A 144,179-nucleotide genomic window follows, 5' to 3' on the forward strand; every position below is an offset into this window, starting at 1 on the left:
TGTGGGATCTTCCCGGACCAGGGTTGAACCCATGTCCCCTGCATTGGCAGGTGGATTCTTAACCACTGCACCACCAGGGAAGCCCTCAGTAATTTTAAATTTTCACCTGTATCTTCTTACTTTGAAAGTGTGGTTACTAGGAAATTAGAAATCACATATATCGTTTGCATTATGTTTCTAATGGATGGCATCCATTTAATGCCCCCTCCTCCAGGAAGCCTTCCTGAACCACCCTACCCAGAGTAAGCCCTCTCCCTTTAGCTGGGTTCTAACCACAGGTATTTATTTCTCTGTCACCTAAAAGTCTGAAAGTGGGCAATACTGGGTAGGGATGGGGCTTCATGGTGTCTGGAACCCAGGCTCCTTCTACCTTGTTGCTGTGCAGTGCATGACTTTCATTATATGGTTAAGACAGGTACTCCAGTATTTTCCCATCCACCCCCTCTTTTGGGACACTTCCTGTAAGGTGCACACATCGCTTCAGCTTCCATCCCATTGGCCAGGACTCAGTCACATTGCCAAGCCTGCTGCAAGGGAGCCTGGGAAGTGCTGCATGGCCATGTGCCCAGCTACAAACTGGGGGATCTATGACTTTAAAAGAAAGAAGAGATATGGGAGGACAACCGGTCACCTCTGTTCCATCTCCAATAAGCAGCCTCCTCTTTATTTCCCAGAACCACTGGTCATAATCTGTTATTATTTTAGTTGCTTATCTGTTTCCTTTGGGACACACTCCCTTCTTTGAATATAAACTCTGAGAGGACAGACTTGTAAGTCTTTTTTTTTTTTTTTTAAGATGGGCCTTGGTATCTTCTTCTTTTTTTTAACAGTTATTTATTTATTCGGCTGCACTGGTCTTAGTTGCTGAATGCAGGATCTTTGTTGTGGCATGCGGGATCTAGTTCCCTGACCAGGGATCGAACCTGGGCCCCCTGCCTTGGGAACGTGGTCTTAACCACTGGACCACCAGGGAAGTCCCTGTAAATCTTTTCAGTTCTGCGTCCCGCTATCTGATGGACTACCTGGCACAAACAAGGCACGTAATAAATGTTTGTTTAATAGATCAATGTTTGTTAGACCCAGATCATTTTGAACAAAGCCATCCTGCAGGTAATGAGTGGGGTTTGTAGCATTTTTCCCACCACAAAGTCAAGGTATTAAAAGAGATAGTTTTCTAGCAGATCATCACTGGGCGGGTGGTTGGGCTGGCAGTGCCTCTAACTTCCTTTTAATACTAAACCAGTGTATGACCCAGGTGGACTGTTTCCAGAGAGAATGAATCCTTTGGGTGGCTAGGGTCCTTAACCGTATCAGACACCTCTTCAAATGTTCCCTGGAATTAATATGACAACCCACCTAGACCTCAAGCACTGCTGCCAAATCCAGCTCCCTAAATGCCATTAGCTCCTTTCTAAAAGCCTCCCAGTGTTGTTAGCTGTTCGATCCAATCCAAATTCCAATGACTGTCATTGGAGGATTTCTCTCTTTTCTGATTAGTACACAGAGGATATGGCTGTGGCATCCCACAGACCTGGACTCAAATCCTGCCTCCCGTCTAACCAGCTGTGTGATCCTAGGCAAATGACTTAACTGCTCTGGCCTCCATTTCCTCGTCTGTAGAATGGGGATAATAATACCCACCTGATAGTGATGTTGGGTGGATCACAATGATTGTCATCAGGACAAAGCAGGGTGTGTAAACTCACCACTCAGCACTCACCGCTGTTGGTCCATAGTATTACTTTGGCCGTATTTACCCTTCCACCTGGCTAAACTGGTCTGATGACCATGCCCATTCTTGCCAATAATAGCAACGATCATGAGGATGATAAAAACACCTCACATTTATTGAGGCTTACTCTGTGCCAGGCATGGTCAGGGTCACATTATAACTTTTGTGGGACTTTCCTCTGTTAAAAAAGACTACAGTGGCGCAGTGGTTGCGAGTCTGCCTGCCGATGCAGGGGACACGGGTTCGTGCCCCGGTCTGGGAAGATCCCACATGCCGCAGAGCGGCTAGGCCCGCGAGCCGTGGTCGCTGAGCCTGCGCGTCCGGAGCCTGAGCTCCGCAATGGGAGAGGCCACAACAGTGAGGGGCCCGCGTACCGCAAAAAAAAAAAGAAACTGACTCCGGAGCCCCAGACCCTTTGCACTTCCCAGTGCCACCTGTCCTCAAGGCTCCTTAGATTTTACTAAGAGGCCTGGGTTGGTCCCTGTTGCTGCTGTGGCCGCCATTGGAGGCCGCCATGTTGGTTGAAGCAAACTCATGGTTACGCTCCTGCCCTTTTCCTCCTCTTTCTCTCAAGTATCATCGGAGAAGCAGTATTACTTACAGTAAATGAAAACCAAGACTTGTACAGGAAGCGCAGCCTGATCCATTACAGGGTTATTCTAGCCTGTAATGTACCTGTGTGCGCTCAGACACGGCCAGACTGGAGAGGGTCTGAGAGGGTTTCAAGCTGCCCTGTGGCTGCTTCGTGGGGTCAAGTCTCAGGAATGCAGAACTGAGGGAGGGAGAGCAAAGACCCCTGAGGATGCTCCTCTGGGTCTCCAGGCACTACCACCCCAGACTGCCATCAGCATGGCTGGATCGGACCCCAACAGAACCTCTGACGCTGACGGCGGGGTAGGGGGGGAGGTTACCTGCAGCCCTAGGGCTTTGGAGAGCCTGCAGTTCGTGCCCGTTGGGGGCAGGGAGGGCCTCCAGTGCTGAATCACTAGACACAGCCCTGACCCCAGCTGCCTGAATTGTGCCAAGGTTCAGCAGCTGCTCGGGGTTCTTGCCCCCTCTAGTGGCCACGGCGAGAAAACAGCTGCTTAGCAGCTCAGCAGAGATTTGGGAGCTGGATCCCAGCTGGTGCCGAAAACACACACTCTCCTGTCCTTGCACTACCAGGTAAATAACAGAGACAACTCAGAAGAACGGATCCCAGTCAGACATCTCTTTTAAAATAATGATGGTGGGGGGAGGGATAAATTGGGAGATTGGGATTGATATATACACACTATTATATATAAAATAGATAACTAGTAAGGACCTACTGTATAGCACAGGGAACTCTACTCAATACTCTGTAATGACCTATATGGGAAAAGAATCTAAAAAAGAGTGGGTATATGTATATGTATAACGGATTCACCTTGCTGTACAGCAGAAACTAACAGAACATTGTAAATCAACTCTACTCCAATAAAAATTAATTTAAAAAATAAAAGAATGAGGGCTTCCCTGGTGGTGCAGTGGTTGAGAATCTGCCTGCCAGTGCAGGGGACACAGGTTCGAGCCCTGGTCTGGGAAGATCCCACATGCCGCGGAGCAACTGGGCCCGTGAGCCACAACTACTGAGCCTACGCATCTGGAGCCTGTGCTCCGCAACGGGAGAGGTCCGTGCACCGCGATGAAGAGTGGCCCCCACTTGCCGCAACTAGAGAAAGCCCTCGCACAGAAACGAAGACCCAACACAGCCAAAAATAAATAAATAAATTTATTAAAAAAAAAAAATAAAAGAATGATAGTGCTAAATAAACATAGATGTCCATGGCCTTATCAAATAAATGCGCCCCAGCCATGTTGGTTATAAAAGGAATCTTGTTTTCTCATTAAAAATAAAAGACTTTATTGTGTCTTAGAGCCATTTAAAGTTCATAGGAAAAAAAAAAAAGGTTCACAGCAAAATTGAGGGGAAGGTATGTAGATTTCTCATATACGCCCTGTTCATATGCATGGCCTGCTGGATATGTGGAGTCCTGTTGCATATGCACGGCCTCTCCCACTATCAAGACCCCCCCACCCCCTGCCAGTGGTAGATTTGAACTGACATGAACACATTATCATCACCCAAAGTCCATCCTTTACATTATAGTTCACTCTTTTTTAAAAAAATTATTGTTTATTTAGGCTGTGCCAGGTCCCAGTTGCAGCACGAGGGATCTTTGCTGTGGCATGTTTAGTTGTGGCATGTGGACTCTTAGTCGTGGCATGCGGACTCTTAGTCGTGGCATGCATGTAGGATCTAGTTCTCCAACCAGGGATTGAGCCCAGGCCCCAGCATTGGGAACTTGGAGTCCTACCCACTGGACCACTAGGGAAGTCCCCATTATGGTTCACTGTTGTCCTTTCTATGGGTCTGGACAAATGTTTCACGACATGCATCCATAATTATACTATCACACAAAGTATTTTCACTGTCTTAAACATCCTCTATGCTCCGCCTTCTCATGCCTCTCCAGTCCCTGGCAACCACGCATCTTCTTGGTCCTCATAGTTTTGCCTTTTCCAGAATGTCATATAGTTGGAACTATACAGTATGTAGCCTTTTCACAGGCTTCTTTCACTTAATAATAGGCATTTAAGGGCTTCCCTGGTGGCGCAGTGGTTGAGAATCCGCCTGCCGATGCAGGGGACACGGGTTCGTGCCCCGGTCCGGGAGGATCCCACATACCGCGGGGCGGCTGGGCCTGTGAGCCATGGCCGCTGAGCCTGCGCGTCCGGAGCCTGTGCTCCGCAACGGGAGAGGCCACAGCAATGAGAGGCCCACGTACCGCAAAAAAATAAATAAATAAAAATTTTAAAAATATGTATTTAAGTTTCCTCCATGTCTTTAAAATTTTTTTCTTTTTATTATTTTTTATTGAAGTATAGTTGATTTACAATATTATATGTTTCAGGGGTACAACATAGTGATTCAATAATTGTATAGATTTTTAAAATTTTTATTTATTTTTGGCTGCATTGGGTCTTCGTTGCTGTGCACAGGTTTTCTCTAGTTGCGGTGAGCGGTGGCTAGTCTTCGCTGCGGTGTGAGGGCTTCTCATTGCGGTGGCTTCTCTTGTTGCACGGGCTCTAGGGCGCACAGGCTTCAGTAGTTGTGGCTCGCGGGCTCTAGAGTGCAGACTCAGTAGTTGTGACGCTCGGGCTTAATTGTTCCGTGGCATGTGGGATCTTCCTGGACCAGGGATCAAACCCATGTCCCCTGCATTGGTAGGCGGATTCTTAACCACTGCACCACCAGGGAAGTCCAATTGTATAGATTATACTCCACTTAAATTTATTATAGGTACTTCCCTGGTGGGGCAGTGGATAAGCCTCCGCACTCCCAGCACAGTGGACCCGGGTTCGATCCCTGGTCAGGGAACTAGATCTCACATGCATGCTGCAACTAAGAGTTCGCATGCCACAACTAAGGAGCCCACGTCCTGCAACTAAGGAGCCTGAGAGCCACAACTAACACCCAGGGCAAACAAATAAATAAATAAATATTTTAAAAATAAACTTTTTTTTTTTTAGATTCCATATATATGTGTTAGCATACAGTACTTGTTTTTCTCTTTCGGACTTACTTCACTCTGTATGACAGACTCTAGGTCCATCCACCTCACTACAAATAACTCAATTTTGTTTCTTTTAATGGCTGAGTAATATTCCATTGTATATATGTGCCACAGCTTCTTTATCCATTCATTTGTCGATGGACACTTAGGTTGCTTCCATGTCCTGGCTATTGTAGAGCTGCAATGAACACTGTGGTACATGACTCTTTCTGAATTATGGCTTTCTCAGGGTATATGCCCAGTAGTGGGATTGCTGGGTCATACGGTAGTTCTATTTGTAGTGTTTTAAGGAACCTCCAAACTGTTCTCCATAGTGGCTGTATCAATTTACATTCCCATCAACAGTGCAAGAGGGTTCCCTTTTCTCCACATCTTCTTCCCCATAGCACAGGGAGATCAGCTCAGTGCTTTTTTTTTTTTTTTTTCAAGACCAGCCCCACCCCAGCTCAGTGCTTTGTGACCACCTAGAGGGGTGGGATAGGGAGGGTGGGAGGGAGATGCAAGAGGGAGGAGATATGGGGATATATGTATATGTATAGCTGATTCACCTTGTTATAAAGCAGAAACTAACACACCACTGTTAAGCAATTATACTCCAATAAAGATGTTAAAAAAATTAAAAAATGAAGCTTATCATACTAGTAAGAAAGAAAGAAAGAAAGAAAGAAAGAAAGAAAGAAAGAAAGAAAGAAAGGAAGGAAGGAACATAAATTATTGGATCTATTCCCTGTGTTGAACAATATATGCTTGCAGCTTATTTATTTTCCTCCATGGTTTTTCATGGCTTGATAGCTCATTTCTTTTTAGTGCTGAATAATATTTCATTGTCTGGAATATTATTGATCCAGTCACCTATTGAAGGACAGACGTCTTGGTTGCTTCCAAGTGTTGGCACTCCTGAATAAAGCTGCTATAAAAATCTTTGTGCAAGTGGTTAAGAATCCGCCTGCCAATGCAGGGGACACGGGTTAGTGTCCTGGCCCAGGAAGATCCCACATGCCGCGGAGCAACTAAGCCCGTGTGCCACAACCGCTGAGCCTGCACTCTAGAGCCCGTGAGCCACAACTACTGAGCCCACGTGCCACAACTACTGAAGCCCATGTGCCTAGAGCCCATGCTCTGTAAGAAGAGAAGCCACCGCAATGAGAGGCCCGCACACTGCAACAAAGAGTAGTCCCCGCTCGCTGCAACTAGAGAAAGCCTGTGTGCAGCAATGAAGACTCAACACAGCCAAAAAAACATTTTTTTTAATAAAAATAAAAATCTGTGTGCAGGTGTTTGTGTAGACTTAAGTTTTCAGGTTTTTTGGGTAAGTACCACGGAGTGAGATTGTTGGATCATATGGTAAGAATATGTTCAGTTTTGTAAGAAACCACCAAACTGTCTTCCAAAGTGGCTGTAGCATTTTGCATTCCCACCAGCACTGAATGAGAGTTCCTGTTGCTCCACATCCTTGCCAGCATTTGGTGTTGTCAGTGTTCTAGATTTTGGCCATTCTAATAGGTGGGTAGTGGTATCTCATTGTTGTTGTATTGTTGTTTTTCACACAGAATTGAAGATGGACTCTCATGAGTAAGAAATAAAACTCTTAGTTGACTACCAGAAATACTTTTCTTTTTTTTTTTTGGCCACACCGTCATGGCTTGTGGGCTTTTATTTCCCTGACCAGGGATTGAACTGGGGCCTTCGGCAGTGAGAGTGCGGGGTCCTAACCACTGGACTGCCAGGGAATTCCCAATGACTTTCTTTTTTTAAAGTGGTTCCCCATCATCTGAAGGTTTTCTTAACCTGGAATCCACGGACCACTTGAGTCTCCACATACAGGCCTCAGAAATATAATCTCTTCAATTGTTTGTGTGTATTTGGGAAGAAAGAGGGTCTATAACTTTCATCGGCTACTAAGGGTGTCTCTGACTCCAAACCCTCCAAAAACTTATGAATCACTGAAAATTCTTGTTCCTTAGCATGGCCTCAGCCACCCTCATGATCCTACATCTGTTCACCTTCCAAAAATAAAACAAAAATGAACAAAAGCTCACCCTCCCTTTTGTCTGCTGTCTTAACGGGGATAGTCCAACTGCTGTAAATCACCCCCACACCTCAGGGGCTTAACACAATAGAACTTTATTTGTGGGAGCTCCTGGCTAGTGAGCCAGCCCATCAGTCAGGGACTCAGGCTCGGTCTGTCCCACGGCTCTGGTTTCTTCAATGTCCTCTCCGTTTGGTTGGCGAACACGGAAAGAGCAAGGGGATCAGACATTGGAGGTTTCTGTAGGCCAGTCTTGCAAATGGTGCCAAAGGCATCTCTTCAAGTTCCAGCAGCCAGAAGCCGGTCACGTGGCCGCCAGGAGCTGGAATGCGGTCCAGCCCGAAAGGAAGAAGCGAATTTGGAGAACAGCCAGCCAATCTCTGCCACACCTGGCTGACTTGTACTCAGTGGTCCAGCTCCTGTGTCGTCTCCTCCAGGCAGCCTTCTCTGACCCCCACCTACACCTCAGCCTGCCTCCCCACTGATTCGGTTAGATGAATACTCCCCAAACTTTAATGCGCGTTCAAATCGCTGTGGGCCTTTCTTAAAATGCAGATTCTGATTCCGTAGGTCTGGGGTGGGACTTGGGATTCTACATTTCTATCACCTGCCAAGGTGATGCCGATGTTGCTGGTCCATGGAGCACACTTGGAGCAGCAAAGAGTTAGATGCCCCTCATCTCACTTTCACAGCGCTCTGTGCTTTCCTCCATCAAATCGCTGTGCAGCTGAGATGGCTCATTTCTGGGGCTTTCTCCTTGGCTCCGTGAGACCAGGGGACTGCATTTGTTCACCATCGGCCCCCTCCAGTGCCCGGGAGTGGGAAGCCTGGCGAATGTCAGTGAATGATTGAATGGGTCTCTCTTCCTTTGTAATTGGGATGCCCCCTCCCTGCCCCATGGCTGAGCCACACTGAGTATGGGGGGCAACTTGAAACTGACAAATTGATCAGGGTCAGAGCTGGCCCCTTAGGCAAGAATATGGCATCAGACGGACTAGGCAAAGCCCCTCCTCTCAGGATCCGTGGTAGCTTTGCAGCACTCCCCCTCCTGCCTCACCCCAGGATTCCACATCTTGGGGCATCCTCTGGCCCCCAATGCAGTTTCTAGCTTCTGTTGATACAGCAGTGACTCTGACCCCTAAAGTGATACCCCCTCCTCTTGATGGTTAGAATATTTATGCTCAGGAGAAAGCCGTTTAGCCTCATGCTGTCTTAGGTTCCATTCTCCAGAAGTAGAAGCCGTGACAAAGTTTCGTGGACAAGTATTTTATTCAAGAAGGGCTCCTAGGAGAAATTGGTAAGGGTGTCCCGTGGGGAGCACCTGCCTTCGGCATGTAATTCTGGCCTCAGATTCCCTGGGTTCAAATCCCAACTCTACTCATTGTCTGTCCTTGGGCAAATCCAAACTCTCTAAGGCTCAGGATTAAATTAATGTGTGAGAAGTATTTAGCTCATGGTGAGCTATAATGAAGATTAGCTGTAATATGTATGGCAGGGACACTGTTTGGGGATGAGAGTAGAAAGAGAATGAACTTGGAAGCCAGACAGACCTATTATCAGCTGCGTGGGCGTAGGCAGTCCCTTCAGTTTCCTGGGCCTCAGTCTTTCTATCTGTAAAGTGGAGCTGCGGTAGGAGGTAATCAAGATAGCCTGTATAAAGCAATGAGAACAGTGCTTCATGAGCATTGAAAAAGTGGTAGTTGTCTCACTATAGCTTTTTTGAAGGCTAATTGACATATAATAAATGCAACGTATTTTAAGTGTCCATTTTGATGAGTTTGATGTACATATACACCTGTAACACCATCACGGCCGTCAAGACAGTGAACCTCTCCATCACCCCCAAATGTTTCCTGGTGGCTTTTGTAACCCTCCCTCCCTCCTTTTCTCTTCTTCTGCTTTGCCCCCCCATCTCCGGGTGACCACTGATCTGCTATCTGTCGCTGTAGATTCATCTGCATTTTTTAAAAAGTTTTCTGTAAGAGGAATCATGTGCTCGATCTTTGGGTGGTCTGGCTGCTTTCATTCAGCATAATAATTTTGAGATTCAGCCAAGCTGTCGCATGTCTCAGTAGCTCATTCATTTTTATTACTGAGTAGTATTCCTTTGTATGGGTGTGCCACGATTTATTTATCCATTCTCCTGATGATGAACATTTGGGTTGTTTCCAGTTTGAGATTATTAAAAAATCATTTTCTTATTGTGGTAATAACACACAATATTAAATTTACCATTTTAACTTTTTTTGTGTGTGTGTGTGTGTGTTACGCAGGCCTCTCACTGTTGTGGCCTCTCCCGTTGTGGAGCACAGGCTCTGGATGCGCAGGCTCAACGGCCATGGCTCACGGGCCCAGCCACTCCGTGGCATGTAGGATCTTCCCGGACCGGGGCACGAACCCGCGTCCCCTGCATCAGCAGGCGGACTCTCAACCACTGCACCACCAGGGCAGTCCCATCTTAACTATTTTTAAATATACACTTGAATGGTGTATTCACATTGTTGGACAATAGGTCTCTACAACTTTTTCACCTGGGAACACTGAAACTCTGTACCCATTAAACGCTAATCCCCCTCCCTCAAGCTCTTGGTAACCACCTTTCTGTTTCCTGTTTCTAGGATTTTGACTACTTTAGATACTTCATATGACTGAATACAGTACTTGTCCTTTGTGACTCCTTATTTAACTTAATATAATGTCTTCAAGGTTCATCCATATTGTAACATGTGACAGTATCTCCTTCTTTAAGGCTGCATGATATTGCATTGTGTGCACGTACCACATTTTCCTTATCCACTCATTTGTCAGTGGACATGTGTGTTGCTTCCATTTCTTGGTTACTGTGAATAATATTGCAATGAACATAAGTGTGCAAATATCCCTTCGAGATCCTGCTTTGAATTCTTTTGGATATATGCCCAGAAGTGAGATTGCTGGATCTCACGGTAATTCTATTTTTAATTTTTTGAGGAACCTCCATACTATTTTCCATGGTGGCTGCACTATTTTCCATTCCCATCAGCAGTGCACAAGGGTTCCAACTTCCCCACATCCCCGCCAGCAGTTATTTTCTGTTCTTTTGATGGCAGCCATCCTGATGGGTGTGACAAAATCATTTCACAATACTTTAAAAATGATACACAATCTTTGAAACAGTGCAGAATGTTATAAACTTTTTGAAGGACGATTGACATACAATAAATGGCACATATTTTAAGTGTACATTTTGATTTTGAGTTTTGAGTTCACCACAATCAAGGTAGTGAACATACCCATCACCCCCAAAAGTTTCCTGGGATCCCTCTGTGTTCCTCCTACTCTTTCCTCCCTCCCCGTTACTTCCAACTTCCAAGCAACCACTGATAACTACATGCTGTAAGGAAGAAAGTAAAACACACCTGCATTGGCTGCTATAGGTAGCTGTGGGTCTATATCATCACATGACCTCCCAGGGGTTGCTGGGGTTTGGGGACCATTTATTTTTTCTTTTTTAAATTAATTTATTTTTATTTTTGGCTGCATTGGGTCTTCATTGCTGTGCGCGAGCTTTCTCTGGTTGCGGCGAGCGGGGGCTACTCTTTGTTGCGGTGCGCGGGCTTCTCATTGGAGTGGCTTCTCTTGTTTCGGAGCACGAGCTCTAGGAGCGCCGGCTTCAGTAGTTGTGGCACGTGGGCTCAGTAGTTGTGGCACGTGGGCTTAGTAGTTGTGGCACGCGGGCTTAGTTGCTCCACGGCATGTGGGATCTTCCTGGGCCAGGGCTCGAACCCGTGTCCCCTGCATTGGCAGGCGGACACTTAACCACTGTGCCACCAGGGAAGCCCCTTTGGGACCATTTGTAACCTAATGACACTCCTGACCATCTGTGTCCCGAATCTGGGTGCATTGTTCCTTCTGTGGCTTTTCCAGGGTCCCATAAATACTAGATTGTAGGATATGAAGTTGTTGATACTCAGCTATTTTTGAGCCACAAAACGTGAATTTCATATGATTCAGCTTAAAATCCAACAATTCATGTATTTACTTATTCATTTCCCCAATGGGATCTACAGAGATTCCTTCCTGAAATATTATGACCCAGAGCAAGTAAAAATGTTAAAATAAAGAAGAAAGACTCACCTCTAACCACTTAAAAGGAAGACAGGCTAATTGCATCAGGAACCAGGGAGGAAGCAGTCAATGAACTTGATAGTCATTGTACTGTACTTAAGTTTAGCTGTTTCCAGGAATCTGGGGTGAAAAGGGAAACACAGAGTGTAAGCTTTTTGCTGTCAGATAAAAGGAACTAAGTTCAGAAGGGAAGCCAGATGTCATTCTCAGCCCAGATCTGGGAAGAAAAAGGTCAAGTCTGGGTGAGTCGTCATCTCCTAAACCTCATTTCTGAGAAAATCACATTTTTCTTTAAGTTGGAGGAGTTAACAGTGGCTTTTGGTTCCAGCTGGGAGGCATCACCATAGCAAAAGGCAATTATTAGATCAAAGCGACAATTTAATGCATCTTTGAAGGCCACTAATTTGATGCAGAGGTGGCAATCAAACCCTGCGCTCATGACTGGTTTGCTTGACCTTAAAATAAACTTGTCAGTTCTGCTCCATGCTTTACATTTTCAAATAAATATCTCTTTTATTCTCACAGCATTAAAACATAAACAAACAATGACATAGACGCAGAAAGCTTCAGGGACTGATAAGAGGGGATTTCATGCAGGCTCTCCCCAAATCACCTAACGACATGGCAATGGGAATCTTATCTTCAGAAAAAACTAGATTCAGGACACACCGACTCCCTTTCCCCACTGCTCCAGCCTGTAATTATCTCACAGCTACAGGTTTCTTCCTTTAGGCCAGTGGTTCTCAAATGAGTCAGGAGAGGGGTGATACACACATTTTGGCAATGTTTAGATACATTTTGGGTTGTCACAAGTGCTGTGTGTGTGTACGTGTGTGTGTGTGTGTGCTCTTGGTTTCTAGTGGGTAGAGGAGGTGATGGGGGGGAGGGAGGATGGTGAGAGAGATGGAGAGGAGGAGGAAGGTAACTGTAGCTAGAAAAGAGATGAGAAGGAACACAAAATGAGACAGGAGAAGAGGGAAGAGACGGGAGAGGAAAGGCACCAAGCCTCACATGGGTGCTGGATCCAGCCGACCTGACATCTCCGCCTGGACTTTCCAATGATGTGAATCAATCGCTTCCCTATTAGCTTAAGCCCGTTTCAGACGGGTTTCACTCATTTGTATCCAAAAGGCTCCTAGGGACTTCCCTGGTGGTCCAGTCGGTGAGACTCCGAGCTCCCAATGCAGGGGACTGAAACGCACAAAAAGATTTGTGCAGTGTATGGAGAAGGTGCCGTGACTGATCTAACATGTCAAAAGTGGTTTGTGGGGCTTCCCTGGTGACACAGTGGTTGAGAGTCCGCCTGCCGATGCAGGGGACACGGGTTCGTGCCCCGGTCCGGGAAGATCCCACATGCCGCGGAGCGGCTGGGCCCGTGAGCCATGGCCGCTGAGCCTGCGCGTCCGGAGCCTGTGCTCCGCAACAGGAGAGGCCACAGCAGTGAGAGGCCCGCGTACCGCCAAAAAAAAAACAAAAACAAAAAACCAAAGGCACTTTTTGGCCCACCCAATACTTTATCCCCTGCTACGTCTCTCCCCTGAGGCAATGAGTACTAGGCTGACTTCAGTGTGAATTCGGGGAAAAGGAATGGAAAGACGTGGGGAGAAAACTCAGAGTATGTAAAAACTCATGGCACGTTAGGTGATCAGATAAATGATTAACCTCATCCTTCTTATTCGTTCTTTCCTCATATCTTTAAAAATATACCTTTCAATCCAATAATTCTTAGGAGTATTAACACAACAACTTCTTATTGGTGAGGGGGAAATGCACTGAATCAAATCTGCAGTTAGATTTTAATGCACATTGCTGAGAAATTCCTTCTCTAGTCTCATACAATTCAGTGCATGCCAAGAATGCTGGCTGTTTGGGGATTTGAAGAAAACAGCAGTTTGTCCATCTCCTGTTTTTCAGAGCCTCCCAGAGCTCTCTTTCATTCCCTAACATTTACCATTATAGCAATGATGCAATCTGAGTCCTAGAATCTCCTGTGTTCTCCACCCCCCGCCCACCACACCCTACCCCCTCCCTCCTCGGCTTGTCAGTTTCTGACAAGTGCTAGCAAGAATCTAAAGTTCAAAAGGGTAAGTTCATGCAACTAAATGCCAGGGAGAGTTGAGTAATCTTTCTTTGCATGATACAGTACTTAGGTTTATTTTTTCAAATGCCAAAAAGTCTTCTCTCTAACTTTCCCATTTTTGATAGAGAAGTGGGTACTGAGAAATATGGCTCTGCTGGAAGAAAAACAGTAACTCAAATGGTCAAATGATAAGTGTGTTTGGATTTCATCCTCAGCACTGGAGGGCAATAGGGAGGAGTAGAGACTGTGGCAAACTGGAATCCCAACCCTTCCCTTTTTAAAGGGGCAGCTACTGCTGAATTCCAGTTGCTTGTTGCCAGGGTAAGTGTAGGCACAGTGTTGCCATAGCTTAGGAATTTTCAAGAGAAACTGGAAGTGTGGAATTTGATGTTAAAACAATTTTTTGAGTTTTATATAGTAACTTGATTTTTTTTTATAGAGCATTTTTTTCCAGCCCACTTTCCTGGGCTAAATCCTGATTTCAGGCCACCGCTTTGCAATCCTCTTTCCTTAAGTTTCCTGAGCAATCTCTCTAGACGTTGAGCAATAGCCACTGTACTTTTCTCTCCTCAAGACATTCTGATGACCCCTATTCCTCTGCTGCTGTCCCAGGGATCTCTATCAGTCTCTAATCTCTGTGCATGTGTGTGTATCATTTTTTTTACACACATTAACAAGCACTTATATAAGGTACTATATAAGCCCTTACATACATTATTAAATTTAATCTTTACAAAACTGTGAGGTAGACACATATATTAGTTGTTTATGGCTACATAACAAATAACCCTATTGCCCTATGATTATAAGGGTGTATATAGGAACTCTCTGGGCTATTTTTACAACTTTTCTATAAATCTAAAATAATCTCAAAATTAAAAGTTTTAAAAAAATTACTGATGCCTGTACCCTATCCTAATAGATTCTGATTTGATTTGTCTAAATTAGAGCCTGGATGTAGGGATTTTTTATTTTTTTATATATTTTTTGGCCACACCCCACGGCTTGTGGAAATTAGCTTCCCGACCAGGAACTGAACACAGGCCCTCGGTGGTGAAAGCGCAGAGTCCTAACCACCGGACCACCAGGGAATTCCCCTCGTCTTTTTTTTTTTTTTGCGGTACGCGGGCCTCTCACTGTCGTGGCCTCTCCTGTTGCGGAGCACAGGCTCCGGATGTGCAGGCTCAGCGGCCATGGCTCACGGGCCCAGCCGCTCCGCGACATGTGGGATCTTCCCGGACCGGGGCACGAACCCGTGTTCCCTGCATCGGCAGGCGGACTCTCAACCACTGCGCCACCAGGGAAGCCACCTCGTCTTGTTTTTTTTTTAATTACTTTTTAAATTGAAGTATAGTTGATTTACAATGTTGTGTTAATTACTGCTATACAGCAAATTTTTAAAATATAATTTATTTATTTATATTTGGCTGCGTTGGGTCTTGGTTGCTGAGCACGGGCTTTCTCTAGTTGCGGCGACCAGGAGCTACTCTTTGTTGCGGTGCGCGGGCTTCTCATTGCGGTGGCTTTTCTCGTTGTGGAGCATGGGCTCTAGGCGCGTGGGTTTCAGTAGTTGTGGCACACAGGCTCAGTAGTTGTGGCTCACGGGCTCTAGAGCACAAGCTCAGTAGTTGTGGCACACGGGCTTAGTTGCCCCGCGGCACGTGGGATCTTCCCGGACCAGGGCTCGAACCCGTGTCTCCTGCGTTGGAAGGCAGATTCTTAACCTCTGCGCCACCAGGGAAGTCCCTATACAGCAAATTGATTCATTCAGTTTTATATATATATATATATATATATATATATATATATTCTTTTTTAAAAATATTCTTTCCATTATGGTTTATCATAGGAAGTTGAATATACTTCTCTGCTCTACAGCAGGACCTTGTTGTTTATTCATTCTGTATATAAAAGCTTCCATCTGTTAACCCCAACCTCCCACTCCAACCCTCCCCCAACACCATCCCCCTCGGCAACCACCAGTCTGTTCTCTGTGTCCGTAAGAATATTTTTAGTCTTGTGTTTCTAATTTGCAGTCAAGATTGAGATTCACTGTCTAGATACTGAATCATTATCAAAATTATTTCACAAATTATTCTTAAGATTCCTTTAAAAAAAGATACAGCAAAGAGGATATGTCATGCCATCCCACGTGTTTTGGTTTCTAGTTTGAGGTCCTTTGACAAAGATAAAAAACGTTGATGAAACAACGTTATATGACTGAGCAGTTATGGAACGTTAGCTACTTAGAATGTGGAAACAATACTTCTAACCCTAAAAACTACATTGATCAATTTCATGGTCAAAAGGAAATAAAAAGGGAAGTGTCCTGTCATTTTTTCCCCTTCCTTGTTTGTATAAACTATACAATGATCCACTGTGAATACTTACCAAATAATGCAAAATTACCTTCACATTAGTAAAGTACACAGTTGTTAAACACACACTGTAGTGTTGGGACCATTTTGTATCCTGTTGTGGTGGTGGTTACACGAATCTAGACACATGTAATAAAATTTCATAGTATTACACACTCACACACATTCACACCCAGTGCCTGTAAAAACTGGTGAAAGCGAATGGGGCTTGGAGTTTGGTGAATAGCACTATACCAATGTTAATTTCCTGGTTTTGATAATGGGCTCTATTTGTTTATGTAAAATGTTGTCACTAGGGGAAGCCGGGTGAAAGGTGAAGAGCTCTCTATACCACGTCTGCAAATTCTTGGAACTCTAAAATTATTTCAACATGAAGGCTTTATTAAATATGTGGGAAAAATTGAAGCGCTACTTTGGGCGTGGAAGTTTTGCAATAAAACACAGAACAAATAGCCACCGTTCGCTGGCTTCCTTTGCCTTTAGGATTAAGTTCAAAGCCCTTAGGATGGCAGTTAAGGCCCTTCTTGACCTGGTTCTGGCTACTTTTCCCAGATCCTTTAGGGTTTGGGACACACAATCAAAGTGTGTCATCAGGAGATGCCCTAGAAACACCAGGTGGTGAAAAGACAGTTCAGTCCCTCAAAGCAACATGAGAGCTGGGCTGGGTCAGGGCCTGGGTCCTGCAGACAAACCATTACACCCAAAGCTCCCTTTTAATACAAAAATTTCATGACCTCACTTTACTGAAAGAAAATTCATGGACAATGTAGCCTCTTTCCGCACATAATTTACAAAAATGAATACCATGCCCCAACTGTATTTTATTTTATTCTTCTTCCTGTGTTTTTTTTTTTTTTTTTTTTTTTGACTGCACTGTGTGGCATGCAGGATATTAGTTCCCCAACAAGGGTTTGAACCTGTACCTCTTGCAGTGGAAGCTCGGAGTCTTAACCACTGACCCACCAGGGAAGTTCCCCCCTCTCCAACTGTATTTTAAAAAGGAAAAATATATATATAAAAAAAGGAAAAATATAAAGAAAGTCATTTATAATAAAATAACATCCATTTCTATAAGTAAATGCTTAGGCACAAGTACTCTGGGAGACTTTCACAGGCAGATGCTAAAAATGCAAATTGATAGGGTTGTGCTGTGTAGCCATACAGATATCACATTTGAGGATGTGAATTTCCCAGATGGTACATGACTCTTGGTAAAATTCCGAACCAAGCAAATCATGATCTTCCTAGGATTTACAGGGTAGCTAACTTCTTGGAATATTCAGGGTATAACAAAATAGTACAAAAGGCCCTTTGTGATTATACATAAAACAGAGAGGTAGGTTCAGAGCCTACAAGTTTTTTGTTTGTTTGTTTGTTTTACCACCTTTGTGAATGTTCAGTGGAAGATTCAAAAGTCACAGCGGGGACACGGGACAATTCTTCATTTGACAGCACTGTCCCATGCATTGCAGGAGAGTTAGCATGTCTGGCTGTTGCCCACTCAATTCCAGGAGCTCCCCAATAATTGTGGAAACAAGAAGAGCTCCTTAAATTTCCCAAATGTTTCCCTGGGAGGGGGGTAACTTCCTGTTGAGAACTAATATGGGAGCGGTCAGCCACATGTGGTTAATATAGGGCTTTAAAATGTGTGTGTGGGGGCTTCCCTGGTGGCGCAGTGTTTGAGGGTCCGCCTGCCGATGCAGGGGACACGGTTTTGCTCCCTGGTCCAGGAAGATCCCACGTGCCGCGGAGCAACTAAGCCCGTGTGCCACAGCTACTGAGCCCGCGAGCCACAACTACTGAGCCCATGTGCCACGACTACTGAAGCCCGCGTGCCTAGAGCCCATGCTCTGCAACAAGAGAAGCCACCGCAATGAGAAGCCCATGCACCGCAACAAAGAGTAACCCCCGCTCACCGCAACTAGAGAAAGCCCACGTGCAGCAACAGAGACCCAACGCAGCCAAAAATAAAATAAATAAATTTTAAAAAATCCTTTGAGGGGCTTCCCTGGTGGCGCAGTGGTTGAGAGTCCGCCTGCCGATGCAGGGGACACGGATTCGTGCCCCGGTCTGGGAAGATCCCACAACCGCGGAGTGTCTGGGCCCGTGATTCATGGCCACTGAGCCTGCGCGTCCGGAGCCTGTGCTCCGCAACGGGAGAGGCCACAACAGTGAGAGGCCCGCGTACCGCAAAAAAATAAATAAATAAAATAAAATGTGTGTGTGTGTGACTTCCCTGGTTGGTCCAGTGGTTAAGACTCCACGCTTCCACTGCAGGGAGAGTGGGGCTCAATCCCTGGTTGGGGACCTAAGATCCCATGTGCTGCACAGTCCAGCCAAAAAATCAAAACAAACAAATAAATAAATAATGAAATATGTGGGGTCCCCGACTTGTGATGTGCTGACAGTGTAAAATGCTCATAGGATTTCAAGACTTGATATGAAAAAAAAAGAGCATAAAATATCTCATTAATAACTTTAAAAAAACCAAGTATTTGTTGAAATGATACACACACAAAAAACCTCTGTTCTTCAATTGATTAATTAATTATTTTTTTCTTTTTGGCCATGCCACATGGCTAGTGGGATCTTAGCTCCCCAACCAGGCTTGAACTTGCAACCTTGGCTGTGAAAAACCCCAAGTCCTAACCACTGGACCACCAGGGAATTCCCTAAAATTTTTTTATTATAGCCATCCTAGTGGCTGTGAAGTGGCATCTCACTGTGCTTTGGGGTTGCAGTTCCCTGATGTCTGATGATGTGGAACATCTAACTATAGCTTTTTTTTTTTTCCGGTACGCGGACCTCTCACTGCTGTGACCTCTCCCGTTGCAGAGCACAGGCTCTGGACGCGCAGTCTCAGCGGCCATGGCTCACGGGCCCAGCCGCTCCGCGGCATGTGGGATCTTCCCGGACCGGGGCACGAACCTGTGTCCCCTGCATCGGCAAGCGGACTCCCAACCACCGTGCCACCAGGGAAGCCCTAACTATAGCTTTTTGATGACAAAGTTTAACAAGTCCCTACAGGAAACAGGCTTTTGTCTTCCACAAAGAGACAAGAGATTCTCCAAGGTGCCTGGTAGGGACTGAATGTTTGTGTCCAACCACCCCACCCTCTCAGATTAATATGTTGAAATCCTCCCTCACAATGTGATGGTATTTGGAGATGGGGCATTTGGGAGGTGATTAGGTCATGAGGGTGGAGCCCTCACCGAGTAGGATTAGTGTCCTTATTAAAGAAGCCCGAGGACTTCCCTGCTGGCGCAGTGGTTAAGACTCTGTGCTACCAATGCAGGGGGCCTGGGTTTGATCCCTGGTCAGGGAACTAGATCCCACACGCGTGCCTCAGCGAAGAGTTTGCGTGCCACGACTAAGGAGCCTGCGTGCTGCAACTAAGGAACCAGTGAGCTGCAACTAAGGAGCCCGCCTGCAGCAACTAAGACCCAGCGCAACCAAATAAGTAAATATTAAAAAAAAAAAGAGAGATCCCAGAGTGTTCATTATTCCTGCCCATGTGAGGACACAGTGAGAAGACAGCCATCTGCAAACAAGGAAGCAGGGCCTCACGAGATAGAAGATCTGCTAACATCTTGACCTTGGACTTCCAGCCTCCAGTACTGTGAGAAATAAATGATTGTTGTCTAAGCCCCCCAGTCTATGGTATTTTTGTTACAAGAGCCCGGACAGATTAAGACGGTGCATATAGTTCCAATTGTGTTCTGCTTGTTTTCTTGCTTAGGTAGGGATAGGTCTGCTATTTGCTGTGGTTCTCTCCACCTTGGACTTGGGCTCAGCTCTTCACAGCCATGCTGCAGGCCCTAGACGATAGCCTGAGGTCTCCAAGGATTGACTTTCTCTGTAGAGACAGGCTGGGAGACACTTTTGCAAGGGGGAGGAGAAAGGAAGGATAGGACACTGGAGTCTCCAGAGTCCTGAGGCACTCCCAGTTCCTCCAGGGAACTGATTCAACAAAGTAAGCAAAGCTGTGTTTCAGAGCCTCCTGGGGAGTGATGTGTAGCTCTGGGAAAGCATCTGCAGAGTAATGTCCTAGCACTATTGATGCCGATGGTGAGGATGACGAAAGATCCTCAGTGTGATGAGCAGGAGCCCTGCCAGGAGCTGCAGAGAGCAGCCCTGCTTCCTGTGGAGCATGCCTCCCTCTCAGGAGACAGGCTGACCTGAGGAGGAAGGGGGTGCCTACAGCCGCTTGGCATGGCCACGCTGTAAAGTGCAGGTCATCAGAGTAAAAATGGGAGCTGGGGTGGTCAGCAGGGTCCATGTACAAAGAGGGGACTGGAAGCCAGGTGTGGGGCATCGAGGAGCATTCACCACACCCCAAGAGTGGTGGGCTGCCTCAAAGGGGCATCCAAGGAGGGTCAGATACGCATTTGTTAGAGGATGCTGGCTGTAGTATGGAAAGCAGACAGCAGGGGGCGGGAGGAAGCCAGCCGAAGTCCTGTCTGGGAAGTAAAGCAGCAAGCCCTAGGGGCACCTCTGAACAAGTGCGGGTCCTGCTCTAGACACTTCCACAGACACAAAGGCAATACAAGACGTGGCCGTGGCCCTCTGGAACATTACAACCACAGCTGGCAGGCCAGGAGACACACGTTTGCTGTTCTCGTGTGCAGTAAGTAGGTGAGCGAGATTTAGCAGCACCTCCTTATTGTGACGTAAATAAATAAACAGCCCAACAGCAAGGCACACCCTCTCTTAGCATGTGCTTTACCCCCCAAGGCCAGTTAGCTGAAAGTCATACCCAGCCACAGGCTGTTGCCACCCAAACACCACTTCTAGAGGCTTTCCCTGTGCATTTGTAAGGTCATGACCTTTCACTCCCGTCAGTTCATCTTTCTGAGCGTCAGCATCTTCATCTGTAAAACGGATCATATAATTATCTCCATCATAGTGTGGTGATGAGGATTAACCCAGATAATGCAAGCAAAGTGCTTAGCACAGGGCGCTCAGTGAATTTTTAAAAAATTTTTATTTATTTTGGCTGTTTTGGGTCTTCACTGCTGCGCGCGGGCTTCCTCTAGTTGCGGCGAGCGGGGGCTACTCTTTGTTGCAGTGCGCGGGCTTCTCATTGCGGTGGCTTCTCTTGCTGTGGAGCACGGGCACGCAGGCTTATTAGTTGTGGCTCACGGGCTCTAGAGCTCAGGCTCCGTAGTTGTGGCTCTTGGGCTTAGTTGCTGCGCGGCACGTGGGATCTTCCCGGACCAGGGATCGAACCCGTGCCCCCTGCACTGGCAGGCAGATTCTTAACCACTGCTCCACCAGGGAAGTCCTCAGTGAATGTTAATGATAATTGTTATTTCTGTTTTATCTTGATATGTCAGTATTAAATTATTATTCAACCGCAAAGCTGACTCTCCCATAGGACTGTGAATACCCTGAGGGCAAAGTCATCTTTGCATCTACCATAAACCTAAATGCTTACTGCCGGGGGTGGAGGGGAGAGCTGTGCCCCTGTCCACAGTGCTGAAGCTTCACGGCCTGGGCATTCCTTGTGATTCTTCCTCTCAAACCCATTCACACTGTCCTCTATGAAGATGCCCTCTGGATTTGCACATGATAGTGGTCCTGGCATCAGCTCTCATCTCATCTCCCAGCTATGTTAACTGAATACGGCAGGTAGTAAAAGGGTTCGTACCACATGAACTCACTGTTGGAAAACACACCCTGTCCATGCATTCATTTTTGTAGAGCATATATTGTGTACAAATTATCAAACGTGTATAGAAGAAGAATATATACCAAACAGTTAATGGTCTTATCACATTATGGTGGGATTGGTCACTGCAAGGGGATTGTTTTTTTTGAACTTATTCTCCTCGGTATTTTTGTTTGTTTTAACAATAACCCCTACTTTATCTTTGTCAAATTAATTTGAAAATAATGTTTAACGAGAAAACACAGTTAGGTGCTCGCTTCAGCAGCACATACAGTAAAATTGGAATGACATGGAGAAGATTAACATGGCCCCTGAACAAGGATAACTCGCAAATTCATGAAACGTTCCATATTTTTCAGACTTACAGATGTTGAAAACAAACTTATGGTTACCAAAGGGAAAACATATGGGGGAGGGATAAATCAGGAGCTTGGGATAAACATAAACACACTACTATGTAGAAGATAGATAACCAACAAGGACCTACTGTATAGCACAGGGAACTCTACTCAATATTCTGTAATAACCTATATGAGAAAAGAATCTGAAAAAGAATGGATATAATGTATGTGTATAACTGAGTCAATTTGCTGTACACCAGAAACTAACACAACATTGTAAATCAACTATACTCTAAAACATTTATTTTATTATTTTATTTTATTTTATTATTTATTTATTTATTTTTTGCGGTACGCGGGCCTCTCACTGCTGTGGCCTCTCCCGTTGCAGAGCACAGGCTCCGGACGCGCAGGCTCAGCAGCCATGGCTCACGGGCCCAGCCGCTCCGTGGCATGTGGGATCCTCCCGGACTGGGGCACGAACCCGTGTCCCCTGCATCAGCAGGTGGACTCTCAACCACTGCGCCACAAGGAAAGCCCTAAAAAAATTTTTTTAAAGAAAACACCGTTAGTTGGGAGAAACTGCACAAAGAAGGTTTGGGAAACACCTTCAGGGTCCAAAGGCAAAAAGATCAGTTCCATAATTAAGTATCCTATGTTTATATCAGCATCACAGCCCCAGAACATTCAGAAGACAATGGATTTTGACGTTTTGTTATGTGTATGTATCAAAGCATCACAAGAGAGAAAGGATGTTAGAAACCAGCAAATCCAGCCCCCTCATTTTACAGATGACGAAACAGACTCAGGGAGTGGAAGGGAGGAAGCCAACAACACTTGCTAATCAGAGGCATCTCTGGGATTAGAACTCATGTCCTCCTGGCTTCCTTCCCATGTATCAATTTCCTCGGGCTGCCATAATAAGGTACCATATACTGAGCGGCTTAAAACAATAGAAATTTATTCTCTCGTGGTTCTGGGGACTGAAGTCTGAAATCAAGGCATCCACAGGGCCATGCTGCCTCTGAAGGCTCTTGGGAAGGATCCTTCTTTACTGCTTCCTGGCTTCTGGGGGTGGTCAGCGATCCTTGGAGTCCTTCGGCTTGCAGATACTTCACTCGAATTCCTACCTGTTGTCACATGGCCTTCTCCCTGGGTGTGTCTGTACCTTTTTCGTTTTAGTTAATTAATTAATTAATTTATTTTTGGCTGTGTTGGGTCTTCGTTGCTGCGCGCGGGCTTTCTCTAGTTGCGGCGAGTGGTGGCTACTCTTCGTTGCGGTGCGTGGGCTTCTAATTGTGGTGGCTTCTCTTGTTGTGGAGCACAGGCTCTAGGCACGCAGGCTTCTGTAGTTGCGGGGTGTGGGCTCAGTAGTTGTGGCTCACGGGCTCTAGAGCACAAGCTCAGTAGTTATGGCGCATGGGCTTAGTTGCTCCGTGGCATGTGGGATCTTCCTGGACCAGGGACTGTACCGTGTCCCCTGCATTGGCAGGTGGATTCTTAACCACTACGCTACCAGGGAAGTCCTGCCATTCTTTTTTTTTTAATAAGAATCCCCATGATTGGATTTAGGGCCCACCCTAATCTAGTATGACCTCATCTTAATCTACATCTTAATTACATCTGCAAAAATCTAATTTCCAAATAAAGTCACATTCACAGGTATCACGGGTCAACACTTGAACATATATCTTCTGGAGGGGACACAGTTCAACTCCATAACACCCCATTTCAGACATACCAAGATGCCTTGACGTTCAATCATAACCATTCTTAGCAATACCTTCTAATTCTCACTGACCACTTGCCATGTAGCAGGCACTGTGCTGAGTACTTTATAGACATTATTTCATGTGTTTACACTGTAGACACTATTATTATCTCCATTTTACTGATGAGGAAACTGAAGCCCAGAGAGGTGAAGCAACTTGCCTGGTATCTCATGCAGTTAGTGAGGCTGATTGTAATTGCCAAAAGGGGTCACAGAAATGTTTCCAGTCCCATGTGCCTTTCCAGAATGGTGTTGTTCCCCATCAAGAAGCAGAATCTATTAATCCTCTATCTGAATTTGGGCAGGACCTTGTGACTGCCTCAATGAATAGGATATGGGGGAAGTGACTCTAGGTAACTCCCAAAACTAGGTCATGAATGGTGATACAACTTCCAGCTGCCTCTCTCTTTGAGGATGCTTGATCCTGGAACCCAGCGGCCATGCTGTGAGGAAGCCCAAGCCAAGCACTTGCAGAGGCCCAGCCTACAAGCAGCATGAACCTCCCCATGTGTGAGGGAGGGAGTCTTCAGATGATCCAGCTTCTGACCTTTGGATCTTCCAGCTGAGGCCTCAGATAAGGATGAGCAGAGACAAGCCATCCTGACTGATGTGCTCTGCCTGAGTTCCTGATCCACGGTATCTGTAAGCAAAATAAATGGTTGTTTTATGGCACTAAGTTTGGGGGGTACTTTGTGTTGCAGTCATAGCAACAAGAGCAGCTGGTAAGTGGGAGAGTCAGGGTTTGACATTGGGAGTCCCAACCTCTTTTCACTCACCCTCACCCTTCCCCGCTCTCGCTTTCTGGTGAAACTCCAGCGTTACCAGTGGCTAGCAGCCCCCTCTCTCCCAGTCTGGGGACTTCTGACTAATCTCAAGAGCAGTTATTTTTATTTGGAAAATAAAAATTAGAATTCAAAGGCAATTGTTCACAGAGTGTGTAAAAGCCTCTCTCGGTGACAGCTGTGGTTCTTCCCACAAAGGAGAGCCACCAGCCCTCTTATCACCCTTGCCCGCGCCCCCCCATGCAAGAAAACGTGAGTCAAACAAAAAGTAACGAGACCGTCTGTTCCTTCCTGCCGCCCATGCCGTTTGCTCAGATCACAAAGCTTCCTCCTCCTCCTTCTTCTTTTAAAATAAAGTCTCCGGGCTTCCCTGGTGGCGCAGTAGTTGACAGTCCGCCTGCCGATGCAGGGGACGTGGGTTCGTGCCCCGATCCGGGAAGATCCCACATGCCGCGGAGCGGCTGGGCCCGTGAGCCATGGCCGTTGAGCCTGCGCGTCCGGAGCCTGTGCTCCGCAACGGGAGAGGCCACAGCAGTGAGAGGCCCGCGTACCACAAAAAAGTAAAAAAATAAAAATAAAATAAAATAAAAAGTCTCCGAGGATCGGAGGGCCAGGCATTGTCTTTTCTGTGCCTACCTTGCTTCCTTCCAAAACAGTGGGACACATGCCTTCCGTTTGCTTTAGCATTTTCGTATTTTGAGCTTACATCAAGGCAATTTATTAACAAAAAACAATAATTTGAGGAGTCCTTCTCACAGAGAGCGACCACGGAGACCCCCCCTTCCTGCGGGTGCTGTCGGAGGGGATGGGGGTGACATCCTCAATCCGCCCAATCTTTGTTCCTGAGCGGGCGAGGGCTCTGAGGGCTGACTGGGCCCCCGGTCCAGGAGTCTTGGTCCTATTTCCTCCTGTGGCCCGGAGTTTGATGTGGAGGGCAGTGATGCCCAGCTCCTTGCACCTCTGGGTTACATCCTAGGCAGCCAACATGGCAGCATATGGGGATGACTCATCTCAGTCAGCCTTCACCTTCATCCCGCCAGTTACACGGCAGATAGCTTCCTTGCCAGAAAGGTCGGTGACATGGACAAAAGTGTCATTGAAGGATGCAAAAAGGTGGCACACACCAAATACATTTTCTCGCTCAGCCCCTGAGGGCCGAGGCTGATGATCTGTTCTTCCTTCTTTTCTTTCCCCTTGCGAGGTGCCCTTTCTGCGCATCTTCTCCAGAATCCACCACCAGAAAGAGAGAGAGGGAGAGGGCGGGGCGACGGCTCAAGCTCGTCTGCTTTAGCGTTAAAAAAAAAATCATACTTAACACCTGGGCAGGTCTAGAAGCTCATCTATGGGCCCTCAGGCTTGAGAGCCAAGTTTGGCTGAATATTGTAACCAAAAGTGGGGTCAGGCTACTCGTCGCCCAAAAGCCAATAAAAAGGCAAGGGTGGTGGAAAGGAAACTCTACTTTATTTTGGATGACGGCAACTGGGGGTGGGGGCAGTGGATGCCTGTCCAAAGGCCAGCTCCTTCCCCATTCCTCTCCTGTGAAAATCTGGGGGTAAGAGCTTTTATAGGTGAAGGGAGAGGGCTACATGCAGAAACAGCACAGTCAGCTCTGACAGTCATCTTGAAATTGGTCATCGGTGGTCTGACCAGTGTCATCCTGACTGTTGTAAGTACAGTTAATCTTCAGTTCCAGCGTTGGTTTGTTTCCATTTCTTTTTTTTTTTTTTCTGAATTTTATTTTATTTATTTTTTATACAGCAGTTTCTTATTAGTTATCTATTTTATACATATTAGTGTATATATGTCAATCCCAATCTCCCAATTCATCCCACACACCTCCCCGCCCCTGCCACTTTCCCCCCTTGGTGTCCATACGTTTGTTCTCTACATCTGTGTCTCTATTTGTGCCCTGCAAACTGGTTCATCTGTAGCATTTTTCTAGGTTCCATATATATGCGTTAATACATGATATTTGTTTTTCTTTTTCTGACTTACTTCACTCTGTATGACAGTCTCTAGATCCATCCACGTCTCTACAAATGACCAAAATTCATTCCTTTTTATGGCTGAGTAATATTCCATTGTATATATATACCACATCTTCTTTATCCATTCGTCTGTCGATGGGCATTTAGGTTGCTTCCATGACCTGGCTATTGTAAATAGTCTTGCAGTGAACATTGGGGTGCATGTGTCTTTTTTAATTATGGTTTTCTCTGGGTATATGCCCAGGAGTGGGATTTCTGGGTCATATGGTAGTTCTATTTTTTGTTTTTTAAGGAACCTCATACTGTTCTCCATAGTGGCTGTGTCAATTTACATTCCCACCAACAGTGCAGGAGGGCTCCCTTTTCTCCACACCCTCTCCAGCATTTGTTGTTTGTAGATTTTCTCATGATGCCCATTCTAACTGGTGTGAGGTGATACCTCATTGTAATTTTGATTTGCATTTCTCTAATAATTACTGATGTTGAGCAGCTTTTCATGTGCTTCTTGGCCATCTGTATGTTTTCTTTGGAGAAATGTCTATTTAGGTCTTCTGCCCATTTTTGGACTGGGTTGTTTGTTTTTTTGATATTGAGCTGCATGAGCTGTTTATATATTTTGGAGATTGGTCCTTTGTCCATTGATTCATTTGCAAATATTTTCTCCCATTCTGAGGGTTGTCTTTTCGTTTTGTCTGTAGTTTCCTTTGCTTTGCAAAAGCTTTGAAGTTTCATTAGGTCCCATTTGTTTATTTTTGTTTTTATTTCCATTACTCTAGGAGGTGGATCAAAAAAAATCTTGCTGTGATTTATGTCAAAGAGTGTTTTTCCTATGTTTTCCTCTAAAAGTTTTATAGTGTCCAGTCTTACATTTAGGCCTCTAATCCATTTTGAGTTTATTTTTGTGGATGGTGTTAGGGAGTGTTCTAATTTCATTCTTCTACATGTAGCTGTCCGGTTTTCCCATCACCACTTATAGAAGAGACTGTCTTTTCTCCATTGTATATCCTTGCCTCCCTTGTCATAGATTAGTTGACCATAGGTGCGTGGGTTTATCTCTGGGCTTTCTATCCTGTTCCATTGATCTATGTTTCTGTTTTTGTGCCAGTACCATACTGTCTTGATTACTGTAGCTTTGCAGTATAGGTTGAAGTAAGGGAGTCGATTACTCCATCTCCGTTTTTCTCTCTCAAGACTGCTTTGGCTCTTCAGCGTCTTCTGTGTCTCCATATAAATTTTAAGATCTTTTTGTTCTAGTTCTGTAAAAAATGCCACTGGTAATTTGATAGGGATTGCATTGAACCTGTGGATTGCTTTGGGTAGTATAGTCATTTTCACAATATTGATTCTTCCAATCCAAGAACATGGTATATCTCTCCGTCTGTTTGTGTCATCTTTGATTTCTTTCATCAGTGTCTTATAGTTTTCTGAGTATAGGTCTTTTACCTCCTTAGGTAGGTTTATTCCTAGATATTTTATTCTTTTTGTTGCAATGGTGAATGAGATTGTTTCCTTAATAACTGTTTCTGATCTTTTGTTGTTAGTGTATAGGAATGCAAGAGATATCTGTGCATTAATTTTGTATCCTGCAACTTTACCAAATTCATTGATTAGATCTAGTAGTTTTCTGGTGGCATCTTTAGGACTCTCTATATATAGTATCATGTCATCTGCAAACCGTGACAGTTTTACTTCTTCTTTTCCAATTTGTATTCCTTTTTCTTCTCTGATTGCCGTGGCTAGGACTTCCAAAACTATGCTGAATAATAGTGGTGAGAGCGGACATCCTTGTCTTATTCCTGATCTTAGAGGAAATGCTTTCAGTTTTCACCATTGAGAATGATATTTGCTGTGGGTTTGTCATATATGGCCTTTATTATGTTGAGGTAGGTTCCCTCTATGCCCACTTTCTGGAGAATTTTTATCATAAATGGGTGTTGAATTTTTTCAAAAGCTTTTTCTGCATCTATTGAGATGATCATATGGTTTTTATTCTTCAATTTGTTAATATGGTGTATCACATGGATTGATTTGCATATATTGAAGAATCCTTGCACCCCTGGGATAAATCCCACTTGATTGTGGTGTATGATCCTTTTAATGTGTTGTTGGATTCTGTTTGCTAGTATTTTGTTGAGGATTTTTGCATCTATATTCATCAGTGATATTGATCTGTAATTTTCTTTTTTTTTTTTTTTAGTATATTTGGTTTTGGTATCAGGGTGATGGTGGCCTCATAGAATGAGTTTGGGAGTGTTCCTTCCTCTGCAGTTTTTTGCAAGAGTTTGAGAAGGATGGGTGTTAGCTCTTCTCTAAATGTTTGATAGAATTCACCTGTGAAGCCATGTGGTCCTGGACTTTTGTTTGTTGGAAGATTTTTAATCACAGTTTCAATTTCATTACTTGTGATCAGTCTGTTCATATTTTCTATTTCTTCCTGGTTCAGTCTCAGAGCATTGTGCTTTTCTAAGAATTTGTCCATTTCTTCCGGGTTGTCCACTTTATTGGCATGTAGTTGCTTGTAGTAATCTCTCATGATCGTTTTTATTTCTGCAGTGTCAGTTGTTACTTCTCCTTTCTCATTTCTAATATTGTTGATTTGAGTCTTCTCCCTTTTTTCCTTGATGAGTCTGGCTAATGGTTTATCAATTTTGTTTATCTTCTCAAAGAACAAGATTTTAGTTTTATTGATCTTTGCTACTGTTTCCTTCATTTCTTTTTCATTTATTTCTGATCTGTATGATTTCTTTCCTTCTGCTAACTTTGGGTTTTTTTTGTTCTTCTTTCTCTAATTGCTTTAAGTGTAAGGTTAGATCGTTTATTTGAGATTCTTGTTTTTTGAGGTAGGCTTGTATTGCTGTAAACTTCCATCTTAGAACTACTTTTGCTGCACCCCATAGGTTTTGGATCGTCGTGTTTTCTTTGTAATATGTGTCTAGGTACTTTTTTATTTCCTCTTTGATTTCTTCAGTGATCTCTTGGTTATTTAGTAATGTATTGTGTAGCCTCCATGTGCTTGTGTTTTTTACATTTTTTTCCCTGTAATTGATTTCTTATCTCATAGCGTTGTGGTTGGAAAACACGCTTGATATGATTTCAATTTTCTTAAATTTACCGAGGCTTGATTTGTGACCCAAGATGTGATCTATCCTGGAGAATGTTCCATGTGCACTTGAGAAGGGAGTGTAATCTGCTGTTTTTTGGATGGAATGTCCTATAAATATCAATTAAATCTATCTGTTCTATTGTGTCATTTGAAGCTTGTGTTTCCTTATTAATTTTCTGTCTGGATAATCTGTCCATTGGTGTAAGTGAGGTGTTAAAGTCCCCCACTATTATTGTGTTACTGTCGATTTCCTCTTTTATAGCTGTTAGCAGTTGCCTTATGTATTGATGTGCTCCTGTGTTGGGTGCACATAATTTATAATTGTTATATCTTCTTCTTGGATTGATCCGTTGATCATTATGTAGTTCCTTGTCTCTTGTAACATTCTTTATTTTAAATTCTATTTATCTGATATGAGTATTGCTACTCCAGCTTTCTTTTGCTTTCCATTTGCATGGAATATCTTTTTCCAACCCCTCACATTCAGTCTGTATGTATCCCTAGGTCTGAAGTGGGTCTCTTGTAGACAGCATATATATGGGTCTTGTTTTTGTATCCAATCAGGGAGCTTGTGTCTTTTGGTTGGAGCATTTAATCCATTCACATTTAAGGTAATTATCAATATGCATGTTCCTATTACCATTTTCTTAATTGTTATGGGTTTGTTTTTGTAGGTCCTTTTCTTCTCTTGTGTTTCCCACTTAGAGAAGTTCCTTTAGTATTTCTTGTAGAGCTGGTTTGGTGGTGCTGAATTCTCTTAGCTTTTGCTTGTCTGTAAAGCTTTTGATTTCTCCATCGAATCTGAATGAGATCCTTGCCAGGTAGAGTAATCTTGGTTGTAAGGTCTTCTCTTTCATCACTTTAAATATATCGTGCCACTCCCTTCTGGCTTGTAGAGTTTCTGCTGAGAAATCAGCTGTTAACCTTATGGGAGTTCCCTTGTATGTTACCTGTCATTTTTCCCTTGTTGCTTTCAATAATTTTTCTTTGTCTTTAATTTTTGTCAGTTTGATTACCATGTGTCTCAGCATGTTTTTCCTTGGGTTTATCCTGCCTGGGACTCTCTGCACTTCCTGGACTTGGGTGGCTATTTCCTTTCCCATGTTAGGGAAGTTTTTGACTATAATCTCTTCAAATATTTTCTCAGGTCCTTTCTCTCTCTCTTCTCCTTCTGGGACCCCTATAATGCGAATGTTGTTGCATTTAATGTTGTCCCAGAGGTCTCTTATGTTGTCTTCATTTCTTTTCATTCTTTTTTCTTTATTCTGTTCCATGGCAGTGAATTCCACCATTCTGTCTTCCAGGTCACTTATCCGTTCTTCTGCTTCAGTTATTCTGCTATTGATTCCTTCTAGTGTGTTTTTCATTTCAGTTATTATATTGTTCATCTCTGTTTGTTTATTCTTTAATTCTTCTAGGTCTTTGTTAAACATTTCTTGCGTCTTCTAGATCTTTGTCTCCATTATTTTTCTGAGGTCATGGATCATCTTCACTATTATTATTCTGAATTCTTTTTCTGGAAGGTTGCCTATCTCCACTTCATTTAGTTGTTTTTCTGGGGTTTTATCTTGTTCCTTCATCTGGTACAAAGCCCTCTGACTTTCCATTTTGTCTATCTTTCTGTGAATATGGTTTTTGTTCCACAGGCTGTAGGATTGTAGTTCTTCTTGCTTCTGCTGTCTGCCCTCTGGTGGATGAGGCTATCTCTGTTTCCATTTCTTGAGGCCAGTTCTCAGAATTGTGGCAGCTTATGTCATGGCTGGTCATCATGTAGTTAACTTCTCCACCTGTTGGGGGTTTCAGTATCTGTAAGACAGCTCACAGGATATGGCTCAGAATATTATCTATAGCTCTTGAGAAGGAACTAAAAGTCCTTGACTATGCTTAATGACTCAACTATTATTATATAGTCTTGTTGGACTGTTTTCCTTTGTTTCTGCGTTTTCTCACTTCTCTAATTAAACTTTTTCTTTGGCTAAAGTTTTTCCACAGCCAAAAGGCAGGCTGAGGACTTGGGGCCAGGGGGAAGGGCCATAGGGTCCTGCTCTGTTTCAATACAAATCTGTGTTTTCTTTCTTCTGGACATGGGGATCAGTTAGCACTCACTACAAGGTGAAAATGAAAAAAACCAAAACCAAAAAACCCAACAATCTCAACCTAAGCTGTTTTTAAAAATAATAATAATTAAAACAAAGAAATCCATTCCCTTACATGATGGGGAAGTTCAGGCATGGGTTGACTTTGGATGAAGCTGGATCCAGGGGCTCAGATAATAATACCATCCAGACTCAGAATCTCTGCCTTCCTTCACTTTGCCTTCTCTGTGGTTTCTTCATTTTCCTGCTTCTCTTGGGGTTCCCTGGCAACTTTGGATTCCTCATGTCACTGATCCAAATGCAGAGGAAGACAGAGTTTCTCTGTCCAAGAGATGGAAAAGAAGTCAAGGTTGGAGGCTTGTTTTCTCTGGTTGGCCCTTCTTGGGTCGTGAGCTCTGCCCTGAACCCATCACCATGACCTGGGGATGGACCTGTTGGCTCCCTTTGGGTCAAAGGCTGTGAATGTGACCACACAGGAGATTGGTGAAAAGGGGGACACAGGGACTATCATCACAGGAAAGAGGAGGATTTGGATAGCCATAAATGGTGACTACAGGGTGGAGTTGGGGTACACAGAGAAAGAAACGTTAAATTTCATAAAAAAAAAAAAACGTTAAATTTCCACAGCCCTATTAACTCTGTCAGGGCATTCACAGAAGGTAATACAGAAATGGTCATTATACACATTTGGAAAGATGCTGAAAACAACAAGGTCCTACTGTATAGTGCAGGGAACTATATCCAATCTCCTGGGATAAACCATAATGGAAAAGAATACATACATACATATATATATATATATGTATATATGTGTATAACTGAGTCACTTTACTGCACAGCAGAAATTAACACAACATTGTAAATCAACTATACTTCAATCAAAAAAAAAAAGCAAGAAAAGATGCTGAGCTCACTGTCAATCTGGGAAATGCAAAGGAAAACATCCAGCGAGACATGACTTTCCCATCTCCCCCATCCAGTGAAAATATAAATGAAAGTTATATCCACCCAGTGTTGGCAAGAGTGTGGGGATCAGGGACTTATACACTGATGATGGGGTGTAAACTGGGACTTCCTTTTGGGAAGACAATCTAACAATATTTTCTGAAGATTTAAATCCCTACTTCTAGGAATCTCTAGAAATAGCTATGAGTTTCCAAAGATCCAAAGATACATGTTTAAGTGATGATGGTGAAAGGGTTGTTTGTAAAAATGAGAGAGTGGAAACACCCTAACAGTCCATCAACAAGGAATCAACAAATATATTATAGCATCTTTGTCTGTGGAATACCATGCAGTTCTGTGCCACCATTAAAGTGAGAGGAGCAGTCCTATGTGAACTGACATGGGATGTTCTCTAAAATATATCAAATGTAAAAAACAAGATGCAAAAGATGCACAAGGTATGACCCCGTTTATAGAAAAAAGAAAATATATGAGAGACAACAGAATGCCATGGTTACATGTATAGACTTTGGGGCCAGGCTGCCTGAGTTTGAATCCCAACTCCTCCTCTCCGAAGCTGCGTGACTTTGGGGAAGTTACTTCACTTCTCTGGGTCTGAGTTTCCCCCTCTGTAAAAGAAAGATGATAAAAGAATTTGCCTCATGTGGCTGTTGTGAAGATTCAATATATTAAGCTATGTAGATTGCTTGGGGCAGTGCCTGATATGTGGTAAATGCCCGGTTAGTGTTAGCTATTAGCCCTGTGCACGTTATCTACATAAATGCAAAGAAAAAAGACAGTAAGAGTGTGCTCCAAACTGTTGATAGTGGAAACGGATGAAGAGGGACTTCATAGTTTGCTCTATATAGATCTGGAGTGTTAGAATCTTTCACAACGAAAATACATTCAAGGATTACCAGGGTAATAGTGGGTTTTTTTTTTGTTGTTGTTGTTGTTTTTTTTGCGGTACGCGGGCCTCTCACTGTCGTGGCCTCTCCCGTTGCAGAGCACAGGCTCCGGACGCACAGGCTCAGCGGCCATGGCTCATGGGCCCAGCCGCTCCGCGGCATGTGGGATCTTCCCGGACCGGGGCACGAACCTGTGTCCCCTGCATCGGCAGGCGGACTCCCAACCACTGTGCCACCAGGGAAGCCCGGGTAATAGTTTTAATATCCATCACCCTGAAATCCCCAACCATGAGCTTGATTAACATTCTTCCTTTTGTGGGATGTTCTCATTCTGTGTGAGCTCGTATTCTAATTCTGTGTGGCACAGAGCAGGGCTTAGCGTGATCCATCCCCCACTCTTGTATAGTTGGAGAAGGGGAAGTTGCCAGTATTAAGCCACTTGGCCAGTCTCAACCTTTGACTAACTGGTCATCCTGGGGCCCACACCCAGAACCCTGATCACCTCCAACCCCACTCCACTCCTATCCCTACCGTGGGGTTCAGTCTTCAGCACCTTTTCCTCCTTCTTTGTGCTGTACAAATCACCCCCACTCAAAAAAGTCCTGTTCCATCCTCCTGCCCACACTTGGAAGCAGATACTATTATTACCTCATTTTCCAGATGAGAAAATTGAAGAACAGAGTGGTTAAGTAGTGAGCCCTAGGTCACACAGCTAATAAATGACAGATCTGGGCTTCAAACCCATCTCTTTCTGATGTTAAGGCTTCTTTTCTTGTTTAACAGTTAGATTAAATAAGTATTTTAAATAAGTCAGGTATGGAAGGGGTTACAGCTGGTGCCGTCCATCCAAGAAAAACCTCGTAGCAGGAATGTCTTCAAGTTTCATCACTGCCAGCGTTCAGAGCTTGCCATAGCTGTATAGGGACTGCTGGCCTGGGCCCACATCTGTGGTTTCATCTGGGTCAGACGGTCCCAGCCAAGAGGGCAGAGGCAAGATGAGAATGGAGGACCAGGCTATGTTCAGTCCCTGGTCTCATCCCCACAAGGAGCTCAGGGAGGCCAAGAACTGGAGGTTTGAGCAAGTCAGCGCAAAGGGAAGCGGAAACAGTGACTCAGCTCCGGGTCACCATTCCCTGCTTCTTTGCCTAAGAGATGAGTCATCACCTTGACGCCTTTAATTTTCAGACTTCTAACTCATCCCAGCCACGCATAGGAAGCTGATGAAGGACCGCTCCCTGCCACATGGGCTGTGCCCCCAGGTGGCCTTGAGTTCAAATTCAGTCTCTGTTACTTACTAGTCATGTGATTTTGACAAATCACTGAGCATGCATTTCCCCACCTGTAAACTGGAGATGCTAATGCCTATCTTGCTAGGTTCCTTCACCTGATCAATATTTATTGAGCACCTACTATGTGCCAGGTGAGAGCGATATGGTAATAAACAAGACAGACAAACTTCCGGCACCTGTGAAACTTACAGCCTAGTGGGAGAAAACATGTATATATAATGTAATGTCAGGTGGTATTAAGAAAAATTAAATGGATGAGGCAAGAGAGGCTCAAGAGGGTTGAAGGAGTACTTCCCTGGTGGTCCAGTAGTTAAGAATCCACCTTCCAATGCAGGGGATGCGGATTGGATCCCTGGTCGGGGAACTAGGGTCCCACATGCCACGGGGCAACTAAGCCTGCGTGCTGCAATTACTGAGCCCACACGCCACAACTAGAGAAAAGTCAGTATACCGTAGTGAAGGATCCCGCATGCTGCAACGAAGATCCCTCGTGTCACAACTAGGACCCGATGCAGCCAAATTGAAGAAAAAAAAAAAAGAGCGTTGAAGGAAACAGTTTCCAGTGTCCAGCATGGGGCCTGCACATAGTAGAGCCTCAGTGAAGAAATATGAATTCCCTTTCTTGCAGTTTTAGGAAGGAAGGACCACATGGTTTTCAGCACTGAAGAGGCTTCCCTTCCCTGGAGGAGATGCCAGGTGACAATTCCCACACAGGGTCCCAGGACTGGCTGAGGATTCCCCGCCTCGGAGCAGTGGAGGGGAAAGCTGTTCAGGGTGTGCGTGTGCGTGCGTTTAATATATTTTTTAACTGAGGTGAAGTTCATACAACATAAAGTTAACATTAACCATTTAAAAGTGAACAGTTCAGGGAACTCCCTGGCTGTCCAGTGGTTAGGAATCTGTGCTTCCATTGCAGGGGACATGGAACGTAAGATCCAGCATGCATCTCGGCCAATTAAAAAGAAGAAAAAGTGAAAAATTCAGTGACTTTTTTTTAATAGAAAGTAACTCTTTTTTAAAAAAATATTTATTTATTATTATTTATTTATTTATTTTGGCTTCGCTGGGTCTTAGTTGTGTCAGGCAGGCGGGATCTAGTTGCCCCCTGCATTGGGAGCGCAGAATCTTACCCACTGGAGCACCAGGGAAGTCCCAACAATTCAGTGACTTTTTTTTTCTTAATATTTATTTTATTTATTATTTATTTAATTTATTTATTTGGTTGTGCTGGGTCTTAGTTGCGGCAGGCAGTCACCTTAGTTGCGGCTTACAGGCTCCTTAGTTGTGGCATGTGAACTCTTAGTTTTGGCATGCATGTGGGATCTAGTTCCCCCACCAGGGATCGAAAATGGGCCGCCTGCATCGGGAGCATGGAGTCCCAACCGCTGAACCACCAGAGAAGTCCCAATTCAGTGACATTTAATACATTCACAGTGTTGTACAACCATCACCTCTATCTAGTTTCAAAACATTTTCAGCACCCCAAAGAATCCCTGTACCCACTAAGCACTCACTCCTCATTCCTCCTCCTCCCAAACCCCTGAAAACCACTAGTCTGCCTTCTGTCTATAGATTTACCTCTTCCAGACATTTCATATAAACGGAAGCAAACAATATGTGACCTTTTGTGTCTGGCTTCTTTCACTCATTGTGATGTTTTTGAGGTTCATCCACATTGTGGCATGCATCAGAATTTCATTCCTTTTTATGGCAGAATATTATTCCATCATAGGGATAGACCATATGTGTTTATCCCTTTCATCAGTTGAACTGCATCCTTATGCTTTACCCTCTAGACACATCGCATGCCCCATCCCAGTCCTGGGAGCTGATTCCAGGAAGCACCGAGAGGGAGAGAAGTGAGACAGGGAAGGGAGAAGAACCAATAAAGGGTGCGTTAATGGGCAGGGTACCATGTTGGACAACAAGGTCTGTTTCCCTGGGGGTCCCCTGAGAGCCTGTGTGGGGTGCAGGTCACTGTGACTCCAATGGAGGGCAGAGAGCCTGAGGCATTTATCCACCAACGTCTGTCCTTCCTGGTTGAGAGAAGCCCTCAGGACTTTAACTCCCCCCACGTTTCCAGGGTGAGCCTGTGTTGGGTTGAGTTGGAGAGCGCCCTCAGGTAGAGAAGAGGAGAAGTGCAGGTTAGAGCTCAGGTGAAGCAGAGGATGTAACCAGAGTCAACAGCCTCTGGGACACTTACGCGCGTGATGCTTGATTCAGGCTGGTCAAACATGCACGTGCCTTATAAATATCAATTCATGGATTCCTCATGACAGCCCCATGAAGCAAGTGTTGCTGTCACCCCCATTTTACAGGTGGAGAAACTGAGGCATGGGAGAACGGCAAACAGCTTGCACAAGACGACACAGCAAGTCCTAGCAGTGCAGGATTCAAACCCAGAAAGTCTGTGCTTGTCACCACCACTTACGACTCTTGCCCACTCTGTTTTGCTTCCTTTCGTGCCTTCCATACTTACTGAGCACCAACTCGACCTGGCTGGTCTCAGCTTGGGGATCACCTCCCCTAAGAAACCTTCCATGACCATCCATCAAAAGTAGACCCCTCCAGGGCTTCCCTGGTGGCGCTGTGGTTGAGAGTCCGCCTGCCGATGCAGGGGACACGGGTTTGTGCCCCGGTCCGGGAAGATCCCACATGCCGCGGAGCGGCTAGGCCCGTGAGCCATGGCCACTGAGCCTGCGCGTCTGGAGCCTGTGCTCCGCAACAAGAGAGGCCGCGATAGTGAGAGGCCCGCGCACCGCGATGAAGAGTGGCCCCCGCTCGCCGCAACTAGAGAAAGCCCTCGCACAGAAATGAAAACCCAACGCAGCCAAATAAATAAATAAAATTTATTTAAAAAAAATGTTTCAAAATACAAACTTTTCAATACTAGATGCTTTGACTCACTCACTGTCACATTCTGGAATTGTCCCTCAAATTACTTCCCTCTAATATAGTTTTTGTTTTTTTCTTTTTGTTTTTGGATTAAAAAAAATTTTTTAAATTGAAGTCTGATTTATTTGACATGTTTCAGGTGTACAGCAAAGTGATTCTGTTACACACACACACATATGTGTGTGTGTATATTCTTTTTCAGATTCTTTTCCATTATAAGTTTTTACAAGATATTGAATATAGTTCTCTGTGCAGTTTTGGGTTATTTTTAGAGGTCAATTCTGATCCCCTTACAAACTCTGCTCCTGGCTCATTTATTGATTGAATCAGTATTTACTGCACCCCCTACCAGGAGCAGGGCTCTGTGACCACACCCCCGAAGATGGGGAAGGAAACTGAGTTCCCACCCTGAAAAAAAACACTGAGTATTTCTGGCAGTGTGAAGAGGGTTTGCAGCATTTAACTTACGTCTTTATCTTCCTCTTGACCTCTGTCATAGCCAACATTTCCCGAGGTCTTACTGTCTGTGAAGCATGGCATTGGCATTGCTAATTTCATCCTCAAAACAGACCTCTGAGCAAAATATTATTATTAGTGCTATTTTTATCATCCCCATTTTACAGATGAGGAAACTGAGGCCCAGGGCTTAAGTGATTTGTCCTAAATCACGCTGCTGGTGGATAAATAATGGTAACAGGATCTGAACCCAGGGAGTTGATATCAGAACCTACGCTCTTACCCACTATAGGAGACTCGCTATACTGGAATTTTTGATTGTCCAGAAAAACCCCCAAGTTCTCTGTCATTGCATGTCCTTCTATATATTCACTCAGTAAACATTTGCCAGGGACTCTCTGTCTGTTGGCAAGGCCCCAGTGAGGCCATGAGCAGGGTATGGAGATGAACCAGAGCAAACTCTTGCCATAGAATTTGGGTAGTTTGGGGGAAGGACCAGGATTTTGCAGCCAGATCCTGGCTTGGTCAGTAATTAAGGTTGCCAGATTTAGCAAATAAAAATATAGGTCACCCAGTTAAATTTAAATTTCAGATAAACAGTGAATAATTTTTTAGTATCACTATGTTCCATGCCAGGTTTTGTTGTATTTTATCTGGCAACCTTACAGGTAATTGCTTTGTGACCATGAGTACTCACTCAATCTGTCTGATTTCAGATTTCCTGTGTTCAAAATGAGGATAATGATCCCCATTTCACAAGGTTGCTTGGAGGAGTGAAAGAGCACCTTTATGTAAAGTACTCGGAATGCTTCAGCTTTTCATAACTGGTCCATTTCCACAGACAGCGCACTCCAAACTGCTCCATGCAGTAGCTGGGGTTGAGGGACTTTTAAAATCAGCTCAGGCCACAGCCTACTGAAGACCCTTTGAGGTTCCCACAGCTCCTAGACTAAAGCCCACAGGCGTCTGGATGTTTTCTAAAGTCCCGCAGGCTGTAGATGGTGTCCAGGACAGAGACCCTCCTCAGGAACCCAGCCCAGGGGCTAACCCCATCCATATTGTTTTTCTCGCAACCCATCTTCTTTCCCCAAAGTCAAGTGCCTGGGACAGTAAGTTCTCAACATGAAGGAGGTGGGAAAATTCACAGGGGATTTAGGGTGTGAGATGTTGTAATAATCCATTGTGATCCCACCAGATATATTTTGAATCCAAACGCCTCTCTCCAGCCTCTTTTCTCCTCTCTATCACGGCTGCCCTATCCAGGCACCACCACCTCTTGCCTGCATTATTTATTTATTTGTTTGTTTGTTTATTTATTTTTGGCTGCATTGGGTCTTCATTGCTGTGCACGGGTTTTTCTCTAGTTGCAAGAGAGCGCGGCTTACTCTTCATTGGGGTGCAAGGACCTCTCATTGTGGTGGCTTCTCTTGTTGCAGAGCACAGGCTCTAGGCACATGGGCTTCAGTAGTTGTGGCATGCGGGCTCAGTAGTTGTGGCTCGTGAGCTCTAGAGCGCAGGCTCAGTAGTTGTGGTGCACAGGCTTAGTTGCTCTGAGGCATGTGGGATCTTCCCGGCCCAGGGCTCAAACCCATGTGCCCTGCATTGGCAGGCGGATTCTTAACCACTGAGCCACTAGGGAAGCCCTGCCTGCATAATTTAAATAAACTTCTTCTTTTTTTAAATTTAATTGATTTTAATTAAAAAAAAAATTTTGGCTGCACTGGGCAGCATGTGGGATCTTAATTCTCCAACTTGGATCAAACCCGTGCCCACTGCAGTGGAAGCGCCCAGTCTTAACCACTGGACCACCAGGGAAGTCCCTCTTTTATTTTTTTAAATTACATAATTTATTTATTTTTTGGTTACAATTTTTTTTTATTTTATATTGGAGTATAGTTGATTAACAGTGTTGTGTTAGTTTCAGGTGTATCAATAAACTGCTGGCTGGTCTCCCAGCTTCCACATTAAAACTCACAAGAGCAAACTTTTTATTACGGAAACATTTCAAAAAATAGACAAAAGTAGAGAGAAGAAAATAATGAACATAATTTCAACAACAATCAGCTAATCAGCTTATGGCCAATCCAGTTTTACCCACTGCCGGGACCCCTGGGATTTTTAATTCCTCCAAGGACAGGATAATCTGACTTTTCATCAATTCCCCTGCAAACGTATTGTTTGTTATGGCATAAACTTTATTCCAAAATTTCATCAGGGATTTGCTTTTGAATCCAAAGTTTTGATACTCAAAACGAAAGTTTAGAGACCTTTAAAAAAAAAAAGCCTCTCTTTTACAAATCCTGCAAATCAAAAGCCTTGGCTTTCAAGATTATAGTCTCTGCCATGAATTTCAAAAGCCTGCTTAGGAACTCATAAAAGCCAAGACTTTGGCATTTTCTTTTTTTGAATTGGTTTGGGTCAAGCTTCTCCAAGGGGTGTATCCAGAATGATTCAGGCCTCAGCCTCAATACTTGGTTTTGTGGAGAGAGAGGTCACAGGATTTCTCTTAAAAAGGGAAGAAACAGCATTGCTGCATGTGCAGAAAATGTTACCCAGGACTATTTTTATTGTTGTTCAAATAATAATTTTAATGAATTTAAGTGATTTCTCAGAATGTTCACAGATGTGAAGTCCACAACCCTGTTTTTCCATAGACTTTTAAGCTCTTTGAGTACAATTTCTCCTAATATAAACTTTTACAAGACCCTAACTTCCAAGTTTGAGGGGGTTATTTTCTATTTAATATTTCAATATGCTGGGTGTTTCTGCAAGAGTAGCTTGCTTCTCAGGGCTGTGCAGCAGTGCACCCTTGCAAACCAGTGTCCTGGATGTCACCTAGAGTCTCATGTCATTTGAAAATTCTGCTTAGCTTTGCATCATCTGATTTCCTTGGTCATAAGCATTGGCATTAATGTTGAAGTTAGCCACCTGTTTTAAAAAAAAAAAGTAAGATTTTATTTTTAGGCAAATCCACTGAAATCTCCCAATATTTTTCAAACCAAAAATCACTAGAATCAGGACTTACCCTCAGGCCTGGACATGATACAGACAAACCGAAGGGGAAGGAAGGATGGTTAGTGGTGAGAACCACTTACTGAGAATAGAATCGCTGGTGTTTATCCTTAGCTCAGCCAACAGCTTCCCTGGTGACCTGATGTGCCAACGCTGGGTTCAGTTACCAAATGGGCAGTTTTCCTGATGACAAAATCAGAATATACTGAGTCCTCAAAGCCAGAGGCAAGAACCCTTCTGTTTTTCCTAAAGTGGCCCAAATTATCACCACTGGGTATGACTTGATCGTTGTTTTTTTTTTAATAAACTTTTAAAGTTACAACTCTTTTAGATTTACAGCAAAGTTGCAAAGATAGTAGAGATTTCCCATATAACCCACACCCACTTTCCTCTGTGATTTTCCTGCATTATAAACATCTTACATTATTCCCATATATATGCTACAGTTAATGAACCAATATTGATACATTTTTACTGAAGTCTATACCGTGTTCAGATTTCCTTAGTTTTTACCAAATGCACTTTTTCTGGTCCAGAATCCCATACAGGACACACATAATTACATGGAGGCATCATGGCTCCCTAGATGCCTCTTGGTTGTGACAGTTTCTCAGACTTTCTTCGTTTTTTGTTTTTTCCATTTGAGATGTAATTCATATACTACAATATCCATTCTTTCAAAGTGTACACTTCAGTGGGTTTTAGTATCTTCAAAAATTGTGCAGTCATCACTACTAGTCCCTGAACATTTTCTTCACCTCTGTAAGAAAACACACACCCACGTAGCACTCACTCCGCATGGCCCCAGCCCCCAGCTCCCAGCAACCACTAATCTACTTTCTGTCTCTATGGATTTGCTTATTCTGGAAATTTCATATAAGTGGAATCATACAACAGGTGGCTTTTTGTGTCTGGCTTCTTTCTCTAAGAATGATGTCTTCAAGGTTCATCTGTGTTGTAGCAGGTATCAACCCTTTGTTCCTTTTTCACGACTGAATAATATTCCACTGAAGAGATATAGCACATTTTGGCTATCCAAAATGTGGATGTATCAATGATGGACATACTCACTTTTGGCTGCTATGACTTTCCTTAATAACTTCAAGGAGTACTGCTTAGGTGTTTTGTAGAATGTCCTTCACATGTTTCGCATGATGATGCTACTGTTATGGGTTCTGGGGAGGAAAACCATAGAGGTAAAGTATCTTCTCATTGCCCGCATTGAAGGTGTATGCTACCAGTATGATTTCTCACTCTTGATGTGAACTTTGATCACCTGGCAGAGATGGTGTCTGTCAGATTTCCACACTGTAATGTGCCCTAATTTTAATAGACTGTTGCATCAGTTTCCTCTTTGGCTGTGTGGTTGTAATTCTGACATTAATTTTTGCTGCATAGATCTATTCAAAGGAAGGCTGGTTTTAACTTATTTGATTTGAATTCGTGCTTTAAAGAGAGACCTTTTATTTTTTTCAGATAGAATACATTTAATTACATTAAAATATCACACTGAAGTGATTTGTAGAGATTTTTAAGCAATTATTTAATATGCAGTGTTGGTGGGGATGTAGAGAAACAGACATTTCATAGGCCGTCTGGAGTTAGGGTCAAGATGGGGAGGAAGTTTGACATTTCGCACCCAAAGTCTTAAAATGTGCCACCTGAATCCATCAGTTCTATGTTTAGAAATTTATATGAAGAAAATAAATACATATGCCAAGATTTGACCAAAACAAACAAGTAAACAAAAAACCTCAATCCAACTCAGTACGGTATATTAGTAGGAACCAAAAATCGAAAATAAACTAAGTGCCCCAAATAGAAAATTAGCTTTAAAATCGATGACATAACCCCACAATCCAATGCCAACCAACCATTTAAAAGGATGTAAAGGTGTGAGCAGCTAATCACAATTTATGGCAGGGAAAAGAAGATGGAAAACAGCACTGATAGGAAAATTCTAATTTTGTAAAACAAATGTATATATGTATATGCAGAGAAAAAATAATGGAAGGATATGTATGAAAATATTACATTTGTTTTTTGAGTTGTGGGCCAAGAGTTTGGTTTCTTTCCATTTATTTGTATTTTTACATTTCCTTACAATGACGATGTTTTGATTTTGTGATAAGAAAAAATTAGTTTTAATTTTTTTTTTTTTTTTTTTTTTTTTGCGGCACGCGGGCCTCTCACTGTTGTGGCCTCTCCCTTTGCGAAGCACAGGTTCCAGACGCGCAAGCTCAGCGGCCATGGTTCACGGGCCCAGCCGCTCCGCGGCATGTGGGATCTTCCTGGACCGGGGCACAAACCCACGTCCCCTGTATCAGCAGGCGGATTCTCAACCACTGCACCACCAGGGAAGCCCTAGTTTTAAGTTTTAAAGTTATTTTTGATCTACTACATTGAATAATGTGATTTCTATGTATTTAGCCATCAAAGTGCACTTTAGAAAGGAACCTGACAAATAATTATATCATCACACTAGGCCAATCCCAGCTCTCTTGCTTTTTCCTTTTTTTTTTTTTGCTTTTTCCTTTTTTCCACACCCTGAGGCATGCAGGATCTTAGTTCTTAGCTCCATGACTGGGGACCAGGGATCAAAACCCCACCCCCCGGCCTCCACCCAGTGGAAGCGCGGCGTCTTAACCACTGGACCGACAGGGAAGTCCCTACTGCTTATTTTCTGTATCAGCCAAGGTCCCTGCACCAAAGAGGTGGCCGCTCAAATCGGGTGAGTTGAGGAGAGAGCAGTACAGGGGATCATGTTGTACTTGGAGGCCAATGACAGCTGAGTTACCTCTCCTGTGCTGGAAAGGCAAGGAGAGGGAGTGGTCACCAGTAGTCAGAATGGGTAGTCTGCTGCCACCCCACCGGTAAGGAGCTGGGGGAATAAGTACCCTGACTCATGTCCCTCCCTCTGCTCTCTTTTTGGGCTCCCATCATCTAGACTACTGGAGATGAGAGGGCATATCCCAGTTTGTGGACATGGGCTACACTGGTCAGCCTTCCTGTGCTGGTAGCCGAGAGAAGAATGTGCAGAGTGGACCTGGAAGGGTGGTGGCCAGAGGACAGCCAGCCAAGGGCCATTGGAGCTTGTTTGAGTTGTTTAACCTCTATAGTATAATAAATATATTTGGTCTTCATCCCTGCTTCCTGGCACAGATCTAAAACCCTTGGAATTTCCTGAGTGACAGGGGTGGCTTCTGTTATTCACAAGAAGCTCCTTTCAATCACATCTGAGTTCAGGCTAATGAGGCGGCTTAGGGTGGGGCCCCTAGACAGCCTCAGGATGGGGCTGCTCACCAGAAAGACCAAGTGGCGGGAGGGTTAGAACTCTTAGCACCCAACCGTCGACCTCCAGGAAGGGGTGGAGGGGAGCTGGGGATTTCAGCTCTATCAAAAGTCTTGAACAGCACCCTCTTTCTCTCTCTCCCTCCGTTGAAAGAAACCAGCTGCCAGGTCTCGGGTTGCCCCACGGGGAGTTAGTTAATATAATTATCACCCAAACTGTTTCCTTTCCCAAAGGAGATTACAGTGGGATCCCCGCTGTAAGCCCTCCCGTCATACATACCCCTCCCCTTTCCACGTCCCCAGCAACCTTTGATCTGTTTTCTGTGACTATAGATTAGCTTGCATTTTTTCAAAACTGTATGTAAAGGAAATGAATCATAAAGCACGTACTCTTTTTTGTCTGGCTTCTTCCACTCAACACAACTATCTTGAGATTCATCCGCGTCGTATTAGATACCAGTAGTCCATCCTTCGTATCGCTGTGGATCGCCGGGTCCACTGTAAGGACGTACAATAGCCCCTGTATCTTTCACCTGTTGATGGACATTCAGGTTGCCTTCAATTTGGGGCTGTTACAAATAGAGCTGGTATAAACATTTGTGTATAAATGTGCACGTAGGCTTTCTTTTCTCTCTGATAAATATCTAGGAGTGGTTAGGTCTTATCATAAGTGTATGTTGAATTTTATTTTTTATAAATTTATTTACTTATTTATAATTTTTGGCTGTGTTGGGTCTTCGGTTGCTGTGCGTGAGCTTTCTCCAGTTGCGTAGAGCTGGGGCTACTCTGCTTTGCGGTGCGCGGGCTTCTCATTGCGGTGGATTCTCTTGTTGCGGAGCACGGGCTCTAGGCGTGCGGTCTTCAGTAGTTGCGGCTCGTGGGCTTGTAGCTGTGGCTCTCAGTCTCCAGAGCGCAGGCTCAGTAGTTGTGGAGCACGGGCTTAGTTGCTCCGCGGCATGTGGGATCTTCCCGGACCAGGGCTCGAACCCGTGTCCCCTGCATTGGCAGGAGGACTCTTAACCATTGCTTCACCAGGGAATTCCCCCCATATGTTGAATTTTAAAAGAAACTCTTGAATTATTTTTCAAAGTGATTACACCAGTTTACATTCCCACGAGCACTCTAACAGGATGCTTAACAATCACTGCACTAACTCACTAAATGCCAGAGGTCCCTCTCATTGTGATAACCCAGCCCCCAGCCCCCTTTACAAATGCCCCCTGGGATGGGGCAGTGCTGTCACTATTGAGACCCACTGGACCAGAGGATCTTTGGTTCCAGCACTAGGCAAGGATCTGCCCCCATTTAGGAACCATGGAAGAAAACCTATGAACCCCCATATTTCTGAACTGAATTCAGTAGCCTGAGGTCCAAGATGATCACAAGAGCAAGAGGTAACTGCTAGTAGCACATCTTGGCTTGGCCTTGCATTCTGTGGTTCTTCAGTATCTGAAAAGACCAAAATGGTCTTTATTTAAAGAACTAAGGTTTACATGCAGTGGTGAAACCCAAGTGGTGGTTAGAGCCTAGAGTCAGCTGACCCATTTGCTCTCTCTTCTTAATTTTGTCTTTGGCCCTGGAGCCTCCCTGGGGAAAAAATAAGAGGTGTTTGGTAATCTTGCGCTGAAAGTGGGTACTTAAGTCAAAAGTACACCTGAACTCAGCTAATTTGCACTAATCACCTATGCCAGCCGCGGATCAACCAGAGAGGAGAACGTCCTCAGGATGCAACCACAAACACGCATTGCGGGAGCTTCCCACATCAAACACTATTTTGATTTCTAAAACCTTCATCCCCTGCCCCCTACTAAACTGGAGAGTGCATCAGAATCCCCTAAGGGCTTGTGAAGACCCAGAGTGCCTGGTCCCACCCCTAGCGATGCTGATTTCTTATACCTGATTTCTTCTATCTGGAGAGGTACCTGAGAATTTTCGTTTCTAACAAGTTCCCACGTGGTGCTGGTGATGCTGGGCCAAGGGTCACACTCTGAGACTCACCTCCCGATTGGAACCTTTTCTTTGACAATGGGAAGTTCAACCATGGCAGTGATTTTTCAACTGATGTGATTTTTTCCCCCCAGCGGACAAAATCCGGAGACATTTTTGGTTGTCATAACTGGTCCTGGCCATTAGTGAGTAGAAGTCAGGGATGCTGTTCAATATCCTATGATGCATAGGACAGCTAGGATTATTAGAAATTAATTAGAAATAATTATTTGACCCAAAATGTCAGTAGTGCCAGTGTTGACAAACCCAGCACTATAGGAGAATGCTTAAATAAATTAGAAGATTCCCACAAGGAATAAATATTATGCAGCCATTAAGAAGAATGCTCCTTGTACAACAATAGTCAATATTCTGTAAATGAAAGTAACCTTTTAAAATTGTATAAAATATTAAAAAATTAAAAAAAAGAAGAATGCTCCTTATACTATATATAAAAGAGATAAACAACAAGGACCTACTGTATAGCACAGGGAACTATAATCAATATCTTGTAATAACCTATAATGGAAAAGAATCTGGAAAAGAATATATATATTCTTTTTCAGATATATATATATTTACATATATCTGAAATGTCTGAATCACTTTGCTGTATACCTGAAGGTAAACACAACATTGTAAATCAACTAAATGAGAAAAAAAAAAGAATGGTCCTTAGACCTTTTTATAACTTGGGGAATTGTTCATGATATGATGTGCGGGGAAAAAAAAAGGATAAAAGAAGTATATTCAACATATTAGCTGTTTCATTTAATTTTCTTTGTACTGTACCGCTACCTAGAATTATCTGGTTTGTTTCTATGTATACTTATATATCGTCTGTCTCCATTTACTAGGTTGTTAATTCCTGGTATTCTTTAGAAGAGCATTAAATAGTTGCTGAGCATGTGAATATGTAAATGTAAGTAAAATCAGTGGTGTGCTGGTAAATGTTTAACAATCAACTCTCAGAAAAGAAAATCTCTGATTTGTCACATGCGCCAGTTTCCATGGTGGCTGATTTCAAGCTACCTCCGGCTTAAGAAGAGATGAATTAGAGGGCTAGCTCCTGGGCTAGTTGATGTCCTCCAAGGATGAGTAGAATAATCTGGCTATTAATATGATGCAGCTCCCAATTTCTGGTCTCAAGCCAGCTTCCAGATTCCTGATTGAGAGCATCAGTTGAAGAAATGTTATGCTAATCGTGGCAGGAGTCTGGGGAATGATGCATAGAAACATTCTGGGTATTGGGGACCCATAAAGTGTAGGTGTTCAGGCGGTGAACTGCATGAAGGTGGCACATCTGGGGCATGTGCCATTTACATCACAGACACACGCGAGCTTGTATGAAAGAACGCAGGCAGGCTCAGAGATTCTTGTCTTCTGAGTCCTGAGGCAGGGGGGTATACCTTCCTTCATAAACCCCATGGACTGCTGGCCATGTACACATTCTGGAGAGCACACAGACACACGTGGTCCTGTTATATATACACGTACGTGGCTGGGCATCCCCTAAGCTCCACCTTTCTCAGAGGCCCAATTCCGCTCCCTCAACCCTGACTCTGAGGCTGACATGATTGTTCCACCTGGGGGAGAGGGCAGTGGAGTATCACCATTGCTGGTGATACATATATGTCCTGGGACGCCTTCAAGTGGGTAAAAGTATTTGACCCTCAGCCAGGGCTGCTGTACACCTGGCTACAGGAATGTACTTAAAACTGTTTTAAAAAATCATTTGAGGACTTCCCTGGTGGCACAGTGGTTGAGGGTCTGCCTGCCAATGCAGGGGACACGGTTTCGCTCCCTGGTCTGGGAAGATCCCACATGCCGCGGAGCAACCAAGCCCGTGTGCCACAGCTACTGAGCCCACGAGCCACAACTACTGAGCCCGTGTGCCACGACTACTGAAGCCCGCGTGCCTAGAGCCCATGCTCTGCAACAAGAGAAGCCACCGCAATGAGAAGCCCATGCACCGCAACAAAGAGTAACCCCTGCTCACCGCAACTAGAGAAAGCCCACGTGCAAGAGACCCAATGCAGCCAAAAATAAAATAAATAAATTTTAAAAAATCCTTTGAGGGGCTTCCCTGGTGGCGCAGTGGTTGAGAGTCCACCTGCCGATGCAGGGGACATGGGTTTGTACCCCAGTTTGGGATATCCTCCTTTCTGTTCCACCATCCTTGGCTTATAGCTTCCTTCCTAAAGGTTACCTCATGGTCAAAGATGGCTGCTGCAGCCCTTGCAATCTTGCTTGTGCTCCAGGTAGAAGGAAGAAGGAAGTAGCAAGTGGGCATGTTAAGTCAGTTCCCTCTAAGTAGCTTTCCTGGAAGCCCCACCCAATGACTTCCTCTTATTATTTCATCATCCTCCCTTAATTTCAAGGGATGCTGGGAAATGTAGTTCTTAAGACGGACACATTAAGTTCCTAAAGCTGCCAACCTCCTTCTCTTCAAGGCCCGCTGGGCACGTTTGGTTTCCCACAGGTACGATCATTTGGTTGCCATCTTTGTTCCCTCCATTGGCCTGGAGGACATGATAGCCCTTGCTAAATTCACCCAGAAAAGCTTAAATGATGGCCAACAAAGCCCATTCTTCCTGAACACTGGAATGTCTCGAATAAAAAAAGCTCTCCTCCAAAATAAAATGGCCTTGGACATTATAATGCCTCAAAAGGAGCCATCTGAACGATTATCCCAATAAAATGTTGTGTTTTCATACCTGAAAAAAAGAAAAAGGGCACATTGCCCACTTGAATAAAATGTAGGCTCTGTTAGCAAAGAAAAACTGTGGAATGATAATTGGGAAGGGAGCTAGCAGACTCTGTTATATATATTATCCCATTCCGTGCTCAGTTTTGAGAGATCCTTAGGAAAATCCACCATTTCCCCCATGAGGTCTGAGATTCTGTGACACGTCTGGGTAAAAGATTTTTTGTCTCATAGATAACAGACTAGCAGCACTATTTTCTATTGTTTGTCAAGGCAGGTAGAATTTACTTGCCCTAGGTTAGCTGTATTTCATAACAAGGGGAGGAGAACATATAAGGCTTCCAATTTCTGTTAAAAATTTCTTTCTTTAAAACTTATCTTTGTTTTCAATCTGTGTTACTGTTTAAAACAAGAGTTTACCTTCAGTTTACCAAAAGAGGTAAGTGGGTTGTAACTGGATCCAATCATGAGCATGCCATTTATGCTCTCAGAAAGGCATCAAAAAGGGGAATCAGAACCCACCTCTTCCACCTTCCTTCCCTACTTGCTGGAACACTCACCTCCTGTTCCTGTACAAGATGACTTTGGAAGGTGAGTTGTGGGCCTTCTGGGTCACCTTTGGAGTCTAGGACTTTTTGAACAATCAGAGAATACCACCTTCATTAGAGAGCTGAATGCAGCCTGGGTGAAATCTAGATCTGGTGGTTTTAAAACATGTTCTCCATGGGACTTCCCTGGTGGTCCAGCGGTTAAGACTTCGCCTTCCAACACAGGGGGTGCAGGTTCAATCCCTAGTCGGGGAGCTAAGATCCCACATGCCTTGTGGCCAAAAACCCAAAACATAAAGCAGAAGAATATTGTAACAAATTCAATAAAGACTTTAAAAATGGTCCACATCAAAGAAATCTTAAAAAAAATAAAATAAAACATGTCCTCCAAATCTATGACACTCCTCTCTTCAATAGATGGGGTCTAATTCTCCCCTCTCCTTGAATGTGGCCCAGACTTAGTGTGTTGCGTCTAAGGAATAGAATGTGGCAGAATGATGCTGTGTGACTTTTGAGGCTAGGTCATAAAAAGGGTAACTTCTGCCTGGTATTCTCAGCTCACTCACTTTTGGGGAAGCCATGTCTTGAGGACACTCAAGCAGCCTGTGGAGAGCCTGAGGCTCCTCATCTGTTCATTTCACCATCCTGGTTCATTGAAGATCAGACTGCGGACTGGGAATATGTGTCTTCTCAGTGAGATGTTTGGATTCCTTCTTCTCCAAGAGATCTTCTCACTAAGTCATCCTCCTCCTGCTGTCTTTGCTTCAGCAAAGGATGGTGATTCTGGAGACAGGCTGCCTGAGTTTCAATCCTGGTTCTACTGCCTACAAGCCGAGTGGTTTTTTTTGCTTTTTAAAAATTTATTTATTTTTGGCTGTGTTGGATCTTTGTTGTTGCGCGTGGGCTTTCTCCAGTTGCGGCGAGTCGGGCTACTCTTCGTTGCAGTGGCAGGCTTCTCTTTGTGGTGGCTTCTCTTGTTGCGGAGCACGGGCTCTAGGCACGTGGGCTTCAGTAGTTGTGGCGCACGGGCTTAGTTTCTCTGTGGCATGTGGGATCTTCCCAGACCAGGGATTGAACCCTGTCTCCTGTATTGGCAGGCAGATTCTTAACCACTGCACCACCAGGGATGTCCGAGCTGGGTGGTTTTATATGAGTTATTTAACCTCTGTAAGCCTCAGTCTCCTCATCTGTAAAAGGGGACAATCGATGGATACACATCAGGGTTTCTCAACCTCAGCATTACTGACATTTGGGCCAGATAATTCTTTGTTGTGGGGCTATCCTGTAGGATGTTTAGCAGCATCCCTGGTCTCTACCCACTAGATGCCAGTAACAATGTCTCCCCTATCCCAGTTACAACAACCAAAATGTTTCTAGACATTAGCAAATGTCCCGTGAGGGGGCAATATGACCCCCAGTTGAGAACTGCTGACCTAAGTCATTTATTTCTGTGCATGGTGCTTAGTCAGCACTCGAGAAATGATCATCATGATTATTTTTCTCTCTTCTGATTGCAACAATATTAGATTTCAGCAACGTTTTTGCTAGGTGTTTTTTTTTAAGATGCTGTTTGCATTTTTGTGACAAAATTATTTTTTTAAATGTATGCAAGATGGCTAATTTCATGTGATGTGAATTTTAACTCACTTTATTTTTTATTTATTTACTGTTTAAAATTTTTTATTTATTTATTTTTTTGGCTGTGCCAAGTGGGATCTTAGTTCCCCGACGAGGGATCGAACCCATGCCTCCTGCAGTGGAAGCAAGGAGTCTTAGCCACTGGACCACCAGGGAAGTCCCTGTATGCTGTTAAATGTTAAATAAAAGATGTTTTATTTTATCTTGTTATTAGTATTGCCTTTTGAATATGATTTGACTTTTCTTTTTTTTCTTTGACTTTTCTTTGACTTTTCTTATGTCTTTTGTCTCATGTCCTTGAGTCTAACTTTGACCTTTCTAGCAGTAATTAATCCATGAGACCACTTTTGCTGCCCACTGTGATGAATGCATGCATTATGTATCGTGAGAAGCTATTGGTATCCTTTATTCTCTTGACATTTCTGCTCGGTAGTCAAATAGGTGAGGGAGGGCTTCCCTGGTGGCGCAGTGGTTGAGAGTCCGCCTGCCGATGCAGGGGACACGAGTTCGTGCCCCGGTTTGGGAAGATCCCACATGCCGCGGAGTGGTTGGGCCCGTGAGCTATGGCCGCTGAGCCTGCGCGTCTGGAGCCTGTGCTCCGTAACGGGAGAGGCCACAACAGAGAGAGGCCCGCGTACCACACACAAAAAAAAAAGGTGAGGAAAAAGATGGCCTGCCATTGTGGGTTTTTTTGTTGTTGCCATTGTGGTTTTAATTCAATCACATTAAGAATCTTGGAGTGGGGAAGGCCTTTTTAAGCTTGATGCAAAACTCAGAAGCTTTATTTATTAAAAAAAATTTTTTTTGGCCACACCTTGAGGCTTGCAGGATCTTAGTTACCTGACCAGGGATTGAACCCGGGCCCTCAGCAGTGAAAGCACCGAGTCCTAACCACTGCACCGCCAGGGAATTCCTTCTGGTTACTTTAAATGGATTGAAGTTTCCAGATCTTAGCTGAAAGGTGTTATATTCACTGTGGCTCATACAGCCTCCCAATTCCAAGGCTGGAGGCTAATCCAGAAGCATTTTCCCAGGCCCCTTGAGTGCTAGTCTTTGTTGAATGATTTTGTGTGCTGGGATTGTAGGAGTTTGTTCTCTCCTCACTTATCATTTAATCCTGAGACTTTTAACCCCTTTTTTAACCCTATGACTTTCTAACATCATCTCCATTTATTATGCTCAGAGAGACTTAGTAATTAGCCCAAGGACACTCAGCTAGGAAGTGCCTGTACAATTATTTAGAAAGCCAGATGACATGGCACCATCTCACCATCATCAGAAAGAGAATGTAGTTCAAGTCAAACCAGATCATTCCTGGTTCCTGGAGCCCTTTCTACTTCTGTGCCTTTGAATCTATGGGTCCCTCCACTCTGAGGGGCCTCTCCCTTCAGGGAGCCTTGCCTGTGCTTCATGGCTTAGCTACAACGCTTCCTCCCCCAGGAAGCCCTCCCTGATTCTCATCACTGGGAAATAGCATTTGGCACATGCTCATGCTGCTTTTCACAGTGGCCACTTGTGAGACTCACCCCACAGCTTTTGCAGGTTGGCTATGAGCACCCACCAGGTGTTGATGTGTAATAATGTTGCTTAGGTTTTAAAAAAGGCAGTTTAGAATGAAAAAAAATAAACTCATTTGCCAGTAGCCAGGTCTCCAGTCATTTTGTGTGTATGTGTTTGTGTGGGACAAAGAAAAAGAGAGAGAGAGAGAGATTCATCTAAGACCTTGGTAGCTCCCAGAAGAATCTCACTTATCACAGAAAACGTTACAATGCATTCAGATGATGATGATAACGATAATTATTTGCTGTAAAAATAACTGAAGATTTTTCCTATTGTAAAAAAAAAATTGAAAAACATTTTCATATTATAGAATCAATAAATTGTTTTTGTAGTGCCTGTACAAAACAGACCCTAGGCTGTGTTCCTCTAATACTGAGTGGACAAGTACCCTGCCTGCTGCTCCCTCCCATTCTGGTCGACCTAAAGAACTTGGGATTCCTCTACAAGCCTTACTTTTGCCTGGCATGTCCTTCCTGCCATGGCCTCCATCCCCCTTTCTTTCTAAACCTTATCTTTTTAAGATTCAACCAGGAACAAGACTGCCAAGCTCCCTGCCCTCTAAGAACTTACTTTTTGTTGAAAGGAGACACATAAGTAATCATTTCAGATACTGATACAGGCTATGAAAAAACAAAACCAGGCAATAGGAGAGTGTGGAGGGTGGTGCTTTAACGAGGCTGGTCTGACAAAGGCTCTCTGCTCGCGGGCCATTTGAGAGGAACCTTGAGGAATGACGACGAGAAGGAAAAGATTCCAGAGAGAGAGGGAACTGCGAGGGCAAAGGCAGTTCCCGAGGAAACAGAAAGAAGGCCAGTGTGGCTGGGCAGCCCAAGCCAAGCAGAGACTGGCGTTGAGATGAACACAGAGGAGGCGGGGCCAGGTCCTGCAGGGACTTGTAGCCCACAGAGAGGAGGTCAGATTTTATTCCCAAGGTGATGGCTTTACAGCCAAATTGCTTTGTAGAAGGGTTTTCTTGCAGCTCGTGGGACTTCTCCAAGCCCCAGTGGCTCATGCCTCCGCCGCCAAACTGTGAAGGCCAGTTTTGCCTCTGTGCGGTCATCGCCCCTTTAAGTGGCGGCTTACTCCTCAGACCCTGAGCCCCTGGGGACGCCCCCGGCTGGGTGACCGCAGCGCGCAGCCCCGCGCCTGGCCCACAGCAGTCGCGCAGCCCGGGTCGGCGGAGACTGACCGGGCGATTGCGCACGGAGGCTGAACAAGAAGTCGGCGCAGAACTTTCCCCCTGGAAGCGGGGCCTCCCACTCGGCGCGGCCACGCGGATTCCGGTAGTAGGAGGCGGGGGCGGGGGCTGGCACGTGAGGCAGGCGGCCGCACATGGCCCAGGAGTGTGCTTTTTTCGGGACAGGTGCGGGGGCCGCCAAGTTCGCGAAGGCGCAGACGCAGCCGGGCCTCGGCACCCCGTCTCCCACTCAGGTTTATTTTCAGATTCGTGGCCGCTGCGGTCTGGTCAAGGGAAGGTGTCCTCGGAGAGCGCCAGGGCGTCTTAGTGGGGCGGGCCAGAGGGTCCCCCACGCACAACGCGCAGCGAGCCGCGTGCCTGCTGTCTGCCCAGCAGGCTGGTGGGAGCCCGCGGGCCTCGCATCTCGGAAGTTTTTCTTTGGACTCTGAGGCTCAACTTGCCCATCTAAGAAATGGGTCTGAAGTAAACAGCTGGCGAAGCACTTTGCCAACTTGGATTCAAGTTGGGCGTTTAATTCACTTTCTTCGATTCCCTCCTCCCTTTGGAAGCCCAAGGGGCTGGAGTAGCGGGATGCCACCCACCACACCCTTCCGTCCCCGCAGAGCGGTCACGGGAGTTGATTTTGCGTCCCCTACGGCCTGGAGGCACCGGATCAGCCCTCCTGTGGGGTGCGGTCTCGGAGCCCCGGGTCACGTGACTCCTGCCCGCTGCCTCTGGCCAGCGAGCAAGTGCGCATGCGCAATTCATTCTCTCTCTCTCTCTCTCTCTCTCTCTCTCTCTCTCTCTCTCCCCCCCTCCCCCCTCCCCCTCTCTCTCTCCTCTCTCCCCCTCCCCCTCCCTGTCTTTCCTCTCTCTTTCCCTCCCCTCTCTCTCTCTTCCTCCCCTCCCTTCCTCTCTCGCTCTTTACTTCTCCCTCTCTCTCCCTCCCTCCGTCCCTCTCTCTCCCTCCCTCCGTCCCTCTCTCTCCCTCCCTCCGTCCCACTCTCTCCCTCCCCTCCCTCTCTCCCTCCCTTCCTCTCTCCCTCCCTTCCTCTCTCCCTCCCTCCCCCTCTTTCTCTCCTTCCCTCCCCGTCTTTCTCTCCCTCCCTCCCCCTCTTTCTCTCCCTGCCTTCCTCTCTCTCTCTCTCTCTTTCTCCCCCCCTCCCTCCCTCCCTCTCTCTCTCTCTCTCTCACTCTCTCTCTCCCCCTCCCCCCTCCCCCTTAGGTTGGCTCGGACGCAACCACTGTCAGCTCCTCCCCCTCCTTCTCCGTCTTCACCCTTCCTTTCACTCCCTTCCCCTCGCCCTTTGGTTACGTCAGGCGGACACGCCGATGAGCCAATCACGGCGCTGTGTTTAGAGGCCGGCAAGCGGAACCGGTCGGATTGGACCAATAGAAGCCCTCGGATCCGGCGCGCCCCAACCGGGCAGGGGAGCCGGGGCCGAGTGGGCGGTGCTTCCCCGTCAGCATGTGGGCGGGGACCAGCAACCGCAGAGGCGTCAACGACGGCGGCAGCAACGACGACGTTCCTCAGTCTTCGGGGTAGGCTCGGCGGCGCCGGTAGGGCTACGCGGAGCGGTCGGCGGTGGCCCTAGGGAGGCCGCGGCGCCATGGCGGGGCGGTAGACGTGCTCAGGCCGGCGAGGCGAGAGGCGGCGGTGTTCATCCGGTCCGCAGCGCCCTTCGGCAGGGGCCGGGGGTGGGGAAGACTGGGTCGGGGGTTGTCCCGGGCAGCGCAGGGCCGCGGGGCGGGGCTCGCAGGCCGTCGGGGTGCAGGAGGCCTGGGCCGCCGCGAGGAGCCGCCGCAGGCCGCTGGGCCCCGCCGCCGGGCCGCTCGACGACGACGCTCCCGCGGGGGCCCCGCCTGAGCAGGACGCGGCCGCGGCGGCTGCGAGGCCGCGGGAGGCCGCGGAGGATGGAGGAGCGGAAGGAGGAGGGCGAGGCCGAGATCCAGGAGCACGGGCCCGAGCACTGGTTCTCCAAGTGGGAGCGGCAGTGCCTGGCCGAGGCCGAGCAGGACGAGCAGTTGCCCCCTGAGCTGCAGGAGGAGGCGGCGGCCGCCGCGCAGCCCGAGCACAAGCAGCAGAAGCTGTGGCACCTCTTCCAGAACTCGGCCACCGCCGTGGCCCAGCTCTACAAAGGTGAGGGCCGCCGCCGCCGCCATTTTGCGCCGCCGCCCCCGCCTCGCGCCCGGCCGTCGGCGGAGAGCCCGGGGAGCGGTTGGCTGGGCTCCGGCCGTCGCAACGCGGCCCCACCGCCCCCTCCTCGCAAGATGGCGCCGCGGGAGGCGGGCCCTCGGGAGGCGGCCGGGGGCCGGCGTGGGGGGCGGCCGGGCTTGGGGCCGCCCGTGGGGCCCTCCCGCTCCTGGGGCCGGGCCGCTGGGTGCCCCCGGGCCGGGGAGGGCAGGGGAGGAGCCCCCGGCCACAAAATGGCGAAGGGAGGCGGCGCGGGGCCCCTATTGTGCTGGAGCCGGCCTCGGGGCGGGGACTGCGAAGGGGTGCCTCCCTCTGCCGCGCATCTGTCCCGGCTGCGCCCAGGGGCCCCGCGGCTCCCCCTCCAGCCCCGCCGCGACCCCTTTCTTGCCCGCTCCCCACCTAGCGCGGGATCCCGGAACCCTTGAACAAAATGGCGAAACCTAATATGGCCGTTCCGGAGTGATTGACGCCCAAATAACATTGCTTTTTCTTTTTTTGTCTTTGTGTGTTTTTTTGTTTTTTCTCTTTCGTTTCGTCGTTTTTCAGACCGAGTGTGTCAGCAGCCAGGACTTTCTCTTTGGGTTCCCTTCCAAAATGCAGCCACTGCCGTCACCAACCTTTACAAAGGTAAGGACAACTTTGCTGCATTGCTGGCTAAGGGGAAGGGCGGTCTGCGTCAGGGTTTAAGTCCTGCGTTCCTTAGTGCATTGGCCACCTTGACCTGGAGGTATCTCCCGAGTGTTTTCTGCTTCTGAATCCAGCCACTAACTCAGTATCTTGCAACTTGAGAATTCTGGCGGTGTGATGTTATATCTAGATAACGGGTTCTCAGCCGGGGGCGTTTGGTCCCCTCACCCCATGGCGATATTTGACAATGTCTGGGGCACTCCAGAGTGTCATCACTGAGAGGAGGCCGCTAACTGTCCTCGGTGCACGAGACAGCCTCTCCACCCCCCAAATGGCAGTAGTGCCGAGGTTGAGAGGCCCAGAGCTCCAGACTGAGATGTGCTTCTTAGGCACCCAGGGAAGAGGAGTGTGTCTCGCACAGAGGTGGGAGGGACAACTTGTTTGTGGAAAAGCACCTCTTGGAATAGTTTTTCTTGAGTTAGGCAATTTCGAGCATGATGGTGGCACAGCATAATTTAAGTGCGTCGAAAACTAGCTAATTGGAGTAATCTGTACGCACATTAACATGCAGATATTTGATGGAGTTGCTCTTCCCTAGCAACTCCATCAAATACTTGCCTTCCAAGCTGCTTTCTGCCTGACGGTACATTGTTGGCAGGAAATCTGATCAGTTTGAGTTGATATCAAGATTTGTGTTTCATGGCAGTGCTTTTCTGCAGTTAATCCCCGCCCCCCACGTAAAGATATGTGAGTAAATGTTCTTGCTCATCGTGTTCTCTCAGCAACAGTGGGTTTAGATTTGTTTTGAAGATTTGGAAATTTGGGTTTGATATTTGGCAAGGTTTCTGTGGGAAAAGGATTTGAATTTGAGTGTTAATTTTAGTAAAAATGTAATTTAAATAAATGCTTTTAAACTGCCAGAAGCTGTTGATAATTGCAGTAGAGCTTTGTGTTTTTCAGAATTATCTAAATAAGGTTGAAACAGGCTGTGGAGTGACTTGATTCTCAGATTCTTATCTGCATAAGAATAAGCCAATTAAGATAGCATTCTTTAGGCAAAAAAATCCCTTATTTTGGATTTCCTTTTAAACCTTGCAGTTTTTTGGGATGATAATTTGAGAATGTAAACTGAACCTGGTGAATAGAATGTTAATTTCAGGGAATGAGGAGCTAATAATCTAGGCTTACTGAGAAAAGGAAACCTAATGAAGTGGTGCCCCAGTGGTCAGCTTTGATTTTATATAGCTGAGTTCCTTAAATTTTGACTCTAACATTCATTACTGCTTGAGGGTTTTTAACATTCTCTGGAATGGCTCTTGGTTTCACCCAGACAGGGAATTTTGAAATAATACTTCAGACTCATATTTTTGGAAAATTCTGCTTTCTTGGAGTATAATTTACATATAGTAAAATCACCGTTTTAAGGTGTATGGCATGAATTTGACAAACATACATTGTTAGTAAATGGAATATATCTATTCCCCCCACCCCAGGCAACCGCTGATCTGAATTCTGTATATATGGTTTTTGTGTTTCCATAATGTAATAAATAGAACCTTATAGTAGGTAGCCTTTTCTGTTTGGTATCTTCTATCCACTTTTCATAATGTTTTTGAGATTGATCTATTCAGTTCACATTGCAGGTATTAATAAATTGTTAAGTGCTTTTTGTTTTTCTGACTAGTGTTGTGTGTGGAGGTATCACGGTTTATCCATTTCAGGTTTTGCAATTATTTTTTGCTTTAAGGGGAAAGCAACACATAGTTTTAGTCCATCTGTGTGCCACGCTCTAGGACTAGGCCGTAGAAAAATATGAATGTTCTCTGACTTCTCAGTTTTTGGTGCTGTTGTGTGCTCCTGGAATGCATCTCTTTAGGACTGTAGCTGACGGTTTTCTTTAGTGTTAATTCTTCATGTAAAAAAGTGGGCTCAGAAGCTGAACTCTGAAATAATCCCTAATTTGATTTCTTGATTTGAAAATGCTTCTTATAATGTATTAGTTTCCTTTGTTCAGAAAATGTAATGGAAGACATTAAATTTCTTTTTAAATAAACATGAAGTTCTTGCATTATGGCAAATGCTGGATTGTCAGTCCAACCTTAGCTTTATTTTGTGTCCTATTTCTGTAAAATGAAATATATCCCCTTTTACCTGAGGAATGGTTGGTTAATTGTGGTTTGTGGAATTTGGTAGTATAGCAACATTATTCTGTTCCTAGCTGACTCAAGGAAAGTGTGGATAAGCTCTGCAGATCCTCACATTCTTCCTCCTTTTCAGGGTGTGGTCTTCAGAGAACAAGAATGCAGCTGTAGGAATAATTGGGTACCTTAAATAGAACCAATAAAATTAGCAAGGTAGTGTCACAGTGCATGCAGCTGTAAGTAGTGGTAAATTTAGAGTGTTCACAGTTCTTATTCCATATCTAAATGTGATTTATGGGGGCGGGGATGGGGGAGATTTTGGAGGATCCTTGTAAATGGGCAATGCTCTTGCAGTTTGTATGATTAAGCGCTTATCTGACAAGCTAAAGATGGCTCATTTTGCCTCACCCAGCCTGGGGAGAGGTTGGTACTTCTACCAGCTTCCTGATAGCACCTAAGATGAGCACATAGGAAGGTCAGAATTGAGGTAAAAGTCTAGCAGAGGGCCCCTTTTGATGTGGCGTTTTGAAACATTGAACGATGCAGTTGGTTTGGTTGAATGTGGCTGGAGACTTGGAGGAGAGTGAATTGGGGTGTCCTCAGTGTGCACAGAATTTGGCAAAATGGAGTTCCTTTTGCTCCACATAGTAAGTTGAGTCAGACATTGGCATCCTTTTTTGGAAGGGAAGAAAATTCTGATGTCTGGTTTTTGTTTTTACTTTGCTTTGATAAATCTAAAGGAAGTAATGTTTGTTAAATATTCAGTGGTGTTGTGTCCCCTGGCTTAGTACGTTTTCTGTTGTCTGCAGCAAAGGGAGTGAAGTTACTGAGGTGGTTTTAACTAGCCTGGTTGATGCTTATCTGAAAAATGCTTTGTCAAGCTCATCTCTTTCTGCCTCTTAAATACACCTCCCATTTCCTTGGGTGACTGGTTGCAACCTCTTTACTGACTCCTCATTAGGAAAATAATGAATTCTAAATTCCTTCTACGGTGTGGGGTTACTTGCTCAGTAGAGGCTGGCCGTCCTTTGGAGCCTCATGGTCAGCGGAGGTGGGCGCTGGGGCCCTGCTTGCTCTGCAGCAGCTGCCTGGGAGCCAGTGCTCACCCACATCCCCCAGAGCCACTTCTCGCTGCTTATTGTCATTTCCCTCAACTTTGTAATATTTTTCTTTTTCGATTTTTGTTTTATGTTAAGCTCCATTTTTTTTTTTGTTGTTGTTTAATGCTAAGCTCCCCCGCATTTTAAAACTGTCTGAAACTTTAGTTGTATACCGACTTCTCCCACATATGTTAAGAGCTTTCTCTTGATACTGTTTATGTTAAAGATGTTTTTGGTTTTCTCCTTGAACAGCATTTGCCCCAAGGTGTGACTCTAGCGGTACTTGGAGAAGGCCAGCAGCATCATTATCATGGAGTCTTCTGCTAGATTGTTCTAGTTCAGATTTTAGACTGTTACTTTTACTTAGTCGTATGGTCCTGGAGACAGATAATGGAACAAAAAATATTTCACTATTGTAAGCCTTCATTTTCTCAATTGTGAGTAGGAGTAAGTACGCACAACTTAGAGTGCAGGCTCTTAGTGTGTCATGCAATGAGTCTTCAAGCATGGACTGTGTTGGTGGTCAGGTTCTGTTTTTCAGATGATGTTTTTTGGCTATGGGCAGTGCTTAAGATGAAGGGAAGAAATTCTTATTTATTTATTTATTTTTATTTCTGTCAGAATAACCTTTGTGGTGTGTCTTCATTTTTCCCTGAAAGGGCTGAAAGTAAATAGAATTGACAGGAGAAAAATAGTGTGATGCCCTTTAAAGTCCTTATTTTTGAGACATCTTGATTCCAGATCCTGTTTATAGTGTGTAGTCACTTCATTGTGCCCTTCTTGGGCTTCTCTGTGAACTGAAAGTGAACGGAACGTACTGAAAATTTTTGGATGAGTGATTGGTGTATAAACAACTGGTCAGAGAAAGCATGTTCTACCTGGAGGCAAATAATGAAATTTCAGCTTAGGTTTTGACTTTCTGGAGTTGGTTTGTGACTTTCCTGCTGCAGAAAACTATTGAACTTTGAGAGTGTTCAAAAAACCTTAGTATGGATTGCAGTTGAATACCCCGTTTTATTTTACTAAGCAGCAGCCTCAGTCATTATTAATACCATTTATAGATTTTTTTGTGAATTTTTATAGAAGACTGTCAGTTTCTGATGTGTAACTTCTCTGTAAAAGGATGTTTTAGCTGCAAATAGCAGAAAAGACAAGTCAGGCTGGACATGGATTGGCTGCTCTCTGCCTTGAAGCCTGAAGGTGGGATTGATTGAATCCAGTGGCTCAGGCCTCCCTGCTCTATAGCTCTCTGTAGTCCATGTGTGGGCCTGCGCATACCAGCTTTGTCATTAGGCTAGTTTCAGTGTTGGCAGCTCACACCTCACAGCTTAGGGTCACTCACGGAAGGTTAGAAGAGCCCAGAAGCTTCTTTCCCAGGAGCTACCAGTAAATGACTTATGTCTCTGGGACAGAATTGGGTCACATGGTTATTCAGAACCAGTATCATAGCCACAGTTTTGGGGTTATGCAGATTTGTTTGAGACTATACCACAAGTTTCATCATCAACTGAGCAAATGTGGAAGAAGCCTTTATTCAGAGCTATCCAAACAAAAACTTGTGAGTACCTTTAGGAAAGGGAGGACGAGGACTGGATGGTAGGGAACCGTGGCCACTCTGATCCTTCCCTGGTTCCTGCTGTTTGTATGTGCTAGGTGAAGATTTAAGTCAGTATGTAAGTTACCTAGAAGTTCGTGTTTATCTTTGGATACCACTTTGTTAGGGAACTTAGAAATTGTTTCCTTAAATCAATTGAAAAAAGAGCTTCCCTGGTGGTCCACTGGCTAAGACTCTGCACTCCCAATGCAGGGGATCCCGGTTCAATCCCTGGTCAGGGAATTAGATCCCACCTGCTGCAACTAAAGATCCTGCATGCCACAATGAAAATCCCACGTGCCTCAACTAAGATCTGACACGGCCAAATAAAATATAAATAAATAAGTAAATATTAAAAAAAAAACAATTGAAAAGCAGTTTTCTTTTTCTTTTTTTTTTTTTTGAAAAGCAGTTTTATTTTGGTCATGACTCATATCTTTTCCTTTTTTAAAAATTTATTATTATTTATTTTTGGTTGCGTTGGGTCTTCGTTGCTGTGTGCAGGCTTTCTCTGGTTGCAGCGAGCGGGGGGTACTCTTCGTTGCGGTGCGTGGGCTTCTCGTTGTGGTGGCTTCTCGTTGCGGAGCACAGGCTCTAGGCGCGCGGGCTTCAGTAGTTGTGGCATGTGGGCTCAGTAGTTGTGGCGGACGGGCTTAGTTGTTATGCGACATGTGGGATTTTCCCGGACCAGGGCTCGAACCCGTGTCTCCTGCATTGGCAGTCCTATTCTTAACCACTGTGCCACCAGGAAAGTCCCTAGATATTTGTTTCTAATGAAACAGTTAAAATACATATTTTTTCCTACAGCAGACTAGTTGGTTAGTGCAGATTGAGTTCTAAGTTTAAATGTTTTGTAGTTACTAGTATTCCTTGGAAATGTACCCTGATCTAGCAGTGATTTTTCTGGTTTGTAGATCCTCTAAGGAGAATGGGAGATGACTTCTCTATTGTTGAGGAAAAAATCGATTGTAGAAAGAACTTTTGCTATTTAGTAACTTTTTAGGGCAAGGCCCTTTGAGCCTCAGTTCCAATTCCTTGTTTATGAAATTGAGGTATCTGCTTTGGCTAACTCACATAAGGTTAGTAAGTATCAAAAAACTATAGATAGTGAAATCTGATTGTGTTTATGTTTCATGTAAGAAAGTTCTGCATTTGGTCTTCATTTCAGAAATCAATATGATTCTTTGCCTACTGCCCCTTGCCAGCAGTGGGAAAATGAGACTAATAAAAATCCCTTGAATTCAATTTCAGCTATTTATATAAAAACAGTTTAAAAAAATATGAAACAAAGATGTCTACTGTGAGTTGTATGAATCAGTTTGTTTCTTGAATAAGGAAATGAATGTGTTGTGATTAAAGGTTAGATTGACATTTTGATGCCCTTGGGCTTTGCCTAACCTTCGAGATCATGGCCTTTTTCCACAGTGGCTTTGGCATCAGTAAAAGTGTTGGACACAAGACTGTCCCCACAGTTTTCTTTGCTCTGCATTTCTAGAATTTGGGTGTCTAATTGGAAGGTTCAGGAGTATTCAAAGCAGTCTTTGGCTGAGAGCCTTCTGGAGGCCATCTTTGTGTGTACGTTTATTATTTTACTGGACACTAAATTAACCAGTGATTAAAATCTAGTCTGGTCATTCCTAAGATTCTCCAATGAGCATTTAGATCTCTTCTACTTAGTGCAAGATGTGATAGGCGGGTTTAATTTTCAACCAAGTAACTCTTTAAAGTTCTCAAATATAAGAACTATATTTTAAACTATGTTTTAGTGTCAATATGAGATTCTCTGTTTAAGGAAATAACTGAGATTGGATTAATCTGGGCGGTAAAGTAATTGGATTTGGCTGTCAGGATATGTTAATGGTATAAGACCAAATTATGCCCAGACAGTGCAAAAGCATGTATGTACCTGAAGACCTTAAATGTTAAATCTGCTTTTCTCCTCCTGTACTTCTTAGTCTGTAAAAGTCTGTTTACAAAATACTTGATTTTTAGCGTGTTCTTGGTTGGTTGTGTTGTTGAGACTTGTGCAGAATTTTTGAGGTGAAGTGATTGGTCAGTTGCATACATTTTAAAAGAGGTTCACAACTACTTATATAACTGCCTTCCTTCAAAAGTATGAATATTGAGTTTTCCAACTTTGTTCAACTCTGTGATTAAAGCATCAGCCTGTTGCCGATCTGACTTTTGGGCTTTCCTTGTGTCCTCAATCAAAACGAATCGAAGCTCTTCCTCCCAGGATTGTCAGGGTTTTTTTTTTTTTTTTTTAAACTGCCTCATCTGGTTCCTTCCCTTTGGCTCTTGAGTTTTGTATCAAGTTCAGCTTTTCTTATTTGCTGTCTGGTTTGCTAGGTGTACATTTACATGCCTGCTTCATATTACTTTGCACTATCCATGCTTGCTTCGAACTTGTTTCTTGTACCCCTTTCAACTTTTTGTCCCTCTATACTTCCAATTCTGGACCTGCCTCCATTTGGTTCTCGAAAAATAAAATTTCCTGAGTCATTCTTTTTGGAAACAAACTTCTCTGGTTAAGAGCTTGATTTTAACAGCTCTCTTCGGTAGGGCAGCTTTGTAGAAATCTAGTTGCTTGTTGATCCATAACAGTGGACGGTTATCCTCCTTTCTGTGGTCCCATGGGATGGGCTTAGTTTACTCAATGATTTGATTTCTCTTAAAATGTTTCTAGCTCTTTCAGAATCACTTAAGGTCTACATATAACTTTACAAGGTCATCTTAGAGATTATGCATCCTTTAAGGTTGGCTTCATCTAAGTCTTTAAGACTAAGAGATGGGAAAGCACTGTATTAGCCTCTTAAATGCTATTTACCTTTGAAATGGGGTTCGTGCTTGTTTTGTTTATGATGAAATGAGAAATCAGAACACGTTGATTCACATTGTAACTTGGGCATTCTAGTAGTGAGACACTGGAGAAATTACTTCATTCATGAGTAGCTTTTTCTTTTAGACGCGTTATTTATTTATTTATTTATTTTGGTTGCACTGGGTCTTAGTTGTGGCAGGCGGGCTCCTTAGCTGTGGCATGCGAAACTGTTAGTTGAGGCATGCACGTGGGATCTAGTTCCCTGATCAGGGATCAAACCCGGGCCCCCTGCATTGGAAGGCGGAGTCTTATTAACCACTGTGCCACCAGGGAAGTCCCACGAGTAGCTTTTTTTATATTTGTAAAATTAGAAAGTTGTGATGGAGTTTAATATTTAAAGAGTACTCCTGTGGGTAACTTCTTTCATTTTTCTTTTTAACTTTTTAGCAATAAGAACTGATCATCTAAGGAATAGGCCTTGTTATAAAGTTCTGTTTGTGCTGCCCTCTTGCCATCTTTTTTAATAATGCAAATTCATGCAGCTTGGGAGCCTCTGTGATGTCTGGATTATTGTCTTTCTGGGACACAGGTCTTCATTCACTGGTTTGCTTATCCTTTCAGCATCTACTTTAGATGTCGCAGACAGAATTAAAATCCAGGTCAGGAAAAGTAAGAGGAATGAAGATATATTGGTGATTTTCCTGCTAGCACAGCAAATCAACTAAAAATAAATTGCAGTGACTTAAGTTTGCAAGTATTAATATTGTTTTCAACTGTGTAAAGCCACTAAAGGGGCAGGCATCATTTTATTGAAAATCTGGGTTCGGTATGTACAGGGAGCGGGCAGTATCTACAGGGAGAATAGGAGACCAGTCTGAGAGATTTTAAGACAGGGTCTTTTGGAAGTGGTTATAAGTTACAGAAAACTGTTGGGAGCTGGAAGCAGATTGAAAACGTTCCTGGGAAATGAATGAAGCTTCTTGTTTCCACAGTGCTGTTTGGCTTTGTTGAGCAGTCAATCAGAATTAATTTTCCCTTATTATTTCTAAAATGTTTGCTACTGCTTTTAGTGTGTTTCCAGTTCTTGGTGCTGAACCTGTCAGTAGGAGTACACCTCCGAAATGACATGGTACATGCAAGGTGAGCACCGCCTGAGTGATTTGTTGCGGTGTATAGTCATCTGGTGAATGATGTGAACGCTCCTGTTTAGTTAGAACTCCTGAGAATTCCTTCTTTTCTCAAAGCTTAGTGGTTAAGAACCACAGACTCTGGAACAAAAATTCCAGCTCTTGAATACTGTGGTAGAGTTACTCAGTGTCTGTTTGCTCAGTTGCAATGAGGGGACAGTAGTACTGCTCTCAAGGTATTTGTGTCCCTTTCTTCTCAGGGGAAGCTGGGTATAGTACCAGTAAGCATTTAATAATTCACCTATTTAAAAATTTTTTTTTTTTTTTTTGCGGTACGTGGGCCTCTCACTGTTGTGGCCTCTCCCGTTGCGGAGCACAGGCTCCGGACGCTCAGGCTCAGCGGCCATGGCCCACGGGCCCAGCCGCCCCGTGGCATGTGGGATCCTCCCGGACCAAGGCATGAACCCGCGTACCCTGCATCGGCAGGCGGACTCTTAACCACTGTGCCACCAGGGAAGCCCAATTCACCTATTGTTAGCATTACTAAATAAACTAGCTTGATTAGATTAAGTAAGCTTTTTTAAGGAAATAACATTATTAAAATGGTAATTCGTTTAACAATAAGTAGTCTCTGTTTTTATCTGTTGAGTTTTTTTTTTAAAGAACAAGGCAGAAGCTCTAGGATTATGTGATGTGTTTACTGAATTTAGAACATTATGATTAGGTGTCAGGTATGATATTTTAAACATGAATGAAGTTCAGTTTAATAGATTACTGATAGACTTAAAGAGCCCCATACTTAATGATATTCATTTTGGTGAACTTGTAAAATCGTGGTTTTCTTTAGGAGAGAATGCAGCTTGGCTATACTGATCATCATGTATCTTCTTCTTATTCTTTTTTCCTAACAGAAAGCGTGGATACCCATCAGCGAAGTTTTGATATTGGAATTCAGATTGGCTATCAGCGACGCAATAAGGATGTGTTGGCTTGGGTTAAAAAGCGCAGAAGAACTATTCGTAGAGAAGATTTGATCAGCTTCCTGTGTGGAAAAGTTCCTCCACCGCGAAACTCTAGAGCTCCCCCAAGACTGACTGTAGTGTCCCCTAACCGAGCTACTTCAACGGAAACTAGCTCATCTGTAGAGACTGATTTGCAACCCTTCCGGGAAGCCATAGCTCTGCATGGTAAAGCCGTTTAAACATATTTCTTTGGAAAAATGGTTAAGAGTGTGCCTGTGGACCCAATTTCACATTTAGGTTTAGGTCCAGATATATTGTCTGTTTTTTGTCTATTCTAGTTACTACTTGCTCTAGAAATGTTTAAATAGAATGTAAGCTAAGAACTTACATGGGCAATTTTTGAATGTTAGCCAGCCTATCCTAAAAAAAATGTTTTTAGAAAGTTAGTTTGAGCTGATTGGTGTTACAATAACAGCATTTTTTGCAACATTGATTAGAATTTATTGCTTTACACACTGATATTGTACATGTTTCCTTACTCTTCTGAGTCAAAGAGGAAGTTCTTGTGTCTTAAGAATACTGTTGCATTTATAATTACCTGGAGAGCCTAGTCAGTTACGGGCAAGTAAGGCAGATAACTGTTGGGCTAGTTCTCATGGGAACTCCCTTTGACACCTTAGGTTATTGAGTGTGCCTGTAGAACCTGAGCGTTGATGACCCAAGAGGGAGTGGACAGATGTAAGAATAATTAAATTGACTTTCCTTATGTCTGTTGTCCCTTAGGGCCTTGCTTTGATAGGAGTGTTAGAGAACAGGTCCATCACCATCTCCCCGGGCCAGACCTGCCATAAAAAGACATTCTTGGCTGAGGGGTTTAAGTATTATTGGAGAAGCCTGGGGTATGTAGTCAGTAAGTTTGTTGTTGCTTGTTCTCTAATACAGGCTTCCAGATAGAACTGGGAGAGGTACTTATAGGACATTCAATACTGCTGTAAAAATAAAACAACAAAATAATAAGACTTGGTTGAAGCCAAGATGAAAACATGGATTGTACAAGTGACTAGACAGAAGTAATTAGTGAGTTAGCTCATGAGTCCTGTTAAAAGTTAACATATTTCTGAGCCATAGTGTAGGTCATCTAAAATAAAATAACCTGGTGATAAAAACTGGGATGTATACAAAGGGCTTCTATATCATCGAAGCTTTAATGCTTACAGAGATTCTTGTTCTCTTTGGCAAACATTGATTCTTTATCTAAAACGCCATTCAGAACATGGGAGTTGGAAAAAGTGTTGTTTTTTTCCCCTCCTGATTGTGAATTTGTTTACGATAAGTTAAAAACACAAAAACATTTTATTGCAAGGAAGTCCATGATGTATGGATGCAGTACATAAGACTGCTTGCTGTTTCTAATGTAGTGGAATAGTTGATGCTGTCAGAAAGTTTGAAACTCAGGCAAAATAGAGATTGATCTGTTCCTACTGAATTAGTTTCACATCTTTTACCATTGTTTGAAAAAAATTACTACAAGTGTACATAGTTTGTCAGATTAATTTTAGTGCATGGTAGTATTTGATGTAGTTGTGTTTTCCTTAAGCATTTTGATTTCCTTTGTCATCAAGTGGATTTATGATTCATTCCATATTTCTCTTGTTGAAGTGTCTTTTTTTCTGTATTATACTCTACTGTAGAAGGTAGTTTTAAGAAACATAAATGCCACTCTTGTTATAAAATCTTAATGCAGTTGTACACATTGTAAAAAGGGCAAGCTAGCAGCCCTCCCCCCTGCAACTACTATATTCTCCACATCCCATTACATTTTCTTAAATTGAGTTTATTCAACTTGTGATTTATTATTTTACTGAACTTTGGGAGTTTTAGTGGTGATGTAGATTTTGGAAGGTACTATTTATAATTTTGACTTATGTTTAAATTGTGAGGGTTTAAAAAAGTTTAATTATAAAGCTATAGAAAAATAACCTTTCCCTTCAATAAACTTACGAAGTAGTGCCAATCCAGAGTACATTGGATTCCTAGGGTTCATAAACTGAATTCATGTAGTTAAAACATGAAGTTGCTATGCAGTAATAGGGCCCCTTGAAAAGAGTACACAGAACATTATATACTGAGTTTTGTGTTATATTGGTTTTAGAGGACATAGCTGTGTTGGGAATGCTAGTCTGACTTGAGTATTTTTAGTAATTTGAATGATTTCTAATAGGGCATTGTTAACTAAATTGTAAAGCAGATTAATGACTAACTTTGTAACCAGGTGTCCTCATGATCTGATTTATTGAATAGCTGTAAATTGAAGTCAAAACTGTTTAGATCTTTTAAAATATGTTTGGAAATTCATCTTAATTAGGGTACATACTGGTCAGAATTTGGTTTTGCATAGAATTTGCTTAGCCAGATCTATGAAATGTGAGGTCAAATTGAAGTTCTTGGGGTTCTACGTTGGAGGGAGAGTCTAAATTCATGAAGTTTTGGGGTGCCGGGGGAGACAGGAAAAGAATTGGTATACTGAGGCTGACTTAAACTTATAATCAAAGCAAACATTAGTGTAGGAGTCATATTGATTTATTCTTATCCATAAGCAACCTCATGTCCTTAAAAGAGAGGACAGGGCTTCCCTGGTGGTGCAGTGGTTGAGAGTCCGCCTGCCGATGCAGGGGACACAGGTTCGTGCCCCGGTCTGGGAGGATCCCACATGTCGCGGAGCGGCTGGGCCCGTGAGCCATGGTCGCTGAGCCTGTGTGTCTGGAGCCTGTGCTCCGCAACGGGAGAGGCCACAACAGTGAAAGGCCTGCGTACAGCAAAAAAAAAAAAAAGAGGACAGTTACCCCTGTAATTTTTTCTTTTTTTCTTTATCGGCTCACTTCCAACAAATGCCACCTATATGTGCTATATGTTCTTTATATGAAGACAGATGGCCAAGATATAAGATAATTGTAGAGTTTTTCATGTAGAAATTGTAGAGTTTTTCATGAGGGTGTGATGATAAGATCCTTTGATCAGTACCCTCATGAGCCTTACATTTAAGTATTGCAATTAAAAGTACATCAATTAATGATTATCAGTTTCAATCAAAACTGTCAACTAATGGTTATGGAGGTTTAAGGAATATAATCCAGTGCTTTATTTTGGCACTTGTTTGCAACATATGTTGTTTATTTTCTGTGTAACATGGTATCTCCTTATCTGGATGCTAAACTCACCAGAGAAATCAAGGAAATGTATATGCATGTGCTAAATTGATCTCTGTCCTTTCCTTATTCATCCTTGTCTTAAAATAACATTATCAAAAATTTACTGAGAACTGAATTAATAGCTGGCACCTTGTTTTTATGTAAACAAATTTCAGATAGACCAAAAATCATCTGGACCATTTTGTGGTTCCCTGCCTGCCTTTCTGATTATTCCTCTCTTAGTCATCCTTTCTCTTCTAGAGACTTTTATTGTCTTCTCTTTAGGCTACTTTGACCTCTGACCTTTCAGTGACTTAGGTTACATTCCCCAGGGTTTAGCCTTTAGCCACCTTCTCCTGCAATCCCTTTAAGGGCCATTTCAGTCTTAATTTACAAAATTGGTCCTTATAGTTTAGACCCTCTCTCCTGACTGCTAAAGACGTATGCCCCATTGTCCCCTGGTGGACATCTTCACCAGGGTGTCCTGTAGGTGTTCAGAGCGGACTCATCTAGCCTCAACAACAGCAAAAACAGGTCTTTTCTGTTTTTGTGACCTTGCCACTCAGCAGATGCGTACGTAGCAGATTCTGTGCAGTTTCTAGGGAATATATGATTGAATAGGGTGCTTCCTTTTCTGTTGAGGCCAATGCATACTTGGATGATTTATTTTGATGTTATATGTAAGGTGTTCTGGGGTCAGAAAAGGACATTTCACAGTGCGGCCTGGCCATGGGTTCAGAGAAGGCTATTCTGGAGGAGGTGAGTTCTGGGCGCTTGGAATAATCTCCTTCCTGCTCTTGCTTCCCAGTCCTGAGTTGACCCATTCACCAGTCCCTCTTTCCTGGGACCACTGGAGTGATCTTTTTGATCTTGTTGCTTCACTGAAAAATAACCTTTGTATCCCTGTGTCCTCTAGGGTGAAGTCTGAACTGAGCACAACATTGTAAGACCCTTGTGGTTTGATCTGACCTTGGGTCAGATATCTTAGCTATACCGTGTAATCTTTTGAATACCTTCATGCTCTTTTCTAAGGTTTTCTTCTGCCTGTTCATCTCTTCAGACAGATCGAACATCTGTGACGAAGCTTTCCTTCAGTTCCCCCGATTTTCTCCAACCTTCCCTGAGCTGTGTGTCTGCTCTCCCCTTTTGCTTTGCTTCCATAGCTATCCCTTCCCATAGACTGGGGCTACAGTGGTGCAGGGACCGTGTCTTGGAGCTTCTGGCTTTAACAGAACCTGGCATAGATGTGTTCTGAGCTTAACACAGGGATTCAGAGGTCTGCTAAGTCAACGCAGTGGGGGCAGAGAACCTTTCCAAAGAGTTGAGGCTTATAGGTCCCCAGGTGACTGCAGTATGAGGAGGGTGAGGAGAATGGAGAACAGAGCCGGGTGTATCTTAGTGCTGCAAAGTCAGCTCTTCACACTGAACAACTGAGTCTTGGAGTGGGACCTGAGGGTGATGTACCTTTAGAGCGGTTCTTTCAGTGTTTACTTCACGTCAGCGTCCTGCTGAGGAGGGTCTCATTTAAAACTAACACTTCCCCTGGATTATTGCCGTTGTATTGATGAAGAAGGCTTATTTGGCTAAATAAAATAGACCAGGTCAGTAAATGGTAGAACAGATATTCCAGATCTGTCTGGTTCCCCAATTCAGTACCTCTACATGTGTACATTTGGGGTTTCTTCCCCCCCACCCCCCTTAGTAGGGCTGGTGGATGGCATGGGAAAGGTCTCTAGGCTTGTTTTTCTTCCCTAAAGACATCAGACTATATACATAAGTTTGGTATTTCTTGCTGGGGTTTTTCCCCATAAGTGAATCTGGATAAGTAGGCTTGAAGATGAATGGCTTTAACCTGTATTTCTGGTTCATTTTAGCAGGAAGAGTATTTAGGCTTTGTACATAGGCTGCATTCCCAGCATGACCTTGGGCAAGATGGCTAATGTCTCCAAGGCAGTCTCCTCTGAAAAGGAGATACATAAAGTGAGAAGCAGAGTACCCACCCTTAAACAAAGTGTTCTTTGCCTTGAGAGAAGGAGGACTTCTGCTTAGTTCTAAGTCCTGAGTGCCTTCTTTGCCTCTGGATAGCATTACTGCAAAAACAGACCTGGAGGTCAGGTGGCCTTTGAGGATACTTTTTCTCCCTTTTCAGGAAGGGTGGCTTTTTAAATTGCAGGTAATCATTCCAGAGGAAGGGATAATTTAAAACTTAGTGTTAACTACCTACTTATATTACTTGCTGAGATCTTGAGCTTCTTTTATGTTGGTATAAACTGGTGAAGTTGAATGTTCTCTCTGTCTACTGGATGAAGAGATTGTGAGCTGACTTGCCCAAGCTAGTGCTGTGTCTAGAAAGCCTTAGATTGAAATCTGGTTTCCTCATTTTGGGTTCTGTTTGTCATCATAGGGATTAGGTAAAAAGGGTCCAGAGCTAGAATGGGGCATATATGTGGAAGATAGAGACCTGGATGGGAAAGTAAGCCGGGTGCCAAGTCAGACTTCACTCATTTGCTAACTTTATTAAAAACCTGCTCTCAGTCATTTCATAGGTGGACTTTGTAGGTTTTTGGCCCTGGTTCAGACTGTTCCATAAAAATTGGAGACACTTGGTTTTATTGGTAGTTCTAAAAGTCATTTTGATGGCATTCTCTTGACTGTAGTACAGGGAACTAAAACCCCATTGGGACTGGGTTGACCCTCTGTAAAATTCATCAGTTCACACAGGGTCTGGGTGTTAAAACTAGTCACTGGTGGGAGCCATTGCTGTCATTGGCATTTGGCTTTAAGATATCTCCTTGCTCAAGTTCAAGTTCCTTTTGTGTTTAAACAACAAAAGTTTAAAAAAGACAGTGGGCTGCTACATTTGTAAGTACTGAAAGGGTCTTAGGCAAATGCAGGTAGTCTAGCCTTTAATATGATATTGGAGAATTTCCCCCGAAAAAGGAAAGTAACAAAAGAAAAGGTTTTTGTTTTGTTTGTCTGTTTTTGAGAAAACACTGTGTGTGTTAAAAGATAGCTTTTTTAGCGAGGGTTAAAATCTGAAGCTTTTTAGTCTGGAAACTGTGTGTGTGTGTGTGTGCGTGTGTGTGTGTGTGTGTGTGTGTGTGTGTGTGTGTGGCTGTGGTGTTATGAGTTCTGATTTCTGCAATTAAAATCCTTCTGTGGAAGGTGCGGTCATTTAAAAATGCAAGTGTATCTTGTCATTCTGTAGCCTTTCCTATTGCCCAACATTTACTGGACACAGTAAACAGCCAAGCATTCTATTTATTAGAGGCTAGTGATAGGGTCAGGTAATACAAAGATGAATCACATAATCTCTCAAGGAGTTTCTAGCCTAATAGAATTGTACTATTAGTTTGAAACATAATCCCAGGCAATCAGATTGAGGCACAGTGCCATCACTTTAGGAGTTACTAGGCTCTATATCTGGCCTCTCTTTTGTCTAACAAAGTCTTTTTCTGGCATATGTGGTGATCCTTAGTCTCTTAAATCATTAAATTGCTTGAAAAGATTCTTGGATCTGGAGAGACTGGGTATAGGGCCATATAAGAAAAATGCATTCATTTGATACCATATTCATTTGATACTATTACCCTTACAGGGGTGTAAGGTCAGGTAGGAATTTTTACTTTAGAAAAAAATGTAAGGCAGATTCTGAATTTGTCATAAAATGGATCCCTTCTTCTAGAGTTTTGGAAAGCTGTGAATCTAGGCAGCATGGACCAATAGGATTTTCTTGCTCCTTCGAGCCACAGGTTTTGTAGCTTTTGTTATTTTTTCAGAACATTCTTTGGCCTGTGTGTAGTAGAGAAGTTACCAAATTTCGGTGAGAACAAATCTTCCTGATAAAATTGAGATCTGTACATTTAAGAAGAAATTTGATTATTTATGCTTGGTTCTGTGTCTCTCCCCTTTTCTATCACTCTTCATTCCTTCTGTTGATAAAGCTAAATATATAGAAACAAACATTGACAGCCACACAGATACTTAGGTTAAGTGCTTTTAAACCAATGGTACAGTATGAAAGAAACTTCTTGGCAATTTTCTGTTGTAGAGAATTAATTAGAACTGACCTGTGGGGGATTTATATCCAACCACCTTTCAAAATCCCTTTTCCTCCTCTTGCCCACACTCCTAGCACAATGTGTGGAACACAGTAGATTCTTAATAAATGCTTGTTGAATGTTGCATTCTGCATCTTCTTGAAATAACAGAACTGTCAATAGTCATTTAACAGTAAAATGTTTTAAAAACTTATTTGGAAATTAAGATGTAAGAGATTAATGCACCAAAAGCAAATCTCATCTCTTAATTGCTTAAGATTGATTATTTCAAGTAACCTTCTTTAATGGAAACTCTTGTGAAGGCTGGAATTTTTAAATTATACCCTTTGTTCAGACCAGCCTCTGAGAACAAGAACAATTAAGGCAATTAAGATAGCATTAAATTTTTGATGAAAAGTTGGCATTTTCTGTATATTAAGATTAGATATTAGCTACTGAAGTTTCTGTGGGTAGGACCTAACTAAAGCTTCCAACATTAATAATACAAAACTGTTATGAATTTGCGGTAAAATTTTCTTGGACATTTTTTTCATTGAGGTGAAGTCCATGTAGCCATGCCTCAAAGCCAGTTTACTCACCTAGTACTTCCTTAATAATCCATTGGTAGTTTAACATTTAAGTTTTATTTTTTTCACTAGTTTTCTGATTTATAAATATTAATTTCTTGGAAAATTTGAAAATTTCCAAAAAGTAAAAAATCCAGTATCTTGTTTTCCAACTATACAGAGATAACTGCAGTTAAATGTTTGGTGCATTTTCTTCCAGTCTTTTTTTTCAATGTATAAATATTAAAATTATTTCATAGTTGAGATCATGCTGCGTATATGGTACTGTATCTTGCTTTTTTCATTTTAACGTCGTGAGCATTTTTCCCATGGCATTAAAACTGTCTTTGAAAAATTGAAAGCATTTTGGGCTGTCAGCATAACTGAAAATGTTTTCTTGGTGTGACACATGTATCTTTGTAATTGGTTTGATTTAGTGTGCTTTACTTCAATAAAAGTTCAGTATTACAATTTACAGATTGGGGTGGGGAGTGGTATCTACTTCAAATTACCCAAATCTTCCTAGTAGAATTCACTTTTCCAGGATTGAACTCCTCCCCTGGTGCACTTAAAACACGACATTTACACACAAGTGCTTGCTTGCTTAAAACCTCAGAATACAACTTTGTGCAAAGGGAGTGTATGTCCATTTGATTAGTGCATTTCATTTCAAATGCAAGAATGCCTGTTTCTTAGGGTTCCCAGTCAGAATGTTAATCACTTTGTCCAAGTTGTGGGGATTTCACATCCCCCTTCTGCCGGAGATGAGAGAGCTGGTGGCGCAGACCTGCAGAGGGTCCTGGACCTGTGCTGAGTGGAACCACAGTAAACAGTCTGCCTTGTCTCCTCCAGGGCGAGTCTCGAGGCTCGCAGGTGCTGAAGGGGGCTGGGAGGCCAGCAGAAAGGGTAGAGGCGGCCTCTAGGCCACTTCCAGGGCTGCCGGATGGAGGAAGGGAGGCTGGCTGGGCTCTGCATTTGCTCTTTCTGTGTGACCTAACTATGTGCTGGTAAACTGGAATTATATGTAATTAATTCTGAAAACAGGATTTTCTTATGACCCTAAGCATGACCTTGGTATGAAAATAATAGTTCTGTGCTACTTTTTAACAATTTGCCATGTAACCTAGATTCCTATAACTTGGACTGTAACTTTGTTTTAGCTCATGTGGGAGCTTTCTTTTCAAAGTATGATTAAATCCTCTTGATCTTTTTTCCACCCCTGCACTAATCCTTTAAAATGAATGCAGAAACTTTTAAAACTGATAAGTTTATCTTGTATTAAGCAATGGAGACTTCTCTGTCTAATCATACTACTTGTTCTACTGCTTTTTGTCAATTGATATTCCCATAGCCCTTTTGAAAAAGTGTGTTTTTGGTAGAAATTAAGTTGTATGCCCTTGGGCCATACAACTTAGTTTTTAGTTCTGAAGCATGTTTAGATTCTCTGTACTTGTATAGGCCTGATTGTTCATGTGGCTTAGCTAAGGTTTCCTAAAGCATCTTCTAGTAGCTGTCATTGGTTTATAAAATAAAATTTGGGTTGTTTAAAATATATATTTTTTGGTTGTTAATCTTAATTTTTTTTTGACACTTGTGAAAAGTCTTTTGGGGGAAGATTAGATAGTTAAACTTTGAAAAGAATTTTCACTGCTGAGAGTAGATAATAATAAATAGGTAATGTTGCACATTGTGATTTTGCTTTAGCTGTCAAACTAAGCCCAGAGTCATACACCCAACAGAAAAAAAATTATGGTTTTCTGGAAGTTACTGGGGAATTTTCAAATTGACCAAATTGATGTTTAATCTCTCTTCTTTTTTCATGGAGGATAGCAGTTGAAGGATTTGCTTGAGGTGCCTCTTCACTTCTGATGGAGCGTTTTGAGCCTTGGGTGTTAAACATACAGCTACGTGGCTCCTACATTAACAAGAGGGGCATTGGAGCAGGGTTTGTTGAGTTCTTTTTTGGGTATTGAATGCTTAGGGGATCCTGAGTTTAATTACTGAAGTAGCCCGGTTTATTGCTGAGGGCCCACATTTTGCAGCATAATTACCGTAGAATCTCCTGCATTATGAAACAGGTATGAAAAGGTGGTCTCAAGTACACAGACACCTTTCAGTATGTTAGAGGCTGCGAGATTAGGAAAAAAGGCACAGCTCTCCCCTCAAGGAGTTTACAGTCTTGGTGGAGAAGTTAAAAACAGAAAAAGAAAAAACCAAACCCAGCAAGTTGAGAATAATTGAGTTTTAACTTCATGGCAAAGATTTAAGTGAAGAGAGCCACCTGGGTATATATTTCCTGGCATTGGAGAGGTGAATAAACATCAACAGCTTTGGATTTCAGAGTGACGGGTAGGGCTCTGAAGCTTCTGTTATGTGCCAGGCACTGTGTTCATGAGATACAGATGTAAAGACACAGTGTCTATAGGAAGAGATGAGCAGTGGTGCTATGCTATGTGAAATCAGCCCAAGGCGTTTCTTTCCCTTCTCTTTAACTTTTAATAAAGTTGTGTGGGCTGGGGAAGAAGCAGCGTGGTTTTTTTCTGAAGATGTTCGGTTTGAGAGGGCCAACAGGCAGTTAGAAATATGGATGGGCCCTTGATCTCAGGAAAAATGTCTGCTCCTGTGGCACGGATGTGGAAAATGATGCCTGTGGGTAAGCTAAGAGGCCAAGGCTCTCACCTGGGTGACATCAGCCTGTGAGGGGCAGAAGAGAAGCCTGCAAAGGCCAGTGAGGAAGGAGCAGGCAGGCTGGAGAACAGCAAAGAGGAGAGTTTCTAAGGAGAGGGAGGAGAACCAGGAAAGTAGCCCCAGACTGGGAGGCGGTGCTGGAGGAACTTGGGCCTCAGGCAGTGGGGAGCAGATGTTGGGAGGCAGGTGCAGCCTGGGCCGTTTTTAGGAACTGCAGATAAGTTGATATTGGCAGTGCATGATTTATTAAGCCTTAGGATGGGAGTGAAGAGGGCAGAAGGGAGAGTTAGCTTTAGCTGCTCAGAGACAGACCTGTGAGGCAGGCCGGGCCCTAGGTCCTGAGGCTGAAATAATTTAGGCTCGAAGAGGTGGGTAGCATAACATGAGTAGGAATTTAGATTCTGTTTGTCTTGGGTCCCAGCTCTTGCTTACTAGCTCTGTGACCTTGAGTGCCTTGCTCAGCCTTTTAACCTCGGCTTTTCATCGGCAAAAAAGATAGCACAAATATAGGCTGAGTTTGAGGATGAAATTAAAAAGTGCTTATTAATACAGTGCCTGACATAGGAAGTATTCCAGTATTAGTGCTTTTATTTATTTTTAATAGGCACTAGCCTTGGAAATGAGTGAGATCAGATTTCCTCTGGCCACCAGGGGAAGGGAGAGAGGATGCATCTTCTACAGGGAGAGCAGTGAGGGGACTGGTTGGTTCCTAGCGTAGGGAGTTGAGAGCAGTTTAGAAAGGAGGTGTGGACTGCAGAACTTGATCAGCATGTATGGGAGGTGGTTGAGGCCAAGGGTTTGGGAATGTTCACAGTATTTGTAGAGTGAGAACAATGTCAAAGGGAATTTAATAGCTTTGGTGTGGTAGGAAGCAGAGAATCCTTTTTCAACTTAATGTTCAAATTTAAAGTACATTTATGGAGTAAATGAGAATGGGCCCCTACGAAACAAACCTCTAAGCTTACTTTAAGGTACAGGTCCTATTCTTGGGAAACACTGATTATACTAGATCATATCAGTTTAGTCAAGCACTAACAAAATCCATATATGAGGCTAGGATAGCCCAAGGGGGAGTCCGTAAGAAGGAAAATCTACAGGCGGTGATGTCAGGTTATTAAATTAAATGCTGTGGTTTGTTTTCAGGCCTCTCATGCCTTTCACAGGTGTATCCTGAACATTTAGAAGCAGAACATACAATGGCCTCCTTTAACTGTTCAGGGGTCTAAGGAATGAGTGTCTGACCATGAGTGCTGGAATACTCTGGATTTAGTAACTCTTAACCTTGAAGGCAAGGCAGCAGGATTTTTTATACCACCCTTGTTCTCCCGCCCCCCGAAGGATTAGAGATGATGCTGAGTGAGGCTGCCCTAAGGGGTATATACCAAGTATAGTATAGTCCAGACCTTGGGGTGATCATATTGCCTGATTTGTCCAGGGCAGAATCACTTTGTATTTGATGTCCCAGGATCATTTTTAACAGTGACCCTTTTTCATGTTCAGTAGTGTACTGTTTTAGATGCTAAATTAAAAAGTCGCCTTATCTATAGAAATGTCAGAATAAGCCCACTCAGGCCTGCAAGTGACTGCATGCTCCCCTGTTTGCACACACACACAGCACAGGGATCTATTGGAACGGTGACTTTGTATAACCAAAATCTTCTCCTGTTTAAAGCAAGCACCTCCTTCCTCAGCTCTAAGTTACCTATAGTCCGTACCTAGTAGAGTAGATGGCAGGATGTCATAATGGAGTTGTACACCTAGCATGGTGCCTGCCGCATAAGCTTCCAGTAATTGGTAGTAACCGATATTGTAAATATTGGTAGTATTACCAGTGAACATTTCCTATGTCAAAGCCAGATGATTCGTTCTTCCAGGAAAAAACTGCTGCCCGGTGACCCCCTTGCAAGGAAAATAGGCAGACATCCTTTGACACTATGACGACGTTGAAAGTAAAGTTGGGTTGCTTTCAAGAGGGTTAAATAATCGAGCAACTCTAAAACCTTTTTTCTTCTTCCTAGGTCTTAGTGGTGCAATGGCTAGTATAAGCGTGCGTTCGAGTACCCCAGGCTCTCCTACACATGTAAGCAGTGGATCGAATGCTAGTCGAAGGAGAAATGGACTCCATGATGTCGATTTGAACACTTTCATATCAGAAGAAATGGCACTCCACTTGGACAATGGTGGAACTAGAAAGCGTACCTCAGCCCAGTGTGGCGATGTCATTACAGACTCACCAACCCATAAACGCAACAGAATGATCTAAACTGCAAACATTTTCACACCCACCATGCTGCTTGAAAGCCACTTGATCCTCAACATATACTATTATTGCAAAGGAAACATGAGGCCATCTTCCCTTGTTCACTGTTTAAGACAAGTGAATTCTATAGTGGTTGCCATAAAAGGAAGTTCTAGGTATTTACAGTAGATGCCTCTTGTAACTATGGCTTTCTTAAAACTATAGTCCTAGCAGAGGACATCAGATATCGTGTAGTCGTTAGCAAGATCATCATAGGCAAACATATATCCGTTTCAAGGCTAAAAGTGACCTTAACTGTATTTATTCTCAAAGGGAAAGGAAGTATCAGATGTTTATTTGGTTATAGAACGCTTTTTTGGGTGGGGGGCTCCATTTCCTGTGTGTTGAGTATTTTGCTTCAACAGTATTGCCAGGTTCCTAAAATTGTCTAAAACACGTGATTTGGCTTCCTTGTCAAATCGCCAGGCTTCCATTTTTGCAGCAGCACTGTACCATGCACCTGGTTTCTCTCTAGTAACAGTGTGCAACTTCTGATTATTGAACTGTGCCCTATTTTTAGTTTTCAAAGCAGTTTCTAATTCTGGTGATTGTGTGATGTAAAGAGGTGCTATGATGGTCATGCAATTAATACTTAATATCAAATCAATACACAACTTTATTGGATTCACTTTGTGTGTGTTAGTGCTCTAAAAGTAGCAATATTATTAAATTGCCCCCAGATTAACCTTGTAGGATTGAAATACTCATTTTTAAGACAAGTACTACTTCCCATGCAGGGTACTGTCCTTATGGTAAATGTAAACATGTAGACTGCATTCATGATGACCTAAAGTAGAGAGGTCATGAACTTCATGGGCTTCCTTTTTGGTTCAGTATTAGTGAGAGCGAGATGGATGGTGGGAGGGTAGGTATTCTAGTCTGTTATATTCTGTTTAACATTTTTCATGAATGTTCTACTTTGTGCAGTTTCCATTGGAATGGGTGGAAGATAAAGGTCTTTTATCTGCTAATAATGTGATCACACCTTAAATAGCAAAACCCAACTCTCCAATCCCTCTCCTATAAAGTGCAGTTTGGAATCTCATTCTGGAAAAGATGGAATCGCATGGAGGTTCTCTAGATGTTAGGTAGACTTAAATAAAAGTTCTCAATAGATTCCTCTTTTGAGTAAACATAAGACCTCTTGTACCTACAATGTTTTAGAGCATGTTTCATCTTCATTTTTAATATCTTGAACTGAATGGTAGTCTTTTTTTAGATGAAGAACTGATGTCAGCCTGCCAGGTACTGTAATTTATTCTATCATATTATTATAAATGTATCAAGTAGGACAGTGAAAATGTTTCCTTGCAAACTTGTAGCTCAGTATCAGTTACTTTGTTTTTATCCTTAAAAGACCATTACAAATCAGTGTAAGGGTTTTTCCAGTAATTACTCACAGCACTTTGTTAAAGTTTGCAATTTCTTCAGCCATTTAATAATCTTTCTGTGAAGAAACTTTGCTAAGTTAACCATAATATTCATTGGGTGGGATGTGAATGTAATGTGTGAACTGAAGAAGTTCTGTATTCACTATAGATACAGCCCTTATTTAAAAAAAAGTAAATTCCATACTAAACCTAGGAATGAAAGTGAGGCATTTCTAAATTTTTGCAAAAGTGGATCATTTTTTTTGTTTGAATATGATAGGAAGAATTATAGCAATGTATCATTTTACCGGAAACGGGTGAGCCTATGTATTATGAATACTTTCAGGCTTCCCTTTGGAATATATCAAGAAATGAATCTGGAGTTATCTTTGTTTTTGTATCGTAAATTTAGATTCTGGAATTGGGTTTGGTGGTGTGAAGCATTGCTCACAAGCAGCCAGAACTCCTCTTCCTAAAGGATTTTGAGGCTGAGGAACACATATTTAATCTCCCCTTTATGCCTTGGTTCTAGTTCCTCTTTCCAAGTTAGTAACAACAAAAAAATTTTTTTTGGTGGTTTTTGTTTTAGTTGGTGCTCTGAAGCTTAATCTCAATACCCTTTACTCTCGATTGTCAAATTTTGATAAAACATGTGCCATTTTCTTTGGTAAGAGAAAGCAGGTCTTCATGTCTGCCAGAACACAATTTATATATCTTATTGGCTCCATTAAACTTTTTGAAAACTTTAGCATTTGTTACTTTTTTCCATTGCATTTAATTCTAAATGCTCTGTCACCCAGCAGTAACTCTTCCCCCCATCTCCGTCCCGTTGCTCTCCTGTGCCACCCGAGCACAGAATAAACCAAGACCTAGGAGTAGAAAGGGAAATGATTTCTCTTAGGAAAACTTAGTTCTGACTGCTAGATTTTTGCAGCCTTTCTTTGTGCCATTTTAGATGCAAAACAAATCATGGAAGATTGCATATTTGTGTGATACTTTTTAATGTTGGTTTTTTTTTTTTTTTTTTCCTTCAGTCTTTTGAGAACAGTGTAGGCTGACAGTTTACTTTGGGGGAACAGAACCTCTTTTCATCTTAAGCTAGATTCTCTGATTCTTTTAGACGTCATAGCTCATGAGTTCTGTTCCTGTTACCCTAACTTGGCATGAGTGGGTTGAGTTATCCTTAAGCTGCAGTGTTCTGAGCATGGCTGAAGCATTAAAAACTTAAGTATATAATGTTTGGTATTTTATAGAGCAAAATTAATGGAAAGCATTTGGCTGAATCTAAAGACCTGCAGTCAAATTCTTCAATGTGGTTTACCCAACTGGAGTAGTGGTACACACCTTAAATCATTCAATGAATAAATAATTAAAAAAAAAAAAAAACTATGGGGCTTGTCTGCAGTTTTGTTTTGGTCATCACATCTGAACAACTTTGACATAATCAGATGAAGTTCAGGCTTAAAAAATAACTAGCCGAAATATTTTTCCCAAGGGCTGGTGGAACTCATTAAACTTGAGTTACTGTGGCTTTTGGGCCTTAAGGTTGCCGTACAGCAGTGAAAGCTGGGCTAATTTGCTGAACAGTAAGGGGGGTCGCCAAGGCCTGGCCAAGAGGGTGAGCTAGCCTCAGTGCAATGAAGGTGAAAGATGCCAAGAGATGATTTGGAAATGGGCCTTTAGCTGGGGACACAGGCAGCACAGTTAATTTCAGAAAATGATTATGAGTGGATCAGTAGTTTTTGGCACCATTACTACCTGAACTTTTTGAGAGGTATAGTGACTGTTAGCAGATTAATCTCATTACATTTTATTTTGTATAGCTTGCTACTACCTGCCACTTCATCCATTAGATTGATTATTTAGGTGTCTAGTTAGGAGGTTGGGAATCTTTCATAGGTAGGTTGTGGACTCTTGGAGTGCAGTTACGTGAAAGCTTCCGCCAGAAGAAACCCTTGTTTATTTTAAACTTAAGATTCATATGTTTAATTTAGTTAAGTTTAGGAGGTTACTCTGATCAGATGTTGTTATAGTACCTGCTCCCTCCTTGAAAGCTGTTACAACTTTGATCAATTCAGATGACCTCACCTGGTATGTCTTGCTTCCACACCCCACGCTGGAATGTTTGTGAGGTGTGTGATGTTTTAGTGGGGTCACTTTGTGTTGTACTGATGCACTTGACAAGGTTTTACTTCTTGTGGTGGGCCTTGCATGTTCTCTGTGGAGTCCAGCACAGAGTAGCCTGTGATGTAAGAGGATTTTGAGAGTCCAGCACAAATTTTGTGGCCCTCGGCAAAACTGGGACGTTTCATTGATGTTATTCCAAATTTCTGATGGCCCCTCATTTTATTTGTGTTGAGTTAATGCTTAAAAAAATTTTTTTTAACAGGAAAAATCCAGCCACACAGCAGCTTTATAGTATATGCAGGTCTTTCTGCATAAGAATGTATATGGTGATATTTTATGACTAAATAGAATTCCATGGTATGTCTGGGCCTTCATGGTGGGTCCCAGTTTTTTCCAGTTAGTAACAGTGAACACTCAAGTTTTTTTTAGGTTCCTATGGGATAAATTTCTGCAGGTAAAGTTGTTGGTTCAAAGGAATTCATATTAAATTTCATATTAAAATTCAATATTAAAATATTGATATACTTTAGTATTGTATATATATAATGTATATAATATTTAATATACTTATTTAATATTTAATAAGGAGGATCGGCTAATACTTCCATCAACATGATTATAAGAGTGCCTTTCCCCCTACATCTTAGCCAGTGTTGGGTAGCTGTACTACTTGCAGAGAGAAATGATCTCACGATTTCCATTTGCCTTTTGCCCCGTTGTATGAAGGAGGAACCTTTGCTTGAAATCATGTGGATTTGAATGCTGACCCCTCCACTCACTAGGTGTGGGAGCCTGGGTAAGTTTGCCTCTCTGGGCTCGGTTTCATCATCTGTGAAATAGAAAACAATGATGCGAAGCTTAGTGACTTGAATTCTGTGGATACATTTACATCTGCATTTATAATCTGCCTTCCATCAGTGGAGCCCTTATTAACTCTGGAATGTGGCTGATAGTTTTTTTTTTTAATGTGCCATTGAAAAGATTAACATACTCGTTTTTATAAAGAAAATTAAAATGTCAAACATTAGCGTAAAGGCTTTTCAGCCCTCTCCAAAGGTAAAAACTGGATAGTTTTGGAGAGTAACCTTCCAAGCAATTTTCTGTAGGTTTCTAAGTCCTTCATGCGTGTGGCCACTCAGCTGTGCTGGTTGACTCCTGTGTAGGAGTTAGTGCTGGATCACACACTTGAGTGATGTGAGAGACTGGAACGTGGAAGCTCCAGGCTTGAAAATGGGCTGATTTCACCATGTCCTGGGACAGTTTGAGAACAGAGGGGTAGGTACCAAGCACAAGGTGAAGCTTGTGGGTCTGTGTGATGATTAGTTTTTAGGGCAAAAGTTTGTCTACATGTTCGTGAGATCCTACTTTCAAGAACGAAGTTGAACGCCTACCTAGGATGCCACAGGCCAGCAAGTACAGGTGACCTTCCTTTATGAGTCCTTAATCCTCGAGTTGGGGAGCCAGGCCTTCAGAACCCAGGGGACTGGGTGCTGGGTGGGCGTGTCCACTCTGAGTTCAGTGCAGGTCCCGGTTGTGCTTTGTTGCAGCACAGCGGCGCTTGGTAGGGCTGGGGTAGTCCTCTGCTGCGGATCTGGTGGGTGTGTGCTTTGAGCTACCTGAAGTGTTTAGGGTTCCGATCGTTCATGGAGCTGTCATTGAGAGCGCTAGGAGTCCTAGGCTTTATCCAGCTGCAGCAATTAGGAAGGCTCAGCAGGTGTGCAGCCTGAGGAAGAAGGGCTGGGGGTGCTGGGGCAGCCCGCCCCCACTGGTTTCCCTGGGGTGCTTTCAGCCCCCTGGGCCCCGGTGGGCTCCTAATCCAGATGACCCCCGTAAGTCCACCAAGGTATGTGCCACTGTACCTTTGGGATTTGTGGAAGGATTCTCAGGCCATTGGTATCTGTTCCTTAGGGGTGGTGGTGATGCTGGGCTGAAATTCCTGGGGGAGAGGAGACCATTGATCAAATCATGGAGGAGGCTGATTGCTTTTTTCACCCATCTCTTCTACAGTGAGTCTCACGACCACAAAGGCAGTGTTGATTTCAAGGTGTATCTAGAAGTTTGTAACTACCACGAAGTTCTGATGTGCTGTTTGGGGCTTCTTGGGTTAACATAAATGTCTACAGAACTGTGTTTGCTTACACAATTATATTTGGTACGTTAAGGCTTGTCTCTTGCCCATCTCAGTGTTTCTCGAGCATTTGGACTGTGATCCACAGTAAGAAACACCTTTCCCTTGAAGACCTAGTGTGGACACACATGCACACACACACCCCCCACAACTGAAACAAGTTGTAGAGAATTGTTACCTTTTTGTGTGTGGTGCACTTGACTTTATGGTTTCTTGCTATTTCTCTAAACAGTATGCTGTCTGTGAACTACTACACTGATTTCCCACCCAGTTTGAAAACCTGGGAGCTCTGGATATCAGCGCCTGGCACAAAGTGTAGGAACTTGGACATTTCTTGAAAGAGTGAGTAGATAAAGGTGGCTTGAAGTTTTCTAGATTTTCATGAAAAGTCCCTCTTTTTCCCTGTGGACCTTCACAGTCTGTCAAGAACCAGGGTATGGTGGTCAGTGAGGTGAGCGCTGTCTCCTGTCCGAGGTGAGGTGAAGATGCCTGGGACGACAGCTGCACGTGGGAAGCACACCCAGGAGCCGCTCAATATGGTCCCCTCCATTGTCCACCTGGCTGGATAAAATCCCCTTAGAGTGTGAGAAGGATCTCTCCTGGGTTCTATGCTCGACTCCAGCTCCTTTTGCTATTTCGTCTCCTCTCCAGTTCTGTGGTTCTCAACTTACCTGCACATTAGAATCAGCCATGGTCAGGTGTACCCCAGACACACTAGAGGAGACTCCTTGGGGTGGGACCCAGGCACTAGCATTTTTCAAGCTCCTCTAGTGACAGACAACTGTCCAAGGACCTCTGGTGGGTTCTTCAGAGAATCCAGAGGGGAATGGTGCTTTGGCCCTTTCCAGATTGTTTATTGGGCAGGTGGCCAGTGGCACCGGGCTCTCAGGCCAGCCCTGAGGCTGAGGGCAGCTGGTCCTGTACCCTGCCGCTCCCCTTAGCTGCCTGCCCAGCCACCTTCAGTCCCTTAGGCCTTCAGGAAGTCTGGACATTCTTCTGGGGCAGGCTGTTTTACTGGGCGTGGCAGGGGGAAGTTGCACCCACAAGGCCCCAGGGCGCTGTGAATCATGACTCACCAGGAGTGACCCAGCAGTCTTGCCTCAGGAGATGACTCTCCTGCACCTGGCGGGACTGTCACCTTGGGAAAGGTTTAAAAATAGATTCCTGGACTCCCCACCTACATACAGAATCCAAAGGTCTGGGGGGGGGACAGGGTTTCTGTTTTTAAAAGAAGGCAAATTAAATAAAAGTGGGTCCTAAGTCCTACTACCTGGTTATCTCTACATTTAAAAAATTTTATTGGTAACACATGCACTTGGGAAAATAGTACGGAAAAGTTCAAGGTGACAAGTCTTCCTGAGCTGTCTCCTCTGGGATGTTGTCGTGTGTGGAGTTGAGCCTGGAGTTGTGCGGCCTTCTGCCCCTGAGGGAAGCTGGGCCAAGGCCGGGGCTGATGGGCACAGCAGGAAATGAAGGACCTTGGTCCCAGAGCGTGCCAGCCATTGCATTTACTCAGCTTGGAATCCTGTTTCAAGGAGCAGTTCCCCGTTGCAGGAAATCAGGGTGAGGTGCAGACCCCCAGTCTCCCTACCTTGTCAAGAGTTACTGGGCGCACTTTAGAATTTCTGTACATGTACTTAAATATACGTATTCCTGAAAAACTATACAAAAAGGGTCACATACACTCTCAACTGCACTTTTTGTTTTCAGTTAAAATAAGTTGGAGGGCTTCCCTGGTGGTGCAATGGTTAAGAATCCGCCTGCCAATGCAGGGGGACATGGGTTCGATCTATGGTCCAGGAAAATCCCACGTGCCGTGGAGCAACTAAGCCCGTGCGCCACAACTACTGAGCCTGCGCTCTGTAGAGCCCGTGCGCCACAACTACTGAGCCTGCGCGCCTAGAGCCCGTGTTCCGCGACAAGAGAAGCCACCGCAATGAGAAGCCCACACAGTGCAAGGAAGAGTAGCCCTTGCTCCTTGCAAGTAGAGAAAAGCCCACACACAGAAACGAAGACCCAATGCAGCCATAAATAAATAAATTTATAAAAAAATAAGTTGGAGCTCTTCCTTTGCCAGCCTGTACAGACCTGTATCTTGTATTAGTAATGAGTATTGTAATGGAAAAGGGTGAAGATACCTGCCAGCTCCATTTTCCGGATGAGAGTGGAGCTTGGATGCCTGGCATTGTGGCCACTGCCCTGTGCAGGGCTGGGTGCGCAGCGGGCTCCTGGGGAGCCCTCTTGGCTGCGCTGGCCACTGTGCTCGGACGACATGGAGCCTTGTGGGTATAGTCACCCACCCACCTGGGCAAGTGTTGGCCACTCTGCCTCGCCCTCCCCGTCTGTAAGGGAGGATGAAATGGTGTGATGCCTCACACGGAAGCATATCCGCCTCACACGGAAGCATATCCGCCTCACACGGAAGGATATCCGCCTCACACGGAAGGATACTTGCCTCACACGGAAGGATACCCGCCTCACGGTGAGCACCGAGTTCTTAATCCTGGTACCGGGGCCGCAAGAGAGCGTTGTCCCTTTTTCCAGGGGAGCCAGAGCGGCTGTCCTGAGGATGGAAAGTGGTGACAGCGGGGGACGCTGAGGCACCCAGGCCAGAGGAGGGCGCTCTGGGGGAGGAGGGGCCGCCGAGGTCGTCGGGGAGAGGCACCGGGACGACGGACCCGCCTCGAAGGGAAGGCCTGGGCCTCCACCCAAGGACAGCACGAGCGCGGCAGGTGGGCTCCGCGGAGCCGCCTGGGACTCGACGTCCTGGGACATGACGTCCCGGACACTAAGCTGCCCAATGAAACTCGTTTTAAATCGGCTGGCTCTGCGCGCCTAGCGGCTGCCGTGGGCGCCCCTCCAGATGTCCCGGCTTAGGTAGGCGACCAGCGGGGTCACCGCTGGTACAGGCTCACGGCAGGCAGGGGTGGGGTGTCTGAAGGCCGAGGGAGTTATTTCCAGGCCCTGGGCGCCGAGGTGGCCCCGTCTGAGGCTGGGGTCAGCTGTCACCCCAGCTGGTGTTCTCAGCAGGTGCCAGCGATGAGGGTTTCCCTTCTTGGGCATGACCTAGCAGGGCTCGGGGGCCACCCCACTGGAACCTTCCCCAGAGGCCTCTCCTTGTGAACATTTGCTCCAAGTTGTGCAAATACTGGAATTCTTTTGATTTATGTCTGCCCCCTGGGGTGCCCTTTCACCCACTGTTGAGAAGGCTGTCACTTTATTCTTTTTGGTTCGTCTTCTATGTCATCTCATAGGACCCTCCCCTCCCCCATCATCCTCTATGCCCCTTGTTTCTCATCCTGTCATGATTTTATTTACTGGTTTACTTTTGCGTTGTGTCTGCTTTTCCTGGAGGCCATGTGTGTTATTCACTGTCATTGTGTCTGTCACCGGGTGGACATCCTTAACCATATTTGATGGGATGAGGGGATCCCCATTTTACATATGAGAAGACAGAGGCACTGAAAGGTTAAGGGGGTGCCCAAACCAGGAGCTGAACCCATATCTGTCTGCATCTGCCCTGTCTAGAATGTACTTGTGAGCATTCCTTGTCTAGCTGAAGCTCGGGTTCAAATTCAAGAGGATTGGGACCTTGAGCAGGTTACCTTAACCTGAGCCTCAGTTTCCTCGTTCAAAATAGGGATGACACTGGTTAACTACCTCCTGGGGTTGTAGGCAACAATTTCTTGTTTTGGGGACCTGGCCAGGGACTGGAGGATGCCCATGTGAGCTGCATGACCTGGTCAACTGGACGAACTTGGATTGAGTTTGAGAACTTCCTTCAGACACACCATTCAGTGATGCAAGCAGATGCTGAAATCGTTTTCCCTCACCCGCAGAGCCATGCACCCCGCAAAGTCCTGGGCCCCCACCCCTCCCCCAGGGGCACCTAGGGTCGTCCGTGAATATCCCCTTAAGGCTGGGAGCCTGGCATTCTCCTGCAGGGACTCACTTCCTGTTTGGGCCTGGAGTTTGGAAGGTTGAAAAACAGCCAGGGTCAGCTCCTTGAAAATGGCTGGGCCCGCACACCAGAGCCTTAAAGGGACAGTTCTCCTAGGGCAGGGCTTGTACCGGGGATTCCTGGCGCTGAGTGGGTGCTGATGAATGGGCCCAGCGACCCTGGTGTCCGGATTTGAGCCCAGGGAGCCTGCCGCCAGATCCCGCAGTGCTCCTCTTTTCCCCTAAGGACACAGCCCCAAGCCCCCTCCCACCTTGCACCACCTCCCAGTGCCCAGTCCAACTGCCGGACTATTTTGGAGGGACCCACACTGCCAGGACCTCACTCCCTAATTCTGTTGAACTTTGGTCTGGGCCTTCATTGTCAAACTGGGTAACAGTACCCTAGGCTGACTGAAAATTCCATGAAGTCCTGTTTGTTGGGGGTGGTGACTGAAAATTCCATGAAGTCCTGTTTGTTGGGGGTGGTGACTGAAAATTCCATGAAGTCCTGTTTGTTGGGGGTGGTCCACTCAGATGCTGACGGGGTCAAATCCATGCGTGAAGCTGGCATCCCCAGGACGAAGGTGAATTGCAGAGTGCACAACGGTTTAAGGAAGTTTGAGTTCAACACAGGCTGTTGGCTCAACTGAGCACCTTCTATGGGTGGGGATGGCTTTGGCCTTCCTTGGGTCAGGGCACCTGGGAGAATGGGTGGATGCCTTTCCAGGCTCCTTCAGGCTCCTCACCTTGCCCACCTCTAAAATGGGCTCTCTCACCGGCCCTGGATTTGGGGTCCTGGCTTGGGATACTCAGGAATCCATGAACTGTAACTCGCACTTACTTATTCTCGGGGTTTAGTCCCTGCTCCTGGACCACCCGCCTCCCCCCCAACCCCGCCCCCGCAGACTCCCTCCCATCCCCAGGCTGTGCCAGGGTTCTGGTGGTGTCTCGGGTCTGCCCTCCAGGGCTTTGCCTCAGAAGTCCTTCCTAGTCCCAGCTGTGGCTGTAATCCTTCCATTAGCCTGTGCAGGAGACAAACACATGGCTGTGAGCAAAACAGGCTTGGGCTTTTTGGCCAAAACAAACAGGAAGTCCACCAGTCCTGCAGGAATTTGTGCTGTGCCCACAGGGAGATGAAAGGCCAGTTGTGCTGGTAACCCCATTTCTCCACTGTCTCTTGGGTGCTTCACGTGCATATATCCCATTGCAAGGTTATTGCAACCCCTAAGGCATGTGTATGTGTCTGTTTTGCCAATGGAGAAGCTGCTGCTCAGAAAGCCTGAGTGACTTGTCTGAGGATACCCAGCTGGCACTCAAACTTGGAATTTCATCTCTCCAGTCCAGACTCCGTCTGTGTGATTTTCCTTTACCTGATCAAGGCACAGTCCTTGTTGCCATGGAACTTGTGATCCGGTGGGGAGTGTGTCATTCCGGATCATTTTATGTGTTTAACTTTGTTTTATATTCACTCCAGTTAAATGGTGATGTTTCGTGGTCTCAGCATAAAGAGAGAGAATAGCTTCTTTTCCACTCAATCATGCCTTTTCTTCAGTATAAAAATGGAATTCTTTATTAGAATGGCTGGCACACTATTTAAAGAAACAACAACACAGCAGGACTAAAAAAAGTAATGCTGATGTACAATCTCTGGACACAGGATTTGAATATCCTGGCTCCACCACTGATGAGCTGTGTGACCTTGAGCAAACCCACTTAACTGCTCTGTGCCTCAGTTTCCTCATCTAAAATGTGGATAAGTTGTTGTTATGAGGCTTAAATGGAGTTAATGACTTAATAATCGAAAGTTCTTATAGTAGCATTTGCCATTTAGTAAGCACTATAGAAGTGGTTTTTTTTTTTACTGTGATAGAATGGATAAATATATTATGGAAGGTAAATATACTATGGAAGGTGGAATTCCCTGGCGGTCCAGTGGTTGAGGCTCCACATTAGCACTGCCGGGGGTGGGGACAGGTTCGATCCTGGGCAGGGAACTAAGATCCCACAAGCCGTGTGGCATAGCCCCCCCAAAAAAGGAAGGGTCCTCACCCATAGCAGATAGAGTTAATAGCCCCCTTGGTCCCTCAAACCCCTAGGGCAGGCTTGTCTTGGGGATTCCTGGTGGTGAGGGGTGCTGATGAATGGGCCCAGGGACCCTGGAGTCAGGATTTGGGTCCAGGGAGTCTGCCACCAGATCCTGCAGTCCTCTTTTTCCCTAAGAACCCCCCTCTACCCCCTCCCACTTTTATCGCAGAGGCAATAGTTTTGACATTATTTTGGTATCTATCTTTCTGGACCAGGAATCAGTAACTATAGCCTGTATATAGCCTCAGGGCCAAATTCTACCCCTGCCTGGTTTTGTGAATAAAGTGTTATTTACATTCGTTTGCTTACATATGGTCTAGGGCTGCATTTGCAGAGTTGAATAGTTGTGACCTTATGGTTCACAAAGCCCAAAATGTTTACTCTCTGGTCCTTTACAGAAAGCTGACCTCTGCTCTAGACCATTTATCATTATAAAAAAAAAAAAGGAATTATATTGTAGGCATTTGTTTGGCAGTTTGCTTTTCTTCACTTAATATTAAATCAAGGACCTCCTTGGGAATTCCCTGGTGGTCCAGTGGTTGGGACTCGTGCATTCACTGCAGAGGGCCTGGGTTCAATCCCTGGTTGGGGAACTAAGATCCCTCAAGCCGCGTGGCATGGCCAAAAAAAAAAAAAGGAAGGAAAAAAAAGATCTCTCCACACGCAGACCAGCCTGCTGCTAGTATTTCAGAGTTTGGCCATCCCATAATTTATTAGCCCATCTCTGTGATGTCATTTAGTTTATTTCCCTGTAGTCTATTGCAAAAAGTGCTGCAGTGATTCTTTTGTGTATATGTGTGAGATTTCTAGATACCAAGAAATAGAAATTCTGGGTCAAAGCATACATACGTTTAAGAGTTGGATGGAGACTGTCAAATCTTCTTCTCAAAAGGCCAGTTTACCATAATTCAAAAAGATACATGTACCACAGTGTTCACTGCAGCATTATTTACAATAGCCAGGACATGGAAGCAACCTAAGTGTCCATCAACAGATGAATGGATAAAGAAGATGTGGCACGCATATACGATGGAATATTAGTCAGCCATAAAAATGAACAAAATTGAGTTATTTGTAATGAGGTGGATGGACCTAGAGTCTGTCATACAGAGTGAAGTAAGTCAGAAACAGAAAAACAAATACCGTATATTAATGCACATATATGGAATCTAAAAAAATGGTACTAATGAACCTAGGGGCAGGGCAGGAATAAAGATGCAGACATAGAGAGCAGACTTGAGGACACAGGGGGGAAGGGGAAGCTGGGACGAAGTGAGAGAGTAGCATTGACATATATACACTACCAAATGTAAAATGGATGGCTAGTGGGAAGCTGCTGCATAGCACAGGGAGATCAGCTCGGTGCTTTGTGACCACCTAGAGGGGTGGGATAGGGAGGGTGGGAGGGAGACGCAAGAGGGAGGGGATATGGGGATGTATGTATACGTCTAGCTGATTCACTTCGTTGTACAGCAGAAACTAACACAACGTTGTAAAGCAATTATACTCCAATAAAGATTTTTTTAAAAGCCCATTTTATACTACCCCCAGCAATGTCTGCAAGCACCCATTTTCCCATATTGTCTCCACACTTGAAGGTTGAACCTTGCCAAATTAACTTTGAATTTATGGTACAAAGTTGAATTTATAGTTCTCATAAAAGCCTGAAGGGATTTTTGGAAACGCATCAGAAATATTGCTATTTAAGTTCAGCTGAAAGAATTCACAACTGAGATTAGCTAAGGAAATTTTGAAATAAAGAATTTAAAACTTAAAAAATGGTAATAATTAAAAGTTAGGTGTTGGGAATTCCCTGGTGGTCCAGTGGTTAGGACTCTGCACTTTCACTGCTGAGGGCGTGGGTTCGATCCCTGGTTGGGGAACTAAGATCCAGCAAGCTGGGAGGCACTGGGGGCACGGCAAAAAAAAAAAAAAAAAAAAAAAAAAGTTAGGTGTTGGCACAATGAAACAGGATAGATACTCCAGAAAATATACTTGGTATTCCATCAGAAAATAGCACAAATGATGGAAGGGATGGATTAGCCAACAAGTGGTGTCAGGGAAAACAATATTTTGGGGAAAAATTGTTAGCGCATCATCTCATGCGCTCAGGTATTTTGAGAGATTAAAAAGTTAAATGTAAAACATAAACAAGGAAAATGTTTGTGAATGCTTAACCTTATAAGCATAAAGAAATGGACAATATTTTTTAAAAATAAAAAATTGTGAGCATAAATTTAAACTCTTGTTCATCACCAATATGAACAAAATTGAAAGGAAAATGGGACTGTGACATGTAATACACCAAAAAGGAAAAATAGGGACAGGGAATTCACAGGCAGAAATGCAAATGACAAATCAATATATGAATAGAAAGTTCAACCTTACTTTGTGAAATCCAAATTTTAAAAAGAGATACTGAGGGTTTTTTTTTTGTTTTTCTTTTTGAGATACTGAGTTTTGAATACAGTTTTGAAATGGTAAGTGGATATTACTCAGCACTGGGAAGTCCGGGATGATGTACCTTCATACATGTTGTTCCTGAGAAGGCAAACTTCCAATATTCCAAAAAATTAGTTGGCCATCTGTATCAAGATCTTTAAAAATGGTCCTAGCTTTTTTTTTTTTAATTTTTTAAAATTTATTATTTATTTTATTTATTTATTTTTGGCTGCATTGTGTCCCCGTTGCTGCACACGGGCTTTCTCCAGCTGCGGCTTGTGGGCTGTAGGCACGCGGGCTTCAGTAGTTGTGGTGCACGGGCTTCGTTGCTCCGCGGCATGTGGGATCTTCCCAGACCAGGGCCCGAACCCGTGTCCCCTGCATTGGCAGGCGGACTCCCAACCACTGCGCCACCAGGGAAGCCCGGTCCTAGCTTTTGATCCTATAATTCCACTTCTAAACATTTACCCCAAGAGGGGAATAATCAGAGTTGTGGAAACTGCAATAATATGAAGTGTAGTATTATTTGGAATAGAAGACACAAAGAAATAATATAAAAACCTAGTGATAGGGGACTGATAAACACATCTTATTAGTTTCACTAGGTGGAAAATTATGAAGTCTTTATAAAGCATGCTCTTGACTCTTTCAAGAAGTGGGGAAATGCTCATAATATAATGGGAAATGTATGCAGCATGATCTTAATTTGGCTAGAACAGTGCCTGGTAGCTAGTTTTCAGTAAATGTGAGCTACTATCATTATTGATGATGTCAGACCCTCAAATTATCATTCATTCATTCATCGCTCAGTTGCATACGTATCAGTGTTCCGGCTCCTTGCCTGGTCCACCCTGTGTGAGCCATTTGGGGAAGGTTGTAGAGCAGTGGCCCCAGGCTCCTTCCCCCTGCGGGGGGTCCCTGGACCATCAGCTGGCTCTGTTTCTGGCTAAGCACTGCCATCTAGAGGCCTCTGGCCCACATGGCAGCTGTCCCTTGCAGCCCCTCCCGCTGACACTGGGCTCCAGCCCCAGGGGTGGAGAGGGCGCGGTCGACCCTGCACCCTGCCCCACGGGAGGTCTGCTTGGTCAATGCTAGAAAGACCTTTAGGTCAAGATCCTTACAAGGATCAAGGAAGCCTTTGGGGCCGTATTTCTTAAAATGTGGCCCTTGAACCTGCATCGGTGTCAGCTAGTGGGAGACTTAATAGTAAAGATCCAGGGTACATCCCAATCCCCCTGAATCAGACCTTGCTGGGGGGAGGTGGTGGGCAGGGGTGCTGAATAGCTAGAATTTTAACATGCTCCTTGGGTGATTCTGATGCATATTGAAGTGTGTTTTTGTTTTTAATTTTTATTAGAGTGTAGTTGCTTTACAATGTTGTGGTAGTTTCTACTGTACAGTAGAGTAAACCAGCTATACGCATATATATATATCCACTCTTTTTTGGATTTTCTTCCCATTTAGGTCACCACAGAGCAGTGAGTAGAGTTCCCCGTGCTATACAGTAGGTTCTCATTAGTTATCTATTTTATACGTAGTATCAATAGTGTATATACGTCAATCTCAATCTCCCACTTTATCCCATCCCCACTTTTCCCCTTGGTATCTGTACGTTTGTTCTCTACGTCTGTGGCACATTGAGGTTTGAGAGCCATCGATAGACCATTGATATTTTATAATTTAATGGGCGTCAGAGCTTGGCATAGAGCCTTTGACCCTGGAAACATACATATAGATAGATATATTTTAGGAGGTTCCTTGACTCCATTTTAAGACTTTTTAAAGGGCAGTTTTAGGTAAGCAAAATTGAGAGGAAGTACAGAGATTCCCATATTATACCCGCCCCCCACCAGGTAGCCTTTCCCATTATCAACATCCCCTACAGAGTGGTACATCTTATGAACTTAGACTGACACATCATAATTGTCCAAAGTCTATAGTTTACATTAGGGTTCATCTGGTGGTGTATATTCTATGGATTTGGACATAAGAATAATGACAGGTATCCATCATTATAGTATCATACAGAGTATTTTGCTGCCCCCCAAATCCCCTGTGCTCCACCTATTCATTCCTCCCTCCACCACAACCCCTGGAAAACACTGATCTTTTTACTGTCTCCCTAATTTTGCTTTTTCCAGAACGTCATATAGTTAGAATCATATAGTATATAGCCTTTTCAGACTGGCTCCTTTCACTTAATAATATGCATTTAAGATTTCTCCATGTCTTTTCATGGCTTGGTAGCTCATTTCTTTTTAGTGCTGAATAATATTCTGTTGTCCGGATGTACCACAGCTTATGAATAAAGCTACTGTAAACATGCACGTGCAGGTTTTTGTGGGGATCTAAGTGTTTAGCTCCTTTGGGTAAATACCAAGGAGAAAGATTGCTGGATATTGTATGGTAAGAGTATGTTCAGTTTTGTAAGAAACCACCAGACTGTCTTCCAAAGTAGCTGTACCATTTTGCATTCCCACCAACAATGTATGAGAGTTCCTGTTGCTCCACATCCTCACCAGCATTTGATGTTGTCAGTATTTCAGATCTTGGCCATTTAAGTAAGTATGTAATGGTATTCACTGTTGTTGTAATTTGCATTTCCCTGATGACATATGATGTGGAGTATTTTTTCATATGCTTATTTGCCATCTGTGTTTCTTCTTTGGTGAGGTGTCTATTAAGGTCTTTGGCCCATTTTTTAAATATAAATTTATTTATTTATTTTTGGCCGCATTTGGTTTTTGTTGCTGCTCGCAGGCTTTCTCTAGATGCGGCGAGCAGGGGCTACTCTTCGTTGTGGTGCGAGGGCTTCTCATTGCGGTGGCTTCTCTTGCTGTGGAGCACGGGCTCTAGGCGCGTGAGCTTCAGTAGTTGTGACACGTGGGCTCAGTAGTTGTGGCTCACGGGCTCTAGAGCACAGGCTCAGTAGTTGTGGCACACGGGTTTAGTTGCTCCGTGGCATGTGGGATCTTCCCGGACCAGGGATTGAACCCATGTCCCCTGCAGTGGCAGGCAGATCCTTAACCTCTGTGTCACCAGGGAAGTCCTGGCCCATTTTTAAATAAGGTTATTTATTTCCTTATTGTTGAGTTTTAGGAGTTCTCTGTGTATTTTGGATAACAGACCTTTATCAGATGTGTCATTTGCAAACAGTTTCTCCCAATCTGTGGCTTGTCTTCTAATTCTCTTGACACTGTCTTTTGCAGAGCAGAAGTTTTTAATTTTAATGAAGTCCAGCTTATCAATTATTTCTTTCATGGATTGTGCCTTTGGTGTTATATTTTAAAAGTTATTACTATGCCCAAGATCACCTATCTAGGTTTTCTCCTGTGTTATCTTCTAGGAGTTTTAAGAGTTTTACATTTTACATTTTAGGTGTATGATCCATTTGGGTTCATTTTTGTGAAGGGTGTAAGATGCTGCAGCCAGAGCCACAGTGAGTCCCGGAGAGAGAGAACGCTGACCTGCTGCTCATAAACCCTCTGGGGCATGAGTGGGGCTGGCTCTTTCGCCCACATACCCTGGAGAAGGGGGAAACCCTATTTTTTGTTAGTCTGTTCAGTACTCTCTGTCATGGGGATAGCTGCACTTTAAAAATTTCTGATTGATAAAATAAGCAGTGATTTGAGTGTAATAGAGTAAAATCCTAAATGTACTGTGTTTGTTTAACTTCTCTCTTCTGAGCAACATAGTAGAGTTAGTAACTAATACCTTACCATTGCCAGGTACATGAGAAGAAGTGTCACAAAATAGGATTTTGCAAATCCTAGCTCATCACCTATTAATGCTGTGACCTTGGTCAAGTTACTAACTTCTAAGTTTTCTCATCTGTGAAAGAGGATTCACAAGAATATCCTACCTGTGGCAAAGACTGCTCATTTTCCCCTAAGATCGTTTCTCCCCTGAATTTTAGCTGGGGCTATGCCAAATGAAGACTACATTTCTCAGTTTCCTTTGCAGCTATGTTTAGCCTTGTGACCAAGTTCACCAATAGGGTCTAAGTGATGTGGGGAACTTCTGGGATGCGCTGTTGCCATTCTCCTCCCCTTTCCTCCTTCCCCTGAGCTGGATGGCAGGTGCAATGGCTGGAGATGGAGCAGCCATCTGGAACGTGAAGTCGTTTTAGGAATAGAGAGTGGAGGGCATGCATAGTAGATGGACAAGACAGAAGAAAGTTGTTTCTCTGATACCGTGGAGCTGCCACACCAGCCCTGGACCACTCCATAACAGATTTTTATGTCACAGAAAAGTAAACTTCTATCTTATTTAGGCCACTGTCATTTTGGGTCTCTGTTACTTGTAACTGAATTTAGGCCTATTAAATGCATGACCTCATAGAGTTCTTGGAAAGATTAAATGAGAGACTATGTACAACTTGCTTATTGCAAGAGCTAGCACATTATCAACACTCAGTAAATGTTAGCTTCTTGTTGTAACTTCTCTAGCATCTAATTATAATAGCTGTCCCTCATCTCCAACGAGAGCTCTAGAGGGGAGTCCTTCCGGAAAGAAACATGATCAAGACTGTGTTGGTTCCAAACAATAAATAGTATCTGGGAATTCCCTGGCGGTCTAGTGGTTAGGACTCTGTGCTTTCACTGCCAAGGGCCTGGGTTCGATCCCTGGTCGGGGAACTAAGACCCTGCAAGCCATGTGGTGCGGCCAAAAACAAAACAAAACAAACAACCAAAAAAACCCCAACAGTATCATCATCATAAACAACGAATTCAGTTAGAAATGATTTCATTTGCGCTCTTCTGTTTACTAGTTTTAGCTGACAAAGCTCAGCTTTCCAAGTTTGCATGGTATTTTAATGGCAAGATAAGTCATACATTCTTTAATTTTTAAAATTTTATTATTTATTTATTTATTTTGGGCTGCATTGGGTCTTCGGTGGCTTCTCTTGTTGCGGAGCACAGGCTTTAGGGGTGCGGGCTTCAGTAGTTGTGGCGCATGGGCTTAGTTGCTTCAGGGCATGTGGGATCTTCCCGGATCAGGGCTCGAACCCGTGTCCCCTGCATTGGCAGGCAGCTTACATTCTTTTAAATAGCTGTGTTTACAAACACATAGCTCCATTATTCCACATTTGAAACCCAGCCTTTCAAAACAATTTAGGTGTATTCTTCTCCTTGGCTTTCTCTGTTTTAGAAAACATGTTGGAATGCTTTCCCAGAGTCAATGGCAGCAGTTCAGCTTTGTGCTTTGTAACCTATGGGTGGTCTATTTATCAAATATTCAGCGATATCTACTGTGTCCAATTAACATTTGTTTGACTCAGCTGTTTCTAAGATCCCGTTTAGCTCTCAAGGTCTCAGTATTTTGATTCTGCAAAATACTGTGAGTTTTTAGAATGCAAACCTTGATTCCTAAGGAATCCCAAGGGAAAAAGCACAGGCAGAGTAAAACTGAAGGAAGAAAATTGTAACAAGATTTGTTATCAATGGATGAAAGGAAAGAGAAGATAAAAATCAAGATGGTTACTCTTTAATGTTTAAAAAAACCCTTCAAAATCAACAATATTAAATGTAACATTTGGGGGGGTGGATAAAACCTATTACTACTCTACATTGATATAATTTTTAAAAAACCTGAAAGTACTAATATTTTTATTATGGCATAAAGCAGTATTTTATATGTTAACTCAATTTTTAAATGGGTTGTATTTTAACAGCCCATCAATTGTTTGATAGGTAAATTGGAAATTATTTTCTCTGCAGAAAATAGTAAAATAATAACATTTCCCAAGCTAGCCCAACAGGGCCATTTAAACTAAATGGTAGCTGAATTATATACTTATAAATATGGTTCGAGTTCTGGGGTCCAGGAGAAACTTTAGCTTCATTTATTGAGATAACCATGCTTTTCTTAAAATTAAGTTGTGTGGGCTTCCCTGGTGGCGCAGTGGTTGAGAGTCCGCCTGCTGATGCAGGAGACACGGGTTCGTGCCCCGGTCTGGGAAGATCCCCCATGCCACGGAGCGGCTGGGCCCGTGAGGCGTGGCCGCTGAGCCTGCGCGTCCGGAGCCTGTGCTCTGCAATGGGAGAGGCCACAACAGTGAGAGGCCCGCGTACCACAAAAAAAATAAATAAAAATTAAGTTGCGTGAAGTGAAATTCCTATTCGTCGTCCCTCTTGTTCTTGTATTTTGTCTGATTATTTTTCTTTAGGCCAATCCATATCAAGGTTTTAGCTGCCCTTCCCTGAAGGGTAGGTACCGAATCCTTTTAATGTGCTTGATAAGGCACCCATCCCTATTTATGAACAGTTTTTTGGTTGTTATTAAAGCATCTCCAGTATCTGGGCAAGAATAAATCGAGTAAGTCATGTTCCATAAGCCGCTTGTGATCAGACACCTTGCCTTATGTCTTTTTTTTTTTAAGGGATTTAAAATTTTTATTTATTTATTTGTTTGGCTGCGTTGGGTTTTCGTTGCTGCGCGTGGGCTTTCTCTAGTTGTGTCGAGCGGAGGCTACTCTTCATTGTGGTGCGCAGGCTTCTCATTGTGGTGGCTTCTCTTGTTGCAGAGCACAGGCTCTAGGCACATGGGCTGCAGTAGTTGTGGCACGTGGGCTCAGTAGTTGTGGCTTGTGGGCTCTAGAGTGCAGGCTCAGTAGTTGTGGTGCATGGGCTCAGTAGTTGTGGCTTGCAGGCTCTAGAGCGCAGGCTCAGTAGTTGTGGTTCACGGGCTTAGTTGCTCCGAGGCATGTGGGATCTTCCCAGACCAGGGCTCGAACCCGTGTCCCTGCATTGGCAGGCGGATTCTTAACCACTGCACCACCAGGTTAGTCCCTGCCTTGTGTCTTAATGGGAAACCATGAAGAATCAGAAGAGTGAATCTAGAGATAAAAGCCAAGAGAATTTCTGAGAACAGAGTGCAGGAACCATCCAGCCAGGAGTCAAGGATAGAATTGAAGTTCAAATAGAACAAGGACTTTGCCTCAAGAATTTGAGTCAAGCTGACTGTGTTTTTTTTTTTTTTTTTTTGTGAATAATATTTCTTTCTCATGCTGTAAATTCTATTTTATTTTATTTTTTTCGGCTGTGCCGTGTGGCATGTGGGATCTTAGTTCCCGACCAGGGATCGAACCTGTACCTCCTGCAGTGGAAGCGCCGAGTCCTAACCCCTGGACCGCCAGGGAAGTCCCTGAGTGTGTGTGATTTCAGCACGTATGCAGTGACCCCCCTTCTCTTTTTCTTCACTTTCCGCAGAACCCAAAATTTATTGGGGTATCCACCGGATTAGGGCTGCTGTAACACATGACCACAAACTGGCTGGCTGGAAGAAAAGACATTTATTCTCACAGTTCAGGAGGCTGGGAGCCTAAAATCCAGGTGCTGAGGGGGGCTCCCTTTGGGGGAAAAGAGGGAGAAACGGCTCCAGGCCTCGCTCCCAGCTTCTGGTGGCCTGAGGTGTTTCTTGACTTATGGCCGTCTTCTTCTTGTGTCTTTGCATTGTCTTCCCTTTGTTTGTGTCTTTATGTCCAAATTTCCCCTTTTTATAAGGACATAAGTCATATTGGATTAGAGCCCACCCTAATGACCTTATTTGAAATTGATTATCTCGGTTAATCTGATATCTTCAAATATGGTCACCTTCCAAGGTCCTGAGAGAGGACCTTGACATCTTTTGGGGAGGGGGCCCAAGCGTCCACCCTCCTCAGGGAGGTCCCACAGTGTATGGCTGGCTAGCGGGTACTGGCACCCAGCTCTCTCTAACTTTCCACATTCCACACCACATCTCTCTAGAGCTCCATATTTACCCATGTGAAAGGGAGCTGCCAACTGCACGTGAATCTTACGAAATCTCCAGTGTGGGAATCATTGAAGGATCTTTGAAGGATCCAGACGGCCCCCTTTCCAGGTGAGCAGGCCCAGGGCAAGGAACCTGCCCAAGGTCCCGGTCCAGGGACAGAACAGGACTCTGGGGAAAGGCTTTGCCTGGGAGGCCCCATAGCCACAGGTTGTGAAGGAAAACCTTGGGCCACCTGCCTAAGCTGGAACCCGGCTGTGGAACTCGCTAGCTTCGTGACCTTGAGCAGGTCGCATGACCTCTCCGAGCCTCAGTTTCCTCACAATCACGAGGATCAGAGGAAGGGCCATATTGGGGACTTCCCTGGCGGTCCAGTGGTTAAGACTTTGCGCTTCCACTGCAAGGGGCGTGGGTTCCATCCCTGGTCAGGGAACTAGGATCCCGCATGCCGTGCGGTACAGCCAAAATAAATAAATAAAATAAATAATTATCCTATTAAAATTTTTTTTTTAAAAAAGAAGGGCCATTTACAGGGTGCTCAGCACTGTGCCTGGCGAGCAGCGAGTGTTCATGAAGGGTTAGCCAATTGTTGTCCATCTCAGGGCCATTCCTCCGAGGGTGGCTGTGACCCTTGTCCTGCACCGAGGCTTGGCTTGTAGTCAGAATCCTGACTTCACTTCTTGGATGTGTGATCTTGGGTGACCAACTTCAGGTCCCTGAGCTACAGTTTTCCCATCTTTAAATGGGGTGAATGATATTCCCCATCACAGAGAGTCATTATGAGGCTTAAAGCGCATTTATTCATTCAACAAATACATATTGCGGTCTTTTACTGCAGGAGTCTATCTAGAGATAAACATTAAACAAATGAATGAGGGACTTATTTAGCAAGTGGGAAGGATGTAAGTGCTGCAGGGAAAACAAAGCAAAGAATGGGAAGGAGGTAGAAAGGGAAAGAGAGGGGGTGGCAATTTAAAGACCTGAAGGGGAGGAGGGAGTGAGCCATGAGGGCACAGAACATGCAAAGGCCCTGGGGCAGGAGGGTGCCTGATGGGTTTGAGGGACAGGATGGAAGCCAGTGTTGCTGGAGGAGAGCAGGGGAGCAGAGAAAAGAGAGAGGCGGAGGTGAAGGCAGAGAGGGACAGAGGCTGCTGGAAGGATCTTGGACTTACAAAGAGTTCAAGTTTAGCCATTGCAAACATTCCACTCATATTTTTTGGGCTCTCCCTTGTCCCAGGAACTATCTGGTACTGGGGACAGTCCAGACCTCGAAGAGCTCAGCCGTGTACTTGGGGGATGTTGGGGCTTTGCAAAGGGGCCAGATCTGGGGAGTTCTTGGGGTTGTATCTGGGTCTTATTAGTTTGGGACCAGAAATGGGTGCTCTGAAAGGTTTTGGAAGCAGACAAATACACCCTTTCAACATCTAGAGTCTTATCTATTAGACATGACTTAAAATTTTTTTTCCTAGGGGTGATTGAAGCCCACTGTTCGCCTGGGTCTCTTTTTCTCCTATGCCCACCAGTGGCTGAAGTTAGTTCATTTGCCTTCTCCTGCACTGCTGCTGGCAGAACTCTGCCAGCCTTTGAGTTGGATACAGATAATATATTCTGTTGAAGAGCAGGCATTCTTAGTATTATTTAAATCTTTGAAACATTAGTCTGTTGAATATGGAACTTGAATCCGATGGGGCCTTTGGACCAAATTCTTTTCCTCACTCCCATCTCTCCCCCATCCCTCCTTCTCCAGTTCTTTCCCTCCTCACCACTCCCCCCGCCACAACCCTGAGTTCCTTCCTGGTTTTGTTCTCCCCAAATGATGCCAGTTCCTGTGTCTGTGTCTCTGTGTCACTTGCTGTTTCTCTGTTCTGTCTCCCTATCCCTGTCTTGACTCCAGCGATATTGACATTTGGGGCTGCATCCTTCTTTGCTGTGGGGCCGTCCTGGGCACTTTGGGAAGTTGAGCAGCATCCCTGGCCTCCACCCACTAGATGCCAGTAGCACCCCCTCCCCAGTTGTGACAACACAGATTGTCTCCAAACACTGCTAGCTGCCCCCTGGGGGACACAGTAGCCTGGAGAACCTCTGGCCTGTCCCCTTCTTCATCCCTCAGTCTCTCATCAACTGTCTCTCTCTGTCTCTGGCCAACACGAGCAAGTAATCAGGGCTGACTGTCCCCAGGGCTGGGAAGCCAGGCTGCACCACATCACCCGCATTTCTTCTGGCCTGTACTCCACCCCCTTCTCAGTTTCCATGGGGTTGAACCGTGAGCTGGCAGAAGAGTGGGAATGGGGACCGAGGCCAAGAAGAATGTTGGCCTGTTCTGCCCGTGTGTGTGTCTCAGAGCACCTGCAAGATCACGGGGTGGGTGCTTGTTAAACCTGGAGGTTCCTCTCATTGAGACCCCTTCTTTTGGGCTTTGGATAAACACAAGTGACAGCGGCCTATGGCCTGTGTCTCAGCTTCCAAAAGCTGCCTCAGCAGATGGGTAACTACTGCGTATCCTCGGCCTTCCTGTCTCTCCCTGGAACCCAAACTAAGTGCCAAGGGTCTCCTGAATTCTCCATGGCTTGGGCTCTGGCCAAGGGGGCTGAGGTACCTGGGGTCAGTCACGTCTAAATTCTAAGCTATCAGGTGCTGCCCCAGAAACCCAAGTGTGGGCCCACACCCTGTCCTGGGTGCACATCTCCACGGCACATCACCTCCTGTTCCCTCAATCGCCATGCTTGGCCCTGACTCCCTTCTCCAGGTGAGCTGTGGAGTGGATGCTTTGGCTACCCCCCCACTGTCAAGGTCTCCGTGGGAGGGGGCCACGGCAGGTGCAGAAGGCTGCGGGATAATAGCGACACAGATAGAACAAACGTATGGACACCAAGGGGGGAAGGTGGCAGGGAGCAGGTGGTGGTGGGATGAATTGAGAGATTGGGATTGACATATATACACTAATATGTATAAAAGGGATGACTAATAAGAACCTGCTGTATAAAAAAATAAAATTAAATTAAAAAAAAAAAAGAAGGCTGCAGGATGGGAGAGCAGAAAGGGCTCACACAGACCTGACTTGGAATCCAGATTCTGCCACTTACCAGCTGTGGGACCTTGAGCAAGTCACTTCACCTCTCTGAGCCTCTGTTTCCTCTTCTATAAAACAGCAATACCACCACCTAGTGGCATATCTAGCTTATATGATGCCTGGAGTGGGTCATTAAAAAAAACAAAACACTCCTTCCCCCCTACCATTTTAGAAATGGCTTTATTCAGATATAATCCACATCCTATATAATTCACCCATTGAAAGTACAATTCAATGTTTTTTGGCATATTAATTAAAAAACTTGTGATGAAATATATATTGCATGATTTAGCGTTTTGACCATTTTTAAGTGGCCTTAATGACATTAGCACCTCCTCTTTATGACAAAATGATCTTCTGTGATGTCGGTAACAATCGTCATCTTCTGGATTGGTTCTTTGGTTTTAAAACGAGGGAGTAACAACTAAAAGAGAAACAAATGTTTCATTTTAAAGATGTTATCTGAATTCAGGAAGGTGTTTCACGTGTGAACTAGAATTTGCACTTATTGAAACAAAAATAGGACACCTCGAGGGTTCCCCCGTCTCACTGTCCTAAACTGTCCATACAGGGACTTCCCTGGTGGTCCAGTGGTTAAGACTCCGAGCTCCCAATGCAGGGGGCACGGGTTCAATCCCCAGTCAGGGAACTAGATCCCACATGACGATCCGCGCGGCCAAAAAGCAAAACCAAAACCAAAACCAAAAGTGTCCACACAAATCAAAATGCCAAGATTTTAGGAGGTAACTCCAGCTTGACGTCCTCGTCTTGGGCCCCCCCCCCCCTTGTTTACATGGACTCTGCTGTTTGCACGCAGCGGTACTAAACACCAGGGGGGCGTCAGTGACTCAACCTGCACCCAGAGAGGGTGACGCCCAGCATCTAGGAATTTACTCCCAAAACAAACGTGGGGAGCTGAGTCTGTCTGGCTGTGTGGCTGGGTGTTCTCAGAATGAATTGCTATTTAGAATACAATGTTTATGAAGGGACAAGTATCAGTAATAAAAACGTGCTGCTTTGAAGTTTATGTGTATATTATGAAAACTCAGCGGTAACTAACGGCAGCAACTGTTTGGAACTTAGGCCAGCGAAGATATTTTGGGGGAAGAGTACTGCGGTGGTGAGGATAAAAAGCAGTCCAACTTGTGGTCGATTTCATTCTTGGCTTCAGCTCTGTACAGATGAGATACAGCCTCTTATTGCCTCCATCAGGGCAGCTGCTCCCCGACCCGCTGGGTTGTGGATGAGCCTTAGAGTTCAGGTGCAGGAAGGAACCCAGCACGCTCTCCAGCTCATCCTGCGTCATGGGCTCTGATACCTACCTGATGCCCCATCATCATCGATATAGGCCGATGCTGCTCTTGCCACTGACAGGTCTCTACCTCGCACTTAGGAATTTTTCTAATCTGGGGTGTGGCTCTCACTCAGGCATAAATCACTGTGTTCCCACTGAAACTCTTCTCCAAGAGGCCAAGGAATATGGAATTGTCAGCAATCGAACTTTTTATTTATTTATTTATGATTTTTGGCTGTGCTGGGGCTTTGTAGCTGCGTGCGGGCTTTCTCTAGTTGCGGCGAGCGGGGGCTACTCTTCGTTGCTGTGCTCCGGCCTCTCATTGCGGTGGCTTCTCTTGTTGCAGCATGTGGGCCCTAGAGCACGCGGGCTTCGGTAGTTGCGGCGTGTGGGCTCACTAGTGGTGGTGCACGGGCTTAGTTGCTCCACGGCATGTGGGATCTTCCCCGACTAGGGATTGAACCCTTGTCCCCTGCACTGGCAGGCAGATTCTTAACCACTGGACCACCAGGGAAGTCCAGCAATCGAACTTCATGATGTTTTTCTATGTAATTTTCTGGGTAACCCACGTTGCTCTGAGCCTTCTGCTTTGGGGATATTAGTTGAAGCTCACGTAAGATCCCTTTTTATTAAAACCCTCAAAGTAAATTCCACCTATGAGGTGTCCGCCTGGTACAGACAGTAACGGAACTGCCAGGTATTTAAAGATGGGCTGGGGGCAGAGGGTTCCCGTGTTAGCTGTGTCCTAGAGTGATTTAATACCGGATGAAATCCTGACACTGTCCTCCCAGCCCCTCCTCCCCAGTCCCAGAGCTGCGCCTCACATCATCCTTGAGGTCTGGGCATCAACTACACGCTGACCTGCCTGCCAACCATGCCACAGCCGGTGGGGCAGATGCTCACATCCAATTCGGGGAGGAAGACCTGAGGCTGAGCGAGCATCCGGATCTCACGCAAACCTCCCAGCCGCCACGTCCTTCTTAGCCCCACGTCTGGACACCAGGACTCCCCTGAATTGTGTGTCTGTTTGTTGGGGGGGGGCATCCCTGGCACCTCTCACTTGGTACCACGCAGGCCAGTTTCTCTGGGACTGTTCCCCACCCCTTGGCTGTCAAAGTCTGAGGTCAGCTTTGTTCCAGGTCTGTTTGGGGTTTTCTGGTTGCACCTCCTCTTGGGCCCTGTATCAGTTTCCTGGCGCTGCCGTAACAAAAGACCACAGACTGAGGGGCTTCAAACAACAGGAATTCATTCTCTTGCAGTTCTGGAGGCCAGAAAATCAAAATCGGGGTGTCCACAGGGTGGGTTCCTTCTGGGGGGCTCTGAGGGAGAATCTATCCCCCGGCTCGCTCCCGGCTTCCAGGGGTGCCGGCAATCCTGGGTGCTCCTGGACTGGTAGTGGCCTCGCTCCATCTCTGCCTGTTTTCACATGGTGCTCTCCCTGTGTTCTGTGTCCAAATTTCCCATTTCTTATGAAGAAACCAATCATTTGATTGAGGGCCTTCCCCTCCCCCAATCCAATATGACCTCATCTTAACTATTGCATCTGTAAAGACACTATTTCTACATAAGGTCACCTTTTGAGGTTCCAGGTGGACATGAGGGCCCCCATCTCTTCCTGATTCACAGCTCACATCTTCTTGGTGATCCATCAGGGCGAAGGGCCCGGATGAGATACCTTCCCAGAGGGGCTGTCTGAGTCTTGTGGTGCACGGGACCAGGGAGGTGGCCTCTCACCTGGGGAGGGGATGCAAAAAGGAGAGGTTGGGGGAAGGGGAGGGGCTCCAGGGCTAGGATGGGAGCCCAGCAGGGCAGGCGAAGACACTTTTTAATGTGGCTTCCTGCTTGCGATGAGAGAGAGAGACAGAGAGAGAGAGAACTTGGAGCCAGCTAGGCGGGATCTGAACTTGGGCAGTTCTCTGCTCAGATCTGGAGTTGGGGTCCTGAGGGAAGGGCTGTGTCATTCTTAGCCCTGTACCGCAGATCCATTAACTCAGACCTGTGGAGGTGCAGCTGAGCTGGAGGCCCGTCAGGTAGGGGCACCCTCAGAGAGAGTGACCAGGGCAGGCTGCTCAAATAGACGACCTTGAAAAGCCCTTCATAAAGTCACATACCCGTCTCTGCACAGCCTGGGATGGGAGGTGAGGCCTGGGGGTGCGGAGTGATAACTCATGGAGTATGGGGGGGCTTGGGCAAGGGAGTCGTGGCTGAAATACTGTCCTCGGGACCTGCCCCTGACAGCCTCCTTCTCGCTAATTACCCTGGTGACTGTGGTGATAAATCCTATTCACCTAAGTCTGGGTGCCTGGCAGGCTGAGCATCGGATGCAGCCATGCCGGACCCTGCTCTGGCCATTAGCAGCCCTGCCCGCTGAGTGGACCCTCTGGGCCTTTCCCCTGCTTTGCAATCCCTCCCGTCCCTTTGGATGGACCCTGTGGGAGAGAGGAGTCAGGTGACCCTGATTGCCCTAATATACTCTGTTATGAGCTAAAATGTCCTCCCCACCCCGGAACCTCAGAATGTGACTCTATTTGGAGATGGGGTCTGTGGAGAGGGAATTACGCTAAAATGAGGTCCTAAGAGTGGGCCGTAATCTAATATGACTGGTGTCCTTATGAGTAGAGGAGATTTGGACATAGACACGGAGAGAGGGAAAACACCATGTAAACACACAGGCGGCCACCTGCAAGCCGAAGAGAGAGAGACCTCAGAAGAAACCAACCAGCCAACACCTTGATCGTGGACGTCCAGCCTCCAGGACTGTGAGAGGATACATATCTGTTGCTGAAGCTGCCCCGTAGTCAGCAGTACTTTGCTGTGCAGCCCCTGAGACTAATGCGCACTCCCACTCTGCTCCGGGACCCCTGAGCCAGCTCGGAATGACTCGTGCAAGGGGTCGTTTTCAAGCTTTATTTCCTTAGCCACCCAGCTGTCTTTTCCAAATGAAGCCTTATCTGACAGCTTAGTGTACCAAACAGAAAATCAGGATTATTCCAGTTGATTGAAGGGGAGGGAGGAGCTGCCTGCATCCACTATTTTGACATCCTTATTTTCACCTAACCTGTCGGCCCTTGGTGCTTTCCCTAGAGCACAGGTTATGAACCACGGCACCGGAGGGTTATACCCATTTTGCAGAAGAACTGTCCGTCTGGGGCTGGCAGTAATAATGTGAAATCCGTCACTTCTTTCCATCTTGGTGTCTACTCTTATGTTTCAAGGTTGCATTATTACAGAGAATCTGTAACATTCTTGATATACTGATTCCCAATCACACGTTCGGAGACTCGGTCTAGGATGAAACGCTGGATTGCAGTCGGATGCTGGGGTTCAAGGCCCTCCTCCACCACTAGCTGGGTGCCCTGCGAGCTAGTCCCCTGACCTCTGTGAGCCACAGATTTCTCATCTGTAAAGCGGGAATCGATGCTAAGATTTGTGAGCTGGGAGACAGCTTAGGGGAGTAGAATAAACACGAGTTTTGGAGTCAGAGAGACCTGAGTGTGAATTCAGCTCTGCCACCTCTTAGCTGTGTGGCCTTGGGTACCTGGAGTCCCCTCTCTCAGTTTCCTTACCTGTAACATGTGGGTAATCAGGGCAGCCTCTAGGGTTGTCCTGGTGTTGCCGAAATTTGGTGCCAGATTAAATCTCGGAGGCAGAGTTTTGGGTGAAGTAGAAAGAAATAGCCTTATTGCTTTGCCAGGCAAAGGAGGCCACGGCGGGCTAATGCCCTCAAGCCTGTGTGTCCCGCCCTGGAGGGGGGTAGTGAGGAGTCTTAGAGTGTTCAAGGAGCAGCGCGTGATCTGCTCGTGCATATTCTTCTGATTGGTTGGTAGTGAGGTAATCAGGAGTTATCAACCTACTGGTTCCAACCGGTCTGGGGTCTATGTGCTGGTGGGCAGCATGCAGTTAACTTCTTCCACCTGGGTTTCAGTATCTGCAGAACAGCTCAAAGGACATGGCTCAGAATATTATCTGTAGTCCTTGAGGAGGAACTAAAGGTCCTTGACTTGGTTTAATGGCTAAAGTATCATTTTGTCTTGCTTGACTGTTTTCTTTCTTTCTGCATTTTCTCACTTCTCTGATTAAATTTATTCGTTGACTAAAGCTTTTCTACAGACAAAAGGCAGGCAGAGGACATGGGTGGAGGTCTATTCTGGGAAGACCTCATAGGGTCCTGCTCGGTTATACTGGAGATTCAGAAGATCATGATTCAGAAGATCATGTCTGTAGAGCGCCTGGCCCAGAAATTGACATATAGCAGGTGCTCAACTAAACCCAGTTCTCTATTAACTCTCCTTTCTTTCTAGTATGCCAGGGATTGGCACACTTTTTCTGGAAAGGGACAGAGAGTAAATATTTTAGACTCTGCGGGCCACACAATCTCTGCTGCAGCTGTTCAACTCTGCTGTTACAGCAGGAAAGCAGCCACAGAGAGTATGCAAACAAATGAACGTGCTGTGTTCATCCGATTCAACAGTGTGCACTCGGAGAGTTGAATTTCCTATCATTTTTATGTCACAAAATATTCTTTTGATTTTTAAAACAAATTGAAGATGTAAAAACAATTCTTACTTGTGGGTTGCACAAAAACACAACGGGCTGGATGTGGCCAGTTGGCCATAGTTTGCCAACCCCTGTGTTGGACTGTGAATGTCTCCAAAACATGTGTAATTTCCTTTATATCCTGAGTGCCTCACGGAAGTCTGGACCTTTGTAGCCTCCAGTGAGGTAATGAATGTCTATCTCTGTCTTAGAAATACAATTGTGGGAAATAGTTGTAAATAGGTATGTGATCAGGCAGGCATATTGCAGGTGCTCAAGGTGCTTTTGGAAAGAATGAAGCCCCTTCCAAGGGGAATTTGCATCCTTCAAGAGGAGGCAGGGAGAGCTGGGAGCCCGGGTAGCTGAGAGCTTGGAAGTCCCTGTTAATTGCGGCTGTGCAGCCATTCCCAATTCAGCCAGCAGGGGGCGCCGGGGACCGCTTTCGTCTGGGTGGTGGGAAGTGTTGTAGCTGCGCCCTGCCAGGAGATGGGAGACTGCGGGGAGATGGACGAGATGACTTCCGAGGGTCTTTTCTGCCCGGTGAATCTCAGCTCTGTTTTGCAGAGGGAGACTCGGGGATGAGCTGCCCGGAACTAGCAATCAGCAACCGGGAGCTTGGTAGAGCAGCCCCCTTTCCCTGGAGATGAAATAAAATGAAAATCTTCCCCTCGTTGCGGTGGCTGTCATTCTGGAGTTTCAGCGTGTTCCCTTTATCACTCCTTGTGGTTAGGAGTGATAAAGAAAAAACGTATGTGTTTATAGAGGAATTAATGGTGAAAAAAAAGCCAGGGCTTTCTTTAATTAAAGGCAGGCCCGTTAAGCGCATGACAGATACCAGGTAGAAAGAAAATGGTAAGATTGAGCTGGGAGTGGGCACCAAGGACCTACAAATGACACTCTCTTAGCCTCTAAAACCTCAAAGAAACCTGCGAGGCGAGACTGAATGACTGCCCCCAAGGGCTGCCCGTGTTGTCTTGGTCGGTGATGATTCCATCCGTGAAGACCGGATGGAGAAATATCACAGACAGGTCCATGGTGCAGGGCAGTGTTTCCAAAGCATGGACTTCAGACCAGCAGCAGCAGCATCACCTGGAAGCTTCTTAGAAATGCATATTCTGGGGAGCCACCCCCAATCCCCTGAATCAGACACTGGGGTTGGGGGTTGCAGTTGGCCCCTAACAAGCCCTCCAGGCGGGTGTGATGCACGCCCAAGTGTGAGGACCAGTGGGGTCCGTAGCTGTTTTCAGCCTCAGCCACACATTGGAACCGTTCACCTGGCTTTTTAAAGCCTTGAAGTGGGCGCCACAGCCAGACCCATGACATCAGCCCTTAGGGTTGGAGCCAGCTTCTGTGGTTTGTTAAGACTCCCCAGGTGATTCCAGTATATCCAAGGTCGCACCCACTGCTGTAGTCTAAAGTAGTTCTGGGATTAGCCAGACCCAAGTTCAAATCTCAGTTTTATCACTTACTAGCTGTTTGTCCCTGGGCAAAGCATATCACTTCTCTGGCCCACAGTTCCTAGTCTGTAGAATTGAGATAATCTTCCCTCCCTTGCAGGATTGTTTAAAGATGGAATGAATGTTGCAGTAAGCATCCTGTGTATAGAAGCACCTAGAACAAGCACTGGCTCCCAGTGGAGGTTCAGCACATGATAGCTCTCCTTCCCTGCTCCCTTTTCTTGGACAGTGGAATTTTTTAGAGCAAGGACCACATTATATATATATTGCGGAGCACAGGCTCCGGACACGCAGGCTCAGCGGCCATGGCTCACGGGCCCAGCCGCTCCGCGGCATGTGGGATCTTCCTGGACTGGGGCACGAACCCGTGTCCCCTGCATCGGCAGGCGGACTCCCAACCACTGCGCCACCAGGGAAGCCCCCACATTATATGTTATTTGCATCCCCAGGGCATTATCAATCCCTTATGTATACCTTGGTACTGCGTGAGGGCTGGGGAAGTGAACATCTGAGAGGTTTAGCTACGGGATTTCTTATCTTACACTCTTGCTGGGACCAGGCTGGGGTGACCTTTCTCTGCTTTGTCTTAACCCAGGTCAGCCCTGATGTCTGTTTAAATGCACCGTCCCCTTGACCTTTAGGACTCTATCCCGATACAAAAAAATTTCCAGCATGCTAGGATATGGGTGCAAAGATGTTTACTGGTGCATTGTTTGCCCTGGAAAAGATTGGAAACCTAACTTTTCCAATAGGTGAATAATAGAATAAATTATTGTACGTTCAGTATTATGGTGCATCACAAACCACTAAAAAGAATTAGGTAGATCTATATGTATTGATCTGGAGAGAGTTGTACTATATATTATTAAGTGAAAAAGCAAATTGCTGATTCATGCCTGTGACGTGATTTCTTTTTGTTTTTCTTTTCAGGAAAAAGTCCTCCTATTGTTGCAGGAAGGGGGGCCCCTTCCAGGGCCCCAGAGTGGGCTCTTGTCTAACACTTGGAAATGAATTGTCTGAAGAGACACACGTGCCGACAAAGCAAGAGACTTCATTGGGAAGGAGCGAGCAGGCGGAGAGCAGCAAGGTAAGGGAACCCAGGAGACCTGCTCTGCCACGTGGCTCGCAGTCTCGGGTTTTATGGTGATGGGGTTAGTTTCTGGGTTGTCTCTGGCCAGTCGTCTTGCTTGGCCCATAGTCTGACTCAGGGTCCTTCCTGGTGGCGCATGCATCTCTCAGCCCAGATGGATTCCAGGGTGAGGGCTTCTGGGAGGTTGGTCGTCTCCTCCCTCTTTTGGCCCCTCCTGAATTCTCCTGGTTAGTTTTCAGCAACACCCTATTCCTTATCAGGACCTCCTGCTGTGAGACAACTCAGGCAAGCAGGCCTGGCCACAGCAGGTGGTTTTGGTCAACAGTTCCGTAGCACTATAATATGTGTACCCATCTGTGTGTATGCGTGTGTCTGTGTCTGTGTGCATAAAGAAAAGCAAAGCGTGAAAGAATACATTCCAGGCTGTTTGAATTGGTTTCTTTGTGGGATTGGTGAGCGGGAGAAACTCATTCATTCATTTGTTCATTCATAATGTCATTCATTCATTTGCTCATTCATGTTTTCATTCAATTAATATTGATTTAAGGTCCGCTACGTGTCAGGCATTGTAGCCCTGGGGATACAGCCATGAACAAAACAGACTAAATTGCTCTTTCATGCAGCTGGAGTGACCAAGTGTCCTGGTGTGTGCCCTGGAGTGCCGTGGTTTTAGTGGTGAAGTTCCATTGTTGCAGGAAACTCCCCAGTCCTGTGCAAACTAAGATGGGTGGTCACCCTCTGGAGCTTGCATTTTAGCATGGGGGAGACAGATAAACAAATATTAGAGGATGGTAGGTATTTGGTGGTAAAAAAGCTGTCTTGGAGGTCTTCTAACTCACCTGCCCAGGCACTGAGGTCCCCCTTTACATTCTGACCGGCTGTCAGTGATGGAAGGCTGCTCTGAGCATCTTGACTGCCCCAAGGGTCGTCGGCCAGCTCTCTGTTTTGCTGAGTTGGCAGTGGGACCTAATTTGTTAATTAAGAGTAGATGGTGAGCTGTCCTCGTACTTTGATTAACCTAATGGCCTTCCCGGCACGACTCGGATTCAGCTGTAGGCATCACTGCAACTTTTAATAAAATGATTTGAAGGGCCATTAGGAGACACTTCCCGTCACTGCGCAGATAACCGCTTGGCAGCTGAGATGAACAAACACTTGGGTTTTGGTTTGAAGGCACTACGCTTACTCTTTTAATCATGCTTGAGGGCTTTGATGGCCTTTTCGGCTCTAACCCAATTTGCTCTGCTTTGTAAAGGCGGCCAGGAGAATATGCCTCACAAGCTTCGAGGCAGGAGCAGATGCTCTTGGTGTCCTGCCCATGTCCCCTTGGTCCCAGGATCTTCAGTCTTTGAGCACCTGTGACACCTGAGACTCTGCCTAGGACTTTCCTTGGGGGCCTTTGCATGGCTGGGAGAGCTGGGCGGATGTTATGAGTTGAATTGTGTTGAAGTCCTATCCCCGTACCTGTGACTGTTGGAAATAGGGACTTTGCAGATAACCAAGTTAAGATGACGTTATTAATGTGGGCCCTCATTCAATACGATTTTGATCTTATGAAAAAGGGAAATTTGGACATGCACATGGGAAAAACACTTTGTGAAGATGAAAGCAGAGATCAAGATGATGTACCTACAAGCCTAGGAATTCCAGTGATCACCAGCAAACCCCCCAGACGCTAGGAGACACTATGGCATGCAGTCTCCCTCCCGACCCTCAGAAGCAACCGACTCTGCTGACACCTTGACCCTGGACTTCCAGCCTCCAGGACTGGGAGACAGTACGCGTCTGTTGTTGAAACTGCCCAGTGTTCGCTACTTTGTTCAGCAGCCACAGGAAACCAACACAGGGGCCTAACACACACTCCCACATGCAGGGAACATCCTTCCACCGGTGATAGATGGGAGCTGGTGGATAAGTCCCCTGGCACCCTGGTGGGGTACTCTGTCTCCCAGAGGGCCCTGGTGAGGTGGAGCCCGGTTTGCCATGGTGATCACCTGTGACAAGCACATCCTGTACTGGCTGCCCTGCCCGGTCTCATTTCTCATCCCCTGCCTGTGTTTCCTGGGGTCTTGTCCCAGGTAAGCACCTGGCACTTGAATTTCCATCTCAGGGTCTGCTTCTGAGACAGGCCTTGGTGAGCGAGTCTTGACCACTGGCACGCACATGTGCACGTGTGTGTGTGTGTGTGTGTGTGTGTGTGTGCGCATTGTGCAGTGTAAAGATCTCGGCTCACAATTTCCGCTGTGTGAGCAAGGTAACTTCATGCCTGAATTGAGCCCTCAGCCTGTTGCCTTGTAGACTGGCCATCACCTTCGTCTGTGGGGTCCTCGCCAGCTCCTCCCCCTGGGACTGGGGGCTCTGTGAGCTGAGGCCTGATGGGGTCACGGCTGTGTGCCACCACCTTTCTGGGCTGAGATGACCTGGTTTTTCTGATCCTTGGGTCTGGTTCCTGCAAGTCAAGGTGGCAACGTTTTTCTGGTCCAGCTCTGTCTTGGTCACTGCAGGGGCCAACCTCAGCAGCTCCGCTGCGGTGCAGAGAGGCCTGTTGCTCTCTGAAGGGGTCCCCCACTTCTGAGCTCCTTCCAGGAGCATGAGCAAAGCTGCCACGCGCTCTGTGCCCCTGGTGGGTATCTTCCTTCAGGAGATGGAGCTGGCCCTGGGCTGCGCGTGGCTGGCCTCGTGGCAGTGTGCCCCTGGACAGGCCACTGCATGGCCCCATTTCCCTCTCCCGTGACACTGACCGGGACTGGCATTCCCGGTGCAATCGTGGCTTGGGGTCCCTGGGGCAGGAAGAAGGACCTCCTCACTGGGGTATAGGACATGACTCAGGGCCATGTGAATTTGAAAATTACACCAGTAACATACAAATAGATGAAAAAACTCCAACAACACAGAAATATTTGGAGTGATCCGTGAACGTTTCCTTTCACTTTGTGCCTTGATGGTATTTTCTTCCTCAGACTATTATATAAGTGTGAATATAGATCTAGACACAGATAGATATAAACAGATGTAGATATAGATAGATAGCTATAGCTTAGATGTGGACATCTCTATATATGTAGATACAGATTTGGATAAAGACACAGATATAGATAAAGGTGTAGACATATCTATAGGTATAAATAGATACAGAGAGTGTATTTTTAAATACTAATGCCATTGTGTTGTCTGGGTGGTTATGTGGCTTTCTCTTATCCCTAGATGATGGTCTAGAAAGTTTTCTGGACCAAGCACATTTATACCCACCTCATTCTTTTCAGCCAGTCCCCTGTGGATTGGCAATCAAGTCGCTCCCATTTCTTTCCCAGCTTTCCCATACAATGCTGCAACAAACACATTTTAACAAACTCTTAGGTCTTTATGTATTTGTGCAAGTCTTTCTGTAGGAGGGAGAATTCCTGAGTTCAAACGGAAGCACATTTCAAATTTGGGGAGGTGCTATCCAACTGCCCTCCAAAAAGGTTGAACCAATTTCTGCCCCCAGAGTAATTGAATTTTTTTTTTTTTAATTTGTTTATTTATTTTTGGCTGTGTTGGGTCTTCGTTTTTGTGCGAGGGCTTTCTCCAGTTGCGGCGAGCGGGGGCCACTCTTCATCGCGGTGCGCGGGCCTCTCACTGTCGCGGCCCCGCATTGCGGAGCACAGGCTCCAGACGCGCACGCTCAGTGGCTGTGGCTCACGGGCCTGGTTGCTCCGCGGCATGTGGGATCCTCCCAGACCAGGGCTCGAACCCGTGTTCCCGCATTGGCAGGCAGATTCTCAACCACTGCGCCACCAGGGAAGCCCAGTAATTGAATTTTAATATTAAAAAGGACTCTGGGGCTTCCCTGGTGGCGCGGTGGTTGAGTCCGCCTGCCGATTCAGGGGACACAGGTTCGTGCCCTGGTCCGGGAAGATCCCACATGCCGCGGAGCGGCTGGGCCCGTGAGCCATGGCCGCTGAGCCTGCGCGTCCGGAGCCTGTGCTTCGCGGCGGGCGAGGCCACAACAGTGAGAGGCCCGCGTACCGCAAAAAAAAAAAAGAAAAAAAAATTGAAGTATAGTTGATTTACAATGTTTTGTTAGTTTCAGGTGTACAGCAAAGTGATTCAGATGGCCTGAAAGTAAATGAGTTCCAAGCATGGGTAGATGGTTTCTGGAGCATTTATGGGCCTGAGACAGTGCATAGAAAAGATAGTTGCCTTTGGAGTGTTGAGTCAAGTGTCTGGAACTTTTCAAACCTGAGGATCATCTGGGGGAAGCAGAGTGTTTGACAACCAGGCACTGGCATTTGCCCCCATTTGTATGGCATTTTGAGGATGACAAAGACATCGACTTTGCACATTCCCCCCTTGAGCCCTGCAGCATCTCTGCAATATAAGTAGTTGCATATTTTATGATTCACTCCAGGGACGAGAAAACTGAGACCCAGAGAGGCAATGTCGTAGAATGTTAGGACTTCCCTAAGTGATTCTATGGGGCATTTACTCCAGAGCTAAGCAGTGAGCCCAGGGGCCCTCCTTTCCATGCCCTGACTGTGGGCCTGGGGCTCCTTCTTCCAGAGTGGTAAGAGGTGTCAATTGTGGTTCTCAGATTGGGCTTATAGGGAGGACCCCTCTTTGTCACAGATTCAGGGCATTCCAGGGCTGCCCTGGCAGGAGGATCACTTCCTGTGTTGGCATCACATTTCAGGTACCTCTTTCCAGCCAGTCAGCACCTCCTGTCAAAGAAGCTCTTCATTTTTTTCTTACCACCTTTTTTTTTTTTTTCTCTTCCACACCTCCTCACATCCCTTCCCTTAGTGGGGCTCTGGGGAATTACCCACCCCAATCCCCCATGTGCCAGGCCCACTGCGTAACACTTCATTCCCATGTTAAACCTCAGCACATCAGCAACAGGAAGGAGCTGTTATTTCTAATTTGTAGACGGGGAGATTGAGGCAGCTGTAGAAGAAGGTGCTTGTCCAGTCACTTAACTGGATTAGAACTGGTTTTAAGGGTATCTGGGATTTGTTTTAATCCAGTATGGTAAGATACACAGGCACAGAAATGACTTGGAAGAATTTTTTTATACTCCCTAGAAACTGGAGGCAGGGCATGTCATGCAGGGCCACATAGGGAAGCACCAGGGTTGGTCAGGAGGCAGAGGGAGCGAGGGGAGAGTGTGGGCGTGAGCTTTTATTGTGTTTTCGAGGCAGGCTAAGCAGGCTTAGGGTTGGCTAGTTGGAATACTTTCAGTGGGCTCTGCGGCCCCTAGTAGTCCGGTGCCTGGCCCTGGGGCTATTCGAGCAAGGGGAGAGTGGCCCAGAGGGCATGTAAGACCCTGACTCAGGAGGTGATTGGGGTGTGGGCTCTGACTGGGCTGGTTTGCATCTGAAACATGTATTTTCCAGGGAGCTGTTTGCTTCCTTTAGGTGTCAGCTAACCCTGGGAAGGGCAGTCCTTCCTGGAGCAGCCAGCCTTTAAGATATCAAAGCATCAAACATATAGAATGAAAAGATGTGATTAATACAGATCCCAATTCTTCTGAGTACAAAACCACATTTGTTCTGCTACACCCATTCATCCTGGTTAGAGACCAGAGGACAGTTCCTTGAGACCCAAAGAAGGATGCACCTTTTCTTTTTTTTTTTTTTGCCTATGAATAATTATTTCCTCATTCCAGAGTGTGTGCCTTCATTCTCTTTCTGCATCTTTCTCTTCTTGCAGTCACTTCCTGTATGATCTCCAACATGACAACTGTCTTTGCTGGGCCCAGGCTGGGCAACTGTCAGGTGTCTGATTAAAAAACACAATGCACTGGTCAGATGCACCATAACAATAATAACGAACAGACAGAAGGATATTAACCCTTGAATTCTTTGCTACATCTCTCTCTTTTCTAGGGCCAGAGCTGAGGCTGGAAATATTGTAGTATTAACTTTTTCAGGCCGGCAGTCAGCAGGACTCTGGAAATCAGATCGGGGGTTTTCTTTACCAACACTGGGAGGTGAGCCCCAGAGGACCTGTCTGTCCTGCTGTGGTTCCTTGGCAACTTTTTCATTCCCACCAAAGTATGGCTGCGTGGTGGAGAAAAGACAGAGAGAAAAGTTTTGGGCTTTGAAGTCAAAGAGACCTGATTTTGAATTCTGGCTTTGCCAAGGGCACTACACAGCTTCCTTACCCTCTCTGGGCCTCAGTCTTCTCATCTGCAGGGTAGAGAGGAGACTACCCAACTCACAGGGCGTGAGAGGGCTCTATGAGTCCAAGTGTGAAGTGACTAGTGATATACAAGGTGTGGGGATGCTGTGGTGAGACGAAGCTCTGTGCCAAGTAGCTCATGGTCTAGCATGGGAGACAGACTAAACACAGAGAAAGCGAATAAACACAGAGAAACAATCAATTGCAAAAAGTGCTCTCTAGGGCATGACATGCACTGTTAGAGTCTAGGGGGTGGGAACTGACTTTTGCAAAGATGGTCAGGAAAGGTCTCTTTCATGAGGGGAGATTTAAGGTGAAACCTGGAGGGTGAGAAGTAGTCAGTCATGGGGAAGTGGGGGGCATGGAGACAGCATGTGCAAAGGTCCTGGGGCTGGGAAGACATGCGCTTATTCTAGGGATGGATGAAAAGCAGCGAGCGGGGAGACAGGGTGTAAGATGAAGCAGGAAAAGGAGGGAAGAGCCAAAAATAAATAAATTTATTTAAAAAAAAGATGCAGGTGTGTTTTAGAGGGGGAATCAATAGGATGATTGTGTACCGATTCCTTTCTTTTCAATAACAGGTTGGTCTTAATTTTATCATATATGGTCTTAAAAATGTACACGTCACTATTAAAAAATGTGTCTTAAGGCCCACATTCTCTGTGCTGAGGTCTCACCAGCACCTTCTTCTTGTCATACATCACGGGTTTTTTTGTATTTTTAAAAAAATTATTTATTTATTTTGGCTGCGTTGGATCTCCGTTGCTGCACGCGGGCTTTCTCTGTTTGCGGCGTGTGGGGCCTACTCTTTGTTGCGGTGAGCAGGTTTTTCATTGCCATGGCTTCTCTTGTTGTGGAGTACGGGCTCTGGGCGCGCGGGCTTCAGTAGTTGTGGTGCATGGGCTTAGTTGCTCCGTGGCATGTGGGATCTTCCCGGACCAGGGCTCGAACCCATGTCCGCTGCATTGGCAGGCGGATTCTTAACCACTGTACCACGAGGGAAGTCCCTACATCAAGGTTTTGATGTATGACACTTGGGGCTGGATCATCCTCTGTTGGGAGGGTGTCCTGTGCACTGCGGGAAGTGTAGCAGCATCCTAGCTTTCATGCCAGGAGCACAGCCCCCCACAGTTGTGACAACCAAAAATGTCTTCAGACATTGCCAATTGTCCCTGGGGTTGGGGAGGGGGACATTGCCTCTGGTGGAGAACCATTAACCCGCATTATCAAAATCAAAGACCATGACCTTTCCCTTGGCCCTGGGATTACATGGTAGCTTTGAGCTGGAGCTGGGCTTTGTTCTGTGTGGCTCAGATAATGACAATAATGATAATGATAACATAATCATTCTTAGAGCTGACATTGGCTGGGGTTACTGTGTCAGACACTGTTCTAAGCCCCTTTATCCTCTCAACAGCCTCACAGTGTAGGTTTCATTATTACCCCCATTTTACAGAAGAATAAACAGAGGCACAGAGAGGTTAAGAAGTTCAGCCGGGTTCACAGATGCTAAGTTATAAACAAGACCTGAACCCTGTTGTGCTCAAGGGCTTGTTCTAACCCTAAAGGCAGTGGTGAGCACTGAGTGGTATTAAGACGGAAGCACAGGGACTTCCCTGGTGGTCCAGTGGCTAAGGCTCTGCGCTCCCAATGCAGGAGCCCCAGGTTCGATCCCTGGTTAGGGAACTAGATCCCACATGCTGCAACAAAAATATCCCGAATGAGGCAATGAAGATCCCGCGTGCCGCAACTAAGCCAAATAAATAAATAAATAAATATTAAAAAAGAAGAAGAAGAAGAAGAAGGAAGAGACAGGCGAGATTTGCACATAGTAAGAGTGACACTTGAGGCCAGGGTGGAGGATGAATCTGCAGTGGACCAGTGAGGCTGGAGGCAAAACTGATGCAGAATCCAGCTCTGGAGGAAGGAGCTACAGCAACCCAGACCAAGAAGCAAGTTGCCTGGAAGAATGGGGCTGTTCCTTCCTTCCTCCATTCATTCACTGGTTCCTTTCACGGTTATTTACTGAGGATTTCTGTGGTGCCTGATGCTGTTCTAGGCACCAGGCTTGGTACTGTAACTCCCCTGGGAGAGTTTATAATCTAGTGGGAGGAGATGGACAAACAAAAAAAATACAACAAAACAGCAATTATGCCATCAGGCAAACCAACCACAGAAACGCTTAGATATGATGATGAATTCTAGGTAGGAAATGAGGGGACATCGAGGCAGATGGAGTGAAGGGTCCCTGTTCTAGGTCGGGTGGTGGGGACTCTCTGAGGTGGCGGCTGTTGAGCTGAGTGCCAGCCTGGGGAAACTTGAGGTAGGGGGTGTATTCTACAGAGAAAAGTCTTTCTAGCAGGAATGACTTGGAGTGTTCTAGAAGGGACAGGGAGGTCAGAGAGTGGGGGAGTGGAGAGAGCGAGGAGGAGAGTGCCTTGTGGGCCAAGACAAGGAGCTTAGTTTTTGTTTATTTATTTTATCTTATTTTTAAAAAGTGTTTAAATTAAAACAACTTTTTTTGGAACTTAGTTTTTAGTCTGAGTGCAAGGAGAACCATTTGGAGACTTTTAAGCAGAGGAGTGTTTTGTCTGTTTTAGGAATTAAAAGGTGGCACTCTGGTGGCACTGGGTGGGAATGGAGCATTCCTGTTAGGAGCTGGTGGCAGGTGCCCTTGGGGACCTGAGAAGATGCAGCCAGAGCTGGGAGGAGGGGGTTGGTCTTCGGGCAGGAGTGGTTGGACCACTGCAGCTCCGAGGAGGAATGAGGGCATCACAGTCAGATTCCAGAGCTGCTGGGAGGGCACCCCCTTCCCACCCACAGGAAGTCAAAAGCTGGGGCTCAGACCCAGCCGGGGCACCTGGAGATGCCCTGCAGGACCCCCCACCCCCACCCCCAGCAGCAAAGTCACGTGGCCTCATCCACCACCAACACATCCGCCTGCTGGAACCTTCCTCGCCAATTCTATTTTTGCTCCCCTTGGCAGCTCTGTGGAAATTAAAAGGCTATTTGCAGTGACTAATGTTGCTAATTCTGATCAAACAATTTAAAATTCATCCTTCGCCATATCAGAGACCCACTAGGGAACAGAATTAACACATCATTTGTGGCAATTTCTATGAGGGTTGGTGGAAAACAAAAAAGACATTAAAATTGGTCTCAATTCAAACCACTGCTCGTTAAACAGCCTCCTTTAAAATATCCCATCTTGGTCTATACAATAGCTCTCCATCTGTTCCCGGCTTATTAGCCAAGGGGAGGGACCTTGACAAGCTGGCTGCTGACTCCAAGGTGCTAGAAACTTACTTGGGAGTCTTGTGGCAATGCATTCTGCTGTCCTCTGCAGCTCTGCTCACCCGGCACCCCTTCCAGCTCCACGCCAGCCACAGCTGCCTTTGGGGCCTCCTGTCCTGAGAGGGGAATGTGGCTCTTGTTTCCAAAAGTTAAAATTCAAGAAGCCAAATGTTAAAAAATGAATTAAGCTTCCCAGTCTTGCATGAAATTGAGTCATTCACTTACCACCTGTGTAGTTTTTGCCATATCCATATGCTATGATTTCCTTAATATGAATCCGACTCTTTTAAAAAATGAAATTAATATCTTAATTTAATTTATACAAGAACCTTTATAACATATCTAATATATATCAATTAAAGGAACACATCAATTCAATTTTAAACAGGAAACTTTATAACACTATTGTAAATGGAAACCCAACATCACAAACAATAAATAAACATTAAGTGTAAAAATAAATACAATGGTTTAGAAACATTTGACAGTTTACTTTTTACCCCTTGGCTTTTCTATGAGTTTCTGTCTTTGTGTGTGTGTGACAAAATACCCATAAAAAGGGGGGCAAACAATTAAAACACATATTTGTAAACCTTTTGACCATTAGATAAATATGAAAAAGTTAAAAAAGGAATTGCCGGGACTTCCCTGGTTGTCCAGTGGGTAAAACTCTGCGCTCCCAATGCAGGGGGGCCGGGGTTCGATCCCTGGTGGGGGAACTAGATCCCGCATGCATGCCACAACTAAGAGTCTGCATGCCGCAGCTTAGTGTCCGCATGCCACAACTAAGAAGGCTGCATGCCACAACTAAGATCCTGTGTGCTGCAACTAAGACCCGGCGCAGCCAAAATACATAATAATAATAATAAAGGAATTGCCAGTTGAAAATTAATAAAGGAAACCTCAACTAAAATTAGAGTCAGGAGGGACTTGCCTGGCAGTCCAGTGGTTAGGACTCTGTGCTTCCACTGCAGGGGGCATGGGTTCATCCGTGGTTGGGGAACTAAGATCCCACATGCCATGAGGCACGGCCAAAAAAGAAAAAAAAAAAAAAAATTAGAGTCAGGAATGGCCTGTAGAGGGAGCTGTCAAGCATTACCTCTCACCCTCATTTGGATGCACTGACCATCATTTGCACACCCCACAGGAAGAAACTACCTTGCTCTCTCAAACAGGATGGGTAACCAGTTTACTATCCTGAAGGAAGAATTTCTCCTTACTCAGCAACAGCCCAGCCAATGAGAAGCCATTGTCATCGTGAACTCCTAATTTCCTCCAATGAATTTCATTTAGAACAGCCCATCCCAACTCCCTACTTTCCCCTATAAAAGCAGACTGTCTTACTCTTTTCTCTGGGCATGTCTATGGTTTGCTATAGATTGTGTGTCCTGAATTGTAATTCTTTGCTGTTTCCCGAAGAAAACCCATTTTGCTGGTGAAATAACTGTCTTTCATTAGTTTTAGGTTAACACAGTTGAAGAATAAGCAGCTTACATGTAACAACAAGAACAAAATAAAGATAATGGAAAAGGAAACAATGGTATTAGATTCTAGTTGGATACATTTTGCCAGTGAAGGCCATTTGTGGCTGGGGACAGGCTGAACATAGTCTCCCCTGGAGGATCAGGGGAGACCTCCCAGAAAAGGTGACCTGCCATCCAGTAGCTGTCTCTTTGGGGTCCCACAAGAGACCTTTCAGCCAGGAGAATCTTAAAAGATTTAGTTGATTTTTTTTTTTTAATCTCATATCTGGGGTCCCTGAAATTACCCAGTTCTACCTGCCTTGGGCAGGTGTGTGTGTGAACTTTGACATTGATTTTATAAGCTCCAAGATTATGATAACGTTTCTAGTCTCCTCTCCATTCTGCCCTTCCCATCACTATGGCAACCCGCAAAACGAAAAGGGCAGAAGGAAGGTCTTTTGTTTGTTTGTTTTGTTTTGTTTGTGTCTTTGGCTGTGTTGGGTCTTCGTTGCTGTGCACGGGCTTTCTCTAGTTGCGGCAAGCGGGGGCTACTCTTCGTTGAGGTGCACAGACTTCTCATTGTGGTGGCTTCTCTTGTTGTGGAGCACGGGCTCTAGGCGCTAGGGCTTCAGTAGTTGTGGCTTGCAAGCTTCAGAAGTTGTGGCTTGCAAGCTTCAGAAGTTGTGGCTCGCAGGCTTTAGAGCGCAGGCTCAGTAGTTGTGGCACACAGGCTTAGTTGCTTCACGACATGTGGTATCTTCCCGGACCAGAACTCGAACCTGTGTGCCTTGTATTGGCAGGCGGATTCTTAACCACTGCACCACCAGGGAAGCCCCAGAAGTAAGGTCTGTCTTTGATCTTATCTTGCCTGGGGCTATGCACATCCTTTGATCTTCCCAGAGAGACCCAACCCCATCAGGAAGTTCAGCGCTGGGTGTTGAATAGCCTGGGTTACCTGGAGTTTATTCATTTGTGGTATCAGAGAGGTGTAGGAAATAACTAGAAATTCTAAAACAATTAACTGGAAATCACAGGAAAGTCATTATGCAAAGTGTGGCAGACTGTATTCTCCAAAGATGGCTGCAACAGTAGCTCCTGTCCCACATGCTGTGCTAGAACCTTCCCAGCCCCATCAAGAGTTGTAGCCTCTGTCCCCTCCTTGTGAAACTGGATGGGCCTTGGTGGCTGTCTTGACCAACCGAATATGGCAGAAGTAATGGTATATGACTTCTGAGGCTAGGTCATAAGAATGCTTGCCTTAAAAAATTAAAAACAGAGTTACCATATGATCCAGCAATTCCACTCCTGGGCATATATCCGGAAAAGATGAAAACTCTAATTTGAAAAGATACATGCACCCCAACGTTCATAGCAGCACTATTTATGAATAATCAAGACATGGAAGCAACCTGTGTCCATCGACGGAGGAGTGGATAAAGAAGATGTAGTGTATATATACAATGGAATATTACTCATCCATAAAAAAGAATGAAATTTTGCATTTGCAGCAATGTGGATGGACCTAGAGATTATCATACTAAGTGAAGTAAGTCATACAGAGAAAAATACGTGGTATCACTTATACGTGGAATCCAAAAAATGATACAATTGAACTTATTTACAAAACAGAAACAGATTCCCAGATGTAGAAAACAAACTTATGGTTACCAAAGGGAAAGTGAAAATTTATGGTTACCAAAGGGGGGGAGGGATAAATTAGGAATTTGGAATTAACAGATACACACTACTTTATATAAAATAGATAAGCAACAAGGATTTACTGTATAGCACATGGAACTATATTTAATATCTCATAATAACCTATAATGGAAAAGAACCTGAAAAAAATATAAATATAACCCAATCACTTTGCTGTACACCTGAAACTAACACAATATTGTAAACCAACTATACTTCAATAAAAAAAGATAAAACAAAAAAAGTTTGCCCCTCTTTCTTTAGTGTAGAAGACAAACTGACTATTCAGAATCTCATTTTTTTTTAGGCTTCAATTATTTCTGTAACATTTTGCCCATTTCTGCTAACCTGTGTACATATGATGGGTACAATTCTTCCTTGAATATTTTTCTTTAAATGGACTTGACTGGCTTTCTCTTGGTTTTATCCTTGGTTGTCATAATATCTATGAACTAATAAGTTTGTGCTAGTTGTAAAATACAAATTACTTCATCATGAGACATCCTGCTTAATGCACTTGGGAAAGACCACTTCTGTGGTCTTTGGTTTCAAGTGGATTGCTTTGTATTTTCAAGTAAATGAACTTCGTAATGATTCCTCTCCTTGCTTTATATATATATATATATATATATATATATATATATATATATATATATATATATAAATGCTATGCACATCCACCTGTGCTTACTCTTGGAAACCAGCCACCATGCTGTGAGGAAGCCCAAGCATCTTATAAAAAGACCCAGGTGAGGGGTCTTTCTATATGAATGTCCCCAGTGCATAGCCCTGGCTAGGTCCCAGCTGATAGAGAGCCCCAACTTGCCAGTCATGGGAGCTAACGTCCAGCCCTTAAACTAGCTACCCCAGTGGGTGCTGCACGAAATAGAGATGAGCCCTACCTACATTACATATTTGTGAGTAAAATAAATAATCATTGTTGTTTTAAGCCACTAGATTTTGGAGTGGTTGGTTAGGTTGCAATAGATAATCCAAACAAATATATGTCCCAACAAAGGTTTTCTGCTTTGTGGAGATAAAATATTCACCTATTTTCTACCACTACATGCACTTCCAATTCTTTTGTAAAATCAGCCCTCCTTATGATTCTTGATAGTTCTTGACAGTGACATCTAAGTAGAGACTTGAAGAATGAGTTCAGATGAAGGAAGGTAGGAGAAGCATTGCAGGCAACAAGAACTGCTTGGACAAACGTGTCACAGCACAAGAAGTTAAGTGGGCACCGGGAACTAGAGGCAGTGAGGTGATTCTGAAATGTAAGAGGAAGGGAAAGAGAAGTAGGGGATGAGGATGGACAGGTCAGTAGGGGTCACGTCCTGGAGAACCCGCTGGGGTGCAGAAGATTAGAAATGGTGACTCACCGGTAATCATATAATAAACTCAAGTGGGACTGGTTCCTAAATCTGGGCTCCCCGGCCCCCAGCACGGAACCTCATCCACTGTTTTCAGCTCTGGTGTAAACCTCCCTTTACGGCCCTGAAGGTTGAGTGAGAAAAGAAGGATGATTATGAAAGGAAATGGTTGAGACCTTAAGCTCCAAGTTCAAATGCCAGCTTCCTGCTGTGACGGCCCGATGACATACAACTTCTCTGGGTTTCAGTTTTCTCATTCCAAAGATGGGTTGACAATAACAGCACGTACCACATGAGACTGTTTTGCAGATTCAATGAATTAATTAACATAAAACATTTAGCACGTAGTAGGTGCTCAATACATGTAGCGCTTACAACATCTGGAAGTGGAGGGGATGGGAGAAGTTAGTGAGGGTGGACACAGTGAATAGATTAATTGAGCGACTTCTCTCAGTTCTGTGAATTGAGAAATACAATGGTTTTCTGATCCCTCCAAGATGTCTTTTCAGATTTTTGAGACATTTCCGAGTTGAGACGAGGTGAACAATAGCCTTTCAAGGCGGAAATGAAATCTCACATTCATAAGAAACAGCCAGCCCTCTAGAAGGAGGCTGGTGATAGAATGGCTGTGCTTGATTATTTAATTGAGGTTCGTCACGCTAAGCGGGGCTAAGCCATCCCTCCAGGCCCCTGAGGCTCCACAGGAGGGTGACCCTTGGGGAAATCTGTGCTTTTAGGTCACCCTCTCAAAGCTTCCTTAATGGACTCCTTAATAGACTGCCACTGTCTCGGGAGTGAAATGGAATTCCTTCTGCATAAAAATCGAGGTGTGATGTCTAGTTCATATCCCGTACAGAAGGGAGCTCGTTCTCAGTGATAAGAATAGAAACCAGGAAAGTTTCCTCTCACCCTTCCATGGGTTCCATTATCACTGAAGGAACGAAAGCAAGGATGAGGGAGGGAGTGAATGAATGAAGGAGTGATCAGGTGAGCTAATGAATGGATGAGTCGGCGTGTGAATGAGTGAATAGGTAATGTGAACGCACCTCGACTGTCATTTTACACCAAGCCACCCTTGGTTTGCCCTTATTCCACCACAACAGCCAGATTTGGTCTGAATATTCCTGAACGTGAGACCTGATACAGGTAGTTTGCAGGATACAGGTAGGTTATTTGGGGAGTGATCCCAGGAAGCAGCAGAGCGGGCGCTGGGAGAGTGAGATGGGGAAGGGAGAAAAGAGCACAAAGTGAGTGTGTGTTTTGTGCTGTTTAAATGCTACGGGCATTTGGAGGTCAGTGTTGCTGGAGATTCTTAGAGGAACTGTGTAGTCCACACCTTAGAGGTGATTCACCAAGGAATGGGAGGCAGGACATTTATCCATCCATTCCCATCTCCCCATGGCTGAGGGATGCCGCAGGTGCATTAACTGCACCTCACTTCCGGGCTGCATGGTTCTCCTTGGGCAGAAAGCAGATGGGATGTTGCACCCCTCCCAGCTGGGCTGAAATCAGGTGAGGCCCAGAGAGGGTGGTGCAAGACCCCACAGGATCGCTTTCGCCTCCCTGCTATTCCTCTCTTTTCTCTGCTTCATGTCACTGGGGTCTTTTCTCAACTCAGCGGCCTGATATTTGATCATGGAAATTCCCACTGCACCCAACCCCCTTCAGTGGACTCCCTTTCCTCTTGGATAAAGACAAAATTACTTAAAAGAGCCTGCATGGCCCTCTGTGATCTGGTTCCTGCCCACCTCTCTAGCCTCATGCTGTACCTGGCTTCCCCCTTGCTCTCTGCACTCCAGCTACACTGGCCTTTCTGCTCATCTTCACCCTTGCCATATGCTTGTCCTGCCTCAGGACCTTTGCACACACTTTTCCCTTTGTGCCAAATGCTCTTTGGTCCAGTTAACTCCTCCTTATCCAGGGGTTCTCACTTCAAGCATCGCTTCCTCAAGGAAGCCCAGACCAGGTCAGCTTCCCTTGTTATCTGCTCTGATAGTTCCCTCACCTCTCCTTTCTGAGCCGAGTGCTGGTTGGAATTTTAGATTCATGTGTGTGATCCTTTGATTAACATGTGTCTCCCACTGTGCCTTAAGATCCATGAAGGGACTGCATCTATTTCTGCTTATTCCTGTTTCCTCAGTACAGATCCCAGTGCCCGGCATTTCGTAAGCTTTCAATACATATTGGTTGAATGAGTGTGTGAGGCTTTTCTTACTCCTCTGGTTTCCATCCTTCCCCACATGCCGCAGGGCTCAGATTTAGCCTTGTTGCTGGTCTTCCTTAGAAAGAGCCTTATTGAAAAACATAATTTGAAAGGATACATGCGCCCCAATGTTCACTGCAGCGCTATTCACAATTGTCAAGACATGGAACCAAACCTAAGTGTCCATCAACAGATGAATGGTAAAGAAGATGTGGTACATGTACACAATGGAATACTACTCAGCTATAAAGAAGAATGAAATAATGCTGTTTGCAGCAACGTGGATGCAAATAAGAGATTATCATACTAAGTGAAGTAAGCCAGAGAAAGACAAATACCATATGATATCACTTATATGTAGAATCTAAAAAAAGATACAAATGAACTTACAAAACAGAAATAACTTACTTACAAAACAGAAACAGACTCACAGACATAGAAAACAAACTAATGGTTACCAAAGAGAAATGGGGGGAGGGATAAATTAGGAGTTTGGGATTAAAATATACATACTACTATGTATAAGATAGATAACCAATAAGGACCTACTGTATAGCATGGGGAACTATACTCAATATCTTGTAATAACCTATAATGGAAGAGAATGTAAAAAAAAGAATATATATCTATGTCTATATATATATATCTGAATTGCTTTGCTGTACCTGTGAAACTAACATTTACAGCATTGTAAATCAACTATATTTCAATAAAAAATTTTAAAAAAAGAAACAGCCTCATTGACAAGACAGGCTTCTTAAGATGTCCCGGGAGTCTGTGTTCCAGGGTTTGCTGTTCCTGCGACATAAAAAGCCTAGGTTACGCAGTTTCACAGATATGAGCCCCAGTCCTGTCGTTCAGCGTGATGCTGGGCAAGGATCCACAAGCCCTTCTCTCATTTCCTCGTGTGTCAGACGGAGACGGAACCTGCTCCACGAGGGCACTGCCAGCCGAGTAGCTGGCACATTGCCTGCATCCTACCTGCCGCTTCCCTTCCAGTCTCTCGCTGCATCTCCCTCCTCCGGGGCCTCGGCTGGAGACAGAGAAGCAGAGGGTTGGCAGAGCTGGGGACGCAACTGGGGAATCTCGAGGCGCTCTCTTTTCACTCCCGCTCCCTGGCTATCGATTGCTGCAACACCTGCAATTTTTGCTTCTTTAAAAAAAAAAGCCCAACACTCCATCAGCTAACACCTCTTGTAGACAGTCTGACGCAGGCCACTGGGGTGGGGGGCGCTGGGTGCTGGTGAGCCCCGGGCTGCTTCACCCCAGCTCCCCTTGGCCGGAACTCGCCGGCAAACAAGAAATAGCCTTGGAATGAAAACTTTGAAGTCATTCATTCATTCAACAAATATTGATCGAGTTCCTACTCTGAAGGGCAGTGGATCTGGTCTGAGACAGGTGTGGGTTTGGATCCTTGGTTATTCCTGCTCTACTCAGTACCTATTGTGTTCCTAGTGTGTGCCTGGAATACAGTTGGCACCAGCTGAATAGGTGCTGAATGATGGAACACATTTTGCTGTGATTGGCAAGGCACATCGCTTTTCCGAACCTCAGTTATTCATCTCTGAAATGGGCATATGATAGCCTGTCCCCAGGGGGATATTAGGAGATGCTGCAGATGGTGTGCAGAGCTGGCACCCCATAGATTCCCTACAAGCAGTGGCTTTGACCATGATGGGGATTTGAAATCCACCCTGTCTGGCAGTGGAGAACCCTTTCCATCTGGAACCGTATTATACCTGTGCCGCATCCGTTCTGTGGCCAGTAAGTGGAATTGTTTCTTCTTTTCCCTAATTATATCCATTTGCTTTCTCTTTCTTCTGTTACAAAAGCTGAGATGTTAGACTCATTGGCTGTGAAGCTTGAATTCTCTTCTAATTATGAGAAAAATCACTCTTTCGTTTTTCTATTAGTCCTAATGGAAATTAGCTGCATCGATCTTCCAGCTTTGGGGTGAATCTCTAGAACTCTAGCAGCATTCCTGCGTGCAGACTTTGGAGGGAAGTCTGTGGGTGTCCCTCAGCTAGGAGGAGGCCAGGGTTGTGGTTTTGGAGTTGGGTAGACCTGAGTATGAATCCAGTTATGAGCTGTGTGACCTGGGGCAGGCCCCCTCATCGTCCTGGTGTCAGTTTCTTCATCTGTAAAATGGGCGTATGGCTTCATGCTGTTCTGAGATTATGGGGCGCGGGGACGGATTCTCTTGATGTGACAGCTGCTTCCCTTCTCCTACCTGTCACAGGCTGCCTTCCTGTGATGCTGCATATCTGGGAGGGGGTGGCCCTTCTCCTGGACATTCAGATGTGTCCTGAGGAGTCTTCTATTAGGACTGCCAGAAGGGGACCAAGCAACTACGTGACACTGTTTTCCTAGATCCCCTTCCGCCAAGGTGTTTGGATGGATAGATAAAGGTGGTGATTTCTGGATGTTTCTGTACCACTTTCCCTAGGCCACGGTGTCTCCCCAAGGGCATCGTTTACCATGCAATAGCACAGGTCCCTTAAGAGAAGCCAGAACTTCAAGGACACACCTGAGAGATGGCTGTAGGGGATCAGCAGCTCATTCCTCACCTCTGGCCTCCCAGCAAAACACAGAAGGGAGAGGAGGCTCAGTTCTGAAGCTGAGTGGAGGGAGGAGAGGCTGCAGGCATGGCGCTCTGATAATTCCCACCCTTCACTGTTAACTGTAAGCCCACAGGGATGCTGCTTAATTTTTCGACACATAAGTTCCTCATCCACAGTCCTGTGTCGGATTCCAGGCCCTGGGTCCATTCTCCAGACCTTGAAAGAGAGGTGGAGGAGGGAGGAGATCTCAAGAGTCACCTGGCAGAGCCCAGGGGAGTTTTGACATCTTGGCTCTGTGGCCCCTCACCTCCAAGGTCATGTCCATAGTCTCTGCGGAGGGAATGCTGGCTGTTGTGAGACCCCAGCCACGACCTTCTCAGTGCTCAAAAAGTTCCTCCCCATCAGCCAGGTCCCAGGAACAGCTGGAGGGCAGAGGTGGGCAGGAATGGGCAGTGGGGACTGGAGGGGAGGAAACCTACCTCTCCAAAGCCTTTCCTCTGGCATTTGGTGGGGCTGCCCTTAGGGAGGGAGGAGGCTGGGTGTGTTGAGGAGAGGCTGATGCCTCTGGAGGCCCATGGCAGCCTCCCCTGGGGTTCAAGCTCAAGGAGCCTGCCTGCCAGAGGTCTCCACTGCAGCTCAAATGGCTGGGGTTGGTGTCCTAACCTGGGCTGCATGTGTGTGTGTGTGTTTGTGTGTGTGTGTATGTATGTGTGTGTGTATGTGTGTTTGTGTGTGTATGTGTGTGTTTGTATGTGTGTGTTTGTGTGTGTGTATGTGTGTGTTTGTGTGTGTGTGTGTGTGTGTGTGTGTGTGTGTTCCTAAAGGAGAGAGAAAGACAGGGAGAGGATAATCCACAGAGAAGGATAAGAGAGAATAAAGAGGGAAAGAAATGAGGGTGGAGAGAATGATCAGAGGAGGAACGTGAAGGAAGGGGAGAGAGAAAACAGAGGAAGATCACCTCTGCCTTTGCGGCATTCTTTTCCGGCTTCTTACAGAGAGAGGGGGGCCTTCCCATCCCACAGCTGGGCAGGGGCAGCCAGACCCTGGACTACGTGTGGGCTACACATCTGGCCTTTCAGCTTCCGCTGGAGGGAGTGATGCTGATGGGACCTGGTCATCGCTATTCTGTTCAGGGAGCTGGATGCTGCTGGCTCACGTGGAAATGGATCCTGCAGCCCACCGAGCCCAACGCCAGCAGCCAGGCAGCCGTGGCTATGATGCTGGCCCCCAAACAGGAGGGGCCTCCTGGGCCTGGTTCTTGGGTCACAGCCCTGGGGGAATGGCAGGCAGGGCTGACCTTTCCTGAGGCTGCCTGAGAAAGGAAATGAGAATCTAATGATGCCAGAGTCTTGGGGGAGGGAGGTGGGGCGTGAACCCCTCACAGTGTGTTCCCGGGCTGCAGAAGCCTGTGCCAGATATGGGCATAGCCTTGCACTGGCCTGGCAGCTTGGAAGCAGCTGCCATGGAAGAAATTCAGCTAACCTTCATTTCCAGCTGGCTTCTGGCGTCAGGAGCCAGCCTCGAGCTGTGGGAAGAGGAGAGCGGGATGCCCGAGTCAGGCACAGCTAGGGCTCACATCCCCACTTTGCACGGCCCATCATCTCCGGAGTCCCAGTTTCCTCATTTGTCAAATGGGGCCGATCCTAGTAAAAGTGCATTTGCTGACAATTATGGAATACTTACTGTTCCAAATGCTTTAGGGCCTGAACTCTAATGTGTCCTCATAACAGACTGTTATGGTTATTTATTTCTAAAAGCTTAGTGGCTTAAAACGTCAACTGATCATTTTCTCCCCCACTCCTGTGGGTTGGCAGGGCTCAGCTGGGCAGTTCTGGCTGAGGGTCTCGGGTAGTGGTGGGTCAGCTGCAGCTGGGGCTGGAGTCACCTGAAGGCTGGACTGGGCTGGGCATCCAAGGGGCTTCTTCTATCCCAGGCCTGGCCCTGGGGTGGTCCTGGCCTTGATCTCTGCACGGCTCTAAGCCTCCAGGACCTCTCCCTGTCACCCCATCAGAGCATAGGGAGTGTATTAGTTTTCTGTTCCAACTGTAAGAGATGACCACAAATTTAGCTGCTTAAAAAATACTCATTCATTATGTTGCAGTTCAGGAGGCCAGAAGTCCAGGTGCCATGTGTGTCAGGTGCAGTGTGCTCAGAGCCTCACAAGGCCCAAATCAAGGAACAGGCGGGGCTGCGATCCTTTCTGGAGGCTCTGAGAGGGAATCCACCTTAAGCTCATTCAGCTTGGTGGCTGAATTCAGTAACATGTGGTTGGAGGCCTGGGGGTCCTCGTTTCCAACTGGAGCCTGATCTTTGCTCCCAGGGGCCGTCCATGCGGCCCCTCCAGCGACGGCACGCAGAGTCCCTTTCATGCTTGAGTCTCCCTGACTTCTCCTTCTGCCGCATCTCTCTGCCTCCAGCCAGAGAAAGTTCTCAGCTTTTAAGGGCTCCTGTGATAGATGGAGTCCACTTGGATGACCCAGGATAATCTCCTGAGCTCAGTCCACAGCCTCCGTCACATCAGTTAAGGCTCAAGGTAGTTGCATGTCTCCCATGGCCGCTGACTTCCCTGCGGCGAAGCCAAGTAAAGACCAAGGCACAGGGTCACTTCCATCATATGTCAAAGCATCACAGACCCCACCCAGACTAAAGGTGGTGGAGAAATAGACTCCACGTCTTGGTGGAGATTCTCACTGCAAGGGAACATGTGGGAGGGGAAATATTGTTGGGACCACCTTTATTTATTTACTTATTATTAAAATTTATTTTTATATTGGAGTATATTTGATTTACAATGTTATGTTAGTTTTAGGTGTACAGCAAAGTGATTCAGTTATACATATATCTATTCTTTTTCAGATCTTTTTCCCATATAAGGTTATTACAGAGTATTGAGTAGAATTCCCTGTGCTATACTGCAGGTCCTCTTTCATTATCTGTTTTATGCACAGTACTGTGTATATGTTAATCTCAACCTCCTAATTTATCCCTCCCCCGCATCTTTCCCCTTAGGTAACCATAAGTTTGTTTTCTAAGTCTGTGAGTCAGTTTCTGTTTTGTAAATAGGTTCATTTGTATCATTTTTTTAAGTTTCCACATACAAGTGGTATCATATGATATTTGTCTTTGTCTGACTTACTTCACTTAGTATGATAATCTCTAGTTGCATCCGTGTTGATGCAAATGGCATTATTTCATTCTTTTTTATGGCTGAGTAATATTCCATTGCATATATGAACCACATCTTTTTATCCATTCATCTGTCACTGGACATTTGGGTTGCTTCCATGTGGGACCACCTTTAGAAAACAGCATGCACCACACCACCCTAGCTCATTCTTTTTCGTTTCCTTCATGAGTCTAGTCATAGGTTTGTCAATTTTGTGTCTTTTCAAAGAACTAGTGCTTAGTTTTATTAATCTTTCCTATTGTCTTTTTACTTTCTATTTCACTTATTTCCACTCTAATCTTCATTATTTTTTTCCTTCTACGGACTTTGGGCTCATTCTTATCTCCATTTTATTTTATTTATTGTTTTTAAAAATGTTATTTATTTTTTGGCTGCGTTGGGTCTTTGTCACTGCGTGTGGGCTTTCTCTAGCTGAGCGAGCAGGGGTTACTCTTCGCTGCGGTGCAGGGGCTACTCTTTGTTGCGTTGCGCGGGCTTCTCATTGTAGTGGCTTCTCTTGTTGCAGAGCACGGGCTCTAGGCATGCAGGCTTCAGTAGTTGTGGCTCGCGGGCTCTAGAGCGCAGGCTCGGTAGTTGTGGCGCATGGGCTTAGTTGCTCTGCGGCATGTGGGATCTTCCCGGGCCAGGGCTTGAACCTGTATCCCCTGCATTGGCAGGCGGATTCTTAACCAATGTGCCACCAGGGAAGGCCCTTATCTCCATTTTATAAATGAGGAAACTGAGGCGCAGAGAGGTCACATAACTTGCCTATAGCCCAACAGCCTGTAACTGACGGTCGGGAGTTGGAGGGGTGGGTGGCCCCAGACTCCCGACCAGCAGGCAGATGTGAAAGCACGTGAAGATCGGAGCACAGTGCCCGCAACTATGTGACAACCAGACCTAGGTATCTTTAATAGCATCTAGAGTCAGGCTGTGGGTGGTTCCCATCCTACCACCTTGTAGCTGTATGACCTAGAATAAGGCTGTTTCCCTTGAGGAACTGACAGTCTGTGGATAAAGCAGACAGTAGGAACTGATAGCATCCAGATATAATGAACATGGGGGAGAGGATGGACAGGGGGCTCTGGGCCGCAGGAGGCCTAACCCAGACCAGAGGAAGGAGAAGCCCTCCTAGGGGAGAAGTCCACCTGAGACCTAACAGAGGAGACAGGGTTACCGAGATGAGAAAGGGGCAGGAGGTCCTGGGTTTAGGCAGAAAGAAGAGCATGTATGTGTAAAGTTCTGACATCAAGAGAAAATGTGGCATCTTTTAAGATCACTGCCCCCCTCCCCCCAACCAATTTGTGTCCACCCAGAATCCCAGAATGTGACCTTATCTGGAATAAGGGTCTTTGCAGATGTAATCAGTTAAGGATGTTAAGATGATGCCCCCAAATCCCATGACCTCTGACCTTATAAGAGGAAGAGGAGGGGACCTGAGACACAGACACAGCGACCCACAGGGGAGAAGGTGGTGTGGAGACAGAGGCAGAGCTGGGAGTGTATTGTCAGCAAAGCCAAGCAATGCCAGGGATGGCCGCAGCCACCGGAAGCCAGGAGAGAGGCTCAGATGGGGTTCTCCCCACAGCCTCCAGAAGGAAACAAACCTGCCGACACCTTGATTTTGGACTTCTGGTCTCCAGAACTATGGGAGAAGGAGTTTCTGTTGTTTTAAGCCACAAAGTAATGGTCATTTATTACTGTAGCCCCAGGAAACCAGTGCAGCACGGCATGGGGCGTCGTCATTCCAGGCCACGACGAAACCGATGGGGGTTTGCACCTGGAAGGCATTCTCTCAGGCAAGTCGTTCGCTATCTGGAGGAATTAGCTAACCCTGGAAAGGCAGGCTGTCCTGGTCAGCGAGGCCCTGGGTGCCAGAGCGCCAAGAATACAAAAATCAGAAAATATAGCACCACCGGAAGTAGGAAGGATCACACTCAACTTACTCACAAGGTAACGAGGATCCAAGAGACCGTGTAACTTTTCTAGCGGGACACAGCTTGTAAATCAAAGCACTGGGTCAGATTTCAAGCCAGGTCAAATAAGTCTTTATTGAATGAATGAATCTTTATTTTTAAATTTATTTTATTTTTTTAATGAAAGCTTCTTTATTTCTTAATTTTGGCTGTGTTGGGTCTTCGTTTCTGTGCGAGGGCTTTCTGCAGTTGTGGCGAGCGGGGGCCACTCTTCATTGTGGTGTGTGGGCCTCTCACTGTCGCGGCCTCTCTTGTTGCGGAGCACAAGCTCCAGATGCGCAGGCTCAGTAGCTGTGGCTCACGGGCCTAGTTGCTCTGCGGTATGTGGGATCTTCCCAGACCAGGGATCGAACCCGTGTCCCCTGCATTGGCAGGCGGATTCTTTAACAACTGCACCACCAGGAAAGCCCGAATCTTTATTTTTTATTGAAATATAGTTGATTTACAATGTTGTGTTGATTTCTGCCGTACAGAAAAGTGACTCAGTTATATATCTATCTATATATTCTTTTTAAAATATTCTTTTCCATTGTGGTTTATCACAGAATATTGAATACAGTTCCCTGTGCTATATAGTAGGACCCTGTTGTTTATCCGTTCTATATTTAATAGTTTGTATCTGCTAATCCCAAACTCCCAGTCTATCCCTCTCCCATCCACCCCCCTTAGCAACCACAAGTCTGTGCTCTATGTCTGTGAGTCTGTTTCTTTTTTTTAAATTTAATTAATTAATTAATTGATTTTTGGCTGCGTTGGGTCTTCGTTGTTGTGCGCGGGTTTCCTCTAGTTGTGGTAGCGGGGGCTACTCTTCTTTGCAGTGCGTGGGCTTCTCATTGCGGTGGCTTCTCTTGCAGAGCAGAGCACGGGCTCTAGGCGCGCGGGCTTCAGTAGTTGTGTCTCGAGGGCTCTAGAGTGCAGGCTCAGTAGTTGTGGCACATGGGCTTACTTGCTCCGTGACATGTGAGATCTTCCCGGACTAGGGCTCAAATCCGTGTCCCCTGCATTGGCAGGCAGATTCTTAACTACTGTGCCACCAGGGAAGCCCCTGTGAGTCTGTTTCTGTTTCATAAAAATTCATTTGTATCACTTTTTAGATTCCACATATAAGTGATATCATATGGTATTTGTCTTTCTCTTTCTGACTTATCTCACTTAGTATGATAATCTCTAGGCCCATCCATGTTGCTGCAAATGGCATTATTTCGTTCTTTTTTATGGCTGAGTAGTATTCCATTATATACATACCACATCTTCTTTATCCATTCATCTGTCGATGGACTTTTAGGTTGTTTCCATGTCTTGGCTGTTGTGAATATTGCTGCAGTGAACATAGGGGTGCATGTATCTTTTTGAATTATGGTTTTCTCTGGATATATGCCCAGGAGTGGGATTGCTAGATTATATGGTAGCTCTATTTTTAGTTTTCTGAGGAACCTCCATACTGTTTTCCATAGTGGCTCCACCAACTTACCTTCCCATCAACAGTGTAGGAGAGTTCCCTTTTCTCCACACCTTCTCCAGCATTTGTTATTTGTAAACTTCTTAATGATGGCCATTCTGACTGGTGTGAGGTGCATTGTAGTTTTAACTTGCATTGAATGAATGAATGAATCTTTACATCCACTTACCTGCTTGAAAGTGGCTGCTCCTTGGCAAATGGGAGGAGAAATGTGATGGATATTTTAGCCACAAGTGTCTGTGCTTTAATTACCTAGGTTGCTGAGTCATTTGCAGAGGTTTACAATGTCTAATTTTTTTTTTTCTAGCCTGAGCTAGGCTAGTCCTTTAGGCTGGGAAAACTTTGACAATGTATCTTTTTAAATGCATTTTAGTTCCTTGGACACGCTTTTCAAACGTTGGTTGTTTCATTAACGTCTCAGTGGAGAAATCATAATCGTAAACACAGATGTCATTTACTGAGCTTCTACTATGTGCTAAGTGCTTTAGACTGATCACATCATTTAATCTCAACAGTCCTGTGTGGTAGCACAGTGATCCCAACAGTAATAATAATAATAGTAGTAATAATAATGACAACAGCAATACTGGCAATAACAAACAATAATAACAATAACAGCAAATATTTATTGAGCGTTAGTCGCTAAGTGCCAGGCACCATCGTTATCCCACGCTGAAGTACCACTAAGGACCTTTGGGTTGAATTTCAGATACTTCCCAGCATTCTCGCCCTCCCTCTGAAATGAGATATTTTTTGCATAAAGAGAACAGGCCTATCCTCCTTCTATATTCCAGAGGGCTGGAGAGGACCCCTTGCCCACATGCCTCTAATTGGAAGGTATGAAGGAGGTCCCCCAGTTCTGGAGGGCAGCCCCCAAGCAGTGTCCATTCTGATCAGAGGGTGCCCAGGCCCAAGAGCACACTGCTTGGTGCGTCCCAATGTCCATAGCAGCACTGTTTACACTAGCCAAGACATGGAAGCAACAACCCAAGTGCCTATCAGCAGATGACTGGCTTAAGATGTGGTAAATATATACAATGGAAGATTACTCAGCCATAAAAAAGAATTAAATTTTGCCATTCGCAGCAACATAGGTGGACCTAGAGAATATTATGCTTAGTGAAATAAGTCAGACAAAGACAAATACTATATGTCATTTATATGTGGAATCTAAAAAATAATACAAATGAATCTATATACAAAACAGAAACAAACTCGCAGACATAGAAAACAAACTTGTGGTTACCAAAGGGGAGAGGGAGGGAGGGATAAATTAGGAGTATGGGATGAGCAGATACACACTACTATACATAAAATAGATAAGCAACAAGGATTTACTGTAGAGCACAGGGAATTATACTCAATAGCTTGTAATGGAATATACAATCTATAATGAAATATAATCTACAAAAAACAAAACAAAACAAAACTGAATCACTACGCTGTACACCTGAAACTAACACAATATTGTAAATCAACAATATTTCAATTAAAAAGAAGAAAGTGCAGACTGCTCAGAATTTGTAATAAAAACCTGATGGCTTTGACCTAGGAATCGCCATTCCTCAATCTTGGGACTGGAGGTGCTCTGGGGGCTCTTGTCGGGGGAGAGATGCTATTCTCCATTTCTCTCATTCACAGAGCGCCACTGGGACCTGCCCTCAGCCCTGCTGTCCCCCAAGAAGACAGCAGGCCTTGGAATGCCTCCCGCCCCTCCTACCCTGAAGGTGATACCCAGACATGGCTTTGGGGGTGGGAGGAAGGGTTATCTTCTTCCCTCCCCCACCAATCCCATTCCATTTAAACAGTAAAACACTCTTGTATCAAGACTAAATTTTGAAAAAAAAAGGAAAGAGAGAGACTGCTCATGGCCCCATTCTACAACGGCTATTTTTTCTACTTCTCGACCTTACCTTCCAGTCTTTGCCCAGATGATATCAAAACCCAGCCTATGTGGATGGAGTGTGTCCTATTTGCCAGTGGATAAGGACATTGATCCTGGAGGCTGGCTGGGTGTGTATCCCAGCTCTGTCGCTTAGTAGCTGTGGGACTCTTGGCCAGTGACTGATCCTCTGTGAGCTTCAGTTTCCTCATCTGTAACTTGGGTAACATCACCAACCTCTTATAATTCCCATGAAGATTAAGTGAGATGAGTGAGCAAAGCTGCAGCCTGGCACCTGGCATGCAGCCAATGTCCATGAGTGGTGGCTCTCAGTGGTGGGTAGCTCCTGGCCCCTCAAGCAGGCCTCCCCCCATTTCCGCAGGGGATTCTCCCCGCTGAATCAACGCTACCTTGTTTTCAGATCTCAGTTCAAATATCACCTCCTCATGGAAGCCCTCCTTGTTAGAGCTGCTCACTAACCTTTTCTCTTTTCTGCACAGGACTCATCTCATTTGCAATGTTGCACTCTTTGGTGTGACTATCTAATTAATACCTGTCTCCTTTTCTGGACCGTAAGCTTCAGGAGCAGAGCCTGTGTCCTTTTTGGTCCCCACTGTATCCTCAGAGCCTAGCTCTGCCCTGACCCAGAGTAGACTCCCTCCTTTGACCTCCATGAGCCCGACTGCCATGAACTCTTAATGAATCACTGAGCCCTTTCTGAGCCCAGAGAATGATCACTGAGCACATCTGCTGTCTCTGAAAATGTTGACTCCTCCTAACCCATGTCTTGCTGCTACTTCTACATCCCTGGGGCTACCCCTTCAGGGAAGGAATTTCCCCAAGTTTGAGGGGATGCCTGCTTTGCTGGGGTTGCTTTGGATTGCCATCAGGATCCGTTGTCTGAGCTTTTGTAGCATCTTCCCTGCCCCTCCCCCTCCCCCCCGAGGGAGAGGTATCCCAAATGGATACAAGTTGGTGACTTGTTGCAGTTGAATGACCTCAGAGGGCATGAGGCCAGCCCTGTGCCCCCATCCTGGAATGGCCACAACCTTGGGCCCAGTTGGAGGCTGAAGGCAGGGATTTTGGAGGCTTGGGGAGAGGAGAAGGGGAAGAGAAATATTTCCATTGCTAGTAATGTCAGCTTCTTGTCCCTTGCTGGGACTGAGTCTCAGGCAGTGAGAGACTCCTGGGTGGGCTTTATTCCCTCCCTCCAATTCTGGGAGGCTGGGGTAATTGGTGAAGACTCTGTAGATTCTGTGATGCTCCTGGCACAGACTTGCCAGGGACCGACTCTGTTTAATGATTGACAATAACAATACCAACGCAATGCATTTTACCCTGTTGGTAAATTTCAGTTGCAAGATCTAAATCTCCTGTAGTTCCTCTGGTAGCACAACACGTCCGTGTTTTAAGGCACTATTAGCTAAATTTTGCAGACTGACCACGGGTGGATCACAATAAACCAGACCTATCCAGGTTTCTGGGGACACATTCATCTCAGATCCCTTTTGGCTGGCCTTGGAGATAGTCAAGGGTCAAGACTGTGGCTCTGGGGAGGAGGAGAACTGGGTTCAAATCTTGGCTCTTCCATTTCCCAGCTGTGTGACCTGGTCCGGGTGACTTCATCTCTCTGAGCCTTATCTTGCTCATCTGTACAATGGGAACAAGAACATTAGGAGGAGTGGGGAGTGAGGTCAGGATATTTATTCTCTTTGTTCCCACCTTATAGGGTCAATCAGGGTCAACTGCATCTCTTGATGGAAGGTCACAGCTCCTGCCTGACAGCCCTCTCCTCACAACTTTCTCTGTCTTGGGATTCTGGGAACTGCTTCCTCCTCACCCCAGGCTTATCTTTCAACAAACTAAGCCCACCTTTCCCATCCTTTTGTCCTCCTTGACCTCAAGCTCTGGCTCCCTCCCACCTCTCTAGCTCTCCTTATCAGCATCTTTCCTTGTTGGTCCTCAATTCTTGCCACAGTGAGAGAATCCCATCCTCTCAAGCAAGTAACTGATTTAAGCAGGGATTCTCACTTGGCGATCCAAGGGTTATGTAGGGTTTTGCATCTATCTGCATTTTTCTAGGAAGAGGATCTATAGCCTTCCTTCCTCTCCCCACATTCTTGACACATAAAAAATTTAAGAACCACTGGGTGTCTGTCACTTCTCCCAGGATCATCTGATTTTAGAGATGACTTTTGAATAGCCAAAGGAATGAATCTTTAAAAGTGGAATTATTACAGGGGGTTGCACAGATCCTAGGGCTTGGCGCAGCCTGGAGCTTCTTCAGTTGGCCATTACAGACTGTGCTTGTCTGACATTAGCGCTTAATGCATAGTTACTGATTTTATTATCCCAAAGTGGGAACACAAAGTCTCAGAGATTCATGTCGGATTATAAAAAGGCCAGATTTACTATTCTCTAAAACTTTTTTCAGAGTGAAGGAGAAAGGAAAATATTAATAAAAAACGACGTGCTAAATTAAATGGACCAGAGAGCAGATAACAAAATAAATCTCACAACCAAGGAGTCTGGCTCCCTGATGTAGGCGGGAGAATATTTAAGAGGGGATGAAATGGATAAAGGAAAGGAAGAGGAAAGTTTCTCCCTCTTTTCTTGGAGTGACTCAGTCTTTGCCTTTGGGAATCAGAAAGCAGAGTATGCATGCCCTTGTGTCTTAGCAAGGTCAGGTGGTCCAGCATCGGGGGAGGGTTGATCTTTTGGGGATGGAATTCTACTCCCTTTTTCCCTTTCTCGTCCCCTCTTCCTCCTTCCTCTCCCTTCTCTGTCCGTCTCTGCCTTTTGTCTGTAAGTCCTGACGAGATGCTGGGTGTGGTGGTAAGCAATTTTACCAACATTATCTCACCTTGCCAGCTCTGTGACCTTGGGCCAGTGACATAACCTTGCTGAGATTTAGTTTCTTTTGTTCGTGAGGGGTTGTGAGGCTGGCATGAAATGGTACATCTGAAGCCATGGTGCAGCGTCTAGGAGCAGCAGTCAATTAATAAATGTTCTTCTTCTCCTTGTAACAAAATTAGCCAGCCCCTAATGCATCTAATTAATAAATGTGCGTTTGAAAGATACTGACGCAGTGAACGAGGAACGGCGGCTCCTTCTGTTGCCTGCAGGAGGGTACTTGGACACAACCGGCTGAAGCTGCCTGTTTTTACATGAGGTGGGATCTTGATTCTTGTTTTAAGGTGTGGAGTAGGCAGGGGTAGTTTTTGAAATACAAATGTGCATTGTGTTGCCATGACAAAGATGTTGCAAGGAAATAGAAAACCACAGAACTTCAGAGCCAGAATACATGTCAAACAAAATAACTCTATTTTCCAAGCCCAAACTGGGACAGAGGGTCAGAAGGGTACAAATGATCTTATGGGGACAGCAGGACAGAGCCATATTGTCTAGATTTTGAGATGCTTTCTTTTAAACCCTTTAACAGATCTGAAAATAGAATACCTTTTGTGTGCATTTAGCGTAGTTTGTTTTTTAAGTCTGGAAAAGCTATTATACCAAATGTGCATCTTACAGGCAATGGTATCTTTTTTTAAAATAATTAATTAATTAATTAGTTTGTTTATTTTTGGCTGCATTGGGTCTTTGTTGCTGTGCGCGGGCTTTCTCTAGTTGTGGCGAGCGGGGGCTACTCTTCGTTGCAGTGCGTGGGCTTCTCATTGCGGTGGCTTCTCTTGTTGCGGAGCACAGGCTCTAGGTGCACGGGCTTCAGTAGTTGTGGCACACGGGCTCAGTAGTTGTGGCTCGCGGGCTCTAGAGTGCAAACTCAGTAGTTGTGGCGCACGGGTTCAGTTGCTCCAGGGCATGTGGGATCTTCTTGGACCAGGGATCGAACCTGTGTCCCCTGCATTGGCAGGCGGATTCTTAACCACTGAGCCACCAGGGAAGCCCCAGGCAATGGTATCTTAAATGGAGCAAATATGGTTGTGAAATCAAGCTGCTGCTGCCAGAATCAATGATTAGTCCAAAATGGGACTTACTCTTCTGCACTATGAAGAGATAGACCAGTTGACCACTGTGTCCTTCCAGCGCGTATGGCAGAAGATGTCGATGCCCTACCTAACCCTCAGCATCTATCTCCATCTCCACTGTGCCTCCATCTCCTCGTGTTTCTATCCCGACGGCCCTTTGGGCTGACAGTGTGATCTGCCTGTGCGTCGGGGAGGCTGAAAGTGTCAGAGTTCACATCCTTGGAAGCACGCCT

The 144,179-nt window shown here is 45.1% G+C and overlaps 1 protein-coding gene, 1 non-coding gene and 1 pseudogene across 3 annotated transcripts; 2 read left to right on the top strand and 1 right to left on the bottom strand.

Annotated features, from left to right (window-relative positions):
• The first annotated feature begins 21,845 nt into the window (after positions 1–21,845).
• Positions 21,846–21,952, top strand: LOC132506586 (U6 spliceosomal RNA). The gene has a single exon (XR_009535905.1). It is a non-coding gene; the product is annotated as a U6 spliceosomal RNA (small nuclear RNA).
• A 3,240-nt stretch (positions 21,953–25,192) lies between these two features.
• LOC132506260 (small ribosomal subunit protein uS11-like) lies at positions 25,193–54,246 on the bottom strand (annotated as a pseudogene).
• Positions 54,247–55,873: 1,627 nt separating this feature from the next.
• HAPSTR1 (HUWE1 associated protein modifying stress responses) lies at positions 55,874–81,930 on the top strand. Of its 2 annotated transcripts, XR_009535696.1 has the most exons (5): positions 55,885–56,229; positions 56,830–56,910; positions 66,605–66,880; positions 76,280–76,394; positions 79,156–79,295. XR_009535696.1 is itself a non-coding variant. In XM_060124493.1 (4 exons), the coding sequence occupies exons 1-4, from the start codon at positions 56,004–56,006 to the stop codon at positions 79,398–79,400; spliced, it is 828 nt and encodes a 275-aa protein (XP_059980476.1). In that variant the 5' UTR covers positions 55,874–56,003; the 3' UTR covers positions 79,401–81,930. The 2 variants fall into 2 exon arrangements, 1 of the variants encoding a protein (XP_059980476.1); XM_060124493.1 differs by lacking the exon at positions 76,280–76,394 and having other exon boundaries at positions 55,874–56,229; positions 79,156–81,930.
• Positions 81,931–144,179: the final 62,249 nt, after the last annotated feature.

The sequence above is a fragment of the Lagenorhynchus albirostris genome, chromosome 15 (genome assembly GCF_949774975.1).
Source record: "Lagenorhynchus albirostris chromosome 15, mLagAlb1.1, whole genome shotgun sequence".
NCBI lineage: Eukaryota > Metazoa > Chordata > Mammalia > Artiodactyla > Delphinidae > Lagenorhynchus > Lagenorhynchus albirostris.

Coding starts and splice junctions, on each gene's coding strand:
- HAPSTR1 (XM_060124493.1), top strand. CDS start 56,004: ATGGAGGAGCGGAAGGAGGAGGGCGAGGCCGAGATCCAGGAGCACGGG. Junction 56,911..66,604: donor CGTCACCAACCTTTACAAAG/GTAAGGACAACT, acceptor TTTTCCTAACAG/AAAGCGTGGATACCCATCAG. Junction 66,881..79,155: donor GGAAGCCATAGCTCTGCATG/GTAAAGCCGTTT, acceptor TCTTCTTCCTAG/GTCTTAGTGGTGCAATGGCT.